This window comes from Colossoma macropomum, unplaced genomic scaffold (genome assembly GCF_904425465.1).
Source record: "Colossoma macropomum unplaced genomic scaffold, Colossoma_macropomum, whole genome shotgun sequence".
Taxonomy (NCBI): domain Eukaryota; kingdom Metazoa; phylum Chordata; class Actinopteri; order Characiformes; family Serrasalmidae; genus Colossoma; species Colossoma macropomum.
In genome coordinates this window covers 15,926,295-16,070,473 of record NW_023494799.1, presented here as the reverse complement: position 1 = coordinate 16,070,473, position 144,179 = coordinate 15,926,295, and the positions used below count along the sequence as shown (strand labels likewise).

The 144,179-nt window shown below is 39.0% G+C and overlaps 4 protein-coding genes across 11 annotated transcripts in view; 3 read left to right on the top strand and 1 right to left on the bottom strand.

The window, feature by feature from the left end:
- The window catches only part of si:ch211-247n2.1 (calcium-activated potassium channel subunit beta-2), a 42,548-nt gene extending 18,780 nt beyond the window's left edge, over window positions 1–23,768 (top strand). For 4 of the 6 annotated variants that reach the window (XM_036587190.1, XM_036587194.1, XM_036587189.1 and 1 more), the window contains 4 exons: window positions 9,653–9,766; window positions 11,804–11,974; window positions 18,584–18,779; window positions 22,439–23,768. In XM_036587190.1, coding sequence (XP_036443083.1) covers window positions 9,653–9,766; window positions 11,804–11,974; window positions 18,584–18,779; window positions 22,439–22,723 — 766 coding nt within the window. In that variant the 3' untranslated portion in view covers window positions 22,724–23,768. Of the gene's footprint in view, window positions 1–2,312; window positions 2,370–8,460; window positions 9,543–9,652; window positions 9,767–11,803; window positions 11,975–18,583; window positions 18,780–22,438 lie in introns of those variants that run through there. The other 2 variants (XM_036587188.1, XM_036587193.1) reach the window with 2 other exon arrangements.
- Window positions 23,769–34,101: 10,333 nt separating this feature from the next.
- zmat3 (zinc finger, matrin-type 3) lies at window positions 34,102–50,241 on the bottom strand. Its single transcript, XM_036587231.1, has 6 exons — window positions 50,095–50,241; window positions 47,674–48,029; window positions 46,387–46,533; window positions 45,965–46,131; window positions 44,188–44,285; window positions 34,102–38,842 (listed from the first exon to the last, which is right to left on the bottom strand). Exons 1-6 carry the CDS (start codon window positions 50,210–50,212, stop codon window positions 38,634–38,636), a joined length of 1,095 nt encoding a protein of 364 aa, XP_036443124.1. The 5' UTR covers window positions 50,213–50,241; the 3' UTR covers window positions 34,102–38,633.
- Window positions 50,242–52,035: 1,794 nt separating this feature from the next.
- pik3ca (phosphatidylinositol-4,5-bisphosphate 3-kinase, catalytic subunit alpha) lies at window positions 52,036–71,503 on the top strand. Of its 3 annotated transcripts, none has more exons than XM_036586267.1 (22): window positions 52,038–52,483; window positions 53,731–53,839; window positions 54,991–55,401; window positions 56,417–56,626; window positions 57,046–57,296; window positions 58,383–58,628; window positions 58,905–58,990; window positions 60,435–60,540; window positions 60,836–60,988; window positions 62,823–62,957; window positions 63,174–63,301; window positions 63,411–63,492; window positions 63,805–63,969; window positions 64,080–64,183; window positions 64,974–65,145; window positions 65,243–65,349; window positions 65,474–65,595; window positions 65,689–65,767; window positions 65,864–66,034; window positions 66,120–66,237; window positions 66,312–66,466; window positions 67,230–71,503. In XM_036586267.1, exons 3-22 carry the CDS (start codon window positions 55,050–55,052, stop codon window positions 67,498–67,500), a joined length of 3,213 nt encoding a protein of 1,070 aa, XP_036442160.1. In that variant the 5' UTR covers window positions 52,038–52,483; window positions 53,731–53,839; window positions 54,991–55,049; the 3' UTR covers window positions 67,501–71,503. The 3 variants fall into 3 exon arrangements, with proteins under 3 accessions (XP_036442162.1, XP_036442160.1, XP_036442161.1); XM_036586268.1 differs by lacking the exon at window positions 52,038–52,483 and adding an exon at window positions 52,935–53,017; XM_036586269.1 differs by lacking the exon at window positions 67,230–71,503 and having other exon boundaries at window positions 52,036–52,483; window positions 66,120–66,460.
- Window positions 71,504–73,982: 2,479 nt separating this feature from the next.
- On the top strand, window positions 73,983–131,607 carry xxylt1 (xyloside xylosyltransferase 1). Its single transcript, XM_036586761.1, has 5 exons — window positions 73,983–74,148; window positions 74,531–75,056; window positions 88,636–88,783; window positions 103,092–103,224; window positions 128,246–131,607. The coding sequence occupies exons 2-5, from the start codon at window positions 74,553–74,555 to the stop codon at window positions 128,640–128,642; spliced, it is 1,182 nt and encodes a 393-aa protein (XP_036442654.1). The 5' UTR covers window positions 73,983–74,148; window positions 74,531–74,552; the 3' UTR covers window positions 128,643–131,607.
- The last annotated feature ends 12,572 nt before the right edge of the window (window positions 131,608–144,179 follow it).

Genomic DNA, 144,179 nt, shown 5'->3' with positions numbered 1-144,179 from the left:
AAATCAAATGTTAAAACTGAGAAACTTTATTGTAAAAAAAACATACGCCCACTTTGAATTTGATGCCAACAACACGTTCCAAAAAAGTTGGGACGGGGGCATGTAACTGTGTTTCATCATCTCTTATTTTAGCAACTTTTAACAATCACGTTTGGGAACTGAGGGGACCAATTACTATAGTTTTGAAAGTGAAATATTTTCCTATTCTTGTTTGATACAGGATTTCAGCTGCTCATCAGTTCGGGGGCTCATTTGTTGTATTTTTTATTTCATAATGCACGAAATGTTATCAGTGGTGACAGGTCTGGACTGCAAGCAGGTCAGTTTAGCACACAGACTCTTTTAATACAGAGCCATGCTGTTGTAATACATGCAGGGTGTGGTTTGACACTGTCTTGCTGAAATAATCAAGGACTTCCCTGAAAAAGACGTTGTCTGGATGGCAGCATATGTTGCCAAAACGTGTTTATATCGTTCAGCATTAATGTTGCCTTCACAGATGCGCACGTCACCCATGCCATGTGCACTAATGCACCCCCATACCATCATGAATACTGGCTTTTGAACTGTGCACTAATAACAAGCTGAGTGGTCTTTAGCCCAGAGGACGCAGCGTCCATGATTTCCAAAAAGAATTTCAAATGTTGATTTGTCGGACCACAGGACACTTTTCCACTTAGTCCATTTTAAATGAGCTTGAGCCCAGAGATTTCTGTATCCTGTTTATGTACAGTTTCTTCTTTGCATTTAAGATTTTTAAATTAGTATTTGTTGATGCAGCGACAAACTGTTTTCACAGACAGTGGTTTTCAGAAGTATTTCTGACCCCATGCAGTGATTTCCACTAGAGAATCATGTCTGTTTTTAATGCAGTGCATTCTGAGGGCCCAAAGATCACGGCCACCAAATACTGGTTTTTGGCATTTTCCCTTACATACAGAGATTTCTCCAGATTCTCTGAATCTTTTAATGTTATTATGTACCCCAGATGACGAAAAGCAAAAGTTCTTTGCTGTTTTAATGTTGAGAAATGTTATTCTTGAATTGTTGCACTATTTGATCATGCACTTTTTCACAGAGTGGTGAACCCCTCCTCATCTTTACTTCTGAACGACTCAGCCTCTCTGGGATGCTCTTTGTATACCCAGTCATGTTACTGTCCTCTTGTCAATCAACAACTAGGTGTTTTTTTAGCATTTCACAACTTTACCAGCCTTTTGTTGGCTCCCATCCCAACTTTTTTGAAACGTGTTGCTGTTGTCTTTATACTATTTTCAATGAAATATAGGGTTTAAATGATTTGCACATCATTGCATTTTGTTTTTATTTACATGTTGCACAGCATCCCAACTTTTTTGGAGATGCGTTTGTAAAATGTGGCCTGTACAAAATTAAGGCACATTTTAGCAAATAAACATACATTGTGCTCTAAATTTTCAGAAAAATGTCACGTTAAAATTTGTTCTCTGTAAATGAGTCACTTAGAAAATCAACAAAACATATCATTTGACCTGAGCTATTCAAACTTTTCCATACGACATAATACATTTTTCACACTTAATATATTCTATATATATCCAGCATTTTGATATTAATTGAGGTTTACAATTTTTAGGTCACTGCAGCCTTTCAGTCAGTTCCACAATAAAGCTGTACTGAATTCTTCAGATTATTTTAGGTAAATCATCCCAAAGACAGAAAAAAGAAAGATCTATAGCTAAGAAGATCTAACATAAACAAGCCCGTAGCTACGTAACTATGCAGCTATGTAGTGAATAGCTGAGAGATTTTCATGCCAATAGTGAAAACTGTGTAGTTTATAGATAAACAGTTGTCAGAAAAGTTCTAAAACTGAGTAATCAGGATTTTAAACAGGATTGCTAACCAACTCAGCTAGGTTCCCACTTAGCGTCTATATAATTCTGTTTTATGAGCAGTAATGGAAGCTCTCACTGTGCAGCTCTCTCAGATCTCAGAGCTGTTTGGTTTGCATAGTGAGCTCTTTTGTTTATCTACCTGCATTTGCATCAGCAGAGCAGCGGAGAGCGTTTAATATTCCTTGCACTTTTATGAGCATGTGTTTGGATTGCGTCCCTTTCTGGCCAACAGTGTAGAAACTTTCCATAATAAAATTCTCATTAGAGTAATGACCTGAAAATGGTCTCATTAAAAGGTAATTACATTTGCTTGATGAAAATGATAAATTAACACAGAGGGAAAATGTCAACACAATTTCAAACAATAATTGAATAGAGAGGTTTCTTGGCAAAATGTTGACTGTTGTCTCTCTGTTGTGAAACACTTTTAAAAAGTCACTGTGGACAAGGGAGGACCACTCTTTCTGCAGGACCCCCAAACCTAACCCAAAGGTAATCATATCATACATGTCACATATAATAGATAAACAGGGAAACAGTGAAGTCAAAAGTACATCAAATCTGAGCATTTACTGAATGCACATGTAGGTTAGATTGATGTGTGGCTCTTGTTTTAAGGCAGCACAAGACCAAAGACTGTGGTAGCACAATACAGATATTGTGGTGGATGCAGTGTGTACATGGGTTTATATGGACTCATGTAGTCACACTCAGTGACCATTTATGAGGTCCACTATCAGTGTTGGGAGAGATACGGTAAAAATGCATTCCAGGACTGATTAGTAATTACCTGTTAAAAATCTAATCTTTAACATAATCAAAACAATTACTATATTAAAATAACATAATCTGATTACTTTTCATTACTTTTAGATTACTTGACTTTTTTGAGCTATTGATTCAAATACAGACAAGAGAAAAAATCTCATGTTTAGCCAACTGGCCAAATTGTGGAGCAACATATGGAAATATTTAACAAGAAGATTAAATTTGTACAGTACAAACTGTGTAAGTTATTGTTTCATATGTCAACTGAATGTGTTAAATAATGTATCCTTAAAACTCTGTGCCTAAAGTAGAAAGCTATTAGCACTTAAGTTGCTTTTGTGTGCATCATTAAAAAAGAGGAAACCCACACTAGCAGGATCTCACAAATGTTTGCCTGTCTGCAGTCACAAACTGTGAGTATATTGAACATTTCTAAACAAACCATAGGTAAAAACATGATTTTGTTTATCAACTACATCTAGGCCAGGTGTGTCCAGCTGGGTTCCTTGAAGGCCACATGTTTGCAGAGATTTGCCTTTTTCCATCTTCTAACTCTCTGGATTCTATTCATGAAGGCCTAACTAATTAGCTGATCAGTTGAATCAGCTGTGTTTAATGATACAGAAGCCTGCAGTGCTGTGGCCTGCCAGGACTGGAGTCATCTAGACCAGCTGCAGTAGGGTTAGCTAGATGCTAACTATACTGCGCTACTAGATAGCCAACAACATGTAACCTACAGCTGCTATAAGTGGTTTGAAATCCAGTGTCAGAAAGTAAGTATACACCACTGTTAGCTTGATAATAACAAAATACTACATAATTTAATATAGAGACAACAGTGAAAAATAGCATTATTGTAATAGTTATAATAAACAAAAACTACTTTGAATTTAGGTTGTGGAGATGAGCACAGAACAAAAAGCTGGCAAGAGTGCTGTAAGTGGTTTTAACAAGGAATTCCACTGATCTTTCCAAAGTTCAGCATAATTAAGCATTAAGATGTAAACATCATCAAGTCCTTCACATCAAACTTGGTTCCTTGCAGGCCACAGGTCTGCAGAGATTAGCCTTTTTATCTTCTAACACTCTGAATTCTGTTCATCAAGGCCCTGCTAGTTAGCTGATAAGTTGAACCAGGTGTGTTGAATGATGCAGGAGTCTGCATATGAAATGAGTCACTGGGTCAGAATGGTAGTGATAAGTGGTAGGAACCAGACATCTGAAGTGTTTTATGCTTCCTGAAGCTACCTCACAGAAACTTACGTGAAGTTATGGAATTACAAACACCTTGCCTGATATAAGAGACATTATAAAACGAATAGTTCCGGTCATAAAATCTGTTTGGCTGAGCCGCATTCGAAGTCCCTGAAGCACCATCTTTTTTTAAGAGTGTAGTATAGCCACAGCTGAGCAAGCCAACGTGTCTGTCTAAATCTCATATTTGCTCCGTGGCTATCAGTGCAAGGAGAGAGAATGAGAGCAGGAGGGCGGCAACAGAGGTAGGGCAGGTCGAGCTGACATGGAAGTGAGCAAGAAAACAGCATTTCACCCCTGTCCAAACAAAAAAAACACATATCTCCATTTGTTTCCAGTGTTTATTTCCCTACATCAGTTCAGCCTTTGCAACGAAAAACAGTATATGTGAACATTTTTTATAAAAATCATATAAGCATGGTATTTTTTGCTCTGTATGTAATATAAAGGAGCCACTAAAACATAAATAAAGCACAGTTTGGCTTTTTTTAATGTAAAATCATGTGCAAAATAACATAGAAAACATGTTTTTGGGGTAATTTTGGTCTAAATATCAAATTGAAACTCACTGTATCATATTGAGAACACACTACATAGCCTGTTGACAAACAAGAGAGGATTAACAGCCAATTAACAGCCCGATTCTGTCCTTCATTCCACTGTGACAGCGCTATGGATCTGAAAGGATGTGTAGCTACTAAGAATGAACTTGCAAGAAGCTTGGGATAATATCCTTTCTTTTCTTTAAAATACTGAAAGCAAGTCTCCCTAAAAGAATGGAAGTTAAAATAATGGGAGAAAATGGACACAAGAAATACTGCCATGTCATCCCTTGGATTTGCAGAGCCACCTGTAATGCAGTAATGCAATCAATATTGTAGCACGCTGCTGCTGGTTTGCACTGCTGGCGCTGCAGAGCGGCTGTGTAAGAGTGGCTACTGGGAAGCGTTGTGTTTGCGGTAGGAGAGACATTAATGAGTAAATAAGTTGATGTTGTTGAGTCTAAAGTATGTACATGTTATTTGTGATCTGCCTGCTTCCTGGCTGTTCAGTTAGCACTGAGCAAATGTTCTTCCTAGCTGCCTGTTCAATAAAAGAGCAGTTGTTTTTAAAGAGCAGAGTTGCCCATGTGTTATTGTTCACTGACACCACACTGGTGTCAGAAGTGGGATAGCATTCCCTAGCAGACTGGAGAGGAATGGTGGTTCCAAAAACTCAAGGTGGATGGCAGAGAAGACTGAGCCCAGCCGAGGACTGCGGAAGAGGAAGGAGTGCAGCTAGGACGGGTGGCAGAAGAGGAAGCAGAGTGGCAAGGCTCAGCAGCAGAGCCCAGCTGGATGATGGTGGCTGACAAGTATCTATTAGTGCCACGGCCCTTCAACGACACTTCAAGCAGGCTCTGGCAGTGTGGTTGCCTGAGGCCGGGGCTCCAGTGCACATTAGCAGCTCGTCAATGGCGCAGCAAGGGACAGAGGAAATGGAAAGAGGCTGATGGAGTCCCACTGGTGTTGTTGCCACCACCAGTAGCATGACAATTGCCCCCACAAGCTGCAAGGAGTTCCTCTGCAAACAGGGAAGAGGACAAAGCGCTCTGTCTCTCCGCTGCTAAAGTTATTTGTGCTATTCTGTTAGTGTAGTGTTAGTGCCTCCTGTCAAGTAGAGTTGTAGAGTTTTATGCCTGTTTCCCAGCCATTCACTCATACCTGAGTGGCGGCTCTCCCTTGCTGCCTGTTCAATAAAAGAGCATTCGCCTTTACAGCGCAACGTTTCCCGTCTTATTATTCGCCAATACCACAATATGTTGTTAATATAATGACATGGTTTGAGGAAGCAACACTTAATTCAATCTGTCTTTAACCTCATCACCAGTGTTGTCCTTTGGAGTTTACCTCCGCTGTTGTAATTAGGGCCGCAATTTCATGCAAGATTAGGCATGCAATTATGTGTTAAATAAGTGGTATGAGCAGGGGATCTCAATGAAAAGAACACTGCTAACAAGACTCACTGGATGCTACAGCATCTGTACAGTAGAAAACTCATCTAGCTTTTACTTTCTTCACTCCTCAAAGTCATGTACTAAGCTGGGATATTGCTTAGGAATGCAAAGGCAAATTAATGTTTTCTATTAAACCTGCTTTATCTAATTTGCTTTAGGAGGTAAAATGAGTGAGTGTTTTACTTCTCACTCCTCATGAGCTCTCGGGTGGAGTTTGCTGGCGGACAGTTGTTAGAGGAGAGGAGAATAATCAGTTATCATTTCCATGTGTCAGGCCTCCAGAAGGCAGGATTAGTGCGTCATTTAGCCACAGACACATTGACACACAGGCTAACGCTCTCAGGAACACTGTACCCCAGTCTGCGCTGCACCTTATGGCTGATCCACGGGGAATGCATCTCGACAACTCACTGTTAATACATAAAGGTGTGTTAGCTATTCATTAGCCTCTGTAAAAGCCATTACCCAGTGGCGTGTGGCACCTGCATGCAGAAAAGCAATGATCTTTTGCTAGGACACAGATGTAAAATGCTCAGATCTCACTATGAACAACAGAATTGTAGTGTAGTTTCAATGTGCGTTGGAGTCATGAAGGGCTTGGCGAATGCAATGATCCATGGCAACGATTTCAGAATGGTCCAGATGTTTTGGGTGTGCTCCAAATGTCTTTGTTGGTGAAAACATAAGAGGTTCCTATGAGACGCTGTGTTCCGCTGCAAGGTGATTACAAGGGCAAATACCAACCATTTGGCTAGACAATAAAAAGCATATTGATGAGGAGTTTCATCTGAGTGGAAAATATTGCCACTGGCTCGAGTCTCCAGTCTGCTCAGGGTGACTTAGCCTCAGTGCTTATCTGTGATTGAACATGGCAGCCTTCTGAGCTTTTCTGAATGACTGAGAGGTGAAGGAGCTTCAGAGGAAATCGCACAAAAAGTGTTTAAGCTTTTAGCCCCCAAGGCATTCAGTAGAGAGAGTTTGTGCATTGCAGACTGTCAGACATAGGCTTGGATGTCAGTTATCTGCCTGAAGTGTTGGCCTGCTTCAATATCAGCTGTAAATACTAGGAAGATCCTTGTAGGAAGGCTTCCCATTCACTATGAGTTTGAGCTGTTACCTGGGTGATGCTTCTGGGTGTCAATAACTAAGATAAACCTTATTTTCAGTGCCTTTGGTCTCATAGAATGTCCCTCAGAATGACTTTGTTTACATCTCAACAGTTGAATAGATGTAGATAATATATGCAAAAATATTGGAATTTCCCTTTAGTGCCATCATGTAATTGACCTTGCTTCATGTTTGTTGAGAACGTGTGTATTATTATTATGAGTTTTACTGTGACAGAAGGAGACTGAAGGCAAATTTCAAAAAAAAGCTACAAAATAGAGTTGTATTCTATTATACACACAAACACAGTTTTCTTATCAGTGGCATTCCCAGCGTTCTCCTCTGGGGCAGGGTTCGAATCTTTTATTGTGGGTTATCAAACGTCCGTCCTGAATTAGAAGTTGCAGCGCTGCCAGTTTCCTTTGGCACCGCTGTGAACAGAGCTCGTAAACAAATGGCTCAGTCTGACTAGCGGAGCTCTCACAAATGGAATTATACGCTCTGAGAGCAGAATGCAGCATTCTGCCAGAGCAGCCAGAGAGAAAAATGTCTTGTCCGTCCAAATATGCAGGCAGCCGATACACGGTTGATGGTCGAGACGCGCCATGAAATGGTTGAGGGGTCACTGAGACGGTGACTTGTGAGCTGTCATACAATCCCACCTATCGCCTGGCAGTAACTGGAGCTCTAGATACTCTACAAAACATCACAGTCACTTACTCTCTGACTCTGTCACTCACTGAGTCACTCACTCAATCACTCATTCATTCACTCAGTTATTCATTTAGTCACTCTCTCACTTATTACTCAATTACCCATCCCCTCAGTCATTCCCTCACTCATTCACTCTCTCCCTCCCTCTCTCAATCACACAATCATCTATTCCCTCAGTCACTCACTTAGGCAATTACTGACAGTCAGTCAGTCAGTCACTCACCCACTCACACATTCACTTACGCAAGCACTTATTCCCTCAGTTGCTCCCTCACTCACTCACTCCCTCCTGCAATCTGACATTCACTCAGTCACTCAGTCACTCACATACAAAGTCGCCCATCCACACACTTACACAATCACACATTCATACACTTATACAAACACCCATTCACACACTTACACAATCACTCATTCACACACTTACACAATCACCCATTCACTGAGTCAGTCAGTCAGTCGATCCGTCACTATCTCGCTCATTTACATAATCACCCATTCCCTCAGTCACTCATTCATTTACACAGTCACCCATTCCCTCAGTCACTCATTCATTTACACAGTCGCCCCTTCCCTCAGTCACTCATTCATTTACACAGTCGCCCCTTCCCTCAGTCACTCATTCATTTACACAGTCACCCATTCCCTCAGTCGCTCATTCATTTTCACAGTCACTCATTCCCTCGGTCACTCATTCATTTACAATCACCCATTCCCTCAGTCACTCATTCATTTACACAGTCACTCATTTCCTCAGCCACTCATTCATTTACACAGTCGCCCATTCCCTCTGTCATTCATTCCCTCAGTCAGTCAGTCAGTCAGTCACAAAATCACACATTTTCTTAGTTGTTCCCTCACACAATCATTCAATCACTGGCTCACAAAAAATAAACAAACAAACAACCTAAACAAATTATAAACAATATTATAAATCATAAACAATAATGTCCTGTAAGTAGGTCCAGACTTCAGTATTTTACTTTCAGATCTACATCACCTGCATACTAGCTTTAGGGTAGTTACTGGAGAATTAATAGTAGCTACTAGTTAATAAATTTTAAGATTAGAAAGTGAATAATAGTTGAGAGGTTAAGGGGTATAACACGGCAAATGAAGGGTCCATTAAAAAGAGCTGGGTAAGCTTTTATCTCCCCTGTTGGTTCACACATAGCTCACACAAGAGGAGTTCAAGTGAGCCCACTTTGTCACACGCGCAGGAGTGTGCAGTCAGTCGCAACTCACAAGGGTCCAAGCACCTGTGTCACCACTGTGCTACTCCATCAAGGCCAATCAGAGTCTGGCTGCTGAGGACGAGGAGGCTCAGAGCCGTGTGTGCTCGCTCTCCCCTCACTCTCCCCTCTCTCGCCCCTTCACTTGCACTGCTGGGGATCAATGGCATGGTGGGCGCTCCTCTCCCTGCCCACCACTCTCCTCATTATCCCCCCATCCCGCTGCTCGCCGCCTATGAATAGTCAATAACAAACAAGCGGGAAGGAAATGAGGGAGCAGATGAAGGCGGCCCCGCCGATTGATGTGTGCGGTGTTTGTGGAGAGCTGCTTTATTCAGGTGGACAGACTTCACTCCACTGGAGGATTATCCTTTGATCGCTTTCACCTGCTCTTTTTCTCTGGAAAAAGGATCTCTTTATTCTGGTTTATGGTTCCTGGGCTTTTTAAAACTTGATCAAGAAGGACATTTTATTGATGGACCCACTACTTTGACTGCTTAAGTTGGGCTTGATGTTAACCAACCTCTTGTGCTTGGTGGAGTGTCTTGGGACACAGTGAGGGACCTGGATTCAGGAGGAGAGAAGTGCTTGTCTGTAAGAGATTCACATTTCTCAAGCTCCTGTCTACCATTAGTGGGAACAATGGCGAGAAACGAGATCTATGTGCTCATGGTTGACTGAGAGTGTGTGTCCCTCCCTGCTAGATTGTCCAATCAGTCCGTAGCCAGTGCTTTGGAGAGTGCCGGACACAGTGGAGCGGCTGGGAGGATGTTCCTGTGGGCTGGAACCAAAGGAGCTCAGAGACCAAACGAAAGAAGGTAAGATGCTACGTCATAACAAGAAATATAAATGTATGATTAATGTAAATAACTGCCAACTGCTGTTGTTGATAAGTTGTATATTAACTCATATCCCCAAAATAGTAACTTTACAGGAGAAGGAAAAAAACCTTGTTAACTTTTAATGCAAGTTAATGTACAGAGGTTTTATTCCACGTCAGTTTGGAGGATTTCTATTGGTCCATTCATCATGAAATATTGACTCAATGTAAAAGACAGCTACTGTGTTCAAATACTGCAGGAAAAATACAAATCAATAAAAATTGAGCTGCACGTTTCCTTTTTTCGACAACAATGATCTGAGCTAAATGTGAAAAGAATCCTGAAAGCTTAACAAAAGGTGGTTCAAAGAGAACAACAGGCTCAAGAGGCTGTCATATATGAAAAAAAGGAATTCTTTGGATTTACTTGATTTAAACATACATTTATGTATCATTTCCACATGAATAAAATACATTACACAATTCAACCATATCAACATAGTTTAGCTTTGTGTTCCAGGTTGCTTACGTTTAGCAATTGTGTTGAGGTAATATTGCATTTGTATACAAGCACAAATTATATATACAATATGAATTCATCAGCTTCATCAGCTCAAAGCAACTTTAAACCTTCTTTTCTTGTCTTATTTAATCTTTTGTGCATGTAATACAGATTTTAAGAACAGCAACAGGCAGCTATTGCTTGCAGATATTGTTGTTTACTTTAATTGCATGTTTACTGTTTTAATAATGACACTTGTTATTATGCGCTAAAGTTAAATGAGGCATGGAAAAGACAGGAGGGAATCAGACATAATCATTTTCGTCTCACAGAAAGTCTTTAAAGTCATTAAAGGGCCCATAGCTTACATTTTTCCTGTATTTTATTTTCTCCCTTGAGGTATAGAACTTTGTGTGGTTTTATGTACCAAAAATGGACATAATTCATGTTAACATGGCCATTTTCCAACATCTCTTTATCCTCTCTTTATCAATTTATTAGAATTCAACTGGCTTTTTTGATACTGTGCATTTAAGTCTGATATTAGATTACTGAGCTCTGTTCTAAATAGATGTCCTGAATTGTGCCTCAGTCAAAAAGCACTAAGAGCTGAAACTCTCCATAAAACTTCAGTGTGAATGGGCGGAACTAAACTGCTGTAGGCTGAATAAGTGAGTATATGTAAATAAGTTGGGTCTTGTGAAATCACAGAAACAATCAATAAAAAATGGACTGTGTTTGCAGCACAGTTTCCACATGTGCGCTGTATTCACTGAGTTTTGAAACTTTAACAGTGTTTACATACTACTTAAACTGTAATTAAAACAACAACAACAACAACAAGGGAACATGATATGGGCCCTTTTACCCCTTAAATGGCCAGGGTTTTATTACACACTTCTATAACCCAAATATAGTTTAACAAGTTTAGTTACTGCATAATGAGCCCTAGCATGTAATAAACCTGGGATTATAAGGGGTTATGCTAGCATATATATATATATATATATATATATATATATATATATATATATATGTACATATATATATATATATATATATATATATATATAATAAAGTGTTTCAAGTTTTAAGCAAAGTTTAGTTTACCGCTTAAAACTCCAAGCTGAAATCCCAGAATGTCTTTTAAACATACATTTAGATTTATGCGATTTATGCTGTCATTTGTAAATGGATTTTTGTATGAAGCATGCAGTTAAGGTAGTAGGGCTTGTAAATCAAACCCCCTTTCACTTTCTGTCATTGACTATTCATTGATTGTCCCTTAATCTCTGATACACCTCCACAGGACTGTTAATATAAGTTTAATTTTTCAGGTCAAATTCCATTACATCTTTGCACTTTCATTGGCTGAATGTCAGTCACTTTTCCAGATTAACGGCAAAGTTGTTAGCCATTTGCTTTGTGTATGTTTGTGCATGCTTGTCTGTATGTATGCAGTCTTTATGGGTTCTCTTTGTCTTGGGTATTAGTGTGTATTCTAATGCTATCGTTCTTTCTGCCTTTCATCAGAACCATTTATCAGAAGATCAGGGAGTATGACATTCTGGACAAGAGGAAGACTGTGACCGCTCTGAAGGCTGGTGAGGACAGAGCCATTTTCCTGGGCCTCAGCATGATCTTCTTTTCTGTCATGATGTACTTTGTCCTGGGCATCACAATGGTGCGCTCTTATTCAGACAGGTAAGACCACTGAGTCACTTTTTAGTACTTTATTGTAACTTCCAAATAATACTGATGGCTGTTTGACATTTTACAGAAGGTTTGATCCTTAATACTTGAAAATTTAAAATGTAAAAATATTTATGTACATACACTGCAAAACAAAAAAAAAAACAGTAAAAAGTCTGGTAGTTAACAGTATGTTTTCTTAGTGATGGTACAATCTGTAAAATTAGTCATTTTGTGTCTCAGAAATGTATGCCTTTCAATGTAATTTAACCATTTTACTAGTTCAACTAGTTATTCTAACATATAGTATTGTGTATGTTACTTACCATAATAGCAGTAACATCTATTAAAAAAAGGCAAATGTCTGTGAAGTAAAGGTGATCATGTGTTTCTGTGAATTTCTGTAAATTAACAGGAGTGTTTAAATGCAGTATTTGTATGGTTTATTTACGTGTTACACCGTTTTTCAAAAACAGATTTGACCACTACATTTTATAGTACTTGACGGTGAAAATACTTTCTGTGAGTAAACATAGTATGTTAAGCAATGAATTCTGTTTACATTCAGTTCTGTACTGACAGAGTCTGCACTCATTCCAGCTATTTTGATGTCAATCAAGGACAAAAAACATATAAAAAAATGTAAAGGATGTTTTTTCTTACTGCAAAACAAGACTGTATATCCAACACACAGTTTTAATTTGCATGATTCAGATGTGTCAGTTGTGTGCACATGAATAAAACGTGTTATATCAACCGCAGTTGTGTAGATGTAGCGTATTTTATTTTTGTGTAACCAACGGACATATTTGAATCATGTAAATTCAAAGCACTGTTATTTCAATGCAAATTTCCTTAGATTCAAATACTATTAACATTTCTCCTCTTCTGCTTATAAACACAAATGTGATATCACTTGATTAGATTAGATTAGGACTCAGACATCAGAATTCCTCCACTTGTTTCAATGAGCTACAAGTGAAAAATAATATCAAACTACAGCATACTTGCTATACTTGCAACTTCTGTTGGTTAAATGATGAAAGCAATAATGAAGTGATGAAAGCAATAATGCTTTGTTTCCAAAATCAAAGGAATCATAACAACGTTTGGATGTAAATGATCATAAGAAAAGCTACAATGAAAGGATTTTCATAGTTCCTACAATATGTACCTTGACACTACACTTATGTATTATTTTGGAGGATTTGTATGTTACTTGAGTATTATTAGAATTAAATAGTTGTACTTTTATGCAATTATGGTTCCAAAAGGAAAACTCACTTTTTCTTTTACTAATCAGTTTGAGTTCCTGCTCATTTGATTTTTTTATATATAAATTCATAGCATTGTAAAATGATGTGACAAAGTAGCCGTACTTTCACTTAAAGGGGAACAACTATTAATTAAGTCATTGAGATGTAAACAAAGTCATTCGGAGTGGTTTTCTGTGAAATGGTTTATTGTAAAGAAAACTTACCAACAGGTGCAGATTTTATTACAGTGGTGGTGATAGGAACCAGGTTCCTGAAATATAGCCATCTTATTTACTATCCAAAACCACCAGTGAACTTGCATGTGTTTTAGTTTTTATGTGTAAGGTTAATAATGTTAAAACAGTGATAAATCTGGAAAAATAAGTTTTCTTTTACTATTTGTTTTACTATTTTGCCTTACAACACCCTGCATCTGCCATTCACCATGAATTTCAAAATAGATGTATGTGTAAGGCCAAAGCTGTACCTCACATAACTATCATAAAACAATGTCTCAGGCATCAGATTGCATATCCCTAACAATTTCATGTAATAACTTTTGTGAGGGAGCTTTCAGAGGCATTAAACTCTTCAGACTTTTGGTTCCTGTCACTATCACTGTGAACAATTCTGATTAAATTTCATGTGTCAAACCACTCTGAATGACTTTAAGTATATTTAAGTTCTCTACTTTCCACCCTGGCAGCATTAATAATTTGTTCACATGAGCTGTTATAACTTGCCAGTTTGGACAAACATAGTACAAAATCCATCATAAACAGTTCTGTATATGTTTCTCCTCAGGCCATCTCCATCTGTGTAGATAGCTAATTGTGTTGATGACAACAGTTAGGCACTTCAGTTGTCTCTGTCCTCATTCCCTGGGTAAGCCTCAGATAGAGAAACTATGTCAGGAGCTGAAATTGAGCTGTGGTGAGCACGTGCAAATACCTCTGACCCTGTGCAGAATGTGCGTGGATAGGCGTTGGCATGATGTTCAGCCAGAGGCAATTAATATCACAGCTGAGCCTCAGGACTGGCGAACGAACTGGCGGTCTCAGTTTCAGATAGAAGGCCTGACTGGCAGACAGGGGCAAGACGTGATGCACTGCACAAACGGCTGAAACAATAGAGCTCTGGTATGTCACTGTGCATTCTGATGACGAACGCACCTGTCATGATCCCTACAAATAACCTTGCTCTTCATGATACAAACGGCTATAAAGGTATTTACAGCCAGGTGACTGACTATACCAATGCCAATACTGCAAACAAGTACAAACTTAACCACCCCATATCCTTCACAGTTAAAGTAAAGACTCTTTGACTGATGATAGAAGTTTTTCGGCACTTCCGAAGATCAACCTGCTGTGTAGCATTTCTGAAGACCCACCTGCAGTCAAGGGGAAAATAAGTCATCAGTGTGGAAATGGGATAATCCAAAGGTGACGCTGGAACTAAAGGGGGACTTCCTCACATGTAATTGAGTTTGATGTCATTGCATTCCATGCATACAAATGTTCTTTAGCAAGGCAGGGAATGGAGCCAGAGGGGATGTGAAAGGTATATGAACTGTAGTTCTGCTTGACAAGTAGCGCTAGATTAGAGCTAATTTCATTCAGATGAATAAATATGTCTAGGAAAAACGTTTTGTTAGGAAAACCAAAAATACAAATAAAAACAGTGATTGTAAATACTTTGACCTATATTTGAATGAAAACAATACAAAGACAAGATATGTAATGTTTTACCTTTTGCATATACGTTCATTCTGAAATTGATGTCTGCAACACATTCCAAAAAAGTCAGGACAGTTTAGGAGTCGTTTAAGACTAGTAATATTGTAAAATGTTCAAAAAACATCTAAAACAGGTGTTGCAGTCATGCTTGCATATAAAAGGAGCATTAAAAACCAGCATGTTTCTGTGATGGATATCACCACATGGGCTTGGGAGCACTTTGACAAACTTTGCAAGTTCAGACTGTACTACATGGAAGTTAACAGCACCCAGAAACACTGCTGACTTCTCTGCACTCAAGTTCATTTGAAATTGATTGATGGGCAGTGGAAACGTACTAATTGTTTAAGGAAATAATGGGTATCATGTTCTCTGGGCCAAATAAGAAAAGGACTATCCCGGCTGTTACTATTGTAAAGTTCAAAAGCTATTAAATATTATTGAAAGGAAAGTGATATAACATAGTGGTAAACATGCTCCTATCCTAACTTTCTGAGAATGTGTTGCAGGTATTAAATTTGTAATGAGCGTATATTTACAAAAACAATGATGTTCATAAGGTAAAACATCAAATACTGTGGCTTTGTACCATTTTCAATTTAATACAGGTCAAACTGAATTTCCTAATTATTGTTTTCTATTTTTATTAGCATCTCACATATTATGCCAACATTTTGTAATTGGGTTGTATTTATTTTTTGTGAAATACTTGCTTCTAAAGATGCCACACAGAAATGAGGTTCCATAGGTCATAGAATAATTTTTGGAAATTCTAATTTATTGCTGACACAGCAACACAGTGTACTCCACCACTTATGCTATAATTTTCAGTCATATGACCGGATAACGAATAAGAAGTCTTCATTTTCTACTGAAGCTCTCAGGGGTAGAAGCACAGATAACTGAAGCAAGCTATCTACAAGCTAATGCTAGCTGTCAAACCGATAAAAAATAATTTTATGACATCACTGAACGCTTTTATGCTTGAGTTCTATGCCCTGTGGAAGCCTTTGAGAGCTTCTGTGATGTTTTTAGCAATTTTCATCACAGTTTATTGGGGCATGAATGGGGGTACCTGGGGGTATCAAGCTGGGTAATTCTTTAACTTCAGCTAACAGACACCTACGTCATCTAGCATCATGCTTAGTGATGAGGGGAATGGGAGGGCCATCCTACCCACCCAGAAAGAGTGAGGCCAATCTTGGACTCCCAGCTTTCAATGGCTGTGGCATCACCAGTGACTGAACATGCAATCTCCCAACGCTTACAATCTCCCAACGCTTACAATCTTCCAACGCTTTGAGGCTACCAGCACTTAGATGGCTGCAAGTTCTTGGTGGTCTTTCCCCTATGACATGTAGGCCTTGAAATGCCACTAACCTTTTGTTTAATTATTTCTTACTTGTAGCTCAATGAAACAGAAAAATTCTGTGAAAAGTGTGGATTTAAAACTTTCAGATGGAACCAAATTTGCATTTAAAAGAGTTTTCGGTAACACTTTCTATGAATATCACCTTTGTAAGCATCTATAAACACATTCATAACATGTTATAATGCATTCATAAGACATTATAAACATACCTATAAATTTTTATAAAAATACATTATACATTATAGCCATGTTTATTATGCATTATGAATTGTTAACATAATGCATTATAAGTACTGATCATAACAAATTATAAGAGCTCATAAGTCGTATTTGTCCGCTCTAAGTAAAGTGAAGCATACTGTACTAAAGCCTCCTCCAGTGTTAAGAGTGAGGCTTCAAGTTGAAGTATTTACTGAAGGATTTACTGAAACACTAAAACATTCACAGTAAACCACATTACAGGCTTCAAATGTCAGAGTTTAAACTAGGGCTGCCATCAGTGTTTTACCCAATGTGGGAAAGGTAATGTACAGCAGCGTTAGCTTGGTATTTGTCTTTACTTTGCACTCTCCAAGCTGGGACTGATTTCTTTGGCACTGACATTATAACATGTTATTCACACTATTTATAATGCATTATATTAACAATTCATAATGTATAATAAACATGGCTATAAAGTGTAATTCAGTTTAATTCTTTTTAATAAATATTTATAACCATGTTTGCCTTATGAATACATTATAACATGTTATAAATGTGTTTATAGATGCTTACAAAGGTGACATTCATAGAAAGTGTTACTGAGTTTTTTTTTATAATATTGAACTTGAACAAACGAACATGTTGTAGTAATGCAAGCTAACAAGTATTTGTAAAGAATTTTTGTAGTGTGTTCAGTGACGTGCTTCCCTCCAGTCCCACTGTTACTATGTCCCAGCCCCAGGATTCCATTTCCCAGAACACCCCACCTGATCACATGACCCCAGATCTACTTCACATGACTCTCCACCATTCCACTTCACCTGATTACTGATTCAGCTCACCTGTTAAGCTCACTATAATAACCCCCTCAGTTTGTTTGCACTTTGTGGAGTATTGTCTTTGTTCACAGAGCCTTACTGAGCCTTCCAGTCTGTTGGTTTGCTTTTCCATGTATGACCATTGCTTTGTTTGTTTTTGACTTTGTCTTCTGCCTAGCCTTCTTAGTATTGGTAGTATTCTGGTTTGATCTTTTTTTTTTTTGGATTTTGGACTTTCCTTATGGTTACTGTTTTCGTGATTTGGCTGTTGACTTTGGACAGATTGACATTAATTTTGGATGCTCCTTTTTCCAATAAACCTATTTTACTTCAGTTTGATCTGCAAGCATGAGTGAACTAGCCTTGTGACCGGTCGCCGGCTCGATCCCCTGAGCCGACAGTACATGACTGATGGGCCCTTGAGCAAGGCACCTAACCCCCAACTGCTCCCCAGACACCGTGGATAGGGCTGCCTGGGGAGTCTGTATGTTCACTAGTGTGTATGTGGTGTTTTACTGCGTGGATGGTTTTGATTGCGGGGGTGAAATTTCCCTGTTGTGGGACTAATAAGGGTCACTTATCATGAATTATGTAAGTGTAAATATTACATAATGTAATGAACTATATGAATGTGTAATAATTAAGTAATGTAACAATAACAATTACAGAAAGAGGCATAGCACAAAATTCTGAGGCCCCCCAGTAAGGCTGTGGGGTGAGGTTGGAGCACGGGTGTGGCATAGGATAAAGCAACCTGCCACTGACACACTCAAATGGCAATAATGCAAATTCATGACCGCTTGTTCCTGTTCGAAAATCTGATTAGCTGAATCATGTTCGAAGCAGTTGTGACCACACAAAAGTACAGCTGCTCGCCCCCCCACTCCCCCGCAGTGCATGCCCTGCTCAAAAATGACTTGGTATGCATGCATATCTGCACTCTGATTAATGATCTTAATGATTTCTTTTAATGGTCAAACTACAGTAGTGCTATAAATAACAAGGTCATAGAGAAACACATAAAACTCAGTGTGATTACAATTGTACCAACAAAATAATACGTTTCTGGGATGCCATGGTTTTAGTTATGCATAGTCTCTCTCTCTCTTTCTCTCTCTCTCTCTCTCTCTCTCTCTCTCTCTCTCTCTCTCTTTCTCTCTCTTTCTCTCTCTCTCTCTCTCTCTCTCTCTCTCTCTCTCTCTCTTTCTCTCTCTCTCTCTCTCTCTCTCTCTCAGTGTGTGGACGGAGGAGTCGAGTTGCACAGTGTTAAACTCTAGTATAATTGCTGAGATTAACTGCAGCTACAGCTGTGGTGCAGAGTGTTGGAAAAGCTCCAGATATCCATGCCTGCAGGTGTACGTCAGCCTGAACTCTTCTGGCCGTGTCCTGCGACTCTCCCACAATGAGGAAGCCCAGGAGGCCAACCCCGAGGTGCATATAAAACACAAAACACACAATGTAAACCAAATACTCTGAACTTCCTCAAGTGTTCTGGGGCAAATCTGTTTAATGTGGGGAATTTTCCAAGAAAAAACAGGCCAGCTGTCACGTGTGTCAAAGTCTTCCTTCACTTTTCTCAAAAGAAAGCATGCATAACTGTATTTGGTGTTTGCTGTATGGCAACGTGACAGCCAGTCTTTTGAAACACAAAACAGTTTTGCTTGTATGAAAATTAAAAAATGCTGACTTATCTATGACCACACTGTCCCATCAGTGCTTATAATCTTATAATAATTTTTTTCTCTTTTTTTTTCTCAAATCATCCTCTTTCAGAATTTGTTGCCTTAAAGTAAGGCCATTAGAATTTTCCTCACTTTTTTGAAATAAAAGAGTTTGAAATGTGCTTAAACATTGGTAAAGTTTCAAAACATACCATCCACTCTTCAGTACAAATATGGAAATTAAGCTGCAACAGCAAAAATGTAATTAGCCCAAGGCAGAATAGCCCCGCCCATTCAATCAGAATAGAAGTCCTTTACATGTATCAGTTATAAAGGCACAGTAACAAAAACAGCAGTTTTTCCATAAGGGACAAAAAGGGGTTTGAAAAACATCAATAATTATGACTGTTTTTAATACATAAAACCACACAAAAGTTATAAGTGTGCTCTTTGACCCCTTAAATGGCCAGGGCCACCGTTAGGCCCAAAGAGTAGCTCAACCAGTTTGCATTGAATTCCCTGTAGATATCGCATAATGCGCCTTAGTATGTAAACAGCCTGGGATTTTAAAGGGTTAAGCAGAAACTATAGCAGGTTTTAGTACTGAAATCAATAGGAACACTAAAGAATCAGAAATATGGGCCCCTTTTAGCCACTCTCCCTATTAATTGTCTATTCCCTGTTTGGCAGTATTTTACGATGGTCAGTATTGTGGTTTGTTTACAGGCACTTGTCCCTAAATGGAACTTATCTTGGATGTGGTAAATTTTATCCTGTCATTTTCATTACAATTTTCTAGTATATGACTGTATATGGCTGTGAAATGAGCAGACACAGCTAGTGAAATGTCCACCCTCATAACAACTGAAGGGTGAGACAAAAGGCAACTTGACTTTAATGAAAACTCAGTAATTGCTCCTGAGTCATTACCGCACTTACATGTATTAGCGGTTAAATGTTTATTAGAATTCCATGTCCTGGGTAATTGACTGTAGAGCTGGCTGCTGTAGAATTACAAGACTTGTGAGGATGAATTAATAGGTGCTCTGCTGTTTCCCAAACATTTACAGTTTCAGTTACTGCAATGGTTCCTATGCTGTAATATAGCCACTTCAACTCAGTGAGCACTTGCTAATTAGCTGATTAGTTGGATCAGGTGTGTTATAACTGGGAAAGCACAAAAATATGCAGAGCAGTGGAAGTCCAGGAGCAGGATTGGGAGCCACTGATTTACACGATTATCCTTGCTTGCTTGTGAAAATTATAAAAGGGTATATTCCCTTAGAGGTGGACAATAATGATTTAGAACAACTCTCACTATTTCAGTACAGTTTTTTTGGGGGGGTGAGAGTAATTAAATCACAGTAATTTAACCTTGACTTTAGTTTTTTATAATAAGATATTTGAGTCAGCTTTTGTATGTTTAACCTTTTAAATGACCAGGGCCTGCCAGTGGACCCCAAAGTTTTATTACACATATCTGTAACCTAAGAATAGCTCAGCCAGCTCTAAAGTCCCTGCAGGTATTGAATAATAGGCCTCAATTTGTAATTACCCTGGGATTTTAAGGGGTTAATGGTGGAGTAAAAAATTAAATGGCTGATGTATTTTGCCCACATTCTCCTCTTTTGATTGACTTGGCAGTTCTAATCTTGAGTAGTGCTCACATTAGCAGTACCCCCACCAGTCACAAGGCAGATGTGGCTAACAAAACTGTGTTCCCCTATGGTCAAGGTGCAAAACGCAGGGAATCCTGGGGGTCTAGGACTCCCTACTTAACTTCTTGGACCCACCTGAATGTCTAAAACTCAAAATTCTTGGGGGTCCATGAAAATAAACCTATTGTGACATTATTCTGTTCATTAAGGGTAAATAGACACACAAATACAAATTCAGGGAAAGGTCATTGTTTAGCTGCTTCACCAATGGGGAACTTTGTGTTTAATATTCCTAACCAACTCAAAATGCAGCACTAATCTGCCTCAGGGTGGCACTGTAACATATTGGTTCACTCAGTTGGTCCTTCATAGCCTAGCAGCTCCACCCAGGATACTTGTGAAAAACTTTACAACATGCACCACTTGCCCAATTTCCCAAGAGTTTGGTGGAAAAAGTGAATTGTTACTTATTTAAGCATTTCCAAAAGAATAATTGTTGAACAAAATATTTTGTTATCTTTAAAGCTAGCATCAGTGCCAACATGAGATCCCCCGAATACCAGGGAGTGTTTTGCACATGGCCTATGGCTTGTCTGATTTTGAGTCAGAGAGAAAGCTAACCACTAAGCAAAAGCTAACCTAGCAAGCATAACTGAGCTAGCAAGCTAGCTTATTTGTCTAATTATCATAGTGTGTTCCAGAAATGTGTACATATTAAATCCAGGCTGTTTGTTCTACAGCATTTATTCACTGAGTCATTCTGCTAAGGACTCTTATTGTGAAGGTAGGGCTAGTTCAGTCTCAGGGGGGTATGCGTAGAGCAGGAAGAACTGAAAGGCACTCAGAGCTGAGTGCTGAGAGAGGCAGACGTGAGAGTGAACTGTTAGAGAAAACTGAGTTTATGTATGCTGTAGCTGTGGCCAGCTGGTTCATAAAGCACTACAACTAATAGCAGTGAATGCTACATTATATTATCGTCTGTCTGTCCTTCAGCATTTCTTCCATTCGTTTGGTCAACCGGCCATGCCAGCATTCCCTGGATGTACATCCAGCAAGTGAAAAAACCTTTTTTAAGATGTCATCATATAAAAGCTAGATAATATTTTAGTGCGCCATGAACACCACAAGGTCTACAACACCATCTGTATATGTAGAGACCATTTTACTCATTCGTCATTGCTTGCGCTGTTGTGTTTAGTTTTGCTTCAGTGGTATAGTTGACTGGGAGTGCTGGACTTCAATGTCAATCAAGCATGCTCATTAGAATATTAGGGCCTAAATGTTTTTTATGTCATATTTAAGTCACATTTTATTATATTGCTTGTGTTTTTCATTAAAACTTAGCTGGATATTTAATATAAACACCAAACTTTAGTAGAACACTTTAGTAGACATTTTTAATATTTTGCACTGTGTTCCCTGGGATTTTAACCTTTTGGCAAAACAACCCATTACAATGCGCACAGCACCAAAAACTACTCACTCTTGAACAACTAGCCTGTAAATATCCTATAATATTTGATATTCTTGCTCCTAGTCTTGTGTATAAAATGTGTATAGTAGTAATGACTAGTGTCACGATGACAGATAAAATGTAATACATAAACACAATAACTCTCAAAACAAGTAACATTAAAGAATGCAGTTGTGTGAAGTACAACATATGAACATATTTTCGTTGTGTTCAACCACTTGACACCACCTCTGGTCGCTTTTCTGACCCTACAATTATTACTGTTAATCATAAACATGTCCCTCTCTTTTCCTGCAGTGCTTCTATGTCCCTAAGTGCCGTAAGGATCACGCGATGATGCACACCTTGGTGCTGAACATCTCAGAGCGGCTGAAGATGCAGCACCAGGTGCCGTGCTACTACGACCCTGCCGAGCAGCAGGACAGCGTGCTGTTGACCCGTCTTTATGGCAGTAGCGCTATATTTTCCTCACTCCTGTGGCCCACATGCACACTCGTGATGGGCACGCTCATTGTCGCCATGGTGAAGCTCACTCAGTACCTCTCCATCCTTTGTGAACAGATAAGCCGCATTAAAAGGTGAGCCGGCCTGGTCCGGCTGAAACAGCCTGCTGTTTGGTCTGGCAATCATGACACATGCAATGGAAAGAGAGAGCAAATAGAGCACAAACAAATCTCTAACTGCTGTATTCGTCACAGGACTGGTCTTTCTCCACTTGCAGATGCCTTGCCCTCCCTGGACAGTGCCAAAAAGGGCAACAGCATGGTTTGAAAGGTTAAAGGTCAAAGATGGTGGACAGTTTCCTCTGCCAATCTCAGTTTTCTATACCTTCAAAAGAAGAGCAATCATATGAGATGTGTGATCTGCCCACCTATCTACTTTGGTAACCGGTCCAAGGTGTGGTGACAAGGACAGGCTTTTGTCTCGGGCCTTCTCAAACATTCTCAGATGCTAGAAGCTGGAATTACCCAACACACATTGGATGAAGTGCATCTGACTGCAACCTAAAGCCATGTATGTTGTGGAGTGTCGAATGGAGCCTACAGTAAGTTCCTGCCAAGAAACTGCCACTGGTTAGCATATCTCCTGAACAGCTGACTTTAATATATTACACTTGCAGAAACTGGAGCCCACTGACAATGTGAACATGCTTCAGGACTTTCTGGGAAAAAAAAAGAACTGCAGCATTTAAGGTGAAATGTAGCAAACAGATAAATGACCCAAAGCACAGTTTCTGTGACTGTTCTGAACTTAAAAAGCACAAATCTGTAATCAAGTGATGATGCTGTTGCATGTGAGAATGTGAATGATGCAGTTAATTACAGCTCTTATGTTCTATTCACATCTTATTGAGCCACTTATTGATTGATTTGTGGTTACATGTCCAGTCATTTCCACAAAGACAGCAAATTCCACTTAAACTTTGTGTTATTTGTTAAAAATCAATAGCTTATGCATCAGTAAGTACAGTAATGGAGTTGGCACTTAATGACTCTTTTAGGGTGTAATTATTTCTTTTATAGGAAGAATCTCAAGAAGCTGGCTCCTAAGTTCCGAAATAAATTATAACACAAATGAAACTGTCAACTATATCAAGAGCATTTATTAAACTGTTATTATTCTTTTAAACAAAGTGTTACATTCAGTTCTATTGCAGAGACACTGAATATGTCCTATTTATTGCCATATACATGACACTGAAAGTTAGCTAACATGTTAATTTGATTTAAGTAAGTTCAGTTAAACTGTGCATGATAATAGATGGGCTACAGTTTCTAACTGTACACCAGCAAGTACCCAGTGAGTGTGGATCAGTTTTTCACGTGGATGGTTTTGGTCCAGAAATCTATTTTTCGTTATCTGATGGTGGGCAGTGTAATCTTTGAAGAACCCTTAGTGTGATAAATCATGTCAAAGCTGGTGATGAACACAACAGAAAAAAAAAATCCTACTCTTAGACCCTTCCACTGATCTGTGGGCAATCTAACGAGAAATACTGACTTGTGGTGCAGTTCAAAGGTAAGGCCTCAGCGTGTGAGTATGACATGGCATGGTGATTTCAGGAGCTGTTGATTCAGTTGTCCTTGCGAGATGGATTTGCAATGAATGGTACCTGAATCTTGTCTTGAAAGGGCACCTTTTAAAAGTGCAATCAGCTGACCGGCTGTGATGAAACGGCCAGAGTTGGAGACTAATCAGACGGCTGCTCCGCCCATCCATGCAGCTTCCATCCCAGCCTCCCTGACAGCTGCCTCACAGACCAACCCCTTTTGTCCTGAGATGGAGTTTCATAGTTATTTGTAAAACGAGAAAGAAAGCACAGCTGGATGGTGCCATATTATTTGCAGCTGATGAGGCAATTTCCACAGAATTTGTTATTGACAGAAGATAAATGGGGCTGCTTATTTAGACAGGATCATTCACACTTGCCTAGAGGAGTGTTTGAGAGAATCATACGATGACTGTGTAATTTTCTCTCTCTCTCTCCATCGCTCTCTCTCTCTCTCTCTTTGAGTCCATTTGCAATGACACACTATTAGTCCTCCTCTCCAGTTGATGAGACCTGCATTGTGAAGAGGTTTATGGGGTCTGTGAAATGAGGGATTGCTCATAAACCATTGTGTGGTAACAACTGACCAGAGGAGACAATTTCACATTGAAAGCAAGTGTGGCAAATTAAGTGACTGACATTTGTTGAATGATGATTAAAGGAAGGCTGTTTCTGTTTTTACTGTGCATGTTAGAAAAGCCTTATTACGCAGATTAGAATGCTTTATTTATCTGAGAAACCAGGGAATATCCGCCTTATGGATGTATTTCGAGGTTATGGTACGATCAGGGAATGGAAATGTTGTTCGTTACTGTTTCAGCCAAAGTTTACTTTAGTCAAAGAATGTATGCAAACTTGTTATCATTTTATGTCCTATTAAATGTCATTCTGGGCAAAGAGAAGCTGAAAGTTATTATATTATGGCAGGCCTCAAACAGCTTCTTATTCCTAAAGGTCTAGGCCTTTCCTGGATGCTCTTTTTATACACAAGCATGAATACATTACCTGTTTAAGGTGTTTACTGAACATTTCACAGTGTACCTCGTCTTAAATTGCCCCATCCCTGTTTTTGGAACATGTTGCAGGCATCAATTTCATTTAACAGTGAAGCTGTTAAGGTCAGATATTCATTATCTTGTCTTTGTACTGGTTTGTTCAAATACTGGTCAAAGTACATTTATAAAAAAGTGTTTTGTTTTTTTTTATTTATTATTTGCATTTTATTTGCTGTCCCAACACGTTTGGAGTTAGATTTGTACATGCCTGTTACGAGTTTAAAATGTCTTTATTTAAATTAAAGCTGACCTCAAAATCTAACATAATGCTGCACTAACCTCGCTAGCTTGGTGCTAACAGACAAGACGAGGAGCATTATCTTAGCATTATCTTGATAAAAATGGCAAATCTCAAATATAGTCATCAAACTTCACATAAACATTCGTACTGGGTAAATTTTTTCTTCCGGTTTTTTATAAAAAGAATAAATAATGCAAATGCAAACAGACTAAAGTATATGATTGATCAAATGTTTTAGATTTTGCAATGTTTAGTAGCTACAAAACATGACAGAGAAGCCACAGGTACATGTTACCTAGTGAGGATATTAGAAGGAATCTTTGTTATCAAAGAAAAAAAACATAATAGTGATATTAGACAGTGATACAGAAGATCCCTTTGGCAATAAATGGGTATTTCTTAAATCACTGTGTTTGCATTCAAGTGATTTAGTGAATTGTTTTATGCTAAGCTTGTCCAACCTGGCAACATATGCAAAATGTACATACTAGTTTAAATAAAGTTACAAAACAATAAATCATAATGACCAAAAAATAAGTCTTAGATTTAATAACGTAGTAATACACCTGCAGTTTTAGGCCAACCAGGTCCAAATCACAGTTCACCACTCTCATAAATACATAACTTACATAGCAGTTTAATAGTAGTAGAATAATTCCTAGCATTTACTTATACGTAATAATACATATTAGGATTAAGAACTAAATAATAATCCTAAAGGTTAAAGGTTCAGACAAACCAGATGTCTGAAGAATTTAATGAATCAAACAGAGGCAGTATTTACACTGGGCAATTTTAGGCAGCCGCTTTAGACCCCCATAAGCCAAGGGCCCCATGAAACATATATGCATTATAAAACTATCTGTTGTTTTTAATAGTAATGAATCATAGTTATAATGAACTATTCAATGTTATGTGACTTAGTTTACATTTCAACTATTTAATTATGCAGCAATTTCAAAAAATCGGTGGAATTCCCCTTTAAGAGGTTAAAGGATATCAATAAACAGAAAGGCACAGAGCTTATGGTGTAGTAGGTTAACAGCACTTTGGTATACACCACATCTGAGCTAATGATAGGGAGCTGTTTAAACTGGCCTCAGCAGACAGCAGGCAGGACCCTTTCTCAGTGAGCAGGAAGCTCTGCACTTCCTGCTGTTCCCCTGGCAACGGAACATAGCCCAGGCCTGACGGACACTTCCTTACAAATACGGCTCTTCCTGTGCTCGGGCTGTGCAGCTGCAGCGCTCATTAAACAAGGACATCTGCTTGGGGATCTAAACAGGAGGGGCTGCAAGAAAAGTGCTTTATTGTATTAAACATGGAATTATTTGATGGGAAATGCTTATTTTGTACTTTCACACATGAGTAGTCAACACCGATGAGTTAATTAACAGAAGACTTTTTATGTTAGAACTATTTTAGCATATTTTTGCACATCTCAAGAACATTGCATATATCTGACTGAGACTGAATTAAAACGCTGCAGTCAAATCTAAATGCACTGCTGCTTGTGTTAAAAGTATCACAAAGCAAGATGCTAACTGCTGTTAGCTGTGTTGACCTACTGTGGACTTCCATTTGTTTTTAGCTACTTTAGCCTCATAGCATAGTAACTTTAAATATGACTAATGTAGTTTCAAATATTTTTGACAATTAAATGTCATTATATTGTTCTGGCAAAATACTAAATTTTGTGTTTATATTTTCAGTGCAAGTCAGTGTAAAACCTTTCACGTTTCTATAATATGAAACTCATCCATCATGAATAAATTGTTAAAAGGGTTTTTCAAGATCTTGAGACTGGACCGTCTACAAGCGAAGCAGCCACTGTACCTCAGACTGAAAAAAAGCATAAACAAAGAAAACACAGCAGTGAGAACGGTATTGAACTATAGAAGTGTGTAATAAAACTTTGGGCCCACTGGTGGGCGCTGGCCATTTAAGGGGTTAAACCATACAGCAAAATGACAGCTACAATTCTAAACTTTTGAGGATTACATACCGTTTAACTAAAGATGTTGCTAACCCTAACCTTAACCTCAGTAACCAAAAAATAAGTGTTTATGTCCTTTCAGTTTGTTTTTATACAATGTCAGGACCTGGGATCATACATAATGTTCCATACTTTTACAGTCTTGTAGAAACAACAATAGAAAAAAATCCTTTACATTTTGCCTTGTTTTTCTCATTGATTGACATGGAAACCAATAGAAAAAAGTTGCAGATTTGCATCTGTTGTAAATTAGATGTAAATATAATTCATTGAATAACTACATAATTAATTATGCAATTACATAATTACATACAGAGTTGTACACAAAGGTTTAAACACCCCCTGTAAAATTACTTATTTTGTTGATTAGTCAGGTAACAAACTAAAATATGGCTTATTTCTACACATTTTAGTGCAAATTTTTTTAGATTCTACATATTTCTTGATTTTAACATACTGGGAAAAAAATAACACTAATACTAATAGTGCATTAAAATGTGCAGAAGTGTGTTCTCTGTAGAGGATGTGTACTTATTTACACTTAGAAAATCAACAAAACATGTGTTTTGACTAGGGGCACCCAAACCTTTGCATATAACCGTAAGCATATAGCACAGCAACACGATGGGCTAAATATAAGTGTTTGTTGGAACAACTTTCATGGTTTAAGTGAACCATAAAATAACAGATTCCTGTAAATCATTACACTGTGTTGTATAACGTTGCTAAAAGGTCCTCACTGCTAGGAGATATAAGGCTCTTAGCAGCACAAATAGTCCCGTATCAGCTTGCTAGGATACCAGAGAGTGTTCAGATCATGTCCTGGGGTTTAATGAGTTTGTTTGTTTGATGGGGCCACTCAGCCCTGGTGGCATGCTCCTTGACCCTTAGAGACCGGGTCAAGTCTGCAGTTTTGGCGGCTGCCTAGAGGTCAGTCAGAGTGACGTCAGATGCCAGTTTGGCTGCACCTGCCATATGCTGGGGGTCTGTGGTGTCAGTCACCAGTGTGAGCACAGCATTCCACAACTACCAGAGATGATTCACTGCTGTAAATCATGCTTTCAGTACACATACACACACTCACATGCATTTGTTTTTGTACAGTGCCAGGACCTGGGGTCATACACAATGTCCCACGTTTATTATATAATATCATCACTGTCGGAACAAAATGTTGTATCTCTGAAATGCTAACTTTATATGAGAAAGAAAAACACTCTCAACTTTAATGTACGTTCATATAAGAAGATTTATTACAAGTAATTTTGTGTCCATTACAGGAAAACTTTATAATCAAAACATTTGTTTTCCTGAATATGTATAAAAACAAATACACACTCATACACACTGAGAGTAAAGGCTTGAACTGATTAGCTTATGTTAAAAGGAGCCCGTTGTGATGTAAATCAACCTTTTAACATTGATTCAATTTGTAGAATTTAGTAGACAATGAAACAATGACCTCATTCAAACCTCTCAAACAGTTTAGATATTTGAACCAATTTCCCCCAATTTTCCTGTAAGGCTGTGCTGGGTTGGAGTGCAACAGCGCTGTGCAGCAGAATTTAAATGACCGATTAGCTGATCGCCACAATCACTTGCAAGCCTCTCGTATAGACGAAGAGAGCCTGACCTCCTCCATCTAAGCTTTACAAGATGTGGAGCAGCGTCCTGCGGGAGCAGAATTTCTCATTAAAGGGAAGATCATGTTGATCCTGGTGGTGGAGAGAGAGCACATGCTGGACAGATCTCTGTGGTCTCCTAATGTGATGTTCTGGCTCCCTCTGCTGTCACACTCAGTGAGCCATCATCAGTCACGCTGAAAAAGTGTTGCACTGAAACTACTTGATTCAAGTCTGTATATCATTTCCACTCATTTCCACATGAATCAAATATATTGTGACATAATTATTGCTAAAAGCAGAAAAAAATAATCAGAAAGACAAACTTGTGTTGATGTGTTATATTTAGGTAGCTGCACACTTTTGAATTAAGTTAATTGCATCACTTTTATCAGTGTAGGCTCCTTAGGCAGCTACATGTTTTAAATATGATTACTAATTGTAAAAGCTTGAACCCCAGGCGCATTATTCAGATAATGATCTTAAGACCTGTTACTCAATATTAACTATAATATCACTGTTGTTGGAACAAAACCTTCAAAATCGCCAAAATGGTAACTTTACAGGAGAAGGAAAAACATACTTTACTTTTAATGTAAGTCAGTGGAACCAGACGTTTTTCCAAGTCATTTTGGGCCGTTTCTTTGGGACCATTCATCATGAAATTTTGACACAATGTAAAGGGCAACAGGCAATTATGAATTATTTGAATTATGTCAAAAACTGAAAAACAAGGTTTTGTTCCGACAGCAGCGATATGTAAGTTATGTAAGTAATTGAAGTGTGGGCCACATATAGGCACTCAGAGTTTAATCCAATGGGTTAAACCAATATTATTGAGATTACGAAACAACTGGCAATGATGCCAATTTTTATATCAAGCCACAAGATATCCGTATGATGCGTGAAAGAACAATGAAGCTTCACATTAATTAATATAAATGACTTGCAAAAATGATACTGCACGCGTAATTATTTCAGGTTCGAAATTCCCTCACTTACCCATTAACTAAATGGAATGAAAAGGAGAGCAGATGAAGTGCTAAAAAACATAAACAAGGAAGCAGATGGCAAAATTAAAAACTGCTGACTGGACAGATCATGTCACAGCAGCCAAACAGCCGTTTGAGTCTGCCTTCAGTACTTAGTGGTGAAAAGGCAGCTTACTTTGGACAGTTTTATTGTTATCGAAGCCTTTGTGAGAATCAAAAATACCAAGTAAAGCGTCCAAATCATTGACCTTGCTTTAGGTTAAGAATTTTGATGTAGTATGTAAATAATGTTAGTTTCAAAACCATTCACTCCCCAGTCCATACAGTACATTAGACTTCAAAAACAACATGTTGTGAATGTACTGTCTTTGTGATATTACAAAAACAGTGCATTTGCATATACAGCCTACAGCAGTCTAGCCCCGCCCATTTACATGTATACTGTAAAAATGGTTGCTCAGATCAACTTAAGAACATTACTTCAAGTGGTCACAAGCAATTGAGATACACTCTTAAAAATGATGGTTCTTTAGTAAAGAAAATGGTTCTATATAGAACCATTCAACACTCAAAGAACGCTTTGCCTGAAAGGGTTCTTTGCATCACTAAATGGTTCTTCAGATTGGAGAATGTTCTGTAGATAGTTCTACATAGAATCTTTTTGAAATCAGTTCTATATAGTATCAAAAAAGGGTCAGGTCAGGCCTTTAACAATATAAGAACCCTTTTGGTGCTATATAGAACCCTTTTCAAAATGGTTCTATATAGAACCATATAAAACACATTCTCCATCAATCTGAATAACGCTTTCATGATGCAAAGAATCCTTTAAACATGCAAAGGGTTCCTTGAGTGTTCATGGTTCTACATAGAATCATCTTCTTTACTAAAGAACCATTGAAGACTATGTTTTTTTAAGTGTGTAGTTTTATTTAACTTATAAATACTTTCATTAAAACAAAGGTTGAAAGTATTTTTTTCAGGTTGAATAAAATTTGTTAATGTACTTCTTTGTGGGCGCCACCTTGTGGCCATTTTATTCAGTCTCCAATGCATTGCAAATGCACAGCACTACTGTACAAACTCCTAGTGTGTTTTTTATGTCACTGTGGTGGTTAAAACACTGATGATATATCAAATATGTTTACGAGAGCAGTGGAAACATATTTTGTGGAGTGATGAATCACGCTTCTCTATCTATCATTCAGATAGACGAGTCTGGGTTTGCTGAATGCCAGGAGAACGTTACCTGCCTGACTGCACTGTGCTAAATGTAAAATTTGGTAGAAGAGCGATAAAGCTAAGGGGTTGTTTTTTAGGGGTTGGCTCTTTTCTGTTCCAGCATGACTGTGCCCCTGTGCAAAAATCAAGGCGGTATGTCGGTATTTGCAGCATGAAAACAAAGAAAGAACCCTGCCAACATGGTGGAACAATCCTACGGTGCAGTGTGCCTGGCCAAACTGGGCTTTCTCCCAGTCAAACGTCATAGCAGACAAGCAACTGAAATCTCACAAAAATGGTTTGCTTGCTTAAACATATCTATGTATATTAAATCATCACCTCTTCATTCTGATGAGGTAAAGCACCTAACATTCTTCCACCGTTCTCATGTTTTAGTTGTGGCTGTTGAAATGACAGTAGCTCCCATTCTTATATGTCCGCTATAGCTAATGGACACTCTGTCATGTCACTACGTCATTTGCATTTGCATACTTGTGTTGTGTATGTTTCTGGCGCAAACTTAGACGCTTCATGCTACACAGACAGGGTTTCTCACACTGATACGTTCAAAAATGTGTCATGCAATTCATTACTCAACACAGGCTCGAACTGCATCTTGAGCACTACTGCAAGGGGCGCTAATTATAATATTCAGTTTCATCATTAAGAACACCCGTCGACATTTTGGTGTTCATAATACTAGCAACAGTGACAGCCAAGCCTAAACAAGCTGTCTAGTACTGCCAGCGTGCTTTCTCCATATGGACATCTATGGCTTTCTCCCAGTCAACTGTCATAGCAGATGAGCATTTGGACAAATCTCTTGCAAAAAGTGCATAAACATACATGATCACCTTTTTTGATGAAACAAAGAAACATACTCCATGCAAGTATGCAAACACAAATGACAATGCTTGGCCAACGCGTCGCAAACACACAGCCCTTCTGTACAAACTTACCACACATTCTTATTTTACTGTGCCGGTTAAACCAATCAATACTCAAAGGGGCGATGGTGGACATATAAGAATGGGAGCTACTGTCTTTCCAACCATCCACAACTTCTAAACATATGAATAACAGAAAAGTGTTGGGTGCTATACCTGTTCTATCAGAATGAAGAGGTGATGAAATATATATGTTTATATGAGCAAACGATTTTTGCAAAAGACTCAGCTATGACAGTTAACTGGGAGAGAGCAGTGCGAGCGGAGCCTCTTCCTATTTCCCTCGTTATATCAAAAACATGACTGCATAACACTAGAGGGCACCAGCGAGCAAGTCCTCAATCAATGGGAAACGAAAAGCTAAAATAGTTTATAAATTTTTTGGTAAGTAGAAGGATGTATTTCTCTAGCAAAGAAAACTTACCTGTGTGTTCCAGAAATTAATGTATTCTTTTACATTAAAAATGTTTAAGCATTTATAAACTATGATTCTGCTCAAACGCTCCATCTTAACCCTTTCATTTTGGACTCGCTCGGGAGCGCCCCGTAGCGTTTGAGAAACCCAGAACACATTACAGTGGTAATTCTCATTACAAGTTCTCTGGTATGAGTCTGGTCAGCTTGGTCAGGCTTGGCTTTTCCCATAGCAACCCTTGCTGTAATGCTTAGAATGCAGCTCATGCTTGTGCTGCATTATGAATTGCACCATGACACATTTTAAAACTCAACAACGCGCAAAACTGTGTCTGCATAGCTCAACATATCTGCATGTGCGTACTTGCGTGAAGTATGTTTCTGGCCTAAAGTGGCTCACACTCATCTACCTTCCACATGTTTAACTGTTGTGGCTGTTGGAATGCCAGTAGATCTCTTTCTGATTCATCCTTTATCGCCCCCGTAAGAACGCACAGTGTGTTTGTACAGAAGGGCCGTGCATTTGCACTGTGTTGACTAAGCGCTGTCATTTGCATTTGCGTATTTGTGCTCGAATGTGTTTCTGGCCTAAGTGTTAAAGAGAAGTTAGAAAGTGATCAACTAAAAAAATTAATAACAATTAATAACTATGTTTTTTGGAACATAAAACCACAAAAACCATCAAAAGTGGACCCCAGAAATAGGAAAAGATGGGATATGACCCTTTAATGTTACAGATGTGTACAACTACCCTGATTTGTCTGTCAAATCTGAATCACCATGTTTAACGTGTTCAAAGCAGGGATCAGTATCAAGATCTGAAGAAGTTCTGAAGAAATTCAAGGCAAACAGGGAAAATAACAGTAATAAAGGCAACCTGATTGATATGTTGTGGTAGTTTGGTCCTTGAGTTGATGAGGGACCAGAGTCTTGTCTAAATCATGAACCATTATGAGAAGAACTGGCCTCAGATCAACTTCTAACTTCTGAAGCCAGTGAGATTTAAAGGCCGTGCTGTCAGTTTCAGCTAGAATTTCCAAAGAAACGCTTTCGTACAACTGTCAGCTCATTAGACTCTGCTGGTGACTACTCCCTACTGCTGCAGTCCGCAGGGTTCAGTCAGTACAACACTCAATAAACAGAGAGTCACACAAGTCTGTTCAGCTGACTTCTCCCCGTACAATGCGGCCCACTCACTACAGCCTGCCTGGAATCTCACATGTGTACTAAGGGTGGGGTTACTAACCATCCTATGAGTTCATAAAGACATTATTTCAGTGGAGAAACAACTTGTGCTCTCTTTAGTTAACAGAGAATAATCATGCCACAGGCTAAAGTTGTAAATGACTTTCTGAGCCTTTAGGCACAGATATGGAAGCTTCAGATTGGTGGTTATGAATAAGAGGCAAGATGACAATAACAAAGAGTTAAATTCCTCTTTTAATTAAACTTTCTGTTCATACATATGATCCGTTCAAAATAATTGTCCCAGTAATCTCTCCAGTGAAGTTGTTTTTTCATCTCTCAAACATGTAGTACATTCATTACACCACAGTACTTGTCAAATAATTTTATGTAACATTTATATTTATATAAGGAAAAAAAATCAAGTCATATATTGCCACATATTGCACCATCAACATTTCAGCCTTCGCTGAACAACAACCGCAATATCGGTCTGACACAGTTCCCAAAGGCATCCATGAAATGAAAAATGTGGTTTCAGAAGGCACTACAGTTAGATCTTATTTTGATTGGTCTCAAAATAAAACAAACTCGAAACCCCTTCAGAAAACCTCAGCGTCCTTGCTAAGACTTCACAAAATGAAGAGGCAAAGCCATCGATTGCTCAGTTTTGGGGTAAACAGCGAGCGAGGGCTCGGTGGAAGTGGATGTTTGTTTTGGCAGGGAGAAGCTAGATTGGTTTGTCTGCGGAGTGCGCTCTCTTTGGAGATGGCCCGGCTTCCTTGGGGAAGGCCAGTTTGGACACAGGGGTCACCGCTTCCTGCCCACACAGTGGACAGATGTACTGCTGCGCTACTCACAACAGGAAACGCCTTGCTATGAACAACACCAACACAGCCACTAAAAACATGTTCACTCTGAATCCCTCACAGCTGAAGTACTGCACGTCTGAAAGCTGTTCTGCCTCATTTAACGAGCATAAGACGCCTCGACCAACAAACAGTGGACATACACCACCATTCAAAAGTTTGGAATCACTGTTTTCAATCATGTAAAACCACTTTTCCTACCAATATAAAATATGAGCCACTTTTAACAAGTGTGAAATATTTTTATTGTACAATATTGTAAAAACAAAACAGAACAATATATAAATAAATCTGTCAATACTGCTTTCTAACACCGGCCCCACAGGCCTGGCAAAACGGTGATAAATGTTGTTCCAGGTCTGAATTTCTACAAGCGTAAAGTTTGCTTTTTCTTCAGGAGCTTTTTCGTTCCACCTTAAATGAGGCAGCAGTTACATTCTGGCCCCTGTACTATTACTATAGATTAGGAGTGGGTGATATGGTAAACATAAAAACTATGATACTTGAAGACAATTCACAATTCATGATATGTATCATGATAATGTGGAACAGAAAGAACATATCATCAGTGCTACATTTAAAATAAATGAGTGTGATGCAGTATGTAAACTTTTATTAAATATATTATTTAATAATATATTATTAAAGTTTCAAAACAGCATTTACTCGGCAGCCCATACAGCCCATATATAGAAACTAAGCTGCCAAAACAACTTATTTTAAATTCACTGTTTTTGTGATGTCACTCAAGCCATCACATTTACATATATTCACCTATTCAGCCTACAGCAGTATTCATGCTGAAGTTATAAAGAGTGTTTCAAAACCGGTACTTGAGGCACAGTAGAGCACAGCCAATCAGAATAGAGCTCATTCACACATACTGGTCTTAAAGGTACAGTAACAAAAACAGCCTGCTTAATTCTAAAGGAGAAAAAGAGGCTGGAAAGTACATACATACATACATCATCTAAACCGCTTATCCTTCTGGGTCGCGGTGGGCTGGAAAGTAGTCATGTAAAAAAGAATTGTGTCTTTTTTTGGCATAACACACTAATGTGTCAAATGTCAAAGTGGACCTCAGGGAAAATAAAATAAAATGGAAGAATAATGTAGGATATGGGTCCTTTTAAAAATACCATCAAACACGATGAGTACAATTATTTTTATTCAACATTTTGCTTACTGTGCTGCACTAAATCAAATTAAACAGGACTAATCATGCATTTTACTGCAATTTTGTTAAAGCTACATTCTAGCATTTGGTCAGTATTCTGACAAAATTCGTGATATGCTTAGAAAAGCATATTGTGGTGTATCATGATGTAATCTGTCACAATACAAGAAAATGTTGTCATATTGTCCATCCCTACAATAAATAGATAATTACAGTGCATTGTTTGGCATGAAATAACCTTTTTGTCTCACAAAATTTGCATCTAAAATACATTTTGGTGTGTAGTTTAGAATATTTCGACTCTGTATATGTTTTTACAGGATAGAATAGCATAGAATATTAATATGACAAGCGATTCCAAACCTTTGAATCATGATGTACCAATGAAGTATTCTCTTAACCAGGCCTGCTTTGAGAATTAAGTTTATACAAACTTATCCATGTTTTGGGGGTCTTCAAGAGCAATGCTGTAGAGCTCAGAAGTCATAAGTGCCTGTTAAAACTAATGAGGGTGGGAAAACAACAACTACAGTATTTTAAATCACTGTAAATGGGTGTAACTCGGATTTAGAACACAAGCCACCTGCACGGTGAACACATCACTTCCAACAGAATGTGCTTAAGATTCAGAGGCACAGGATTGAGCTTTCAGCCTAAGTATGGGCTCAAACCCAACAACATTAGTGCAGCTAGTTAGTCTCCATATCAGATTAACAGAAAAAAGAGCCTTAGGTCAAAGTAGTCTGATGCACAAGCTATCAGCGAGCTACGCTCATCCCCAAAAATACAGTAGAGCGAACCATGTAAAGTGATATGGGGCAAAAATGCCCTGTTAAATTCCCGCTGTAAACATTTGATTAAAATTACATATAAACATCGAACTACGATAACAAAAAGCAATTGTTAATCACAATTTTCTTTCTCTTTGCTTGAACAAGTGCAATACTTGAAAAACGGATTCAACAAATGGCTCTTTTTTCCCCACTTGCAGTGCATTGACCTCTTTTCACATATTATAAAATATTCAACAGTAGTAATACTATCATGCTCACATTGTTTCTAAATATCATACATATTTACTACTACGCAAAACAAAGAGGAACTTCAACAATTAATAATGCAGGTTATTACTGGTTTAAACAGTAAAAAGTGACAGAATTCAGAGGCAGACAAAACTGGAATGGAGTGGTATTAAGAAGGGAGCATTCTTATAGCCTGCCATATTGCAAATGCCCTTGATTAAATGTCTATATTACTCTGTGAATGTAAACAGGTTTGAACATACAATTAGCTACGAAATACAGTGATACTGAAATAAAAACTTTCCTTCACAAACAAACTATGTACCGAACCTGGACATAGCTGTTGATAAAACTTGTAATCTATGTAACTTTTCTCAGAATTTCATAGTCCCTTCTCTGAAAATATCTAGAAATATACAAATACGTTAAAATAGATTATTTGTTTCGTCAATATATCTTACATTAATACATTATTAATACATTAAATTTCTTGGTGGGCTTTCTAATGTTTTCTTAATTTTTCTCTATCCAAGCTATCAAAACTACTACTGGACTGACTGTTCAGAAGAAGAACCATTCTCATTTGAGGTAGGGGTGCGCAGAGGAACTGACCCAAAGTCACCTTTTTAAAAATAGCTCCAGTTTGGGCTCCCCTGAGCTTTGCTGCATTTTGAGAAGGGAAAGCTTACCAAGGGAAGAACCACAGGGAGAGCATGACGAACAGCAGTCTCTAGACTGAGAGTGAAAAGACGCCTTTCTGGGGTATATGTCAGCTATGTCACAGAATGAGGCAAACAAACTGAATAATCTCTGTAGGTGTGAATACTTCAGACTGCATCTACAATACAGCTGTGCAAAACCAGTGAGGAAAGATATTGTCATCGCAGTCATAGTACATTCAGCAGGTCCTGTAAGAAGCCTGCAGCACTTTTCAATCTGCTGACCTGAAGCCCAGTTGCTATGCTAATGCTAATTTCTTCGGACAGCACACTTGGTCTGAGGCACTCGGCTCCTATTCCTGAAGTAACACAGTGAACCCACAGCTAGCCGTGAGCCGGACGTTTGCCTCTAAATTTTTGTATGTACCTAGCGTTCCTATTTTTGAGGCATTGATTGCACGGTCATGAATTTGAAGTCTATGTTAGTTTAAAAAAGGAAAACACAGAAAACTCATAATTCCACAAGAACACACCAAACCACCAACACAAATCATATAATGAAATAAATAATTAAATTTTCAACATAACATTGTACTACTGAAAGAAAGAACTAAACCAAGACCTGCATTGATCTGATTGGAGAGTTCTCATAAGCTTATCTAGGATTAGTACCTTAATACTGAAATAAGTCTGAATTGTTAGCGAGCTTTAAGGCAAACTGATCCTAGATATGCAATTATGGCGACCTCTGCAAAGCTGCCTTCTTTCACTTGGTGACTCGCCCGATTGTCAGGGTAAAAACGGTTCCTTTTGATGGACCAGTTCTTTACATACCATAAGACAAAAAGCTTCATCCAGGTTCATCCGAAGGAAGATGCACAATCTGACATTAAAATCACCTGTAATTCTACAAGAGGTAGCTTTCGTTCATCTTTTTCCACAAAGCCAAACCGTTCTGTGCAAAGTCTTCCATAACAAAGCCAGTATTGGGCACTTGGAGAATTACATGGATGATTCCCTGTTCAGTATTGCCTTCTTTCTCCTAGGTGTAGCCCAGATTCTCCATCTCACTGCGGTAGCGCTGTTCGGACACTTTGCTCTTGTGCTGCTTGCTCTCCAGGTGCAGGCGGAAGTCAGCCTCCTCGCTGGCCCCCGAGTTGCACATAGAACAGTAGAACTGACCGCTGGGCGTCACACACATGGCCAGATCCCGCGGAATGCGCTGCCTTGGCCGGGGGTTGTAGTAAGGCCCTGAGATGTACATGCACAATGACAACATGTAAGTACTTCACAGCACTACAGTACAAAGTGGCATTCTGCCTGCAGGCAGAAATATGTGCATGCAAGCAGAAAATATGCATATGTAGGCTAGATGTGTCAAATAAAATATGCATTCGCATTTATACACATGGGGCTATATATAGAAGCAAATCACATGAAATTAGGCCTGTCGCAATCATGACATGGCATTATAGCTGACGATTAACTGGCCAAAAAATGACTGCATTTAAGAATTTCATTATTTAATTTTTGTTTTATTGTATACAACTACTGAAGTACAAGCCTAAAGTAGAGAAATTAGCAGTTAGCTAGATATCTTCCTTTCCTGCTGCTGATACTTAGCACCTCCCACAGACAGCTTGAGCTGAAATAAACAAACATTATTTATTATTATACAAACATGACCTTCAAAAGTGGTATAGCACCAGAGCTTTTGTTTATTGATTTTCGGTGTTTCTGTATTTCAGTAAATGTGCTTTCTGCTTTATGCAACATAAACATAGGATTGTGAAAGTTTAAATATAGGCCCTGATTCCAAAAAAGTTGGGACAGTATGTGAAATGCCACTATGAACTGAAAGCAGTCATTTGTAAATCCACTTTGAGCTATATTTAAACAGTACGAGGACAAGATATACATTATATGCTATGCATGTTTTCCTTTACTTAATTGTTTTTTGTAAATAAGTGCTAATTCTGAAATTGATGCATGCAACACATGCAAAGTTGATAGAGGGGCAATTTAAAACTAGGAACGTTATGAAATGTTCTAAAAGAAACGTCTTAAACAGATGTTGCAGTCATGCTAAGGTATGAAAGGACCATCCAGGAAAGGCCTAAACCTTTACTAGCAAGTATGGATCGAGGCTCAACACTTTGCCAAAAAAATGCGCCGGCAAATAAACTAACAATTTAAGAACAACTTTTCTCAATGAGCAAATGCAAGGATTTTAGGTATTTCAGCCTCTACGGTTCTTAATATCATCAAAAGTTTCAGGGAATCTGGGTAAATCTCAGTTCGTAACGAGCAAGGCTGAAAACCACAACTGAATGTCTGTGACCTTCAAACACTCAGATGGCACTGCATTAAAAACAGCACATTTCTGTGACGGATATGGGCTCAGAAATACTTTGACAAGCTGTTGTCAATAAACAAATGCAGTAGGAGATTGTACTATACACAGTGGAAACCATATTTAACGGCAAAAACGTTAAGTAATGCCACCGACTTCTCTGCGCTCAACATCGTCTGTAACGAATGATCAGTGATGCCCAAAGGAAATGTGCATTGTGGTCTTTCAGATTGTTTATGGAAAATATACATGTTGTGTTCTCCAGGCCAAAGAAGAAAAGGATAATCCAGATTGTTGCCAGTGTAAAGTTCTAAAGCCAGAGTCTGTCATGGTATGGGGGAGCATTAGTGCTCATGGAACGATAACTTGCACATATGTGGAGGTAACATGAACGCTGAGAGAAATATAGGCATTTTGGAGCTGCAGATGTTGCCTTCAAGTCTCTTTCAGGGACAATTATGCTTATTCCAACAAGACAATGCCAAGCCGCGTTTTGCATGTGTTACAACAGCGTGGCTGCATAATCAGTGTGGGTGCTGGACTGGCCTGCTTGCAGTCCAGACCTGTCTCCCACTGAAAACATGTGGCACATTATGAAGCACAAAAATACGCCAAGGACGACCACATATGGTTGCCTAGCTGAAGACTATAATGGATGAATGGCAAAAAATTCTACTTTCAAAACTGGATCAATTCTTGTTGTCCCAAAATGATTATGTGCTGTTAAAGGGTGCTGTTTTGTACATTTTTTATTGTATCCAATTTAATAAGGTTAAACAGAATTTACTTATCACTGCTTACTGTTTTTATTAGCGTTACACACACCATCCCAACGTTTTTTGGAATTGAGGTTTGTATGCTCACATTTATATCAAGTGAATTCCATGCATTACTTTTTTCAGAGTACAGAAATATACACATGTGGATACACTGTTAGAGAAATCCACACACAGTTGCTTAGAGCTCTTTACCAAAGTGTTCAGCATGAGCTGATGAGAACAGATGCCAGTAGCCTTAGGGAAACACAGGCCTTCCATGACCACTGCACTCTATCTTTATGTGGCATCTTACGGAGCTAACTTAATGAGCAATCATGCATTCTTCAATCAGAACTTAACGAGATAAACTGCAGTCTTAATACTGCCGCATTGTCAGTTGGAATAAGCGACTAAACCACATTTTATTTTGGGATGGAATTTATGCCTCGCTATTTCTGGAGTGCTGTTTTCAAACTATGATTAAACCTAAAGCTGGAGTAGTGCTGTTGTGTTCTGTGATTCATCTGAGAGCTGGAAGATGCTATATGGAGTGTATGTGTGTGTGTGTATGTGGGTGGGTGGGGGAGAGGCTGGGGGTGTGTGGAAGGGTCAGCAAGGGCATGTGTGTGATCGAGACCTGCCACCATGCGGGTGACGTTCGAAGGGCCGGGTTGACGTGGGGTGGAGTATCGGTTTGCAAACACCAAAGGCCTGGCGCCGCGCCCGCATTTAGCGAGGCTACTGCGGTACGCTGGATTCGCGCAGACTGGCCCACTATCCCTCAGCACTGCTGCCAGCCCCTGAAACAAGGCCCTGTTGCCAAAGCACGGATCAGAAATTTAGCATTTAGCGCCACTGCTCTGACCACTGGCCAGAAACCGACCCCCTGCAAGCCACTCTCCACACAAGAGTGCAGATATGTGACCACCACAACTCAACCCAGCATCTAAAGCTAGCGACTGCATTGCAAGAACTCAGATTTAGATACAACGCAAAAACGATCTATGTGAAATGCTATTCCAGTCCCACTTTTTTTGGACAGTCCCCTACAGATTGTCTAAAGATACTGGACTTAATAACAAACTATGTGGGGACTTCATTCTCAGAAATGTCAGGGTTAGCGTTCAGACTAGAACCAATACTGGGGTTAGGCTTTAGGCTTTCAATTGAGGTTAAGGTTTGTGTGAGGTTAGTAAGTGTTACATTTACTCTTGGCAAAATTTAAGGTGATGTTAAAAGATATTTAGTTGAATGTAAGCTTATGACAAGGTAGGCAGGGTTGCCTGACAAAAAGGTTAAAAAAACACCCAAAAAGTATCAAAAAAGTCAAAGGTTAGCATTTTAACCACACTACTACAGCATTCAACAAGCTAGACATCAATATTTACCAGCTGGGGGGACATTCGCTATTTCTGTCTCACCTTTGAAAATTTGTAGATAAGTACTGATCACTGCACTGTCAGTCTTTTGTGTTTATTGTGACTGGTATGAAAAACCAAAAGCTTTTTTATTACATATTTTTAGACAAAAACCTACAATAACATTTCAAGCAATGAAAGAAGAATAACTATTTCTCATATTCTTTTTCAAAACTTACTTTTATAGGCAAGCCCAAATTTTGTCCACCTGCCAAAGCACTTTTCCTCTCCCAATCCAACCAAAAGATAAGCAATTTGCCAGGAAGCTGGCCAATCTGGCAACACTAAAGGTCAGAATGTATGTATAGTAGATGTATACTGGAAATCTAAATAAAGTGTTAGCAACATTTAAAATTCCTTTGACAGATTTCCATACTGTATAGACAAATTGGAAAAACAATGTTGAAAACAGCATACTGAAATGTTAAACTGTAGCATGAAAAAAACTCAGCTGGGTACATCGTATCAGAGTAAAGTAGGTGGTGAGGGGAAGGGCTTCTGCAAATTGCTCATAAATTTAAGGGGTTGTGATTTTTGGGGCTTATTTTGTCAGAGGGCTGGCACAGCAGGCATTGATAAAGCTGTATTGGAGAACTTTTTTTATCTCAGTTCATTTATTCTGTGTAAAATTAGAGCAATGCAGAGTCAAGCCATTTTGAAAAATGTTGAAAATCGAATTGAATCTTTAACTTGGAATTTAAAATCGTAACCTTGAAAATATGTGTATCGTTACACCCATAGTTTAAACCTTATAAATAACACATAATCAAGCAACATCTCTTAAAAATACAGACTGTAATGAATGTATTACAGTTCAATGCAAATGTTTTAAGCACCTGCGGAAATTAAAAAAGCAATTTATCTGGGCAGTCAAGCATTTATTCGCTCAGAATAAATACAAATAACATTAATACAGTCAGAGCTGATTGTGTGTATGTCAGCGTGTCGGTTTAACCATTACCAAATCTCTCCTTGTGGCAGCCTAGTATTTTTACGTTATCATCCAATACTTGGTTTGGATAATCAGTGCTTCATTAAATTAAATCAGTGTGCTGATGATGGATTTGAACAAATCTATGTGGCTCGTGGCACTGGGGAGAAGTTCTTCTAACTAGCTCACAAGACATCCACTACTTTTTGTGAAACAAAAACATGTTTTTGTTTATTTGTTTTGTTTTCTGTTCTAATATTATACTGCATTTTTACTGGTTAAAAAAATACACTTACTGCTATGATGAACAGTTTTAAACAATTTACTATTTGCTTTAAACAATTTACTATTTACTTAGACTTTTGCACAGCAATTTATATTGTTGCTGTCAAAACAAAACCTTACATCTCCAAAATGGTAACATCACTGCAGAAGGCAAAAACTATTTTTTTCTTGCAATATAAGTAAAGAGTGCAAAAGGCAGCTGGAGTTTTGTTCCAACAGCCACAATATATGCACCATTCTACAGAATTAGTTCAAACTGCAGTTAAACATTAAAAAACTATTTAAAAAAACATTTAAGTATTCAGAGCTTAGATATTTATAAGCATTATGTTATTATCTATAAAATCCAAGGCATTCACTGAGATGGTAAGAACCTATACATTTATAAGTTCATAATTTATGTAGTACTTTCTATTGAAAGGTGGCTGTACAAAACCCTACTCCCTAAATTTCAACTTGTGAAAATAATACATTACTTTTTTGCATTTTCAATTTTTTTAAAGATCTTTCTGATTTATTTTAAAGTGAAAATAATAGATTTCAATTTAATTATTTATTTTTATTTTTAAATGAAAAAACTTTACTCTAAAAATGTCCCACGTTTTCATGTCACTACCAAAACACAGTTTTAGACCACTAGGCAGAACCTTATTTCTAGCCACACCCCAGCATTTTAGAGCGGGAAGTGAGACTGAATCAAGTCCAAAATGGGTTCTGAACACTGACTTTCAACCAATTCAGCAATCTGATGCATATACATACGTTATAGCAACAGGCCATTAATCATGTGAGGTTACAATACAAAACATGATTATTTACATTAACAGTGTCTGTCTGGCTCTTAAGTGTACCTGGCATGGCAGTGTTCACATGTGTCCGGCGATTCTTGTTCAGTCTGTACTCATTCCCTTCTTTCCTGGAACGCCTCTGAGCGAGATCCGCTGTATCTCTGCAAAAACATTGATATCTGTGAGAATCTTTAGCTTTTTTTGTTCATTTCTTCACACAGAACAAAACGTAATGTTATAAGCGTTAGTTAAGTAAGCTTTCTTATGAATTATAAATGCTAAGATCATGTTCATACCCCGACAATGAAAATGCAAGACAATACTTTGTACTGTTTAAACTACACCACTTTAATTATGTCTCTCATGATATTTGGCATGGCCAAACTAGTCTGAGCTAGCTGGTTCAGATATGATCAAGCGTTCAACAGTGCGGCAGGATGCAGTGTCCTATCTTCCTGCACTTGTTATCACTCTCAGCCACAGTGGCATTTAAACGAGCTCCTCAGTTATCAGGGCAAAAACACATGGAAGATAAAACCAAACTGAAAAAAATCTTTCTGACATGCAAAATGTTCTTGCTTGTTATAAACTTCCCAAAGCGCTCTGCTGTTCGGAAGTGAGCTTGTGTTGAAGGTGCCCTTTTGGCCTGGTTCAGATCCTGCCATACTCACTCAAATCCAAACCATAAGCATTACAAAAGCAACCACAACACTAGTGCAATGAGGTCATTTCTATCAAGTTGGTGTGTTTGCCAGTCCAAAGTATTGAGACATCTTGCCTTTTTTGAAATGTGAATTTTCTCTGTGCTAGTTTTCAATTAAGTAAGAGATAAAAGATTTAGTAGCACTAAACATTTATTGCTTAGACTGTATTATGTATTTAGTAAACTCAGCTTCATGTTCATCAATTTATTTTCTTGGTACAAAGAGTAGGCTTTGCCTAAATAATGATTTGACCATTTTCTTTTCCAAATTATTATGAAAAGCAAATAAAGAAAGTATGTTGGCCCAAAGGTGGTTTAAGCAACTGAAACACTGTGTTGTGAGTGCTGATGAGTCACAACAATGTTTGGGCTTTAGCTTTATTCCCAAGGTAAAACTGTTATAAACGAATCTCGAATATTTACAAATGTATTATTCAACTCAACTGTTTTAATTCTACAAAGCTACACTGTGTACGTTTTGGGGATTTGGTGACCTCTCTGGTGGAAATGTGTAATTGTATGCAACGTGTGAAAGAACATTTTGTAATGCCATGTTGTGCTTCAGACTCCCTCTCCAAGTGGATGAATCTGATGTCTGTGAGCATATTAAAAGTGTATTCAAATAGAATGAAGTCATAACTTAGTGAACGACATGCTGTGGACGTAAGTGAATTATCTACTATTGTCATCATATCTTTGTCAGTACAGTGTTGATTTTGCATTTGAGACCTTAACATCAAGCCAGACCATCTTTTGACTTTGTGGGCATGACGTTAATATGCAAAGACATATGATGCGGTCCAAAAAACTCTCACAAAAATCTGACCTGACAGCTTTGACTTTTAAATTACACGGCACATGGATACCATATTTTGGTGTGTTGTTTTTCTCCAGACTTATCAATACTATTTTTTTCAATTTTAACCAAAAAATCTGACGTAGTGCAGCTTTAATATTACAGACAATTGAGGAAAATTGTTATTGCAAACTAGTAAATATGGTCAATCTCAGAATACATCTTGTTAGTATTTAAGTTACGTTATTGCAAACCAACAAAGAAAACATGCTGAAAAGCTTGGCATCCCTGACTTTTAGTAAACAGAGTATGTAGGTTGCTGTGGGCGTTGTGAAACTCACGAAGAGCTGGCGCCTTGCTGGGCCTCGGCGAGCCGGAGCCTCTTGGCATGGTTTTTGCCCTGGTAGTGGGCGTGGGCCACGGCGGGGGAGCTGAAGGACGCGTCGCAAAGCTTGCAGTAGTCATTCTCCGTGGCCAGGATGACCCTGCTGGGGCCCTTGAAGGGCGGCTGCAAGCAAGAGAAAGGTAGAAGTGATGAAAGGCTCACTGGCTCAGAGGCTGGCTCTGATTACTATCACGCTGACTTTGCTGAATGAAGACTTACAGACTGACACCACACGATCAAACTGCGCTTAAAGCTGCGGCTGTTCGCCGGCTGACTGTGAAAAAGGCAGCCCGTGTAGCGCAAGGCAGTCTGTTTTGCTTTTACTGTGTGAAAAGTCTGGTTAAAAGGAAAGAAAAAAAACATATGAGGAGTTTTTACCTGTTTGACCACTGCAGTGGCAGTCTCTGTGGGTGGAGTGGAGAGGGACTGCTGTGAAATTGGCTCTACTTCCTCTGGTATTCTGATAGGGGGTGGCTGCTGACTACCAGCATAAAAATTTCTCAGTTTCTTGCTGTGGTTTTTGCCCTGAAATGAAACAAAAACATGCATCATGTTTTCACTATAAGGACAGAAACTAGGACAAAATGAGTAACACCATTAGTATTCTTATGGTGACTAATTGCATCAGAAAGTGAAAAACAATGAGAAAATACCATAACATTTTACTTGAACGTAACTTCAACATGGCCATTCCATAAAAATGTCACGGCAGATATCATATGCTGTCATGACTGATTTTGATCAGTAAGCATCATGTTACCATTAACGGTAATTGTCATGACAGATGCAAGAATGTTTGATGTCATGGTAGCTTATGTCACATGCTAATTTTTGCTGTGTACTCTAGTTAGCCCTCATAACATCAAACATTATGGCATCTGTCATGACAATTGACTGGTAATGTTAACACGACACGATGTTATATTATCAAACATCTCATGATAGCATATGATTTCTGCTGCGACAGGTTTATAACATGTCTAAGCCAATGTTTTGTAGCAGCGTTCAAATAAAGTGATACTGAAAATATTTCAAGAAGTCAAATACTACACAATTTCCAAGAAACAAACTATATTAAAGTGAGAAGAAACCACTGTGTCCATTATTATGCATTTTTTCTGTATCACAGTTGATTTTATTTAATGACTAAGTATGCAAAAGTTTGAACAACCATGGTCAAATTACATTTTTTGGTTTTCTACATAAAATAAGTTAAATATGGCAATTTCCTGTTAATTTTACAGTACAACTTCTATGTATTCCCTGAGCTGAACATATTATGAAAAAATAAAACAACATAATAAATGTGCTGAAACCTTTGTACATGCCACATTTTATGTTTTTTTTTGTTTTTCTTTTTTAATTTAGCAAATAAACAGCATACATTAAAATTGCAGACGTATGGTCTCTGTAGAGCATGTGTTAACTTATTTATACTCAAAATCAAGGAGACGTTATTTGACCAGAGGTGCCCAAACTTTTGCATTTATGATGAATTTGTCTTGGTGAGTGCACACATGCATAACATACACTAAACAGACCAGGCAATTAACAAATATTCAGACCATTAAGAAATATTTAATAAAAAAACATAAAATTAAAAAAAATAAAAGATTGAAATCCTGTTGATTTCAATCCTGTTGAATTTCAGTATACAATGTTCACCTGATAGTGGGCCTGCGCTTGCTGGGCTGAGTTGAGCGTGACGTTGCACAGTTTGCAGTACAGGGGCTTACACAACTCTTCCAGGGTAGCGTCCTGCTCAGTCCCCACTTTCTGGCACTCCTCCTCAGGGAGCTGGGGGCTGGAGACTGGGGGCACTGTAATAGGAGGGCTGGGAACCAGCTGCAAGTGAGGAGGCGGCTTGGCAGGCAGGGGGCTGCAGAGGGGGAAAGCGAGGGGGTCTGGGGACATCATCACTGGGGGTGGCCCTAGGGTCTGGGTGGGGGATACAGGCTGGAAGGCCTGAGACTGTTGTTGACACATTAGATTCAGAGGTGGTTTCAGAACAGTCTCTGGACCTGAAAGCCAATCCATAAGTAACATATAAGGGTCAGAGTTAACAAAGGAAAAAAAATAGAAGAGAGAAGAGATGAAGGAAAAAATGATAATGAAATCCCCGTACAAAAGGCATATGCAATCAAGTGCAGCAAATTAGCCTCCCTTACAATAGCACGGTTGAACTGCAGCAAGGCTGACAGCTTGGTGAGCAATACAAGGCTATCTTCAGCCCCTGCGGTGAAGGCACAGAGCCTCCTTCTAGCAACAGTGGGTCTTTTCTGCATCTCTCACTATAGATGTGATTATGGCTGACTCCTGCCTACTCGACTGTGGACATTTTTGGCTCTCATCTGTGTGTACATTGCTAAGGGCGGATCTGTGGCTGAGTGGGGGGTTGGACAGTCAGCTGCTGCACTGCTGTCCCAATGTTTCCACTGTATCAGTTCCGATGGAGTCCTGACGACAATGATTCAGTAGACTGAAATAGCATCAGAGTGCGAAGGACTGTTTTGCTTCCGGTTGAACGAACGGAGGACGCCTCAATGCCAAAAGAGCTTGGCATTAAGAGAGAAAAAAGGAAGGCCTGAAATTTAAAAGAATGAGAAACACGGCTAACGGGAAACGTTCTGAGATCTCCAGATGATTCTGTTATTTCAGTACATATTAAAACTATTTACCTACATGAACAAAATAAACTATGCCATGCCAATTCCCGTACCTCCCCCCTCACTCTATTTGGTGCCAGAAGACAAACCTGATATGTCTTGGTCATCAGAGAATACAAGTCCAGAAATAGGCTCAAGGAGGACCTACATAGTTGCAGCTCAAGGTCAGAGTCACAACCCTACTGTCTTTTCCTCCAGAATTTAGTCAACGTTTTAACCTACAAGCAGGGCAACAACTTTTATCAGAGTAGCGCAAAATCTTTCATTCAGTGAAAGATGCAACCCTCAGGCATCTATAATGCAAGGTGCACTGAGTACACGAGAAGGTAAAGGTAGAAACTGCTTGGCGCAGGAGCTTGTCTTACACGACTTACCAGTGCAGGACACCTGTGAGATATTTCTTTTCAACAGAAAACATATGACTGCCAGAAGCAAGCAGCAGCTTTTATAAAAGCGAATAAACCTATTAAGTCTGATGGCACCTATAATATAACACAGTCCACATTCATGTAACAGTAAAAGCAAAAGACTGTATAAAACTGAAATGTTTTATTTAGTTCTAAAGGAATAATTTCTAAATCAAAGAGTATGACACATATAACCTGAGGTAACCTCAACCCTGTACCAAAACCTGAGTCAGAGTCTTTCGCAAATACAGTTACAATATGATCATGTTAACAGGGCCATGAACCCGTTCACTCTGCTGTGCAAGTGGATTTCCCAATATTAGACTATTTGACCGAAGATGAGTCATTCTTGCTATAGCAGACCACAGTAGTTCCTTAAAGATGACATTAATACCACATTGTTCGGGCCTTTTCTGTTTGGCAGGCTCTCAACGTGTTAATCGATACTGAAACATTTGAGTCAGACTACGTAATCCAGTGTTTGATTTAAGGAAGGAAAAGTATGTTTTAACTAGTCAGGGAAGCCCTGAAAACATGTTATGAATGTATATTTATTTGAGGTGAGCTGAGGTGAATGAAACATCTGATCAGCTGCAGAGCAACCTGCAAAATCTGTCCAGAAAAAGGCTGATACTAAACCGAACGGGAAGGACGAGGTGGACCTGACTAACAGAGCGACATGAGATGGCATTAATCAATGACGGAGAACCATAAATCAATCTCAGACTATCAGCTCAATGGGAACCGATATCAGTTCCAGTACCTAGAGACCATGGCCAAAGTAACGTTAAATCAGTTCGTTTCTGTACGGCTGGTTGACACGACAAGATCACTGAGAAATCATACCAATGTGCCAAAAATATAACAGCGAATACATTAATGAATAAATACCTGAGAAAATCAAAATGTGGGATTTCCCGAAGCCTACTGCACCACTAAATGATGCAGTGCATCTGCTCGAGCGCGGCGCATTCGCCACAGCGCAACGATAAACATGTCACAGGCCGCCCTACCTGGTACCCGAGGGAAATAATGGCTGCTGTTTCCATATGTTACAGGGTGAAGGTTGTAGGTGTTGCAGTAATCGGCACTTGGATAAACTGCATCTCTATTCCGTACATTCATCGCCATCTTCCTCGCATCCTTCAAAGCTGCCGAACTTCTTCCAGCCAGACGCGGCTCTCGTGCCCTGCGCCTCTGGTATAGGGGTGTCGCAACACGACAGGTTTCGAAAAAAATACCAAACGAAGGACACCGTGCTTATGATTAGCTTAGATTTAAGTAATATTGCCTGTTCTGAAAGGATACTTAAACATCTTTGTAAAGCACAGCGCTCAGTGGGAAATATAAGGCAATGTTGAATTGAAACTCCCCTCTTTCGGTTTGGTGCAGTCCATATCCTACCGAGAGGGAGAACTCAGAAATGTGATTGACAGTTTTGCACTTTAGTGTAATGTGGCATTGATTATACAGTTGGAGAAAGCACGTCCTTAGTGAATGGATGGATGGATGGATGGATGGATAAACATGTAAATTAATTTGCCTCTGGCAGAAAAGTTCATAAGGTGGTTCATAGGTCGGTAATTTATAACCATCCAAACATTTGTTCGGGTTTGTTGCTGATAGAAAAGGCCTGGTGTCTGAGACATTGCTCTACAACAGTTTTGAGATAAGGCTTGGCCTAAAATGTGTTTTTTACAATCCATGTATGGTAGAGACCCATTTGAAAAAAGACCTTTACAGCAATCAGGATTAAAACCTGATGGTTTTTGCTTTCTAATGGGAATTGGCTCAATGGTTACCATTAGAGCCCACTAGTTTTTGTAGCACACTTTTAGATTCCACTAGGAAATCATCAAATGCACCTGGAATCAGTCCCAGAACACCTGTTACACCATTCAAATAATCTACACTGTACTATCAGCCCAGAAGGAAAACGCAAAACAGGCTACCATTAGTGACTATTGGGCACCACCAGGAGCCAACAGAAACTTTGTTTTCTATGTTTATTTTTCAGCAATTGAGGGACATGCAGGACACCGTCAGGCAAAAAAGTTCACAAGGAAAACTTGGTCATATTTGTCATTATTTAAACTTGTCATATTTACCATTGTTTTACAGCTATTATTATTATTACCAATATTATGAATAAAAACTTATAAGACGTTTAGATTCAGTGGATGGTGTTGTAGACATCACAGCCCTTGGTTCCCATCAACACAGCTGTAAAGAAAGTTTCTCTACAATGCACTTTTCCACATTACACCACTCGGAATGACTTTGCTTTCATCTCAACGATTAAATTATGCGGAAATGTTGAAAATGTGGAATTCTCCTTTAATGTTACAGCATGTCTCCGCCCAATGACAGCTGGGATAGGCTCCAGCACCCCACCGCGACCCAGAAGGATAAGCGGTTTAGATTATGTATACGTATGTATGTTACAACATATACTTTATTTGTTTCCATTTACAAATTAAGGTCAGCAGGAAATGTATTTTCTTAATTTGTCCAACATGCTGTAAAGCTCATTAGTTCATACAGATATTACAGTTCCAGGATAAAGGAAGCAGTGTCTTTTCCAGATACGCATGCTCCACATAACAATCACACACACACACACACACACACACACACACACACACACACACTTGTTTACTTACTTACACACACAAAAGGATTACAGATTAATATAGGCTACCTAAGCGTCATGCATTGTTGTTGAATCTGACGTTACGCTCAGTAGTTTATTCTATATGACTCCCTGCGCTGCGTTCATTCATGTGTATTTTTCATTGGAGTTTTGCCGACATTTCCAGTCATTTTGGGTTTTCATCATTTGCTGTGACTATGAATTTTGTGTAAGCACAAAGTTCATGTTAGTACATGCTATTTCTGGCCTCATTATCTTCCATCTCTCTTCAGCAGCCTGTGCAGGGTGCCATGAGCGGAGCTCCCTGAAGTTTCCACACAATCTCAACTATTCTCGCCGAGCCCATCAAAACTCGCGCGAGCGAAGTGTTTTGAGAGGAACTGGCCACCAAACAGCAGACCGGCGCAGCGCTGCGGTTAGCCTGCCACACTGCCGAGGACCGTCTCGGAGCTTATTTAACGCTAAATAATCTTCACACGATATCATGACTACAGCTTTTTCCTGTCTATCCAAGTCGGACGAACGCACAGCGGAGGCAATGTGTTCTCCCCGCGCTCGGTAATGAGCGATTTGTGTTTCATCTGTTGCGAGAAGACAAACGAGCAGAGCCGTCCGTCGTTGCTATGGAGAGACTGCTCCTGTCAGGCCGGCGCGGCTAGGCCCGAGCGTCGCCTGCGCTTTGTAGTTCTGTGCGGGACTGGAGTGGAGAGCGCCAGCAGCGGATTACTCCCAGATTTGAACTCTAGAGGGTACGTAGCTTTCCAAACACTATTCTATGGATTTCACCCGCCCCTTCAACCATTTAAGTGTATAAATCGCTACGAGCCGGTTGGCTAACTGAAGGACTATCGAGAAGTTAACCAGATGCTGCAGGTTGGCTAGTCTCGAAAATTGTTTACAAAGTTCCTCAAATCAGATAACGTTAGCTAGCTAGCCACCAAGCTAGCTAGTTAGCTTTGTGGCTAAGCGGCGGCTCCAGTCAGTTAGCTAACGCTAGCTAACGTTATTCAGTTTCCCCAGCAGCAAGCAGACAAATGTGGCTTAGACCTGTGTCTGTTGGTCTAAAAACGAACACTAGCTCGCTGGCTAACTTAGGTTAGCCGAACTGCAAGAGGTGGGAGTGAGGCCTGGGTTTATTCTAGCTTTACTGATGATTTAGGACACTCCCATTCTAATTAGCTAACCTGTCTTACTTTACGAAGGCTTGCACTCGAGCTATTGGCTAGTTAGTTATCTAATTGTTTACGTCTGATGCGCTTAGCTACATATGTGGATTGCATATGGTGAGCATAACATTTACAGTGTCATTACGATTGATGAATTTTAGTGTATTTGACATGAGAGTTTACTTGGCTAGACTGGGTCGCTAATTTAGTTGAGAGTAGATTAGCTAGCTAGCAGGATAGCAACAGAGATAAAGGGTGCTAAAATAAATGGATTAGCCATGTACAATCTGTCGTTTGGCGATGCAGCCTAAGCGCGTTGTTTATTTCGCCTGTGTCCAGATAGTACAGTCATTCTTAGCAGCTAGCTAGGTTAACTAGGTTAGCCAACGATAGCGATAGCTACCTCTGACCAGGTTGTTTCAAGTTTTGATCCGTTGCACTTTTGCCGACTGAACGACGCTAAATTGCATTCACCTTTTCTAAAGCTGTCCTTTTCGAAAGCGAGCTTGATGTCTGCTTGCAAGCGTATGTTTAACGAGCTTACTGTTGTGTTTTTCTCGTAAGTATGTTTTTTGCTAGTGTCCGCTGTTGTAACGTTACCGTATGTTTGTTTTTTCTTAGTTAGCTAGTTAGATGTTCATGGTGGTGGTGCTGTTTTTCTTTGATAATGTCTCTGTATTAAAGTCATATTGAGTCCAAAGAAATTCTGTCCACTTCGCGAGGGACTGAATTATGTCGTCTGTCTATAATTAGGCAGAGTGTAACGTTATTGTTGTCATTATTTGTTGTTTATCATGACAGCGAATGTGTTCCGTTTGTCATCCTTACAGAACACTGCACTGGCACTGTTTGCTAGAAGAGATGCTTGTTTCCAGCTGAAAACTCAGCTGATGGTTTCCAGTATGAGGCCAGAAGTTTTCAGATTAAAACTTAGTTAAGGTAAGTCATCTTAATTTGCATTTGGCTGTTACATTGGATGTGCAGGCTATGATTATGTGTATGACTCTGTTATGTCCTAACATATTAATGCACTCTGTAATTCTCCTGGTTTCCACATACCCTGTTGTTCAAATAAGTTAGGATTAGTGAGCTGTTTGATTTGAACTTTTTCACAAGATAGAGGGGTCAGTGTTTTTCAAAGCATTCATTGAAATGCAGTGACTAATGCTCCCTGATCCCGTACCCTATCCTTCATTGCATGGTGCGACTTGTCTATGGTGGCTTAACTCTAGAAGATGCACTTGTCTCTCAGGCTGGTTGGCTGATGTCAGTACAGGGAGGAAAAACACAAGTCATTCACTTGTGTGAGAAGTGCCAAATGTTTTTGGCTCCATGTGGAAGGGAAATAACTTGCCTCTCACTGAGTGATGAATTCTTTTCATTGCGGAGTGACTCAGATATGGGCTTGTACCTTTTCTTCCTGTAAGCTGTTGGATGACACATCTTGTTTTGTATCAAGACAGCAGCCAGTGAGGTGTCCATGGTTGCTGTGACTAGGATGTTATAAATTTGGTCTCTCAGTTTTAAATCTGGAGCAGGCTTCTGCTGTGTCCTCTATGTAGGGTTATTCGGTCCTGTATTTTTTATTTTAAAGACAGGGAGTTGGGCAGTCAACTGTCATATTAAATTTCTAGCCATAGTATTGGAAAGCTTGGCTGTATGCTAATGTTTTGAAAAAAATAAACATAATTGTGATCAAGTTTTCAGATGGGCTATAATTTCATGTTAACTGATATGGACATTATTATAGATTCTTATTCTGTAAATTGTTTCACTTTATTATGTTTGCTCTTGCTTATAATACGCAAGCTTTGACAGCTAGAATACAGTTGCCTTTTGCTCTGTTTCAGTTTTGTTATGACTGTTTATTCCTTCAAGTACCTGATTTTTGGCGTTGCTTGGTAGGACTTGTTCCTTGTTGGGAACTCAGGTGTTGATTTTCTTTGAGTCAGCAAAGATTGTTGTATATATACTTATTATGCTGTGCTGCGTTCCTCCTCTCGTCAAGTGACATTTAACATTAAAATGAAAACAAGGTGCTAAGTAAGATTGAAACTGAAAAGCTCTCATAAATCCTTTTCTTTTCATAGGGGACAAAAAGGTTGGTTTTTGTTTTCTCTGTACTGAAAGATTGTGAGGGCTACAGACCATGCCTCCAAGGCCGTCATCTGGAGAATTATGGGGCATCCATTTGATGCCCCCCAGGATTCTGGTGGATTGTCTACTACCTAACGGCATGATCCTGACCCTGGAGTGCCTCCGTGAGGCCACGCTTATCACCATCAAGCATGAACTGTTCAAGGAAGCCAGGAAGTACCCCCTCCACCACCTTTTACAAGAGGAGACCTCCTACATTTTTGTCAGCGTAACACAGGAGGCTGAGCGGGAAGAGTTTTATGACGAGACTAGGAGACTCTGTGATCTCAGGCTCTTCCAGCCTTTCCTAAAAGTCATCGAACCTGTGGGCAACAGGGAGGAGAAAATTCTCAACCGAGAAATCGGTAGGAATGCCACATAAGTGTGTTGTGTGTTTTTATTTATTTATTTATTTATTTTTCACATAAAATACAAGCATACATTCTGCCCCAATATTCAGTGAGCCCATAGAGTGTACTTTTATTGGTGGGAGAAGCTGATTTTAGATCTCGGGATCTCAGGTAAGGGTGTCCAATTTTATCCGCAAAGGGCTGGCGTGTTTTCATTCCAAACAAGTTTTCCACATGTTTAATCACTTGGTCTTAATCTTCAACTGATCATGTGTTTTCCTGCTTTGTTGGAATGAAAACCTGCATGTGCGCTGGCCTGTTTTCATCCAAGATGAAATCAGTGATACTGGCATCGACAGGTATTTGCTTATAAAAAAGTTGGCATCGGACAGATTTGACCAATTTTTCCAAACCGATATTTGATAACGTATTTATTGCACTTTGAAAGAGAAGAATGTTTAGGTGGCTCTGGGCTACTGTGCTAAAATGTCTACATATCTAGTCCTAATTGCTGCAATGTTGTAAAAGCCTAGCCTGTGTATCAACATTGGTAGTGCCATCGGCAGATATGTACATGAAAGTTGAGGTTAAAGTAAAGAATTACTGTTTTATGTCAAGGTTATTTACGCCTGTATTGGGTGAATTATGTAGAAACAACAGTTCATATGTAGCTTCTTTATGTAGCCAAATTTGATTCCAGGTAACTTAGCACCACTTGTATTGATCCACTTGTTGTGAAATATTTACACCACATAAAGTGTAACTGATGGTTTTAAATGGTGTAATAATTATAACAAACAAATAAATGAAAGTTTTGAATTGAGCGGGGCAATATGGCAAAAGTATATAACTTCTCAATTCTTCACATTATATGCCAAGATATTTATTTTTTCTGACATCTGATAAGTTTGATTACAATAATGCAATAACAATAATCATCATCATATTGCCCATATAAATATGGCGTCCGTCTATGCATTGTGTTGAAGGATTTTTCAAACTAATGTTTTCCCTGTTTGTTGTGTTTCAGGTTTTGCAATTGGTATGCCTGTGTGCGAGTTTGATTTAGTGAAGGATCCTGAAGTGCAGGACTTCAGGAGAAATATTCTTAATGTCTGCAAAGATGCAGTAGAACTCCGAGATGCGAACGGACCCCATAGTAGAGCATTATATGTTTACCCTCCGAATGTGGAGTCATCACCAGAGCTTCCGAAGCACATCTTTGGCAAATTAGACAAAGGTAAAGGAGACCACTGTTGTCTATGGCCACGAGTTTGACGTCACTTTTTATTTTCCTAACATTGACTAACATTAACTGGAAAGTTCTGTGCTTAATTCAGGCTGTTTTCTTGGATTTGTGGTGAAGTTCTTTTCAGAGTAATCGTGAAGCATATGACATGTTGTTTTTCCCAGAGAGAATGCCTCTGGCAGTGAAGCACAAGAATTCATGCCCAACAAGCTCTACACATGCACTTCTTTCATAGCTCTATTTATTTGGAGTCGTTGATAAAATTAATATAGTTGTGATATGACAAAACGTTTAGATGGCAAATATCAGTACACTTCTTTTAACAAATTTCACTACTATTTTATTGAAATGTCTACACTAAATAAGCTGAACCATGCACTCGTTTAGGTTTCACTTCCTTTTAAATCCAGGTCAGATCATTGTAGTCATCTGGGTGATTGTGTCACCCAACAATGACAAGCAGAAGTACACCTTGAAGATCAACCACGACTGCGTCCCTGAGCAGGTGATAGCAGAAGCCATCAGAAAGAAGACGCGAAGCATGCTGCTATCTGCCGAGCAGCTGAAGATGTGTGTGCAGGAGTATCAGGGCAAATACATCCTCAAAGTGTGCGGCTGTGACGAGTACCTGCTGGAAAAGTACCCCATCAGTCAGTATAAGGTAGACTGCCCATCAACTGTTCTGTATCACTACACATAGAATGTGCCCAGTAGGGATGTGCACGGATCCTTAAGTTTTCAGTTCACCTTTCTAGGTGCCAGCAGTTTCAAATACTGAAATCACTCTTCAGGTATTCGTTGAGTATCTTCAAAGGAAGATGGAGAAAATACACAGAAAATTCAGTGAAATGTGAATATTGTGTTTTATCAGGCTTGTAAAATGTGAGTTTTGCGAGTAAGTATGTTATGTTATACTTTGCTACTCCAAAATACGAGTGCCTTAACCTGGGAGCGTTATTAAGGATGTGATTGAGACGGTAGAGACAGTTTGGCTTTTATCGCTAAATGGGCCAGACTGATGATTGGTCCCAAGACAGTTCAAATATATTGCTCTGATAAACTAACATCTTAGCACATCGTCCACTGAAGAGGAAAAAATGACTGTAGAAGATGACAAGTCTCCAGTGTTGTGGCGGTTAGCGGGAGTTTTTTAGCACATTAGCTCATTTGAGGCAGTACTCCTCCATCACAAACCTGCCAATCTCCCTTTTTTTTGCTAATTTCTTCATGCAACACCAATGCTGCCCCCCGCCCCCCCGGCATTCTTCACAGCTAACCGAATATCCGTTCATGAATTCTTATGGATACTCAAATAGAAAAATTAGCTGGAATGCACATCCCTAATCCCCAGTCAGCCTGCAGGGTTATTTGAAGTCTGTTGTCTTTAATGGTCCCCAATTGGAGTTTGTATTGTTGCGCTGAATGCTGACTAAGTTGCTTGATTTGAAAGAGGCACTTTGAGATGTCTTCTGTCTGATTTTCTCATTACGTTCCCTTGTTTTTTTCATACGAAGCTTTAATTCTCCCAAATGGGTAGCCAGTATATCCTGTGTCTCCGTTTGAAGTCCTCCAGTCGTCTTTCTTAATACCAAACAGCACCGCTGAAAGTAGTGCTTAGGCAGCTATAAATAGCATGGTGGATTTTGGACAGTTTTGTTGTTCACAAGATATGCCTCTGATTATTACATAGGGTTTGTGCCTAGAAACACATTCTTTCTTTCTCTTACTTTTGCTCTCTTTCGCACAGTATGTGAGGAGTTGCATTATGCTGGGACGAATGCCAAACCTTATGCTGATGTCTAAGGATAGCCTGTACTCTCAGCTGCCCATGGACAACTTCACCATGCCATCCTACTCGCGCCGCATCTCCACAGCCACGCCATACATGAACGGGGAGGCCTCCAGCAAATCCCTATGGACCATCAACAGCACCCTGAGGATACGTGTCCTCTGTGCCACATACGTCAATGTGAACATCCGGGATATTGATAAGGTGCTTACTCTAATAGCTCTGATCAGGATTCCAGACAATATGTCTATATATGTAGATTATACACACACTAAACTCTTGTAATTTGTGGAGCGTAGACGGTATTTCAGTCTGTTTGTGTTTTGCTTTTTTTTTTTTTTAGAAAGCGATAATTAAGGCTATGTAGAGACAAGGCTGTTTATACTGTACAGCATTCACATCCTGTCTTATTAATGTCGTGTGGCCTTGTATGCTCTTTGTAGCTAGTGGTAGCTTATAGCTTTTTATGCTGTGTTTTAGATTTATGTCCGGACAGGAATCTACCATGGAGGAGAGCAGATGTGTGACAACGTAAACACGCAACGTGTACCCTGTTCAAACCCAAGGTATTACAAAACTCCATCTACTGCCAAAATACCTGAAGCAGACAGTGTGCTGCACATTCGTAGTGCTTGATATGTCGATATAGAGATGGTAGTGTAGATATTGATACATGGCTATCGGACTGTTTTCGGCAGAAAATGCTTTATCGGAAATTGGATCCAATCCAGTCCTGTATCACATCAAGGCTGAAATACCACACGTTCGATTTGTGTGATGATGTTAACTGTCTGTTTCTTTTTGTGGGACAGTAATGCTCAAACTATTCAAACATGCTAGCCTATGTTTAGGTGATCACCTTAAAGGTGCAGGAGACAAAATTGAGATTTAGACCTCTAGCGGTTAAACAGGTGAACTACAGTAACACAAACTTTTTTCATCCGCCTCCCATTGTCGCCTGTCAACAAAAGCACGCCTGTAGAATTTTTGTCTCATCGTCAACAGTTTGCCAGCATTAGTACGAATTTTATGACTTCTAGCGATAAGGTAGCTGTTTATTAAGGGTATTGCCTTTCTTCGTTATTTAGACATAGATGTTAAAAGTATGGTGTGGCCCTACCATTGCATAAAAGAGATCAAAATACTCAATATAGCCTGCATCTCAATAGAGCACATGGAGTACAGTTCTTTTCATTGCTAAAACAACAATTTCACAAGATGTTATTAACAGTGCATGCTATGGCTATAGGCTAGTTTATCTCAGGGTGGCTTTGTTTGCTTTCAGGAACCTAGATGAAAGATAGGTTCCTGAAAGAGCTTCTTAAGGCAGAGAAATGGAATGTTCTTAAATGGCCGAGTCAGTCATCTGACCTCAACCCAGTTGAGCATGGTTTTTATTTACTAAGACAAAGCTAAAGGCAGAAAGCCCCACAAACAAGCAGCAACTGAAGGTGGCTGCAGTAAAGGCCTGGCAAAGCATCTCAAGGGAGGATGTCTGTGGGTTCCAGACTTCAGGCAGTCCTTGACTGCAAAAGGATTTGCATCCAAGTATTAAAAATAATCCTTGTATTTATAATTGTTTGTGTGTCCAGTTAATTTTGAACCTGTGAAAATGGAGAGACTGTAAAAATGGCTGTAATTCCTAAATGGTTAATGCAATATTTTTGTTAAACCCCTTGAGTTAAAGCTGAAAGTCTGCATTTCAAATCCGTTGTGGTAGTGTACAGAGGGAAAATTTAAAAAATTGTGTCGCTGTCCAAATATTTATGGACCTGACTGTATACACGGCAAGGAAGGTTACAAGCCTATAAACAATTGGCATTCATTGTGCTTCTTGAGAATAGTTTAGAGTTTCCTGTTTTTCTGTGTAATGAGCTGTATTTAGGCAGTCCAAAAAAATTGGACGGGCATTGGCTGACTAGGTTTTAATATTGGAATTGGAAAGGAAAAGGTGGTATTGTCTTTTGGCGTCTCTAGGTGTTTCATTTTATTTCTCTCTTACTTTCTCAGGTGGAATGAGTGGCTTACGTATGACATGTACATTCCTGACATTCCCCGGGCTGCTCGTCTGTGTTTGTCCATCTGCTCCGTGAAGGGGAGGAAGGGCGCGAAAGAGGTGCCAGCTCATTTCAAGACGATACCCTTTTAATTCAGAGTAGCGTGGCTGGACTAGACAGGCAGTTGTCTTTTGTCTGTGTTTAAGTTTACTCTAGTGTCGAGTACATTGTGTGGCTGGCACATGTGTAATTGAACCTCTAGTACGACAACATAAGCCGAAAACAAGAAGGGCACAAAGACTTTATTTGATTAACTATTAATGCTCTGCTTAACAACTTGACCCTTACTTCAAAAAAGTATCATACTACTTATCTTTAAATAGTAAACTAATAAATGGGTGCTATTTCTCTCAGGAGCACTGTCCACTGGCTTGGGGAAACGTGAACCTGTTTGACTACACGCACACACTGGTCTCTGGGAAGATGGCACTGAACCTGTGGCCAGTGCCACACGGCCTGGAAGATCTCCTGAATCCCATTGGCGTCACAGGCTCCAACCCCAACAAGGTATCAGCTTTACAGAGCTATGTTTCACACTGTGATATGGACCATAAGCAGTTTGCTATTGTTTAATGATATCCCTGCTCAGTTTTTTAAATGGTTAACTCCATTTGTATGGCATGTTAGAATTATGTAGATATTGTGCGTTGTCTGTCGTTCTCAGTCGTTTTGAAACTTCTGTGGGTCTGCCATGTTGGTAGCAGTCAAGATCTGCTTGAAAGCAAATACTCGTGTATTGAGATGATGAGTTCTCATGATTAAATCGACCAGAACTTGCTTGTTACTCAACCAGTTTTCAACAAATGTGTATTGTTGTAATCATCTGACATTTCTACATCTTGCTGATCATTTAAACATCCTTTTTACATGGTGTTATATTTGTAAAATGCATCGGTTATCAAAAACTGGCTATATATAAACTGTCAATTTAAATAAGAACACTGATACCTTCATAGGAAGTGCCTGAGTGAAATAATATTTAGATCACATTTATCTTAAAGGCTCTCTTGAGCAACAGCAGATCAAATGTCAATCAACATGTTTATGATCTAGATTTTAAAAATCCAAACATGTTCATAAACATTGTTAAACTAGCTGTCAAAAATACATACCACCTGTAAATATATTGTAAATACAGTGTAAGGATTGTCTAATGGTAGACCTCAAAGTGATGGTAAAGTGCAAAGCAGATTGTTGTATTTTGACAGTTTACTTATACATGTATACATATTGAGTGCTAAAAATAAAAACAATACCTAGGAATATGTTTTGAATATGAATTATTCTGTTTCATAAATGTGCACGTGCTTGTTGCCCGCTGTCCAGAGCAGCAGGAAACACATTCGGTCTGCACTGGCATTAAAGACAGTACTACTGAGTTTAGTAGTAGTAGAAATAGAAATATAGTCATCAGTAAATCTGTCAGTGTGTGAATCACTTCTAATCTTCATGCACTCAAAAACATAATAAGCCTCATATCACAGTAAAAAGGTGCTAATCCAGTTTGAATATTCCACAAGGATTAAAGTATGCCAAATTTACAGTGTATACTTATTCAGCACTTAGACAGTGTAAAATAATAAAATAGTTTAACTGTAGTTCACACAAAGATACCCTGTGAACACTATAAAATGAAATAATACAAAAGAATAATTACACTAACCAAATGGCTACCAATCACATGGTCATGTCTATACATAAACATTGCACAAACATGAGTGTCAATCACCACATTCTCTCCATTGTACAGTCCTGTCCAACTTTCTGAGTTCAGTGTTCTTAAAATAGTATAATTTTGGACAGTACCTTTCTTTAACTGTGGCTCTGTAATTGTACTGAAAGCAGTCTGGCAGCAGTGTTGACTGCCCCAGCTGTTGATGTGCCTTGCTGAAAAAACGTGGCATCTAAGTATGTATCTTTGGCCGTATTCCCCATTTAGTAATAAGCTCTGCATGTATAGCAGTGGAGGTAAAGGGCAGAGTTTGAAAACTGGAGGTGAGGGGGGTGTTTACAATTTCCAAATAGTGCATATTTATGATTCTTTGCATTCTTAATGAGTGTCAAAGGTTAGGGAGGCTCCTATACCATTTTAGTAGCTTCCTGACAGCATGACAGTAATACTTAAAAATATTCAACAATTTATTACTTAACATAGATTTTTTTTTATGGTTTCAGTTATTACTTTAATGATGGGACAGGCTCATTACAATCCTTTTATAAGCGGTTTAGTATTAGAATATTAAAAGAGCTATTGTAAGATCTCTTTTTACGCTATACTTAACCTTTTATCACCAATTTTGACTTCATCTTGTTTTCTGCTCTTATCATCTGCATTGATTAGGAAACCCCTTGTCTTGAGCTGGAGTTTGACTACTTCAGCAGTCCTGTGAAGTTCCCTGACATGACCACAATAGAGGATCACGCTAATTGGATCATATCCAGAGAGATGGGATACAATTACTGCCAGTCTGGACAGGTGAGCTCCCAGACATGCGCCCTGTTTAATTAATTATAGCAGCATGCTTCCTGCTGCTATTTATAGCTATGCACACCTTAAGGTGTGTTATTTCTGTTGTATATGGTGAGTGATGTATATAATTTCTCCTAAAGCATGTTAATGTGTTCTGTTGGAAGAGTGGCTTTCCTTGAAAAAACCCAGTTGTACAGACTGTCTTGGGATTTTTGTCCACAGAGTAGCAGACTGGCTCGTGACCACATCATAACAGATGCTGATATTGAGTTGCAGCTGCGGCAACTGGCCAACCGAGACCCACTTTCTGAGATCACTGAGCAAGAGAAGGACTTCCTGTGGAGGCACAGGTACTTGTAGCACCTTCTTTAGTTACTCCTCCCCAACAGTGCTGTAATATCTTACAGTGCCATTCTATAAAAAAATTAAATCTAATTTCTTTTATTTTGTATTTTTCAGGCAATATTGTGTAAATATACCTGAGATCCTTCCTAAGATTCTGCTTGCAGTCAAATGGAACTCCAGGGATGAAGTCGCACAGGTTGTTGACAGATTACAATAAGTCGACTGCTTAAAACACTATTGTCAAAAGTCTAATTTTTATAACAAATACTGTATGCATTCCCAAAATCCTTTATCTCTAGGCCTTTAGGTGGGTGCAATAACTTATACATATGTAGACATGTATATGCAATGTTAATTCTGATTTTTTTTAAGTGCCTTTTTTGGACAGTAACAGAGTGAGCAAGGTTAAACTGATTGATTTTACGATTTGTTTTTGAAAGTTGTTCGAACAGTGTTATTTTTCAGAGCATGCAGAATTTATAAAATAGTCTTTATCTTTCTCATTCAGATGTATTGCCTGCTGAAAGACTGGCCTGCAATAAAACCAGAACAAGCCATGGAGTTGCTTGATTGCAATTACCCGGATCCGATGGTTCGAGACTTTGCAGTACGGTGCCTTGAAAAGTATTTGACTGATGATAAACTGTCCCAGTACCTTATTCAGTTGGTTCAGGTGAGGTTTTCCTTGCATGTCCCTTCACTTCAAGTTGATTAATATGAAATGACATTACAACATAAAATATGCAGCACAAGGGCTCTTATTTTTTTGTTTATCCCTTAAAGGTTTTGAAGTATGAGCAGTATCTCGACAACCCATTGGTGCGATTTCTGCTAAAAAGGGCCCTAACCAACCAGAGGATTGGGCATTTCTTTTTCTGGCATTTGAAGTGAGTGAAAGCCCCGTCCTGTGTTTTTTCCTAACAGGATGTGGATTTTTCAGTAGTCTTCGATTTTCTATGATGCCATACTAAGCATGATGATGGAGTCTGTGAGCCTGTATGCTTCTCAGCTAAGAATGTTTAGACAGCTGTGACTGATGTTGCCTTTTGCAAATGGATGCTTAGATCTTTGAGGAAATGCTGTGTTTACACTGTGCATATATATATATATATATATATATATATATATTATATATATATATATATATGTATATATGGTGTATTTATAGATGTGAAATATACAGAGGTCTTCCAAAGGACACTTGAAACATATATATATATATATATATATATATATATATATATATATATATATATATATATATATATATATATGTATGTATATGTATGTATATGTATGTTTCAAGTGTCCTTTGGAAGACCTCTGTATATTTCACATCTATAAATACACCACCTGTACCTTATACCTGTAGCTTATCTCTGGTGAACTCTGTTCAGTCTGAGAGGTCAGCTACATAGAACCATGATCCTCTAGATCAGGGGTCACCAGTCTTGTTTGGGAATTGCTTATTCATTCAAGACTGGTGATGGTGTGACTAAGATTTTTGTTACTAACAATAAAAATTGTTTTATGATAAGATATTTAAGGTCATCTTTATGTAGAAATCTTCTATGCTTAAATGCACTTTTTTTCTCATTTGAAGTCACAGGGAATTTACATTACTCACTGAACTACTGTAAGTTGTCTCTGAGCCTAACAGCTTTGCGGATGTTGCAGGTCAGAGATGCACAACAAAACAGTGAGCCAGCGCTTCGGCCTGCTGCTGGAGTCATACTGTCGAGCCTGCGGCATGTACCTGAAGCACCTCAGCAGGCAGGTGGAGGCCATGGAGAAACTCATTAACCTCACAGACATCCTCAAGCAGGAAAAGAAGGATGAAACCCAGAAGGTAGCAGCCTTCTCTGGTGGAATTCCTATTGCTAGAAAATTTTGTTTCACTGAAACAGGGCTTTTGATTACTGATGCTGTTTGTGGTGTTTCTTTAGGTGCAGATGAAGTTTCTGGTGGAGCAAATGAGGAGGCCAGACTACATGGATGCACTTCAAAGCTTCACCTCCCCACTCAACCCAGCCCACCAGCTGGGGAACTTAAGGTAAGCCAGTTTAACATTTGAAGTTTATGTGTGAAGTCTGACATCCTCAATCGGCGAGAAATTGCACAGCTGTAGCAATGTGCTGCTTCTGTTATTGATTTTCTGGTTTAATTTTCTATCCTAGGCTTGAAGACTGCAGAATTATGTCATCAGCCAAGAGGCCACTGTGGCTTAACTGGGAGAACCCTGACATAATGTCAGAGCTTCTCTTCCAGAACAATGAGATTATCTTCAAGAATGGTGATGGTTAGTAAGATTTCATCCGAAACTCATGTCTGAGTTTTAAAAATACTCACAGGGACCATTGTAGCATTAAATGGTGTTTCAATTCTTTTTTAGACTTAAGGCAAGATATGTTGACGCTTCAGATCATTAAAATAATGGAGAACATCTGGCAGAACCAGGGACTCGATCTCAGGTAGATTATTTCCAACCAATGCATTGTTCATTTGAATTTACATATAACGCGAGCTCTTATTTCATGATATCCTTTCGTTCCAACATTTGCTTCTAGGATGCTTCCCTATGGCTGCTTATCCATTGGGGATTGTGTGGGTCTGATTGAAGTTGTGAGGAGCTCTCACACCATCATGCAAATCCAGTGCAAAGGAGGTCTCAAAGGAGCACTGCAGTTCAACAGCTCCACACTTCATCAGTGGCTGAAGGACAAAAACAAGGGAGAGACGTGAGCATTTTTTAACCAAGCAGCCATTTACATTAAAACTCACTGTTTTAGTGATGTGTGGTAATCTGGATGTACTTTGTGGTAGGTATGATATGGCCATTGACCTGTTTACGCGATCCTGTGCTGGCTACTGTGTGGCCACCTTCATTCTGGGCATCGGTGACAGACACAACAGTAATATTATGGTGAAGGACGATGGACAGGTATGTTTTTGTAGTTGGTCTTCTGTTTATTCATATAATAGTACACACATATTAATAGCTTTTGTGTTGTGCAGCTATTTCACATAGATTTTGGGCACTTCTTGGATCATAAGAAGAAGAAGTTTGGGTACAAGCGAGAGCGAGTCCCGTTTGTCTTAACGCAGGACTTTTTAATAGTGATTAGCAAAGGAGGAACTCAAGAATGCACCAAGACGAGGGAGTTTGAGAGGTATGTGTGCATGTGTGCATGTGTGTGTGTGTGTGTGTGTGTATGTGTGCACGTGTACATGAGGGAGACAATGTGTCTCTTGTGTATTTTCAGCCTTACTGTTAAGTAACTGGCTGGCAGCTACCGTCTACAGCAATCAAAGATTGAACTAACAGTAGGCTCTTTTATATTTAACAGTTTCCCCCAGACCCAATCCAAACAGCCTTCCTCATCTGACAATAGTCTGACAGCTAGTTGCCTGCCAGTGTTCTTGCTTGTCCTCTAGACTTCTACTTTCTAACAGATCTCTAATTGCTTTAGAAATAAGGCTAAAATAAACCTGGCCTTTAGAGAAAAGCCCAGTTTTAAAGGCCCAGTATGATATGTTTCAACAGAGAAAAGTCCAGGACTTTCGCTATGTGTGGAAAATTGCAGGGTCTTTGCAAAATAATAAGGTTTGTAGTGGACTAAAAAAACAAACTGCTGCATAATTTGAAAACTGACAAACAGAAAACAAAGTGGGGAAAAATGGAAAGGATTAAAAAGAAACTGCAGAAATCACAGTGTTTGTTGATATTTGTCATCAGAAGAACAAGATACTGTTGTATGCAATTTGTGTTGTAACACAAATTTAGAGAGTAAATCAAAAACTACAAAGAGCATTTACATGTAAATGTAGCATTTTATTTAAATACTAAATTATAGACAACAATTAGATGATGCTTAACCTTGTGCTAAAACTGCAGTTCATATCTTGATTGTGGCTCAATGGTGCCCTCTGCAGGTTCCAAGAGATGTGCTACAAGGCGTACCTGGCCATTCGGCAGCATGCAAACCTGTTCATCAACCTCTTCTCCATGATGCTTGGCTCAGGAATGCCTGAGTTGCAGTCTTTTGATGACATTGCCTACATCCGTAAGACTCTTGCGCTGGACAAGACGGAACAGGAGGCTTTGGACTACTTCATGAAGCAGATGAACGACGCTCATCATGGCGGATGGACCACCAAGATGGACTGGATCTTCCACACCATCCGACACCATGCCCAGAACTGAGCTGGAGAAGAGCGGAGCCCACTGGAAAGATCTTGAGCCAGCTAGCGGACCCTTGCCCTGCACCTACTGGTCTGTCTGGGCCAGTAGAAGCATGGCAGTCAGACCTCATGTACAAAAATGGGGTGATGCCCCAACTGACCTTCGGAGCACTAAACAATCCAGACTTTTTTTTTGTTCTTTTTCTGTCTACACCTTTTCTGTGGCATCCATACAGAATAATACTAACCCTAATATTTGTCCAGAATGGTTGTACATTGTTGCCTGTAGTTTTATACTTTTTTTTTTTTTCTTTTCTTTTTGGTATGTTTTTGCTGCTCTTTTCCTGGAGAGACCATGATAATTTAGTTTTATTTTGAGGAAGGAAAGAATCCTCAACATGTAAAATGGGAAGCGTTCTTTACTTTTGGAGCGCTTTTCAGGATGCTCATGTCTTCCTCTAAGTACTAACGCCTTTAAAATATGCATGGAACCTCTGAGAACTCCTAGACTAAACAGGGTAAGAATTTTGTCGTTCGGTTTGCGACCTTGCTCTCCAAAACAAACCCCTAAAAGATGGTTGCTGTAGAACATTAAGCAAATGTAGTAGAGTTGGCACCTCCTGTGACCTTACATGAACACTTGGCTCTTGAAAGCTGTTACTCTCGGTCACTACAAAGATTTTTTTACTCTCCTCCTCTGCCTTCCTAAATGAATACTGGGCCAAAATGATAGTCTGTAAATACCTGGAGATGTGGTAGGAGGTGTAATTTATTTGGTTCATTAGAATTATGAATTTAAAGAGGAGCATTAATGCCATTTTTGTGGTTTTGTAGTTAAATACAAACCATAAGCAATTAAACACTACAGTAAAATGAGATCACTTGTCTCTCTGTTTCGATATGCAAGTGTCCCAAAGACTACACAATGGCCCTCTGTGTTCATGCCATTGCACTTCTACATCACGATGCATAATTTATTATTCCAAAAGTGAAATTTCTTACTCCTGTGAAACATGAGTAGATTTTTTTTGATTACCCACTACATAATCTTGAGCGGTTGAGATAAATGTGCCAGCAGACACACTAGCACTGTATAGACAAAGCCTTAATGCAAGTTGATGTTCTGTGGGTGAATGCACGGTTCTCCCTCCATGTGTGTTGCATGCCGCAGCAGAAGCTAGTGTGGTGCTTAGTAAAGAAACGAGCAGTTCTAACCGATTTCTGTTCAGTGTAGTTTTGAGATATGTTCAGAATGTTCAGAAAGGCATTTTGTTTTCCACTGAACTTTTAAACAGGCAGGATTTTTCTTGTCTGTGCTCGTTGTCACTTTCATTGTGTTGGCTGATGGCTATAGAGTTCTGTGCAACCTTAAAAATGGTGCTATGTAGATTATCCTGTAAAGAAAGAGGAGGGGGGAAAGACTCTGGACGAAATGGATGTTAGATGGGTTTGAAAAGGAGAGAATAAATGACCTGTTGGTTATATGGTTTACCATTTATGCTATAGTATAGTATATGTTAACAGTTAGATTTATGTATGTCCTCTAGCTACATGCCTTTTGATGCTCCTAACCTCTCCTCATCATAGATTTTGTACAGTACACGGTCAATGTGGTGAGGATGTGTCAGACGTGCTATGTGTAGTTTACTCTTGGGGTTATGAGGTAAAAAAAACTCCTTGATTTAATACAGTAGTGAATCCTGCGTCAAAGCTGATCAAAGCTGTCGCTGAAGTGCGTTTTACCTCTCAGTTTTTATCTAGAGCAGCTTCCAAGTCGCAGCGTATTGAAACTAGTATGTGGAAGGGACAGCGAGTGCGCCTCTAGAGCATTTTGGGCCTAGTTCAGGGGCACAGTAGCAGTGCTCTGAGGAAGGGTAGGCCTGTTCCATATCGCATCAACAATCCATGTAGAATCATGTCGGTCGAAATTTGGTGAAGGATGAGGTCCAGCAATGAAATGCTAAATCAGCTGGCCTCGAAATGAACAATAACGTATGCGCCTGCAACATTTTGGCTTTGTATTTTGTGTGTGTTGTACATTTGAACCACGTTGACTCGTCATCACTACCTGGTTGTGAGCTGTTAATGCAACCTACCTTTGTGGTTATGGAGAAAGCCTGTTATGTTTTATTTTTGCATTACATTTAAGCTGTGAAAAATCTACAAATGAGGTGCAATCATGCTATCTATATGGATGTATGTCTACTGGTGGGAAAACCTCCTTGAGATTGAGAATTTATTCAAAATGACGCTAGTTTATGTAAATTGTTTGTTTTTGTTTTGTTTTGTTTTGTTTCATTCTATTAATTCAAGCCAAAGTTCTACATGTGTGGGAGAGTTCTCAAAACGCTGGGTCAAGGTTTCCACCTGCATAACCACCTGAAGCATTACAAAAGGGCAGTCCGCTATTTCCAGGAAAGCTCTTGGTTTTAATGAAGATACAATCAGCTATGTCTGAAACTCTGAAGGACACATTGTTGTGCTCTCAAAAACAGTATGCTGTTTACGTAAGAAGTTTCTACCCTTCAAATTTGAGAAGAGGCCAAACCATCTGCCTTTCTGCTGAATGTCCCAGTGGACGCAGTCTACACAATGCAAAGACCACAGTGATTATTTTTTTTTTCCCTCTTACATTCTGTAAAGAACACGTACAATTCTACTGGACGATGATGCACCAAAATGTATTAATGCAATGAAAAGGAAGGCATTTTGTTTTCCTCCAGTGTAATTTACAGAAAGTATCCTGAACTGATGATGTGGTATTCCAGACTTCTTATGCATTCATGTGCTAAACTTGAGGTTTCAGATTTTTAAAACATCAATGTGATTCTTATATGCAGTAAAACAAACGGAGAGGTATACAGTCGGACAGTAACTGATGTATGCAGGTGGCTTTTGCACTTTGTTATTTTCCCCCCCGTTCTTTACAATGCCTTCAGTCCTCAAAAAGGACAAGCATAGTTCTCTTGCATGTCTTTTTTATCAGCATTACCAATTGTACTCCTATACTGCCTGAAACAGATCAGACAAATTAGAATTAGTCATTGTAAGCAGCCTTATGTTAGCCCTCCAAAAGCCATTTATCGCATGGATCTAGTCACTAGTTTGAGTGTTTTGTCTGTACAGGTTACAGATCCTTTTTGGGCCGGACCCGTTTAAAAGCCCATTTAAAATGTCTATGTAATAATGTGCAAATGCTTTGTATTTTCCTTCTTTTTTCACCAATTGCAACCGGGAAAACTATTGAGATGCTGGACTCTTGGCGTCTTTTATATGAGTTACAAGAAAACAAAAGGAAAAAAAAAAGAAAGAACTTTCATATTTCAGTTTCAAATGTACTTGAATATCATCGCTCTGAACCATCACAGTGTATGTCAAGAACAAATCAGTTAATGTGGTGTAGCACTGAAGGTTCGCTTGCATAGGCAATTTCATACCGATTGTGAATGTTAAAATAGTTTGGTTGTAAGAGTCTCTCCTGGAGAAACTCTTAGGCATTTATTAAAAAAGAAAAAAAAGAAAATGTGTTGCCATTCTTTGAACTGTAAGGAAAACAAAGAACTTTTCATATGATGTGAGGAGTGGCAAAAGGAGGTGAATAATTGTATAAACTTGTACTGAAAGGAAGGTCAAAACTGTCTGATATTCTAAAATGTTTTGAGTGGTAACATTTCGGGGCAGTACAATTACTTTTGTCACATGTTGAATTATATTTTCATGTATAATTATTTTTCAACAGCACTACTTAGTGGGCCAAATAATGTTCCATACATCCATCCTGCATGAGATTTAAGTTGAAGCCCTAATATTTTTGTTCATTATATGTAGATATTAAAAGAAAAAAATGTTTGGCCTAAGACTGCACTCTGTAGTAACCATCTATAACTGCTAACAGTGACATACCCTCATTCTCATTTATTTACTGTTTCATTGTGCACCTCAGTTGAAAAGTTGCTTTGTATCCTGTCTATCTCCAATATTTTGAGTGTTATGTGACTACGTACAAATAAACATATTTCAAGAAATGTTCCTAGTCCTAGTCCATTACAATACATAAAAAGATTCCGTTACATTCAGAATCCATTTAGGATAAGGAGGGGTGAGCAGTATTTTATTGTTATTGTGAAAGATTATGCCACAATACACTTTGTTGAGTATATTTTAGATCTCATCAGTACTAAAAGAACATTACATGTTTAATTACAAAGTGAGTGTGATTAGGCCTGTTTAACTGGATATAGTGAGGTGCAGTTTGTAAAAGAAGAATAAAAATCATTGTAGTTCTAGGTTTATTATTATTATTATTATTATTTAACACATGCATGAGTCCAGTACAACACTGATACTAATCTTATCACTCATGAACATAACATGCAAAGAAAAAACCATGTGTAAACAGGATTCAGAAATGCTGCCGCCTTCTCTGGGCCCGAGCTTACTGAAGATGGTAAAGTGTCCTATGGTCTGACAAATCAAAATTTGAAATTCTTTTTGGAAGTCATGGATGCTGCGTCCTCTGAGCTAAAGACCATCTGGTGTGTTATCAGCACACAGTTCAGAAGCCAGCATCTGTAATGGTATTGGGATGCATTAGTCCACATGGCATGGATCACTTGCACATCTATGAAGGCACCATTAACGTTGAAAGATATATACAGGTTTTGGAGCAACATATGCTGCCATCCAGATGCTGTCATTTTCAGGAAAGGTCTTGTTTATTTCAGCAAGACAATATAAACCACATTCTGCATGTACTATGCTCCATATTAAACGAGTCCTATATCAAGCAAGAATGGGAATATATTTTACTTTCAAAACTACATCAGTTGGTCTCCTCAGTTCCCAAACTCTTACAGAGTGCTGTTAAAAGAAGAGGTGATTAAACACTGTGGTAAACATGCCCCTTTCTCAACTTTTTTGAAACATGTTGCTGGCTTCATTTCAATTTGAAAAGGGCATATATTTTTCAAATTAATAATAACATTTCTCAGTTTCAAAATTTCATATGTTGTCTTTGTACTATTTTCAATTAAAGATTTAAATGTATTGCACATCACTGTTTTCTGTTCTTAATTACACATTGCACAGCGTCCCAACTTTTTAGGAAATGGGTTTGTTGTATGTGGAGAGGCAACCAGAGGCTTCCAGAAGAAATAAATGTAATGTATATTGATAATAATAAAACACCTCCAAGTATTGTGATGTTATATTTGTGCAGTATCGCCCACCTCTACTTCCACAAGCATTTTTTCCTCTTGTACTGAATCTGTGTGCAGCACACATATTTTAGCCTGTTGGCAGTCTGTGTATTCAAAGATGATATGCTTCACAAATGCTCTCTGATTTAAATGGGAAACTCCAGCAATTTTTCAAAATTCCACATAATTAAATGCTTGAGATGTAAACCAAGTCATTCAGAGTGGATTGGTACAAAATGCACTGTTCTAGAGAAACTTACTGAATGAGAATTGTTCACAGTGGTGGTGATAGCAACCAGACGTGTGAAGAGTTTAATGCCTCTAAAAGCTCCCTCACAGAAAGTTATTACATGAAATGGTTAGATATATGCTGTCTGATGTCTGATACATTGTTTTATAAGAGTTTTGTGGTAAAGTTTTGGCTTTACTATATTTTAACCAATTTATTTTAATCCATTGATGGTAGAGGTGTACATACAGGCAGTTGCAAGGCAAAATAGTCCCAAAAGAAAACTTCAGATTTAATTTTTCAGATTTATTTTTATTTATTGCTATTTTAGCATTATCAAAATTACATGTAAAACTGTGACGACACGTGTAGGTTCACTGGTGGGATTGGATGGTAAATAAAATGGCTATCATGGTGACCACCACTGTAAAGAAATTAGAGTCCGTGAGTTTTTCTACAAGGCGCGGCAAATTTATTTATATAGCATATTTCATACACAAAGGCAATTCGATATGCTTTACATAAATAAAAGCAAAAGAAACAGTGTAATAGTTGCAATAAACATTTCAATGCAAGAAACCATTTCAAGTCAGCCCACTCTAAATGATGCTGTTTACATCTCAAGGACTTAATTATTAAAAGTTTAGAAAAATTGGTGGCATTCCCCTTTAACGTCTGCTCCGCGTTGGTGAGCTTCGCATCTAGCACAGACGAGTTAGTATCGCTGTCAAAATAAAAGTGTCGGTAGAAAATTATTCAAAAGCTGCTTACTGAAATGGGAAGACTGTGTTAAATTCTGAAAGTGAGGTCATGCTTATATGTGAATATTAAAGTTTACTGTCGTTGAATTAATATTAATATAGACTGTTAAAAACCGTGCCACTATGATAAATTGTACAACTATTTTCTTAAAATAATAGCTAAAGAAATACATAAATAAGTAAATACATACATAATATAACTGAAGTTTACGTACTCTAAATATGAATATTTAATATACTGAAATAAGTTTAGATAACACGTTTAGAACAGCAAACGCCTAAGCGGAAATAGTAAACAGACACTGGCAAACTACACCTGGCTTCACGCAGTGCTGTGCAAGTGAGGAGAGCAGTGACTGTGTTCATTTCATTTGGCCGAGTTCTGCATGTTGTGAAATGCCAGATTTTTTTGAACAGTTTATATCGTGAAGAGACGTATTTGTTTCATTAGTAGTGTTATTACTGACCACCTCAACGCAGCGGTAAGGGAGCAATAGTTAGCTAGCGTTAGCATACATGTTTGGCACAGGTTGTCGTATTAGGATTAGTTCAGGTTGTGTTTGTTAGCCAGCTTTCAACCACTTTTTGTGTTTGCACAGCAATCTAATGTATTCGTTTATCCGTCTGCAAAAGACGACGTTATACTGCTTAAAGCTGTGATATGGTCGTTAATGTTTGAATGAATGTGTTTACCTTATGGCATCTTACTCAGTAGAATTTATAGTAACAATAAAAATAATAGTACAGTTAAGTGAAGCTTCCGGGCCTAAATGGGCATAAGTAAAGAAAGAATAGAAATAAACAAAACATAGATCTACGAAATAATAACCGACCTCCTTTCCCTTCTTTCCATCTTTTGAACAGATAACCAAACCTGTGTGGAGGTATGAGTATTCTGCGCTTGTTCTCAGTCACTATGGGGAGGATCAGCACCTTCAGGTCCTATCAGATTGTGCTGCTGCTGGCTGCAGCTATGGCTGTGATGGCATTCTACTACTTTGGCTCAGAAAAGCAAAACTTCTCCAGCACCACGAAGCGAATAAAGCAGACCCAAGCAAGTCACAACTCCAACCGCAATGATGCTGACCTCTCTGTGGACACCCGGTCCGTACATCATGAGGAAAAGGCTGGGATCAGGCACGAACAAGATGGACTTGAGAAGAGGCCAGGCGAGAAGCAGCACTATCACGCCCTCATGATGTTCACCAAGATCGACAGGAGCATGAATCTGCAGAGCAAGTTCGAGGTGGCCATGCGCTCCATGGCGAAACATGGACGCTTCTTGGAGGATGAAGTGCTGGTTCTCCATTATGTCTCTGACGCAGCCAGCAAGGAGTTGGGCATGAGGATGCTGCCTGAGCTGCTCATGGAAGCAACCTTTCAGTATGAGGTAAGAACTGATGCCACTGAACAAGTGGAAATGGTTAACGTTAAGGGAGCCATCCAGTGTTTATCTGTTTTATCATGGTCAAATACCACAGGCAGTAATTTTGACTTGAAAGAAGAGAAAGCCCTTGACTCAGAATATACCTATAAAACAAGCCAATGGGCAGTTGGTTCAGCTTTGCTTGAGTCAGTTGGTTTTTTGCTCTTTCCCCAAGTGCAGGGGCAAATGTTGAAAGATAGACTGTGGTAATTGACACTGTGCTATAGATAAGTGACCACTGACCCTCCCCTTGAAGATCTGCTTTCCTACAGAGTTTAGTTACCTCTTCCACTATCTAATATGCTGCCTCCTCCTTTCCTAAGACTAATGCATCTGATCCAGCCAGACGTTAATTAGCTGGAGCAGGTGTGGCAGATTGTGGTGGGACCCTGACTTTGCAGGAAGGTAAATCTCCAGGACCAGCGTTGGTGACCACTGCTATAGTTATGCTGCAGATAGACATTAGGTTGAAAAACACTTCTGTGTTCTTTTAAAGGGGAGTTTTCAACATATCTGCATATTTCAATTATCAATATAAACAAAGTTTTTCAGAGTGGTTTGATGTGAGAGAGGACATTGTATAGGAATTTATTGACTCAGGTTTCTTTGTAATAGTGGTGACAGGAACCAGAGGTATAATTGCTATCAAAAGGGACCAATGAAATTACACGTCTCCTGAGTTTTTACAGTCTTTTGCAGAAGTTTGGGTGCCCCACTCAAATAACATGATTTGTTGATTTAATAAGTAAAAATAAGAACACATCTACTACAGACAACACACTTCTGCATATTTTAATGCACAAGTACTGTTTATTTGCTGAATTTAACATATTTGGAAAAAAAAACATGAAATGTGGTCTCTGCAAACATTATGGCACATTTTATATTTTGTTTTATTTTTTCCAAATGTTAAACTGTGCAAGCAAATAAACATGCACAGAAATTGAAAAAAAGTCATATTTAAGTTTATTCCCTGATGTATTAACTTGATGTATTAACTTGATGTATTAACTTATTTTTGTAATTTGACAAAACTTTTGCATGTGGTTGCATATGTAATGTTAAGAATGGTAAAATAGTAACATTGTATGTAATAAGTGAGGTAGTTTTGAAAGGCATTAAAATCTTCAGACGTCTGGTTTCCATTACAGTTAACCGTTGTGAACAATTCTGACTCAAAGTTTCTCCAGATGACATATTTCCCTTAAATCCACTCTGAGCAACTTTTTGGGACGTGTAAACAGAAATCTAACTGACCTTTCTGTAAACCCCTCTTTAAACAAATAGCAAAATACAAAATTACAAAAGCATGTTCTGCAAAATAAAAAGAAATGAAATACAACTACTTATCACAACTGCAAGCACATTTTTTGTGCACTGAAGGGCTGAGAAACAGCATTACCTCAACAGTTTTTTCTGTGAAGGCTACAAAAGCAAAAAATATGTATTTATTTATATAGGCACACAATAACAAATACATATTCTTGTTTAATTATTATTTTTTTGTTATTAGTTGTGTGATGTGGTGTCAAACATGGTGGGTTGTATTTAGTTTAAAAATAACATTCTTGCTTTTAGAGTGCAGTTAGGCACTTGGTTCTTAGTTAGTCCAGGACTCTTATTTTGAAGGACTCTGGAGGGTGTATGGTAGCGAGCCATAGTCCAGCTGGCTAGCAGAAAAAGTAGAGCCTGAGCTAGCCTGTGTGCTGCATGTTCCCCCCTTTGCTGCAGCTGCTTTAAGTTAAGTTTCCAATAAAGCAGAGTTGTGGGCCGATATTTCTCCAAGTCTCCAAGTGTGTGTTTTGTAGTTGACCGTTTGGCCGAATGGGTAAGTTACTCATCTCCTGTGTGGGAGAGCAGGTTCAGTCCCAGCGCATAGAAGCAGCGGTCGGATTCACAAAAATGTCTTAAAATAGAAAATCTTCTTCTTAAATATGTGTTTTTTCTTAACCCAGGCTTGTAACTGGTGGTGCTGGTAACGTAGTGACGTCTCTCTGGCGCTGCTTATGTGAGGTAATTAAATCTGTTCTGTCATAACTGCTCTAACAATGCGGTTATCGCGGAAACTCATATCGCAATAACAGTGTAAATACGATTCATTGTGCTTAATGCAGAGCTACAGAAAAATCAGTGTAATACCCTGGTAAGAAACATGTTGCATTACTCTCTAGACACTGTCTGTTGTGACAGTAGTAGAATGTCCTGTTATTGGTGTCTGGCTTAAATGATTGCATAATGTTGCTTTCACTCTTGGTTTACCAGGTTACATTGGCATTGTTGAACAGAGAAGGGCACACATAGCAAGCCCACGTCATCTTCAGTGCCTCGTGCCAGAGGCTAGAAAGGTCACACAACAGACATTTCCTCTGCATCATTGCACAGACAAACACTACATATCTCTCAGTCCCACAGCTCCCACAGGAACACTCACACCAGCAGCTAGTCCAGACTCTACTTAGAACGTATCATACCAGTTAATTGTTTACTTGAAACCAAATCGTCTGAACTAGGCAACAAATGTTTCGTGTGAAGGGGCGTAGAAAGTGAAAACCACGTTTTAGTGGCAATTCAAGATGTAGCGTTTGGAGGATGCTTTGAGAATGCTGACTTTTGCGAGAGGTCCTGAGAAAAGCCTCTTTCTGTAGATTATGTGCATGTGGCATGAAGGCCTTTGAGGCATTTCAAAACGTTAGTGTCAGGGTGCACAAAATAACAGTATTTATCTTTATCGTCATAAATCACTTTGCATTATGTCAGAATGCGCTTTTCTGAGCATATTGCGGATAACGACTGTACAGAACACTGACCAGCTCTATGTTTCTGTACGAAGAGAGTATTTTTGTCCTGATTAACTGGATTTAGTGTAGCACACTATCGTCTTTTGACATAATCTGAAATTGTCTTCTGCCCTTTTACACTGTCTCAAAATTTCATGATGAATGGAACAATAGAAATGGTCTGGAATTACTTGGAAGAAATCATTTATCTATTAACATCTATCAAAAGGTTAAGAGCGTTTTTCATTCTCCTGTGACGTTATGTTTTTGGAGGTGCTCTGATAGTAACGATATGTGAATCATTGAATAGAAATTATTGTACTTAGTAGAATTTGATAGAAATGTTTACATGTGCTTATGCTGGGTTTTTTTTGTCTGTTCCAATTTAACAAACCTCAGAAAATGTAAATATTGTGTATCATAACAATGTCTTGAGGTTTCACAATGTTATATTCTTGCCATCTCGCCCACCCCATCTAATAGTACCTAGGTGTGAGTACTTTATATAGATAACCCATGTCTGCTGTGAAATACCCACATTTTAAATGATGATGAAAGCTCTATAGAATATTGTGCAGTATAATAATTGTGTGTGTGGAGAATCAATGCCTTCCAATTCATCTTAACAATGTTATAATGAGACTTTGTTTCTTTTGAGCTTCCCTCAGGCAGTAAAGATGATGGGTCACAAGGCCTAACATACTGTTGGCAATAAACTGGTTTGTAAGCCTCTCCTGTACAGAATAGCAGTTAGCTTAATCGTCTGCACATTTAATGTTCTGGCTACAGTTCTGTGCTTCTTAGTAAAGCATGGAAAGCAGAGAAAGCAGCTTAAATTGGAAGGACATCATCTGCTGTAGTGTTTCTCAATCCCTGTATAAAGCGATGAGCTGTCCAGTTCGTTGTTTGCACTGCTTGAACACAATGAATTCACAATCTGAATCAGGGCTTTCGTAAAGTTTTGTTGAATATACAGTGCCCTCCACAAATATTGGCACCGTGGTAAACATGAGCAAAGCTGCCTGTAAAAAAATTCTTTTTTTTAATCATGAAATGAATATTTTTCTCAAATCTGTGTATGCTGCAATTGTTGGCACCCTTTATTTAATACTTTGTGCAGCTTCCCTTAACAAAGGTAACAGAGTCTTCTCTGGAGAACACGTTGCATGGGATCTAAGACCATTCCTCCATACAGCGTCTTTCTGATTCTGGAGGTCCATGTCATTGTCATGAGGTCATTGTCTTGCTGGAAGATCCAACCATGGCTCAGTTTACACTTTCTGGCTGAGGCTGTCAGGTTTTGATTTGCAGGCTGTAAAAAACTACTTTGAATATTAGACAAAGGTAACCCAAGTAAACACAAATTACTGTTTTTAAATGATGACTTTTATTTATTGAAGGAAAAATGCTGTTTCAGCCCTGCCTGGCCCTATGTGAAAAAGTAATTGCCTCCTTGGCTACAAAATCAACCGGTTAACCAAATTCAGTTGACTATTAAGTTCAATTTCGCTATCCACACCGAGGCTTGATTACTGCCAGACCTGCTGAATCTAAACATCACTTAAATAGAACCTGTCTGGCAATGTGAAACAGGCTAGAAAGTCTCATAAAGCAGCATATGATGCCATGTTCTAAATAGATTCAAATACAGATGTGAAACAAAATAATTGAAATCTACCAGTTTGGAAATGGGTTACCAAGCCATTGCTAAGGCTCTGGCACTCCAGTGAACCACAGTGAAAGCTATTATCCGCAAATGGACAAAACCTGGACAAGTGGTGAACCTTCCCAGGAGTGGCCAGCCTACCAAAGTTTCACCAAGAACACATCAATGACTCATCCAGGAGGTCACAAAAGAACCCAGACGAACATCTAAAGAACTGCAGGCCTCACTTGCCTCAGTTAAGGTCAATGTACATGATTCCACAATAAGAAAGACACTGGGCAAAAACGGCATCCGTGAGAGAGTTGCAGTTCATTCCACCTTAAGAACATCATACGAACAGTCAAATATGGTGGTAGTGAGATGGTCTGGGGCTGCTTTGCTTCTGCAGGACCTGAGTGACTTGTCATAATTGATGGAACCATGGAGTCCATGACAACAGGTATCCAGTCAAGTTGTCTCAAGCCTTTGGAAGAAAAACAGCTCCACAACATCACAGATCCTCCACCATACTTCACAGTGAGGATGAGGTATTTTTCTGTATCACTTTTCAGAAAAAAAAAGCTCTAATTTGTTCTCATCTGATTATAGAACACAGTCTCATTGAAAGTTCCAGTGACGTCTAGCAAACTGTAGGTGTTTGAGTTCGTTTGTCCTGGCCAGCAGAGGCTTTCTTCTGGCAACCCTTCCAAACAGCTTGTGGTTATGTAGGTGTTCTGTAGTTTTTTCCCCCAACTTTGATCCTTTGAGATTCTTTGTCCTCCTCCTCACTGTGCATGGGGTCAGTATAGACGTATGTCCTCTTCCCAGCAGATTCTTAACATCTCCAGTTGCTTTAAACTTCTTAATTAGTGCCCTGATAGTAGAAAAGGGGATTTTCAATTGTTTTGCTGTTTTCTTGCAGCCATTTCCTGATTTTTGCAACTCAGCAACCTCATCATTAGTGCATTCTCTGGTCTTTCTCATAATGATGGATGACTGAGGGAATTTGGCCTTTGTGTCATCTCATATTTATACCCCAATGAAGCGATTTTAAAATATAAAACAGAAATGTGAATATACTTCAGTACATCTTTGTGGCACACAAAGATTTGAGAAAAAATGTTTTATAATAAGGGTTTAGTTTTTTTTTCTTTTCTTTCAATTATTGTTTACCAGGGATGCCAATATTTGTGAAGGGCACTGTACAAAGCAGTATTAATAGAATAGAGATGATCTCGTGCTAAACCAGGAAATCTGCCCTGTACATTGTAGATCTGCATGTACGTAGATGTTATAGATCAGTTGTGAACATGTAAATTTAAGCTGTGAAAGCAACAACCAAAATAGACCAAAATCATTTACAGATGCATTTTTTAAATATGCTAATGAATAATGATAGGTTCACCGTGAATATTAGAACAGTGTCAAAATTATGCAGTGTAGAAGTACACTGCTGCTGGGGAAGTGTGAGTGTGTGTGTGTGTGTGTGTGTGTGTGTGTGTGAGTGTGTGTATAAAAATGCAGTCTTGAAAATGTTGCTTTCTAATTTTTACATGGACATTGTTTTTATACTTTGTTGTGGATTTTTACATGTAGATGTAGCCAAAATTGTGTTCCGGTGTACTGCATTTACATAGTGATGGTCACATGGGGGCAGTGTTGTTCTGTCTCAGTTGCTCCTCTCTGTCTCTCATCCTTGTTCCTCTTGCACTTTAGGCTATACCTTTGAATAGACTCAGCCTTGTACATGCAGGTATGTGAAGTATGCAAGTCTTTTGGCTGTCCCGTGGTTCTCTGGAGGAATGGGCTCTGTAGTCAGTGCATGGATACAGTGTTCTCCTTATTTGACTCCAACTACCTGCTTCAATCACTTCATTGTGAACTTAAGTTTCAGTTGCTTTTTGGGATCTAAATAGACAGCAGGCTTATGTTAGGTGTAAAAATATCTGGTAGGGCTTTGGATAATCATCTTAGATCTTTATCATTGGATGCAATACTGATGCAGTTACAGCTTCTTGCTCAGTGTAGACAATAGCTTCTCCTGCCCAGCAACATCCCTGCTTAGCATGATCCTTTGCCTTGGATCAAGGGGCAGTTTGCTCAGTTTAGCACAGGTGGCATTTAGCCAGCAGTCCAGATTACCCCCCCTTTAATCCACTTCGTCCCAGCCTACACACACACACTTGCACATACACCACACCACACCATACACACCACAAGATAATGAGCATTGGGCTTAATGTGACATCCCATAGTAATCCACTCTGGGCTCTAATAAAGCTCTAATTGGACCTGAATTTTTGGTCAGAACCCAAATATGGCCCACAAAATTTCTTTCTGATCCTGACCTGACTCAAAACACAGCACAATGTTTTGAGTCCGAACCCAACTGGAGTCAAAATTCTGCTCAAGCCCGACCTGAACCAAATCTTTGTGTTTTTGGTCCAAAACTGAACCTAAACCCAATGAAATTCTGTCCGAGCCTGACCTGACATGACCCACAACAAATTTTGTCCAAAAATTTTGCGTCCTATTTGCGGTGCTATATAGCAAGATGTAAGCCTTCACCTTTTTAATACTAGAACCTTATTTCTGCACGTAGAACATGCTGAACGTTAAAAAAAAATAACAAAAACAATAACTGGCCAAACAACTTAAACATTCTTTTGGCTGCACTAAACTCTCCCCTCATAGATCAATTTGCTCATGAGCATGGGCCCTGTGAACCTTGTTGCTGAGTGGGTGACTCCAGCATGCCAGATGAATGTCAATAATAAAGGATAAAAATGAAAGGCGTGCTTGGAGCACCAAACGCATATTTGGAATTTCCACTTTATTTTAACGTTATTTCAGCCTCTCAGCTACATTGAGCAAGTGAGTAAGGTACACTCAGCTTCCTCACGCAGAGTGTCTTTCAGCACTGACAACTAGAGCCAAGCAATTTAACATTTTGCTGTTTCCCTTTGTGTAAATAATCTCTTTATATCCCTTGCTTCAGTCTTTCACAGAACTATCTTTCAAAAGAACTGCACGACATGGTGATTTTCATAGCTTATCACAGTAACTGTTAGGAAAAGAGGTGGAACATCATTAGTTGTTGTCAGTTTGTTTCATATCCGTGTTCTTTATTTCCAGGAATTCTCATTTTTATTATGTATTTTCAGCATTATAGTTGCAGTGCCTAATTCCAGTTCCCTTTTTCTCCATCAGTCCTGAGAGCTTTGTGATGATTTTTATCCTTTGGTTTTGTTTTCATGTTAAAGTGTTGGCACACCTTTAGAATAAAATCTACTTGTAACTATCATTTTTTGTAGTTTATGTCAAAATATTCTGTTTTAAAGTCCCAGGGAACAAAAGTAAAATATTAAAAATGTTTCCTTGATACTAAACTTGACTGTTACATTAAACATCCAGCGAAGCTTGAATTAAAAATATAAGATATGAGAGAACTTTGTGGGCGTGGCTAATAAGCAGGTTGATTGACAGCACTCTGTCCAACACTGCTGGCCTGCTCCGCTTCTCATACTGAACTAAAATCATTATCCAGCTTTTATGTGACAGTAACTGTGTGAAACAATCACGAACAAACATCGTCTCAAACATTGTAGTCTGGATAAACTTTCCATACTGCGCTGTGCTCACGCTGTGCGGTACTATGTAGCAAGATGTAAGCCTTCACCTCTTTAATACTAGAACCTTATTTCTGCACGTAGAACATGTTGAACATAAAAAATAACAATAACAATCTTTGGCCAAACAATTTAAACATGACTCTAGCATGCCGGATAAAAGTTAATAATAAAGGATAAGAGAGAAATATGGTGAAATGTATCCGTCATTTCATTGGTCATTGGAACTTTATTCAGAGGGTATACTAACGTGTTTGTCTGCAAGAACAAGATTAACCTTAACAGATTTAGGTTACTCTGGACCTTTAAACAGTGATAAGCTCTGCAAAGTGTTAGAATTCTTTCAGGGTCTAAAGGGTTAAACAGACAGAACCAAACGATTGCTCAATTAATCATCAAAATAATTGCTAGATTTCTCGAGTTACAACATAATCAGTAATTTTTAATGCTTGTTTATATATCACACACAATGCTTTACACACAGCTTTAGGGCAACTGAATGGAAATTTCAAGTCCGCTATACACTCCCACACTTGTCCCTCCTCTGCTTGATAGAGTTCAGTACAAACCAACAGTATATAGGCTCTGGGAATACAAGATCTAACCAGCTGTGGCTGGACATTAGTGGTGAGAGGCTTGCTGTAATTGTTGTGCTTCCCTTGGCCGATATGAATGAATGAGTGAGGTGAGTGCCCAGAAAACAAACGTAGGCCTCTTTTGTGCTCCCAGCATGAGCAACAGTCATGTTATGGCAGAACAAGTAATACTTTGAAATCTTTCCTTGCTGATTTCTTAAATATTACACTCATAAATATTAAGGTGCCAGACAAGGAGGTATGCAGCCTTTCAGTGGATGGTTCTTAAAAGAACCATTTTTGTAAATAAGATATACAAGTGCATGTTGCACGATTAGAGGGATATGGCTCAATCCCATTTCACCCCTCACCCCTACCGCTTAGCCCTTAGCCCTCTGTTTTGTGCGTTCACGTCTAGGGGCAGGAAAATTCATACTAGAAGCTGCCGAATAGCTGACTTAAGTTTCATATTACTGAAGAATTAGGGTTGACGATAATAAATAATTACTGGAACTCCCCCGTTTGACGGCATATGATGCCCTAAATGTAACTAAAGCCTAGCAGTGAGGCTGTTGAACTTTACCCTCCTCTGCTGTCACTGCAGACTGGCTGGGTCACCTACAGAGCACTGCTGGTAGCAAAACCAGCATATTTACAAATATCTGCTTACTCAGAATACAGCAGCTTAGGTCTGACTATTCACTGGGAAGTGAAAAGGAGTGTTTTAGGCTAGACTGCTTTTGAATGCGGCATAACACAGGGCAGTCAGTCATAGTTAATGTACATATAACAGTCTTTAAAGACCTGGTGACAAAAACAGCTGATGCACATCGGAAAAATCATTATGGAAAATGTAAAGGTTGGAAATGGCTGTAAATGTAAAAATGAATTATGGCTGGTTTTAGTTGTACATAAAACTTCACAAATGTCATAAATGGACCTCTGGAAAAAAATGAAATACAAAACAAATAAGCCTCTTTAGTCTAAGCTTAGGCTTAATCTGGGTCTGGCAAACTGGCCGTCTTTCTCCTAACAACAGTTGTTATGTTGTGAAGCTATTGGGAAACAAATTCAGCCCAGACCAGCTGCTCAGGAAGCTGCAGTTATGCTCTTCGTTCGGCTGACTCGAGATCAGCCTTTGCATCCTCAGCTTTCAACAGGACTATCAGGAGGTAAAGGGAAGCACTGACCCCACAGCAGATGGTCTGTGTCTCCAGGAAGAGTGCTGAAGGAAGTCAGAAATAACATGGGCTTCCCTTGTGGAGGATTCAGGCAAGAGGCCTGGCAGAAGTAGCATTACATACTTTTTTCCATGTAACAGGAACCCCTTTTGCCCTTTTGTTATTGCAGATAATAGTGTTTTTTTTAAAGAAACTGTAGAATAAATCCATGAAGGTTTTAAAATGTTGATGATTTGAGGCTATAATTCAGGCCATGCTATAGCTCTAGCCTATTGTCCAGGTTCTTTGAACACTCATTAAACACTAGCTGAACTCTTAACCTTCATTCTCAAGTGCTGGAAAACTGTAATATGCTCCTGTGTTCTCAGATTGGTTTTCAAATATCTGTGGCCGTACTGTGAATAAATCTTGCATGTATACAAAAATACCACCTTCCCCGCTTCCAGGATTTAATACAGCCAGGAGCCTTTTTATTTAATAAATAGGCACTTCCTCAAGCAAGTAATTCAAAGTCCTTTATATACTGAGGAAGTTTGGTTCCCTGACTCCTTTTTTTAAATTGCTTAATGGAGCTTGGTTGTGTGCTGGCTATGCAAAACTGTTACACATTCATAGAGGGAGGTCTGAATTGTGTAAGCTCAGCGTAAACTTTTATAATAAATATCCAATCTCTTGTTCATACTGTTACATTTGAAGTGACTTATTTATCCAAGCTTCTGCAGCTATAGAGACATGTAAAACCACAAAGTGGCTTTTGTGTACGGAAACACCAAAACCTCCATTGATTATAATGATGAATAGAAATTGTGGGCTGATGCAAATGTCTGATATTAATCATTAGCATATCTGCTGATGCTGATACATAAACATTTATAAAATGGAGAATTTGGGACTAAATAAAGTAGAATAAGTAGAATGCAGGCATTTTAGCACAGCAGCCCAGCATCAGCTAAATGCTCTGCTCTTCTCAAGTACAGTTAATACAGTGAGGTGAAACAAGTATTCAGACACTTATGTTTTTCTTATCTAAGATACTTCCAGTGCATATATCCACTTCAAACTGACACACACAATTTTGACTTTGAAATATGAACAGAAAAGCATGTATTTATAAACAAAAATGATAGAGAAAGAAGTATTGAGACAGGAGCATGTTTACCGCTGTGTTACATCACCGTTCCATTTAACAGCACTTAATAATCATTTGAAGACCAAAGACACAAACTGATTCAGTTTTGAAAGTGGACTTTTTTGCCAGAAGTGGGGTTGTTTTTTAGGAGTTGGGCAGGAACTTTTAATGCTTCAGTAGACCAAGAGATTTTGGACAACTTCATGCTCCCAACTTTGTGGGAACAGTTTGGGGATGGCCCCTTCCTGTTCCAACATGACTGCGCACCAGTGCACAAAGCAAGGTCCATAAAGACATGGATGAGCGAGTTTGGTGTGGAAGAACTTGACTGGCCTCAACCCAATAGAACACCTTTGGGATGAATTAGAGCGGAGACTGCGAGCCAGGCCTTCTCGTCCAACATCAGTGTCTGACCTCACAAATGCACTTCTGGAAGAATGGTCAAAAATTCCCATAAACACACTCCTAAACCTTGTGGAAAGCCTTCCCAGAAGAGTTGAAGCTGTTATAGCTGCAAAAGGTGGGCTGACATCATATTAAACCCTATGGATTAACAATGGGGTGTCACTCATATGCGTGTGAAGGCAGACGAGTGAATACTTTTGGCAGTATAGTGTATATTGTTCTTGACAAAGGTCCTAAGAAAAAGTCTACATCAGATTCATGATGTGTTCTTAAACTGCAGAATTGTTCTCACCTTTGTGCTCTTAAGTGTTCGTAGATTCTGTTCTTACCTAAGAACAAATTCCAAATAAGAAAACATTGGTGAGAATCTTTGTGAAGACTGCGTAAGTGGGTTTTAAGAATGAGAACTGTTGGTGAATGAGACCCAATAATCTTAATACAAACCACTGGAAAGCTGTGTGTGTGTCAGTAAGTTCCGTGCAGTGTTGCCTGAGGGTATAGTCTGGTGTCGGCTCTTAAGCGCGATTTCAAACACCCTCGATGCTGTGATATTTGCGTTACACCTACACACTTTACACAGTGCATATTATCCCCATACTGTTGATTCATTGCAATGAAAGTGAATAAAAACACTTGATGTATGCACACATATGAGCACACACATCAGCTGAACTCTGTATCAATGCATAGAGATATTAAAAAGTGGACTGTAGAACATAGTATTGATAATGTGAAGTGTATAGATGAATAGCCAGAAACTGCTTTAAACATAACCTACATAAGAACCTGACAGTTGTATAACATAAATACAATGTGACCTTGGCTCAGTGCACCTCAGTAGTTCTTGAAAGCCGTCTGCACACCCATGTGCGATTTCCCCACACCGACATCTCACTTTCTCCCATAATTTTATTACTTCTGGATGTTTGCTTTCATTGGAGTACTGTTATCGTCTCAAAAAGTGGCCCCGAACACCACTATTTTTAGCTGTGTGCTGCATGTGTTAGTAAGCTTGTTTAGCGGTCCCATTAAAATTCAAAAATATTCCTCAACTGAACCGTAGAAACTATTTGTTTTATTGGAAATTAAATAAAATTAAACTTTTTTTTTTGGTGTAACATTTGGGTAATTGTATAGTCATTTACGTCTCTAGGCTTGCAGCAATAGCAATAACTTTTGTGGTCAAACTGCTTTTTTAACAAACAGGATGGCTCTTTCATGGGACTTTGTTGACTTGCATGTTGCTGCTTTATTTAACAACGAATACCCCAATAGTTTTGATTATAAAAGATTAATAAGAATCATAAAAACAACCATTTATGAAATATTGAATTGGGAGCCAGTTAAAATGTTGTTAAAATGGCTCTAAAATCGTGTTATTGTGAAAGTGTCAAGTGATTCTTGACTGCAGAACTAAAAGGGTCTTTCAAAAAGTGGTTTGGCTGTATCTTTTGAACTTGTTCTCTGAATATTCTTGTTTATGGGCTGTGGATGGAACAAGAGGATTTGTTTTGTGTCTTCAATACAGGTGTCTTTCCTTGGGTATCTGTTCTAACAGACGACTCTAAGCTATACATGATCTCCATTTACTTGCTCCAGTGTTTAGATTGTTTTAATCTGTTTTGGTGTTTTTAAAAAATCTACACACATCCTCCTTAAATGCTACAAGAATTGTTGAATTCAGTAGCTGTTGGCTAATCCTGAATTTGAGCTTGAATCTCATCGGTGCTGTTGTGTTTCAGTGGACTGAAGGTTGAATGGTAATCTCACTTCAGAACATATTTGTTTACACTGCAATAAAAGCCTTAATAGGAAATCTGTGGTGACTGTTTTTTTCTCTCTCTCTCTGTCTTCCCCAATCCGCTTTATGTAATCTAGCGAGAGATCCACATTATCTGATTGTGATTGCTGACTAGCTGCCAAATCCATGCAGCGCAGGACAGGATTAAGTTCCTTGTACCGTAGACATTCAAAGCCATTGTGTTAGATGTAAAATGGAGGAGACATTAAAGAGGAATGTCACGGTTCAGTAGGTCATTGTCATGGTCCTTCAGAGTGAGGCCTCAGAGTTGAATGAAGTTGAATCCTGATAATGTGAACATATACTGTGAACTGAAAGTACCTATACATGTATTGTGTGCTTGCAGTATTGCAGAACACCAGGCAACGTCTCGCTGAGCTTTGTCCGGTTGTCTTTTTCAGGTGGTGTTTCATGATGTTGGTGATTTGACGGAGAAGCTGTTCCCCATCGTAGAGGCCATGCAGAAGCACTTCAGTGCAGGCTCTGGGGCCTACTACAGTGATGCCATCTTCTTCCTTTCAGTGGCCATGCATCGTATCATGCCTGCAGGTAAGCTGGGTGTGTAAACACAGTAACAGGAAATTTCATGACAGTTTTGAGGCCACAAAAAAAATTACCAACTACTATTTTAGGTGCATATGTAGTGCTTTATATAAGGCAAATGAGGCAGTGCTACGACAACTGCGGTTGTTGCATGTCTTGCAACATAATATTCTTATATAAAAAATTTTGATATGCTGTGGAAGGATTAATAAGTATTTCTTTCTTTCACCCATCATCCATACATATGTACAGTCTTATCACAAAACTTTGGGCACCCTAGGTCAAATTTGTGACCCAAACTTGCTAGTTAGTTTAAAGCTATATTTTGTAAATTGGTGGAAATGGTGCAATGTGTGGGAGAATATCTTCTTCCTTGCGCAGAACAGTCTGATGATTGTGAGTGTTTTCAAGGAAAATTTGAAGAGAACTCAAAGTCAAAACTCAGAGAACAACATGTAAGTGAATTTGACTATCTACTATTGCCATCATATCTTTATCAGTATCATGTTGATTTTGCATTTTGACCTAAATATTAAGCTGGACCTTTTTTTTTACTGTGTGTGTGTGACATTGATAGGTAAAAACATATGCCGAAAAGCTCCCGAAATTGGACGTGACACCTCTTACTTTAAAATGGTTTTCAGGCTTTACTGGATGACTTGCAGCAGCATGCGCACACCATATTTTAGTGTGTTTTTATTTTTTGCCTGTGTTACTTCTTTTTTTTTTTTTAACAACTTTTTTGTTAACAACTTTTTTGTGCAACTTTCACGTATTGGCTGCGTTCACACTCACAAAAAAGATCTACATTTACACTGACCAGACTCTAAAAAAGTTTCAGTTTTTCTCCTGGAGTGTGAACTGATGCAACTAAGCTGTCTTGCTTACTGGTTATATTAGCTTAGCACTAGTTAGTAGTAATTCTCTAAAATCAGCAATAGACACATCAACGTACCATTCTAGTTTACGTTCTGGGGCTCTTGTCATAGTGCTTCATGACTTTGTCTTCACCTAGAAGAGTAAGGAATTTACTAAATTGTCATTGGCATCAGCTACAAGTGTCACCAAAGACGAGGAGAACACACGTTAGGGGCTGTTGATACCACTATTGAGCTGGTATCAAAAACTGTAAAACTGAAACCTTCAGTGCTAGACCAATGGAAAAAGCCCAGTTCCAATTTTCTGTTGCCAAAGGTTCTGGTAGGAAGAAAAGGTTCTGTGCGGTGGAAAAAAAAACACTGAAAATAAGTGAATGCATCTTCTACAGGGAGCACATTCATTTTATTTATTTTGTTATTTATGCATAAGACTTACATTATTCCAGATTTAAACTTTGCTTCATAATGCAAACTTGTTAGTTTTATAAATGAAAACAATGTGAACACTTTCATCATCTGCCTAAATCTTGGTAACAGATTTTTCTGTAATATGAGCAAAAGTAGAGCAGCCTCGCACATTCTAACAGTGTACAAACTGTTTAGCAGATGTGGACATCCACAATAGGCCTTCAGTCAGTGAGACAGAGAAAGCAGTTTGACACAAGGCCAGTGTCAGCTGTGCTAGAGCTGGGGGGAGGAGGAGGTGTGGGGGCAGTCGGTGAGACTGTCGTGCTCACAGGTGCTGCACCAACACGTGGCACGGTGCACAGGGAGGGGAGGGGGAGACGCGCTTCTGATTGTCCTCATACAGTGCTCTGGACACAGGGCTCTGCTGATGCTGTCCACCCCGTCGTGCTTTTTTCACTCTCTGACAGCAATGCATCTTGGGACCACTCTCCCTACCATCCAAAACACCTGCTTGGCCTTTTTGGAGGGATCGATGAGGTCCCTGGGACTCCTCAACTTTTATACAGGGACAGGCAGGGAAGCAATTCAAGAGACAGAGATGAAGTTTTAATGGACTTGAGTTCTTGAGGTGTGTGTGTGTGTGTGTGTGTGTGTGCATGTCAGTTGTTAGCATGTAGCACTAACTAAAGTATACAGGTATAGTAAAGTATGCATTGGCTATTTTATTAGGGATAGATGACCTGATATTATGTTGTTGGTTCATTTTTAACAAAGCAGTGATGGCAACAATTACCTTTGATTTTTGATTATACTTTTAACAAGCGAAGATAGAAATGAAAATGTCCAGAAATTATGGATAACTTATTTATTACACGTAAAACGATAAGTTATGATTTTACAAATAATTTACTGCTTTCTGGAGGCTTGTCTGCAGAGGTGGTCAGCCACTGAAGTTCTGTGCTTTCAAACTCCTGCAGAAGCAGTGTGGATCCGCACACCGCAGCAGTTGAGGACTAGAGGATGATTGTCACAAACTGTGCAGCAACAGATGAGCTATTGTCTCTAACTTTACATCTGCAAGGTGTGCCTAACAGATTGGACAGTAAGTGGGCACAGTGTTTTAAAAAACTTCTGCAGCACTGCTGAGTCTGATCCACTCACAAAAGTGCAACATACACAAACATACCATGACCACGTCGGTGTCACTGCAGTGCTAATAATGACCCATTAGATGCTCTATGGTGGTGATATGGGGGTCCTGACCATTGAACAACAGAGTGAAAGGGGGCTAAAGTATACAGAGAACTGTAATTGTAGATTGTAAAGTGCGCTGAAATGATAAGTGGAGCTGATAAAATGGACAGTGAGTACAGATACAAGAAGGTTTACATAATTAATTAATTTGCCAGTCAGTGTATATATATGGGATATGCATGATATGTTGCCCATACAAAAAACATAATTAAAATTTTCACAGTAATATGTACATATAAGAGGGGCCTTTGGGATGTTGGTACATTGAAGGAAAAAAACATGACTTAGTCACTGTAAGCCTGACTCTGCAGTGCTGAATATCTTTTCTGTGTGGACTGTTACTGTGATGTCTTCTGAGAGAGGATTTGCTCTCTACACCCATCTGCACTTGCTAAAACATTTGCAGTAGACAGCCCAAATAATATCAGAAGGCACCTGTGGATAAAAATAAAATGTTCAATCAAGAAAGAACCCTAGCTGAGAGGAGGAAAAACATGAAAAGATGCACAAGGTGGGTTGTTTCAATCTAACGGATTGGCCATCAGTGTAGCTCTGTGTTACATTTGGATCAGTTGAGGCTTACTTGCTCTCAGATGATAATCCCATAGACTACTTTCCAAAAGACATTGTCCAGATTTAGATCAGAAAAGTGCTTTTGTGCAGTACTGATGATGCTTTGGAACTTCAATAAAAACACTGCTGTTCTCTGCACTGTTTTCTTTTAATTTGTGTCTTTATAGTGAATGAGTGTATTTGGATTTGCTCGGCGTGATGTCTACGCTGGCCTCATTTATCCTGAAGCGCTGCCTGCTGTGCCTCTCTCTTTCTCTTGCTTTTTTTCATGAGTGCCTGTGTTTTTGTGAAGAGGCTGTTTAGAACTGCCGGGAGTCCCAGTGCTTGCGGCTGAAAGTGAGTGGTGTGTGGTGGGTGAGGAGAGGAAAGAGGGAAAATGACAGCTACGGAAAAAAAGTTCAATGTGTGATTTTTGTTGTTTTGTTTTTTGTCCCCACGCATGTTGTGATGTTGCTTGTGGACAGTTTTTTTATTTATTTTATTTTTTACAATAGTTGCCTGAGACACACAAACATTAATGCTAGCCTTTACACTGCTGAGAAGTAGGTCAGTGCACTTCATTCTTTTCCTGCTGTTCACCTTGATGGAAATCTCCCAGATGTTTGAATGGATGTTTTTGCTGTCCATTGTACATTGTACTTTTGCTGCATGGCCTTTTTCCAGAAACGCCGTGCTCAGAAGTCATGATATCCATATCGGTGGAAGGTTATAAAGAGTATGATTGCTGGAAGTCTGTTAGGCCCCTTGTCTTTGCATCATACTCTGTGTTTTGTATAACTTGCAAGTCTATATACTGTCTTATCACATTATAAAGACTATGGCTTTGTAACATTAAAAACATTTAAAGTAGGGATGGACAATGATACTGGAATCATATCAGTTAAATACATATTTGATGAAACAGCTGAACGTACAGTGATGCTGGGCTACTGCGCTGATATTTTTATTCATTTTAGTGCATTTGAAATCCTACATAAATAAACGTTATATTTCACTGTAATGGTCATCAAGATGGATTTCGCCCCAGTTTCTATGTTCAAAAACGTTTGTGGATCTTCATCAATATCAGCATCGACAGACATGTACGTGAAGAATATTAGATATCTGCACTGGCCCACAATTCACTTATCAGTTTATCCCTAATATAAAGAGACATTGGATAGAGCTGGGCGATATGGCCGAAAACGTTATCACGATAAACAAAATTCATATCGTTCGATATCGATACATATCGCGATAAATGTCAAATCATGATTTCTTTCACGTTTGAAGGCTGATTTTGCTCCTGGGTGGTTAATTGTGGTTTTAAACTATCACTTATGGTCGGATCATGACAAACACTCGGCAAACAGTGGAACATTTCACTAATCTGTCATGGAAGAGTGGGAGAAAGTTTCTGAGCTGTTTTTATCAGCTTGAAAAGCACAGCTGCAATTTTTGTAATAGTCATGATTTAAGAAAGAAAACATTATTTTTAGCTGTCTGGTGACGAGCGCTCAACTACCCCGTTACAGATGCTAAACAAGTGGCCAACAACAGTGCTAAACTCTTTAGTTTCTCAACAACGTCAACTCGGTTTGGGAGGTCACTGCGGTCACTCCTACCACATCCATGTCAGAGCATATCACAGTATTCAGACACCAGCTAGCGACGACTGGATTCTTTATGCTATCGCAGTAGTTTAAGGGGTGAACCGCAGTATATCTGACGTTCGCTGTGTAAAAGCATTATCTGCAGTGTGAATCTCTCACACCAGTCAAACAGAGTCCTCCTTTTAGGTATGTTTAAACTGAAAGCGGTGATTTTGTGTCGTGTTTGATCTACCGTACCATCAATTCACCGTGTTTTGCCGGAGCGCTGCTTCAAGTTAGCCAGCAGCTAAAAACAGCTAGCCTGGAAAGATAGCGCTCTCCCGCTCTCCAATGCCTCACAGCTTCCTCAGTTTACTTTCGAACATGAATCCACTTCTTTCTTTCACTTTCGTTGCTCGAGAATACTAAAATATGACGGTTTGGCGCTGTAACACGGCGCTGTAGACCTGATTTAACACCGCTAAAGTTGTTAGGATGCACGGAAAGAGGTGAGTTCGCTGTTGGACAGTACAGTTACACCACTGACCTCGTCACTCACACTCGGTCATAGGAGAACAAATCGCCGGTCGCTCCACTCAAACAGGGACTGTATAACTCGCCGCGTTTCAGCCGTTGCTAAAGTATATTTGGCGACCCTTTTTTTACTCATGGCCCCCTCCCTCTCTAATCAAGTCGAAAAATTCAGAAGTGCGCCCTCTCCTGGCGACAGCAGAGTAGTGTCGCTTTCCTTGCAGTAGAAAACGCCACCAAGGCTTTCACTAAAACGTGGAAGTGTGAGAATGGTGTATTATATCAAACATTTATTGAACCTGTCTTATCGCTCTATCGAGGAAAAGTTATATCGCGATACTTATCGTTATCGTTTTATCGCCCAGCCCTAACATTGGACCAGACTCCTTAAACACACAACCAGATTTAACATAATGTTAAAGGCTTTTACACACCAAGCACAATTTATTTGTTCAGTATATTCAGACGACAATAAATTAAGCATGTGTATAACTGATACCTTGCACTGCAAGCACGTTTTTTTGGATGGTGAAAATGCAACATTATTTTATTCTTCTTTTGTTTGATTTTTGTGAACTTTTACTAGTGGCATAAACTTACTGTCCAATCAGTAAACCTCTGGCGATGGCATGGCGACAACCAAGCTGATGGATTAGCTCTGTTCCAGCAACTAGAACTTTTTTGACAATGGTCAAGACTATGGCTTTGTAATGTTTGACTTCGGCTTCCTCATAGTTGGTGTTAACATCTCCTAAAGCAGCTCAAATGGGGCTCAAAGTGAGTTACAGAGTTATGTGTGAAAGCTCAAATACAGTTCCAGCCGCTGAATGAGGTAGAAAGTAGCCCACCCAATGTCATTGTTTGCCTGTCTGAATATTTCACATTTTCGTGTTGTTTACTCATGTTATGTTCAGTTGGTAACAGCAAATAACATTGTGGTAACATATTTCTCATTCAGAAACAGGGATTACCAGCCTCTTTATTTTTTGCATGAGTTGTGGCACTACCACTCTTTTCTCTCATTTGCAGTGGCAGTTCTTAACAAAACACTGTCCAGTAAAAAATTACACCTGAAAAAGTCTAACAGTAAATTTCCCCAGTAAGAAGCCAGTGTGGATTGAATTGTCTTTTCTATGTTTCCAAATGTGTTTTGTAAAGCATGCAAGTTATAAACAAATTATGCACATTTACCCAGTCTGTTAATTAACCAATGCACAGTTCGATCTGTTTGGATTGAGTATCATGTTGGATTGAGTATCATGTTGGAGTACATGAGGAGGAAAATAACTTGGATTCCCATGAGTTTTTGCTGAAATACACATTTAGGAGCTCATTATTAAAGGAATAAGCCAGGACAGGCCATGCATTAGTGATTCTACCATGGTAAATAGTGACAAAATACAGTATGCTGAAATACATAATTAATAAAGGCTTTCAACATGCCTCAGAGTTATTAAAAAACACATTTTCATGATTTAATTCAAAAAAATTAGATTGAGGAGATTCAGTTTTTTGCTCTGTCATGATTTTAAAGAATGCTTGAAGTTGTCAGCTCAACACAGACATGCAGTTTTTGTCAAGTGCTAGGACTTTATTCACAGTCCCCATTCTGTCATTCTAGTACAGATACATTGTGTGATGCATCAAGTGTGACGCCTTGATGTTTTTTTCTTTCCCTTTTATTTATTTTTTAATCTTGACAGTGGACAGACGTCCATTTTGGCACCCAAACAGACAATCACTGAGCATTTCACTTCATTTGAATTACTTCAAGAACTTTTTTTTAGTGTCTTTTATCTAGGGACACACAACAAAAACACACAACAGTAAGAAGAGACCAGTGTACTACTCACTGCTACGGGGACATTATAAGTAGGATTCGCATTGGTGTAAGATTCTATACCTTTTTTTTTTTATCTTACGCCAAGGTTTCCAACGACGCTGATAAATCTGTGAAACTGTAACAGTGGCCAAAATTTCTTGACCAAAGTATATATATCGATGAGGCTGTACTACCTTCCCTGCTAATGCTCTGCCTCGCATATAATGTAGCCGCATTCAGTTCCTACATCTTTCTGCCTTCAGTCATCTCTGTAGTAGGCCAAATTGCTGTTCAGCCAAGAACAGTCCATTTTTTGGTCCTCAAATCTCTATCATTGCTTCAAGTAGTATGTTTCAGATCATGTTCCAGATCATAAAGAGAAGAGATCCACTGGCAGCCATACATGCCATGACACCCATGTTTCATAGATTAGTTGGTACACTTTGGATTATGGACAGTTTACCAGTTTTATTTACAGTCCCCATTGTCTTTCTAGTACAGATTCATCTTTGATTGTTCTCCACTGTCCTTAGGACAGGACTCAGAAACTTTCTGTCCTCTTAGAAAACTTCAAACTGGACTTTCAGTTCTAGATTTTTTCATGCGTGAAAATATTCAGTCATCCATTGCTTTGGTCTGCCAGGTTAATTGCTTGACATTTGACATACTTTGCTGGCATTGACACTACTTTGGTCCTCAAGGTTAGAGACAACAGCAACAGACTTCACATACAAATGGCCTTTCTAGAGTGAACTTTAGATATTTTGTTGTCTTTTTTGTTTGCTCTCTTCTCCATGAATGCATAGCTGGCCAAGAGACAACTCAGCTGCCAATTTTCCAGTTATTTATGGTAAGCTGAAATCTGCAACTGTGTTTAAACAGGGCCACGACTACTATATGGTTCACCCAGCACAGATGTCAATGACCTTGAATTAAAGCTGTCTATTTGCACATAAACCTCATAGTCATTGAACAAAGCCAAAACAACAAAAACTGCATCACTGACTTGTTACAGACTGCAGTGTTGCTGACTTTCATAATAAATATCTCAACTGTTCAGTTATTTATAACATTTGCATACATTTAAGTTTGAGGCCCACTTGTTTGCAGGAATGTCTGGGGTCGGGGGGTCTGCTTGTTCACATTACTCTTCCTCTCTCCTCTGCCGGGCTTGTTCCAGATATTGAATACTTTCTAATCAATATGAACTAGCCCTGTGGCTCTGTGGTTTAGTTATGTGTCGGACAGTGACACTGTCTGTGTCATTGTTGCACATGTGACTGAGCTGTCTACTTTCAAATATCACTCATAACAACTCATAATAGTTATCTCTTTGTCAGATAGAAGTCATGTGAACTCTTTTTATCTTTTAAACAATAGAGCTAAAAGGGGAAAAAGTCAGGCATGTGCTGGTCATTGAAAGAATGAACTTACGAAAAAATTTCAGTCTTTCATTTTCTCATTCATTATGTCATGCAGGGTTTCAAACATGCTGGCTTGATGGCCTGTGATGTGAGTCTAATGCCTCTACATTAAAGTAAAATCTAGCCTCCAGTTAGACACATTGGGAAACTTGATAAAATGACAACACTGACTGTGATGATGGAGATTTTGTACAAATTGACCGATTTCTTCTCTTTTGTGGGCTTCTGTTCCACGTGTTTGACAGATCACGAGGAAAGGCTTTTATAGACACACTGTTGGAATGTCTTCTTTTCATTAGAAGAATGCTAATGCCAAAGCAGAAAGTTTGCATCAACATGATGTCGCTCTGAGAGACTGTGTAGTATTGATGCTTTGACTTTTCAGCGCTCTAGCGACCTATATAATTTGTTTTTCCAGGGCAACATTGTGTGTATTTTGCAGTGCAGGAAGACTCAGTTGACCACAGGAGGGATTGGGTGGCAAGAGTCCTTCATGGAGTGTGATGTATTGATTCAGTCAGCCTTATAGAAGTGTGATAAAGTGCAACAATTAGCATTGTTTTTCAATTGCTTGGAGGCTCCTTGTAGTGTTGGTAGGCCTAGTACTTTCAAACAATGTAGAAGGCAGGTACAGGGGTAGCACCACACCTTTAAGTGAACAGTCATGTTTGGCTTGGTGTCAGATGGTGCTGTGATATACCAGAGGTTTGAAAAAACGTCGAAGCCATTTCAGAAAAAAGCGAGGAAAAACCTTACCGGTGGCGTCTTTGGGCATGTTTCAAACAGAAGGAGGACAAAGCTGCTTGATGTTCACGATGTGTACACTCCCATTCACAGGCTCAACTCCTTCAAACTCTTAAAAAGAAACAATCTATCCACCAACATTCATTAACTAATCCCCTATAAACTCAAACAGATGATATTTAACCATGCGTTCCATGATGACACAAACAGCGAGCTAGGCTAAAGCATAAGAGGAAAACACACATTTGAATCTATGAGATCCGCTTATGAAACAAATTTATCTCAGTTTATTTCAAGTCATTTTACTAAGCTGAGAAAGACACTATCAAACCTGCACTTTTTCTAGTAGCTAAAGCATATTTGTGAGCAATGTTAACTCACCTATTAGTTATTAACAGTTTCAGACAGATTTCCTATTTTTTAGCTTTTGGTGATGTTTCTGTCCATACAAAATTATAGAAAGAAGTCATAACTTTGCATTCTTTATGAAGTCTTCTAGCCTGAAGTGTTTTGAACCGATTCACTTATTCCCATTACATGCAACATTGTGTTTCCAGGTGTTGTCAAAGTCAGAAGTCAGTAGAGACTGACTTTTATTCCTGCTTGTTCTTCAGTGACCCTAGACTGCATTTTTACTGAACCAGAGTAAATATGTTTATACATTTCACTGAAATTTACACAGCTATGTAGCAATAGTAGTGAAGCTAAACTCTTGGTAGGTGAAGCTGAAACAGTGCAGATAAAGTCAAGTCAAATAGGAGTCAAATATTTCTGGAACAACACTACAAATGTCGTGATCTTTGTTCTGAATAGGCCTTTTTAAAAGTGGCGGGTCAAAAAAACAATATGCTAGTGAAGCAGCGGCAAGAGATGAGGCTGATGTTCTCTTTCTCTGACTGGCAAGAGACAACTGGGCCATGTAGTACATGTGTAGTTGACTAAAACTTACTTTCAGTATTACATGTAGACTAGGACATGGATGTGGTAATTGTCGGCCTTTACTGATATCTGATATTTTTCACGTACGTATAACGATGTTGATACATTAACACTCAGACTAATTTGCTAGCTAACATCTCTGAAGAATATTAAATATTAGCTTAGGTAGCAGTAAAAATATGACATTTAATTAATTAATGAGCTACAACAGTTGTCTTACTGAACATGAAGTGGAGAAAGTTTTACCTTTTATTATATGTACACCCCTCCCCCAGCTGAAATGGAGAATTCAGTTGGGCTTGTTTACTAGTAAACCTTTTGAAAAATGAAGAGAGATTTGTTGTATTTACTATTTGCCTAGCACTCTGTGCTCATTTCATTCTTGTATCATTTGTTGTGCTGAGTTAATGCACAGCACAGCTGTTTCGTTTTCTTTAATTGTGTGTAACTGGATTAATTTTTATTTCCTTGCATGCCTCATTTGTGGCAGCAAAGCTTGCAGTCAGGGTGCATGGAGGGTGGTCACGTATAGCCAGGTATTCAGCACATAATGAGGTTGACCTACATTTGTCTTGAGTAGCAATGTGAAGCAGCGTTTGCTGTTGTTTTCATTGGGGAAATGAGGCGGGGAACAGAGAGTAGCCATAATCCACTAAATCCAGATGGACTCCCACCTGCTACATCTATTATCATCAGAGCCTTTGCTGACTTCTGCAGTCACTCACCATCCATGGAGAATGTTTTACCTGGTGCTATGTAGTAGCGGTGTAATGATGCATTGAGAACATGATTCAGTTCTCAGTACCAGGTTCACAACTTGTTTTTCTTATGATATTTTAAACTAAATTTGAATGATTAAGAAACAATGATTGTGTCTATGTTGTGGCATAATTAATGCGATCAGAGATGATAGTGTGATGTATAAAATGTGCTGGTGTGTTTTAAGTTGATTGCTTTTAGTGTTCAAGCACAGCAATTACATTTAAAGGCATAATGTGTGATGCAATGATGTGCATGGTCACATTTTTGCATCAGTGTATTGTGATGTATTGTATTAATTGGGATTTTGGTCTGAACCTGAATACAGCCCAAGAACTTTCTGTCCAAGTCCAGCCCAACCTACATCATCAAGTTTTGACTCCAGGGCCAAGTTTAAACTTTGTTTTAACAAATTTATTCATCAAAAGGTGCTTTTAAACAACATCCCAAAGTGTTTTAGCCTGGATAACCTTTCCATAATGTTTTGCTTTATTGCAAGCGTGTTAATTTTTTCATGAGCACGGGCTTCGTAGATCTCTGTGCTAAATTTTAGGTGTGTCAGATTAAGAACATGCAAGGTGTTAAGGTAATGAGAAAGTAGGAAGAAAAACTAAAGCAGGGGAAATACTGAGCAAGATATGTTTAAAGTGGGAGGCAGACTGTGACTGTGAGAACCCGAACATGAAATTTGAACCCTGACATGACATGAGTTGTAAGGTCTCTTTGGGTTCTGACAGATTCTTTAAGCTCCAGCTTTTGTGAGCATCACTGAAAAAGAGGAAACCCAAAGCAGCAGGATCTCAGAGTGCATGTTTTTGTATTACTAATTTGCATGTATTTAAAGTAAAATTAAATATTTGCTGTTAAAACTGTGTATGATGCAAAAGTCTATATGCTAATATGCTACTGATAAAGGTTTTGCTTAACTAGGTCCAGGCTGAACAACTCGGTAGACAGCTTACAGGCTAACAAGCTGCTCCTGTAATATTCAGAGTTAGGCATCACAAAAGGATCCACTGTAAAACTGCATATCAATAAATTATAAAAGACAAAGTAGTCTGTTTGTGCGTATAGTCATGCGTTCACGATCACGTGCGTGTGTATGAGAGGAATGTGGGCATGCTATGCCACACATGCATGTGAGCACTGCAGGGGCAGCGCCAGTCGTGGTGAACTTTTCACTGACCCCCATTTCTGGGAATTCAGCCTTGCCCCTGGCTGAAGAGCCCTGGTGAGATGAATTAGTTCTGTCTTGCAGACTACAAACACGCCATTAAAGCTTTTCAGTGTTGTCCCCCTCATGTACTCTCACCATGCCCTGATGGCTCAGCCTTGCCCAAAGCTGTAGCACCTCTTTAGAGCAAGAATTTAGCCTTGTGCTGTTTTATTTCTCAAGAACGTCAGAGGTCAGCAAAGCTATATGCAATTTTTTTTTCCAGCAACTTGCAAGTTTTTTTGGTTAGATGTTTGTTCACGTGAAGGTTTTGCATTTGATGTTCAGATTTAGGTTACCCTTCCATCATGCCATATGACGTTTCAGCTCTTCTATGGTCATAGTATAAATAACGTCATAACAGCTCCCTCACTGCCTGTTAGATCCATTTTACACCAGTACTGTGCAGCAAGTCCTCTGTGCAAACAAGGCCCCCGGTCATCCCCTATGGATGAACCTCAGCTCATCTCTCCTTTTAGCCCTGGTAGCATAATGTGTGATGTTATTGTGTGGCTGGCTTCCGTGTTTGCAGAAGAGCTGAGAACAGGGTTGACATGCTTGTTTCAGTCAGTTTCCGCCTCTTGTTTGGACTGACTTCAGGCCGAAATCCCTCAGGCCGAGCGCCTGGCTCTGGCTGCTGCACTAACTTCATTGTTCCAATTACAGCACGCTTAGTTCGAGCCATGTTTGCCTTTCCTAGCAAGAACTATTGTCTGTGGTGTATCTGAAATAGGCCTTGGCTGCTTTAGTGAAGTCGAGCCCAGCGCTCATGATGTACGCTTGATGTCACAAAGCTCGGTCTCCAGGCTTTTGGCTGAACACTGTCAGCCAGAATTACACGCAGCTTTCATGCACGTGTGTATATTTCAGTTGCGTGGGGACAACAGTATATGTCCAAAGCAGAGCAAAAGTTCTTGCCTCAGTCCCATTGAAAGGCAAAAGAGAGGTTGTATCATTCAAACATCAAAAAATTCTATATGAACGGGCCTAAATGTTGCTCAACTATTACATGCACTAGACAGATCAGCACCTACAGAAAGTGTTCAGTTGAAGTTACTAAATGTAAGAGTTCACCTACTTTTCCATCAGTAACTTCGGTTGTGTAGACCAGGGGAATTCAACTAGAAGAGGTCCAGTTACGTCAGATTTCTTGCATATGAAGTTCCTGATAAACAAACTAACATAAGTGAATAGCAACAGCAGTTACCTTTAAATGCTTAATCATTAATATTTGTTTAGGAAACTATAAAAAAAAATAAGATACATCAAATGTTTTCATAAACCTTTTTATTTTGAATGTACTTTTATAGTCTTATGAACATTTCAAAATGATATGACCATTGGCTAGTGCTTGTAAAATGTGTGTGTGTGTATATATATATATATATAATATATATATATATATATATATATATATATATTCTTAATTAGCTTTCCAGGGAATTGGCAGCCATTCTGATGGACCTTTCATGTTGAGCTTTAGGTTTATTTTATCTGTGATCAGAACTTGATTTTTTAGCTTAATTTGAAGTGACTGTTTTGTTTTGTGGTGGCAAATTAATGTTTAGTGGTGAATTAATACTTAATGTTTCCTCATTTTACTAGTGCTAAGGACTCTTAACAGATGAGATGCATTGTTATGAAATGGGAGAATAATGGTTTCTATTTTTTTCTATTAATTAGTTTTTAAACATTCTCATCACCAGCTTTCCTTTTTTATTTTAATTAAACGTGGCATTTTGAGTGTAGTATGTAGACACTGTTAAAATTTCAAAATGTACTCTTCACTCCTCAGCCCATGCAGTTCATGTATTGAAACTAATCTACAAGAACAGCCTATTTCTGACGTGATGAAAACCAACTCATTTATATATCCACCAATTTTGCCTACAGTACTTTAGCCCCACCCATTTATGCTGAAGTTTTAAGGAGTGTTTCAGCCCAGACTGCTTCTCAATGAAGGCACAATGCAGGGCGGCCAAACAGAACAGAGCTCATTTACATCTATCAGTCTTAAAGCCCCAGTTCCAAAACAGCCTATTTCCAAGTGATAAATATTGTCACATTGCCCAGCCCTGTATGAGGGGTTACTGATTTACTGAATTGCAATGCAAGAAAATAGTCCTACACTACTGTAAGACATGTCTGTACTTATGTATGCTGTTCACCAATGACCATCTTTCCTGTTCTTCCACCAGAGATGAAGTGTATTGTGCAGTTGGACCTGGATCTCAAGTACAAGAGTAACATTCGAGACCTCTTTCAAGAGTTTAGACACTTCCCTCCTGAAGCAGTCATCGGAATTGTCCGAGAGATGCAGCCAGTGTACAGGTATTCCGCATCCACATCTGAATTAGAGGTGAATTAAAACAGGAATGCAGGTGCAGTGTCTTTGTGCCAGTGTTAGTCAACACACTGCTGGACTAGTATCTGTGCAGTTCTCATATGTCCTTAGTTTGGACTAAATGGGTTAAATAATGTCAAGAGGCTAATTAACGCTAACATCACACATTTCACCCCAACTTGTTTAGACATAACTTTTGTCATCTGTGGTTTCATGTATAAGAATTCACATATCTCTTTAGCTCCTTACACATAAGCTCTTTATTATTCTTTCTTATTTTTTATTCTGTTTATTGTATTTTTATTTTATTTGTCCCTTTAGTAAAATATTTGTTAATGGTCTGTTTGTTTGGTTTGTCCAGTATGTTATTGTCATACTAAATAAAAGCAATGTATTTTGCATTTCATAATACACCACACATTTTCAGTAGGAGACAGGAAGGCCTGTCTAGCAACCACACTCTCTGATTACGCAGCCCTGCTGTTGTAACAAGTGCAGAATGTGGCTTGGCATTGTTGTGCAAGTTACACATGCCATGGGCACTAATACATCTCGATACCATGACAAACCCTGGCTTTTGAACTTTACACTGCTAACAGTCTGGATGGTCCCTTCTTCTTTGGCCTAGAGAAACATGATGTCCATTATTTCCATAAACAATATTAATGGTTGGCTTGTCAGACCACAGTACGCATTTCAGATGAGCTCAGGCCCAGAGAAGTCAGCAGCGTTGCTGGACATTGTTGATAAATGGCATTCACAGGATAAAGTAGTCTTAACTTGCAATTCGTGAACATTGAGTCTTTGTTGCTGACAATGGTTTGTCAAAGTATTCCTGAGCCCATGCGGTTGTGTCAGCTGGTTGCCGGTCTTTAATGCAGTGCCGTCTGAGAGATCAAAGGTGCTAGAAATTCATTTGTGGTTTTTGGCCTTGCAGAGATTTTTCCAGGTTCCCTAAATCTTTTGATAATATGATACACTTGATAGGGTGAATTACCTAAAGTCTTTGCAAACGCTGGACCGGAACCTTCTAGGAACGTTGTTCTTAGAAGCTATTTTGCTGATGCTTTTTTTGACAAAGTGGTGAGCCTCAACCCAACCTTACTCACAAAGGACTAGGCCTTTCCTGGATGCTCCTTTTATACCCTGGTCTTGAATTGTGCCTGAAACTGATCAGATAAAACATTCAGTATCTTTGTACTGTTTTTGTTTAAGTACAGGTCAAAGTGGATTTACAAATCGGCCTTATGTTTTTATTTGCATTTCACATACTGTGCCAACGTTTTTGAAATTGGGTTTGTACATAAAAATCACTAATTAGAAAACAAGTGTTTATATTTTGACGGCCCCACCTGGTTTGGGTTGGGTAGCAGACCTATAAAAATGTTTATCAGGGCACTTAAAATTACCCAGATAGAATAGTCTGTTTTAGCATGATCTTTTATATTTAAAGTAGTGTTTCTAGGTTGTTTTTAGGCAAGAACAGTTTTAATGAATGACTGTTCAGTATTTTAAAATATCAGTAGATGTAAATAACTTGTTTTCCTGTTAGCAGGACATTAGTGAGGAGATGTGTAGAAGAGATGGTTGATGAGGAGAGAGAGGAAATGTGGAGAGAACCCATATTAAATAAAAAAGTAAGAACTTCTCGTTTTACAGGTTAGTTGGAATAAATGTGTGGCATCATACCCAAAAACAGTCCTTCACTGAACTGGGCTGAGCCATAGATCTTTACATGCCCAGCCAGTGCCCCTGGATTGGAGAAATACAAAACTTGTAATAACTTCAAGTAACTTGACCTAATTCAGTACGCATGTCATGGGTAAAAGAACAGCCAAAGTGGTCGATGTTGTCTGGTGGCTGGACAGGGTCATACCTCTGAAACTGGGGCACGTTAAAAGCCAAGTGGAGGTGTTACCTTTTCAAAGTTTTCCCCTATGAGCGCAGACTGTCAAGTGCCAGTGAAGAGAGCTTTGTGAGGCTGTTTTTCTCGAGCTTACAATGTTAAGACCTGCAGGAATACAAGGAGAGTCAGAACTGTGACAGGGGATTAACAAAGGAAGTTCCTCTGGGGGAGTGGTGTGTGTGTGTATGTGTGTGTGAGAGTCAGAGTTTATGGGCTATAACAACAGGATGCCTGTGTACTGCTCATCAGGTTTGGCTTTGTACTGGAGGGCAGTTTAGATTTCCAGCTTAATGTTGCTGCCCAGTTCTCTGGCTGCACAAGACAAACCCACACACATACTTGCAGAGGGACATGGCTGAGACCTAGCTGTGCATGTGTTCTTTTTAATGATAGAAAACATTTACTGTGTGCTCAGAAAGACACTTAGCAGCCAGCATCAGTAAGGCTGTGATGCTCATTTAGACCAAAATTGCCTGCTTTTTCAAAGGCTTCCGAAGAACAACAAAGGAAAACAATGTATTACACAATGTGCTGAGCTTTTCTTTGAAAACAAAATATTACATTGAAAGTGCTGTGTTGGAACATTTTATGTAACAGACTCTGTGGAAGTAATCTGCAATCTCTGATCGCTTCTTTGTTAAACCGTGGATATGCAGCCCAGCCTGATGTGCTGCACTAGATGGCGCTCGAGTCAGCTGATCAGCTGCGACTGTTTACACGTCGCTCTCTTCTCTTCCTCTCCCATCCCCCGCTTCCCTTGTTTCTTCTGATTTATTTCCTCTGTATTGCTGCCCCTACTCAAGGACACTCACTCAGGTTCTTTTGGGCTTGTAAAAGGCCGAATACATCTGAGGCAACTCTAAATGCAGGACATTGCGAAAGATTAATAAATGCAGTCATGTTTCTGTCCTTTACAAAATTTACAATTACATGTCTTAAAAATCTGGCAGTGTGACATCATGTTCTCTTTTAAATGTTTAAATGCACTGGGACAAACACAGTAGTTTGACACTTTGCCCAAGCGTTCATTTTCATCAAGTAAGTGAGTATTTCCAGTATTGTACAAAAATTTGAGACCAATTTCCCGAAAAAAATGGCCATTATGTACAAGTTATTCTATTTTCAGAATCAAGAAAAAAGCAGAAACCCATCCATTTAAAATAAAATTTATAAAAACTAAATGCACTGCATGCTAAACAATAAATTATCTTGCATTTTTCAGTATTTACTGTGTCCTGCCTTTATAATAGCTTCCTTAATTTTCAGGAGGCTTGCTAGATTTTTTTTTGAAGAAATCTGCAGGGAGATTTTGTCACACCTCCAAAGTCTTAGAAGTTGTGTGTTCTGCTTTGCACAATCCAGTTAATCCCAAACCCATTCAATAATGTTGAGGTCTAGGATGGATGTATAGACAAATAGACAGATAAACAGAGTGATCCTTTAATTTCTCCTATCTCATAGTTTTTGTGGTCTAACAGGTCTTGCATGGTTTTTCTCTGTATCTTTCTCAAATAATTTTTTGGACTCTTGGTTTTGGAAACCCATATTTTTTCACTTATATTCCTTTTATTTCCCCATCTCGTATGGACTCATATATGGGTGGCAATCAAGTTAAAGTTTTGTGGTGCATAGTGTGACGTATATGGTATACGCATGAATGGAGTGAGTCCTGCCTGTGGAAAGAAACATCCCCAAGTGAGCTATTCCTCCAAAACAGAGAGTCCGTAATCAGCTACTGAAATATCAACAGTGCGTCAGCAAAGCTGAAGTGATACGATCTACCACCTGCAGCAGCAGGATGGCCCTTCTGGGCCACCATAATTAATGTTTGGACTTTCCAAGCCTTCCGCCTGGCTGGCACATTTTTTGCTCTTTGTCTTAACAGCAAAGAAAGCACGGATCACTTAGTTTCCACTGGTGCAGCATGTTTGTGAGGCTCCAAATCCCTGGTGGATGATATAGATGCCTGAGGCTCAATGTATTACTTTCACTGTGTTAGTGCTGTGGAGAATGTCTACCTACAGCGATGCTCTTAGGGCCCTGACACTCTATGCTGACTGTTGGCTGTCGGGCCATCATGGAGCATCTACGATGGGCTATCGGCCGTAGTTTTACAACTTCCTTCAAAGTATTCATATGTAAAAAAGACATGCCTCTTGATTTTTCTGTTTGGTACTTTGAGGGAATATTTTACCAGATGTGTTCGGCAGAACATTGACTGGATTTTAATCCAAACACCAGTTCTGTGAAAGTCTTCCCGTTTTCTTTTTTCTTTTTCTTTTTTGATTTTTTGTTTGTTTACAACTTTGTTGTAATCACCTTCTGATATGGAAATTTATTTCCATCCATGCAGGTGCAGAAGATGCATGCATGTGTGCTCTCAGCAACAGAAGGCAATCATCAGTCAGCCTTGGTTGTTTAGCATTAGTTTTTCAACGTTCAACGTTGACTTGTGCTCTGAGTCACAAGACTTCTTTCTATTTTGCCAAACCTTGGAGCCTTTCATGAAGCAATTATGTGAGCTACCCTAATATGTCACTTCAGAAATGCACTGCAGACCAGGTCTCCCATCTATTATCTGCTCTGTTGGCAAAAGGTGGGTTCTTAAGACCTCCAAGTAAGACACTTTTGAGCTCTTTCTCTAAGCATTGATGACGAGTTGCATCTGAGATATTACAACCTTGATATCAAAGAAAATGGGTCACCTTTCATGCACTTGTTCCAAAGTTCGATTCCTGTGTCTCCCTACTTGAGCCAAGCCTTGCCCTCTCCAGGGCACCAGATGCTGCGGGGCAGCCTGCCAATTGTCTGGAATCTACCCTGCGCACACGGCTTGGTATGAGAGTAAACACTGAGCAGGGACACTCACTAAATGGATTGTAACCTTCAATATGTTAACAGTAATCTAGGCCCTTTGCTTCCCTGCATTGTTTGGTTTACTCTGGATGGGACACAGCAGTTTTAAGCACACCGTTTGCATCTCAAGCTCTGTTTATATGAAAGTTAAAGAGAGGGAAAAGCAGAACGGGGGATATCCACTCCAAAGCACTGAGTGGACTGAGTGAGTGACCTTGGTAGTGGCTACTGAATGGAGATTATTAAGACTGCTGTGTTGTCTGGCTCCACAGTGGTTTATTATGCTTGTGTTCTGTACTAAAGGCCACTGGGTCATATTTTGATGACGTCAGGAGCGGAGTAAGTGTCCGACGTGTGGCTTCTCTTGCCCAGAAACGTGGCCAGGGACTTGTTGCTCTCCATCTGATCGCTGAGCTTGCATGCTCAAGTTTTGTGGACACTAAATTGAGTCATTCCTAAAACCAGTGTTTGTAGAACACAGAAATTGTGCAACTTGGCAACTGCAGTGTTCAAGGATTAAGTCCCTGGCACAGGCAGACTAGGTCTTAGAGATTAAACACGCACAAAGAAGAAAGAACCATAACAAATGTTCATGGAAGCTTCAAAGTTGATGTTGATGTTAAGATTCTGAATGGCAGCTTGTAGAGGAACCGAGGCACCGCGAGATGCAGACTGTTTGTCTAAGGTAAAAAGGTCCCTTGTGTCTGCCGGAAGGATCGACTCCACTACAGTTGACAGGAGCATGGTGGAGTTATTTTCCCCCTTTTTGTTCTACTGCTCGTTGTGTATACATAGCATTCAAAAACAAGATCGCAACAGGGGGCTTCAGACTGAGGGACTGTTTTTGACAAGAGCTTTTTAGGGAAAACAGGATGCCACTGACAGAGTGAACACATATCAGAACAGGGTCAACTACACAGGGTGCCTGTGCCTGCTTACTGCGCTGTAGAAATATTGCTTCCATGTGAGTTAATATTCTTGAGTGCATAGACAGACAGTTCCATTATCTGTGAGGTGAATCTGCGGTTTGTTGTAGCATACAGTGCATTGTTTGTGTGCGCGTCTGGGTGAGAAATCAACGGAGGGAGACGAGCCTCTGGTGTTTTGCTGATGAGTTCTTGTTATCACTGCCATTTGGAGGAGTGTTCTGCTGTCTGTTCTGTTCTGTCTGCTACATGACTAAAGAAGACAATTCAGACCATGAACTTGAACCTGAACCAAAAATTGTAATTGTATCTTGCTTCAAAAATAAGACTTTTTAATCTGTAAATAAATATGGAACGTGCAATCAATGCTGCAATAGTTTGTGACTTTTTTTTTTTTGTTAACTGAAGTTTTGCATTTTATCTGTTAGCTGTAAATCTTTGACTCCGAAATGATCTGAATACATGCTGGACGCTCGCCAGGTCTCGGCACACTGGCTGATATGATGGCTGTGATTAAAAAAAGTAAACGTATTCTCATCCACATTGCCTGCAGTGAAGTCAAATCCCAAGCTGTACTGAGCCCAATTTGTAAACAAGTCTGCAGAAAAATGCTTACTGGGTGTTCCTTCAACCCCAAAAAGAAATTGGAGCCATTTTGCTTTCGTTTCATTATTTGGAACTGAATACAGAGAGTGACCATACTCCCTCTTGCACCCCAAAATGGAGCATTTGAAAACAGGCACCATTTCATACTAGCTACATGAAAGTGTGAGAGGGCGAGCTGATTTCACTATTCATGATTATGCAGTATTCATCACTGTAGTCAGTTACACCAAATAAAGTGTAATCCCAAAAAGCTGTTTAGGAGGCAATGTAACAATATTATAACATAAGACTATTTGATATTCTTGTACCATTGACCATTTTCCTCCCTGATCACTTTACTTGGGGATGGATTCAAATGCCTAGTTTTGATCACCAGTAGTAGTTTCTATGAAAGATGTTAAATGAGAGATCCTCCAAACAGATTAATTTGTCGCTGAAAGTCTCCATGATCCACGTGTTTGAAAACAAGTTTTGAACTTTCTCTCTAATTTTATACATTCTCATGTTGAAGAACCAGGAGACGTCCGAACATTACACTCCAATAGATGACAGTAAGGAGTCTAATGTGTCTAATGTTCTGGTCAGGTCATAAGTTTCTTGTCTTATTCTTATCCAAAAAACAGAAAAATTACTGTAACCAGCTAAAGACTACCACACATTAGTGGAAAAGCACCACCCCACCATAGGGTCTCTGGTTTCGGGGAGCAGAAAGTGCAAAGTGCAGGTATAGCTCATTGGAAGCATCACAGAAAAGTGCCAAAAAATAAGAAGCTCAACTTCATTTCACACTCCACTAATGGAATAAGTGGAATTTTTAATGTTATTAAGTGAATTAATCAGATTTGGTATAAGCTCACTAACTCTTCACAAACTTACTGTTTTCATCTGCATATTTTTGTCAGACCGAGTTTGTATACATATTTTTAGTACTCACCGATGCTGAGTCTGATACCATAATAAATTACCTACTTAGAATTTAGTTCAAACCTGGACTTCCACATTTTTATTTTTTAGTTTGTTTTGGTTTCAAATGGACATATGCGTCAAAAAGGATAGTTTTTCTTTCTGCTAAACAAAACGCACTTCAGTAACTTTTCATCAGGTTCAAATCATAAATATCTTCTCTTATATGTAACAACACAAATGTGGTATAGATTTATAGTTTACAGTCGTCACTTCTGAAAGTACTTGTTTTAGGGAGACATGAGTGAGAACTATTTAGCGTCAGATTACACAGTGCTTTTATCAGCACCTGCAATAACTGCTAATTTTCAGGGTTAGCCTCATATCTGTGTTATCCAGCAGGATCAAAATATTTTTCTCATTGAGCTGGAAAAAACATGACTCATATTTTTATTATCTGAAGGTCAGTTGGGTCTCGATGACTGTTGTCCAAAAAAAAAGAATATGAATACTGACTGTTTTCATTCCCCCCAGAAAAGACTGCCCCAATGCACAAATTGGGTTTTAATCAGTAAAACTATTGTTCTCCCTGTTTGACATCACTTTCATACTGAGGGGGAAAAAGTTCTCCCAGCAAGGAATGGAAGAAAAGAGATGAAACATTTTGTGTCTGATGAAGGAAATGGAGAGTGAGGAGATCCAATTTAGCTACGCTTGCATATCATCAGTCGCTGCACGTGCATCAGCAACAGTTTTACATATTCTCTCTAGACCACTGTGCCTGCAAGATAAATTGACTGCCTCCTCATGTGATCATCTCTAACAAATGGTGTCTCTCCAGAATGTCTATTTATGCAAATGGACGTGCCGAGAAAGAGGGAACAAATGTTCTCCATTGATCTTTTCATTACTACTAAATTATGTCTGTCATTTTAACTCGAAACTTATGATGCATTGTGCTTTGCTTTAGCTCTAATAGAAGTTTTATGGGCAGCTGCAAACACTGAGAATACTGAATATGATTTTGTAGGTTATCTAGTAAAAAATATCTACACTTCCACGCCCACAGAATATTGCTATTTGGGTTGTGATAGATCTGCTATTTTGGACATGCATTCTGCTCTGCTTCTAATGATATGACTTGTTTTTGTCAGAGAAGCACCGCACCGTGACAGGGGAAAGTATAAAGTGCAGCTATGGCACATTGGAAGCGTCACAGAAAAGTGCTGATAAACAAGAAGTTCAAGTTAATTTTACACTCTACTAATGGATTAATTTCCACATTACTTATTCAATTTATCAGCTAACTAACACTTCACAAACTTGCTGTTTTCAGTGAAAAGCTGAGGTGGAAACAGACAAATAATATTTTTTCCGTTTGGTTGCCTTTCTCCGTGTAAGTTTCAAGCCACTTATCACCTACTATGGATTTGTGCTCTGTGTCTGGGTTTTATATAGTGCAGTAGTTGTAGTAAGATGCTGAATGAAATGTCAAATCCATATTTGACACCTTACAAATCACCTGAGATTTAACGCTTAGAAAAGAGTAATTAGTTTCATTATTCATATGTAATGACATGCTTACAAAATGAATTACATAGTTATGCCATTATTACATTTGCATTTGATTTGTAATCTATATTGACCAGGTCAAGGTGCTTCCACACTCACTAAGCATCCAGACTCACAGAATATTGGCTTGGGTTGTGATGGATCTGCTATTTTGGACATGCATCCTATATCTAATAATGTGAACTCTTTTTTGTCAGTAAAGGTTTGTTTCTGCTCAAAATGACCGTTAATGCATTAAAAAATCTACGAACCAACAGTCAGATTTATGATCCAAGTTCTGCTGGAGTAATGCCTCACCTACTTTTGTAGCTCTTTCTTACTTTGCTTCTTAAGATGTGGCCTGTTTTTGTCTGTATCAATGCACTTTTGTTTTCCACATGGAATGCTCATTGTTTGTCAAGCGAGACTAAACTGATTTCCTTTTTCTGCATGAAATAAACAAAGCTTCAGATCCTTTATTCACTCAGCATGTCTTTGTCTGCAGTACGTTGCTGCCTGAATGTTGTTTGCCTGATTCTTTCTATGATGTTTAGAAAGTTCTTTGGTCCAATACTGAGAATTAGGGTTGTAGCTGGTGCCAGACTTTTCTGCACTAAAGGAAGTGATTCTAATGCCTCGGGCAACACTGAGAGCAGCTCTGGTCCATGTAAACAGATCTCTGTCAGTCCTCACATGTTGGGCCGTGTCCTGCTTCTCTCCTCATAAATTAGGGGGAACCCCCACTAGGTCGGCACGTCCAGTTCTAAGTACATGCGCGGTGAGGGCTTTATACGTCAGTTACCGCATCTGACTGGGTTGGGCCTTACCGTCTGAGGGCCTAGTACGGTGTCATTACTGTCCTGCATTGCCCAGCAAGCCCCGCCCCCCCCGACTGTTAGCGATAACCACCCTTGCTGGCCAGGCCGGTAGTTCTAGGGTAAACAATTCATTAAGATTTATCATGTTTGGCTTGGAGATGAGAGGCTGCCAAATGTACTGGCACTGTGACATGATGTAAAGATCTTGATGTGAGGTCGAAGGTGGCCTCTTCAAGTGTTATTCGGTTGTTTGTCAATTAGCTTAAACATTTGTTATCATTTCATTTGTAAATCGATTTCAGACATCAGGCCAAACAGTGAAATGCCAAGGAAATGATTGTGCTATCTACATCTACATAGCTTTAAGTAGTTAGTAGTAGTAGCCTTCTTGTTTCTGTTCAAACAACATACAGTTAGCCAGTATAGTCTTCTTTGTCATCTTCACATACATTTGGAGTGCAACGACAGCAAGAAAAAATATGTCTTAGACAGAAATTCTTTAAATGTTTTCAGTTTAAATTTGCTTATCCTGGAATTCCTTAATCTACAAACATGATAAGACATATCATTTGTTAAAAATTAAATTAAATCACTTGGCTCTATGGTAATCTACACATATTATTCCTATATCCTAACGGCTTGAACAATAACATTAGCTGAGGTAACTTACCATGATCATCTGTCTGTTTACCTAAAAGACTGGCTGCCTTTCTCTGTGTGAGTTTCAAGCCTACTGTAGTCTAATACTACTACTGTGGTCTTATACTATACTGTGATCTGCTGTGGCTTTTTACTCACATTTGGACAGTGAAAATTACAAGCAGAAAGTGTTTTTATAACTGCTATAGTTTTATCTTGTTTTGTAACAGATAAACTTTTGACTTATCATTCTTCAGTGCCTTTATTATTGTGTAAATGTTTGGTTTTTGTTTTGATTTCCTAGATATGTTTTGTTTTGTTTCCTATATTTGGAAGTCCATGCACAGTTTAGTTTTTATTATCATTCACATTTGTTGAAGGTAATAGAAAAGTCAAGATCTTAAGGCAACAAAGCCATGCAATGTAGTGCAACCAGTAATTCAAAAACCGCTTTTATGGTGTTATCCTTCTTACAAATTCTGAACCATTTTGCTAGTCGTCCTCATAGAGCCACAGTTACTGTAATTAGCATTCTGTTTTGTTCCAGCTGACCACAAGATGTGGTGCGAAGCACATGGGATTACATACCAACAGAGTCATAAGAAATAGGACTTGCCTAGAGTGAAGCTGAGTTAGCATCAAGTACCACTACATGAGATGAAGTCAGTCTGACCCTGGAACTGAGAGCATATGCCATATCCAAGAAGTTGCTAATAGACACCAATCAATGAAGCCCCTTTCTTTACCTCTTAGGTTGTACAAATACTTCATTTATACCTGTCATTCTAGCAGACAAACATTGGTCTGTCTGAAAAAAACCATCAGTCTTGTTAACAAAATTCAAGGGCATAAAACACTTTGGGCTGACTGTAAACACTGAACGTCCTTCTCATCAGTGAAGGAAGTAGCTTCACACTCGGCACTTGTTCTAGCCACTGTGTCATGCTTTGGCTTCCTAAAGGGAGATATAAAGACCAGTTGTGTTATATGATAGGGATTTCATGATCTTGGGCGCAATGTATTCTGCACTGAACTGGCAAGTACGCTATATGGCCAGTATGTGGACACCTGACGATCACATCCGTACAAGTTTGTTTTATATTTAATTCCAAAACTATAGGCGTTAATATAGGGATCCATACCATTATCCCTCCTCCACCAAACTTTACTGTTGGCACTATGCATTCTGGTAGGTAGCGTTTACCTAACATCTGCCCAACCCAGATTCATCAACCATGCTGCCAGATAGTGAAGCATGATTTATCACTCCAAAGAGTTTCCACTGATCCAGAGTCTAGTGGCGTTGTGATTTGCACTGCTTCAGCTGACGCTTGGCATGCATATCGTGATCTTAGGCTTGTGTGCAGCTAATCAGCCATGGAAACCAATGTTATTAAGCTTGCAGTGCACATTTCTTGTGCTTATGTTTTAAGAGGCATGTTTAAACTCTAGAGTGAGTGATTTTATACACCTCTTAGCAATAGGTATGGGTGAAACACCTGAACTCAGTAGTTAAGAGGGGTGTCCACATTCTTGTGGACATATTACGTGCCTTTGGAGCAAGCAGTAAGCTGAACAATAGAAATTCTAACTGGTGTGCTGGACTTGGAAAGAAAAATGCACAAAAGAAGTACCTGTTGCTGATAGCCATGGGTGTATGAAGTAACTGGTTTTAGGAAATAACTGAGTCTGTGAAGATTAATTATGGGATGAAACATAGTTATGTGGGGCCACTGAATAGTGTGAAAACATGCTGCCAAAACTTGGTCCTACGTTCCAGCACCATGACCCTCAGCTATGGCACTAAGCAGTTGAAACAGCCATATTTGGAGACTGCAATGCCGAGATGTGACAATGAGTTAGATAAGCCAGAAACATGCCATAATCTCTGGCAGCTCCCCAGTGACTGAGGGGAGACATCATAGCATTCTCTGGTAGCCTTTTCCACATCTGCAGTATGTTATTTGGGTCTCATTTGTGTATCTGCACTCCACAGACAGGTAGTACACATTGAATTAAGCATCTCCTCTGGAGAATCTGCCGTTTCTGGTGAAGCCATCTTAATCCTACTGAGATGGTACCTTAGGGGGCCCTTGGGACTTTGCATTTCTTAACTCTTAAAACTCTTTGTGGCACTGGGTGCTAATGTCAGTGTGAGCCACCAGCACCACCAGAGTAATACCCTCAGTAACGTTGCACCAGTAGAGACCTGGAGCCAGTACAAGAATATCAAATTGGCTTCTGTTTTGGAACGATTGGAGAGCATAGTTTGGGGAACCACGGGTAACAGCCCATGCTAGTAGTCAGCCTGTAAACAGGGGTAGCAGCCAAAGTTGTGACATTGGTGTTACTCTGGTTCAGAGTAATCCATGCATGTGGCACTAAAGCACACGGAGGACAGGATAGGACACAAGACAATGCAGGTGTATTACTATCTGTATCACATTATGCCACAGAGCGACTTTTTTTGGTGTAACCTCCATGCTTCACACCACCTCTGGAGGTCATCTCAGTCTAACAGAATTAAATTTATAGGATGATGACCTAAATAAACAACCTAATTTAATCAGTTTTACATAGTCATATCAATACAATCATATCACATAACTCAAGATGAAAAAAAAATAAGAGAACTGATCCATTTGACGTTTAGCAGTGTGTGTGGGGCCAGTGCATCCTATAGTCTAATTCCTAATCAAGAGACACAATATGTCTTCTCTATTGAAAATTGCACTGAATCCTCCTATTCGAAATTAGTCATTACATTAATGAGCCCAGTTATAATAGTGAGTTATGTTTGCAAACCTGATAATTCCAGTTGGTCCAGTATGTAGGCTAAAGGCATTTTGTCTTGAACACTGAACACTGAAACAAGTTATAACAAATGATGAAAATTCACTTTAATTCCTGTGATATTTGATTTTAAATCTTTCTTATTACTAAAATAAGAAAAATCTATATTATCTGTATGTATGATATTTTGACTTTTTTCACTTCATCTATATTTCAGAAGCACATTGTATTAACCGAATTTCAGACACTTTGGTACAAGTTCTCTAAAAGTTGTTTTAAGTTAGCTTATGATCTACCCTTCATAATCTGTAGAGCTGCATTTGCCCGTTGAAATACTAGATGCTGTATATGTTTTTGTTAGTCCATTTGAACTTTAGTGATCAAGCACAAATTGTACTCAGACAGGTCACCTCACATGCCCTGGGAAGCACACGCACCACAGTTGCTGAATGACTGAGAGAACGGAAGTGAAGCAACTTTAAATAGATCCGATGAATATTCATGCATGTTTGTCTTCTGGGAGAAAATAACTTGGTGCATCAGTTTTATAATTGCAGTCATCATGTGTTTGTGAGCTCCCCTATTATGGAGTATGGTTCATTGTGAAGTTTCAGTCAAACCTGTTTTGAGAACTTTTCCCCTTTTGGCCTGTTTAAATTGCTATAGTCATGTTTTTCTTTTTTTTTCTTTTTTTTTCCTTTTTTTTGAGAGTAAGTTGAGATCAGTTGCCATGTGAAGAATTAGTTAATTTGTAATGGTCTAATCATTTTTAACATGTGATCCTATTGGTGGACATCACATGAGTCTTAGGTAAAGGGCAACTTAATTATGTTCTGGTCCAACTGTTACAGTAGATTATGCTTAGGTCTTGGAGTTCAGGCTTTTACACTGGAAGTGCCTAAGTACAAAGAGGGACACCCGTGCTGTCTCTGCAGAGAACGCTGTGGCAAGCATTGCTTGCCTCGGCTGGGGCGCGGTACAGGCTGTTCTCTCAGAGCACCTCACAGTGACTCCACTATGGTGTTTAGCTGTTTTAGCTGAACGCACAGTGGAAGAGCAGATGACCTGGCAGCTCAGTGCTGAGACTCTTGGCTGTAATTGCCATCCTGGTCTGGAGGAGAGAGGGAGCAGTCCGGTGTGGGATGGCAAAATGGCACAATCACAGAAGTGGGCAGAATGCATTGAGACAGGCCTGGCAGTGGGTAGTGCTGCTCTTCCAGCTGGCTTGTCCACACGTCCACTGCTACAGGTGCCCATGAATGTCAGAATGTGCTGGTACTTAAGGTTATATCATATAGTCATATTATCACTTTGCTTGCTCACTTCATTTAACCCTTAGATGGGACTGTAAATGTAATTACATGATTACATATTTAAATACATAGTAAGTTCACATTTACCTGCGATTTACATTCTCTTAACAGGTTCAAGACTGCACTTTTGAATTTTAGCCCTTTGTTTTGATATCAAGCAATGATAAAAACCATTTAAAAAAAGATTTCTTATGCCCGACGATAACTTTTCATCAAATAATGATCATAATTAAAATATCTTCTATTTATAAATTTAAACATGCTATTCATTTAAAGCATAGAATCTACACTTTGGACAGAATTTCTGGCAATTTTATAACATTTAGTTGACGCTGATAAATAGAGCGACTTAAAGTGCTTTGTTGTCCATTCAGAGAAGTATCCTCAGTACAAATAGAGTCCAACCTTGAGCTTAGATAGTGCCAAAAATAAGAATCAGTGCTGATCTAAATAGAAAGATATGCAGAAATAAGACATTTCAACTGCAAGATTAGTGTTCATCTAAGTGCTTCATGAAGAGATGGTTCTTCAGTCGACCTTTGAAGACAGTGAGGGACTCTGCTTCTCAGACAACCAGTGGAGGTTTGCTCCATGACCTCTTTGCCAAAACATAAAAGAGTCTTGATGCCGCTGCAGGTAGCCCTTGAAGCCGAACACATCAGTAGAGTGACATGGCTCTACTTAGAATGATTGATGACAAGTCCTGCTGCTGTTTTTTGGATCATGGGCTTGATGACTAGGAATGAGTTGCAGTAGTCAAGGCTTGATGACAAGAGACTGAACCAAGCAACTGATTGGCCTTATTAGAGAGAAAGGGTTGAATCCTCAGGATGTTGTAGAGGAGAAACCTGCATGACAAAGTCAATTTTGCAACAACATTAACCGATAACAATAACTGGTCATCGAGACTTACACCAAGGCCCCCATGGATCTTCAGATGAAATGACCATGAAGCTTCAGGTAGTGGGCTGCTATCCATGATGAGGTGTCAGCCAGACATGCCGAGATGTGACTGGAAATCTGAGTATTAGAAGTTGGGAAGCATAGCAGTGGTCTGAGAAGCCATGAGAGGACAGCACATTGCCAAGAGATCAAGTGTTATAAGGAACACAGGGCCCAACTCCAAGCCTTATTGGACATTGTATTCCTTCAAGGGACCTGATAAAAGCACCCCACCATGTAGGACTCAGACCACTTCCATGCAGAGCCAGTGATTCCAAGCTTCATGTATTATTTTTCATTTGTTTCTATAATACTATTTATTTAAAATTTTTAATAGTTTTGATGACACATTTATTTTTATTGCAGTTATTGCAGTTACTGCTTTTTGTTGTTGTTTTTGTAATAGTTTTTGTTATCAACCTGACTTCCTTTTAGTTGCATAATGGTGGGTTATTGTGGTGAAAAAGGAAACAAACTTGAATATCCATTATTTAATCCTGCATTTGTTTTGTAATGTGACTTTCTGTAGTCACTTTAAGCTGAATGCAGCAGAAGTAGTGGCTTTGGATGCCATACATACATAACATTCATAACTGTATCAGGTGGTGTTGATTTTGTTTGTTTTTCTTTGTGAAAACAGCATTTGACCATATGGCTCACGTGAGAAGCTAAAGGTTGTGGCACACTGAAAATTTAAAACATCTGTTCTTGTCCCTGAGGCAGCTATTTTAACCCATGTAAGTTGCACAGGGCCATATTTGGCATGCTTTATTTTCTTCCTCATAACTAAATAAATTACATATTAGGTTTAAAGTACATAATGAAGAAATTATAGTAGTTAGTGAGTAAAAAGTCTTAAAATAACTGAATGACTTAAGCCTGCGCTTTAAGGAGTTAAGTGCTCTCCATGCTTTTCTATCAAAAAAGAAATGAGTCTTGCCATGTCTCTCTCACCAAATTGATTTGGAAACTTGATTTTTCTTTTTTTCTGTGGTGTATTATTTCCTAGAAAACATCTTTATTGCATTCATCTTTTCGTTTTTTATAGACAGACTGAGTAAAATAACATATTGAGCTCTTGGACAGAGATCATCCCATTAACAGCTGACTATTTGACATATCTGACATTTCAGATTCCCAGATCCTTGGAATCAAATTATTATCTTGATATTACTTTGTGAAAGACTGGGGTTAGAAGAAAAATAAGTCTTTCATATAGCTTGAGAAAAGGTGGAAAGAAATCATATTTTGTTTTGTTAAATGTGGAATATTCAAGGCAAAAGAATGACACTGGTTCTCAATACATGGCCGGAGGCAGCATCCATTTTTCTAAAGTTATTGTTGTGCATACAGCCTTGTTTTGTAGAAAGAAAAAACATACTTTACTTTTGTGTCACGTTTAAATTTCTTGACATTGAAACAGAAATCAGAAAATTTCAGAATTGCAGACTTATTGTGTGTTGTATCGTGTTGTGCAGTCTGTCTGAAAGCTTACCTTTTTAGGTGACAACACTGGTGTTGCAGAAAAATATGGCAGCATGCAGAGAAATACACTTCAAAACATGTTTTATTATTCAAAAACAGCCAAAAGAAATCACTAGGTCTGTTGGGTGAGTAACAGAGGCTGCCTCTTCAGATGAGCTACTGAGATAACAGACTTAACCAGTGTCACGTTGGATGCTGATGAGGATTCATTGTCTGCTACAGAGAGTTGTTTATCCTCAGTGGACAGTGTGCCAAAACATTAGTCCGAGAAGTATATATTCATTGTTTCTGGACCTAGCTAACATGAGGTAGAGCAGTTAGCGTAGTTTGCTATACAGCAAACCCAGCTGTCTCTGCCTTCTAAGCCACGTCCTTGACGACCTTGACAGTGCACCTACGTTCAGACACTTGTTTTGAACTAGCAAACTATAACACAACTTATTTGCGAAGATGTGCCAAACCATTCAATTCACTAAAATGTTGGCATTTATATTTTACTGTCTTCTCTTGATGAAATGTAACTGATACATGTATACTGATTTTCTTATTCGAATACTAGCATCTGACCAGCTTATCCAAGTACTTGAGTACATGTGCTCTCATGTGAGTCTCTAGGATTATGGTTCATTGCTTAATCTCCTGTGTAATTACTAGGGGTGGGAATCTCTTGCCACCTCACAATTCGATTTTGATTTAGTGTGCCAAAATGCAATTATAAAATGGTTTTTGAGGCATCTTGATGAATCTCTCTCTCTTTTTTTTTTATTTCTCTAGCCTATATGACTTTCTCTTTCTTATGACACACATGCAAGGGACTTGCATGCTAATGGCACCCCCTGCTAGAAAAACTGCTACAAATGCTCTGCTCAAGTAAAAAAAGCTATGTCCATATGTTTTCAGTTATAGTGCAGTCACTCTCAAATTCAGCTATGACTGTGGAAAACCATGAAGTATATTTTTTTCATAATTTTACAGCTCATCTGAACCATTGGGACTCTTGCTGTACAGAAATTGTGAAGAATATTCCTTAGATGGTATGTTGCATTCTGGGAAACGCTGAGCAATTTTATGGTGTATGCTGCAGCTTTACAGTCTAGCCCTTATCATATTATGATGTGTTGTCAATCAATTCAGAATCTTATGAGACAATCACGATTGCATTCCCCACCCCTAGTAATTTCATTTGAATAGTACACAGTAGAAAACATAATGATGACTTTAATCAGTTGATTATAATTCATTTATAACTTTCACAACATTAACAGTGTTCACTGTTGTGCAAAACCTTGCATCTCCATTTTTGTTGTTTACTTTTTTGCCACGTGTTAAAATGTCATGCTAAAAACATTACTTGGAAAAAAAAATCTTGTTATTGTAACTTGTATTACAAAGTTTCCCCCAAGTCCTGTATTGAGCACAGCTTGAGAAGACATATCTGTGTACATGTGCATCATGTGGACCTACATGTACTAGCCAGGCTGCACTTAAAATATTAACCAGCTTTAAACTATCACTGTTCAGCCTTCTCATTTGATAAATTCTTGTTGCACTCTTACCACCTTGGAATATTCCTTAGTGTTTGACTTGTTTGTGCAGAACATCTGTGTTGGTCTGCCTCCTCCGTCCAGTGTGTGCTGCATTGCACGTAGCTCTCCTCTGGGTTTTGCTCAAATGGTATGGATTGATCTTGAGACCTCTCATTAAGTGGACATGAAGCACTGTTAAATGTTGCTATTTATGGTAGGGCCAGTAAAAATGAAGGACTCATCAAGCGGTCGTCAGAAATGGAAATGCTTGCTTGTGAAGGAGACTGAAGAAGCAGACGTAATAGGAAGTTTGACATCTTGTCCCCAACTGCTGATGTGCATTTATGTAATGGGCCTGACCACACAAATGCCCACAAGAGGGCCTATTCTAAACAAGGCCCTCAGTTTGCAATTAGTGCCATCACATGCTGGAACGCATGAACAAAAACATGTAAAATATCAGTTCTGTTAAGAGTATCTCCCTCAAAATAAACCTGGTTTGTCTTTAATATGGTAAGTTATTGCCATTTGACAAAGAAAACATAGTCATTAGAATTAAAAACGTTTTTAATACTAGTTAGTGTCCACAGGCTTTTCATGTGCACTTTTGGCAGATCATACTACGATTGTGTCACTGTGACTGAGGTCAAACCCCAGGACTGCCATATGTGCCTGCATAAAAATTGCACGTGGCTTTTAGATGCAACCTCAAGTCTTTGCGTCATCTAGGAGCAACTGACGTGGTTTGTTGCATGTTGCCTCAGGAAAATAGGGCCTCTATTTTATTTTATATATTTTCTCTCTCATTCCCTTTCTCTTTCAGACATTGGATTTGTCGTCAGATGAAGAGCAGCACTTTAAAACCGAATGCTATCAGACTGAGAGCTTGTCCTCTGGTGTTCGTTGGGTGACAGAGTAGATCATGCTCTCTTAGGGCATGACATGACCTCTTAAAAATGAAATGTCAGTGTGATCACACACATTCAGCCGTCTGTGATAGAGCTTCCCTTCAAGTAGAGCCTGTCTGACACAGACAGAAGTATTTTAGTTCAGTTCAAGGCCTGAGAGGTAATTTGCAGTGGGACTCTTACTTTGATTGTTGTTTTGGCTGAGATGAAGCAGCTTGTCTGATGTCTTGTCTTTGTTTTTGTGACCGGTATGTCTGGCTTCTGTTGGCCATGTGATCTAGCAGTAGCACAAAGTAAGATTGTCCGTGTTTTATTTGACAGCCATTTGTATGCCTCTGATTTTGTGAAGGTTAGGCCTAATTACTTTGTGGTGGCTGGTGGTCAAGTTTGGGTTATAAAATATGTCAAATAAGGTACAAACATATTGAAAGAGGAAATGGAGTATGCAGATGCTGTAGCAGTTCTGCTGACAGACTAAAGCGTTCAGCAGCACAAAGAGGTTTACATATTAAAATTTGTATTATTTGAAAATAAACTGGATTTACAACATTTTCCATGCTGACATACGTGCCTGGGATTTGGGAAAACATCAATGTATGACAATTTAAAGCTAAAACAGTCTGCAAACCATGTTAACATTAATCAAACTTTTAGGCACTGGACATGAGTGTGGCATGTTTTCATGTTGGATAAGGAGGGTTGAATGGAAACTGCTCCTTCAGATGAGCCTATACTTAAGCTAACACTAGAGCAAGTTGAGGCAATGCCATCATGAGGAGGAAACAGTTTGTACATGAGGTTGTGTCAAGTCTCAATGATAGCAGTGAAAGGACTAATTTACTATTATTGCTGTTCTCAGTAGCGGTTTGGTCTGAGGAGACCACTCTATTTTGAACACTTGATAGAAGAAGCCAGTAGGGGTGCAACTGAAATATTTCCGTTTTTGAATCTTCTGTAGAATATTTTCTAGAATATTCTATAAGAACAAGGAAAGCCATGATGTTTTTCACTTTAATGATTAATGATTAAATTAAAAAATGCTGTTTTATTTTATTTGTTTTATTATTATTAATTTACAAAACTTGAAATACTACAAGATAATGGAAAAACACCACCGTTAGCAATTATTGTCATCACTAATAAACAAGTATTGTCATATGCTGACAAACTGCAACGTTTGGTGCAGTTTTAATTAATTTAAGTTTCTTTCTGCTCCAGATGGACTGCTTGCTAGCCAGCACACTGTTGTTTATTCTCACAAATAAATGCAGTGCTACCTAGCAATTCAGAGGAGCAGCAAAAGCATTTGGACTGCACCAGGCAATTAAAACCGACATTATCACATTAAGCTGAAGTTAGCTTCTTAATCGCCAGTTTCTTATTTGAATTTTCTGTTCCACCTTAAACAGTACAGGTGCAGAATGTATCTGCTGTACCATTTAAGGTGGAACAGTGAAAAGAAGCTGGCTAATAGGAAGCTTCTTCAGCCTATTATTGCCTTAAATTAGAGCTCTTATACAGACACTGAGACATTCTTGACCCTTTTTGCGACCCTTTTTCAGCATTAAAAATATTAACCCTAAACCACTGTTTTTGTGTGAGGTGCAGGCAGATTATCTTGTTCTGTTTATATGTAAGGTAAGCTGATTTTTTTAGTCCCATAGAGAACACCAAAGCCAATATTATGAATGCTTTACAATTCTGATTTGTTTTGTTAGGGTTTTTTATTTCTACTAAACAATGTTTAATTTAGTTAAATGGATGAGTCACCTCTGCACTTAAAGTTCTAAAGTAGTGACATGCCCCTTCCAGTTAGTGAATTCACCTATTTTGAGGTGCATCTCAAAATTTTTTGACTGACTCAAAGAAAAATTGCTGACTCATGTATTGATATTGTGCACCCGCACCTTGTACTTTCATAGAATAGCACTGCCAATAGAATGGAATGCTCTGGAGCAGCCTTACCTGAGCCACATCAAGCTTCATTTAGAGTGAAATGAAGCACCCCAGCATTGGGCAGTGGAAGTGGGGTGATAGAGCACCTTGGGGCTGATTTGGACCTCACTAATGCTCCTGTGGCAGAATGCAATCAAATCATCACAGCAATGTTCCAATATGTAGTGTACAAATTTACCAGAAAAGTAGAGGCTGTTAATACAACAAAGAGGAGACATATTCCCTAACAATACCCATGATTCCAGGGGAAACAATTGAATTAGCAAATGCCTATGAACTTTTGGATGTATAATGTAGCTGCATATCACTGTTGTCGGAAGAAAAACCTCTTATCTCCAAAATGGTAACTTTACAGGAGAAGGGAAAAACCTACTTTACTTTTAATGTAAGTCAATGGAACCAGAATTTTTTTCCATTATGATCCGTTTATTTTTGTCCATTCATCATGAAATTTACACACAGTGTAAAGGGCAACAGGTATTTTCAAATTATGTCAAAAACTGGAAAACGTCAAAAATGGAGATACAAGGTTTTCTTCCGACAACAGCGATATATAATGAACAAGAAACGTATGCTTGATGTCTTGAAACGACTGTGTGTGTAAATATACTTTGGAATAGAATCAAACGCTAAATGCAGATCTGTCTTCATTTCAGTTACCTTTCAAGTTAAACTGATTTTTGGATTCTGAATTGTGAGGGTTAAAGAACACACAAAGAAGAGCCCTTTTCAGACTTTTCTATTAAGGCTTCTCTTTGAAAGTGACTGCGCATGTTTAAGCTTAGTGCTTTCATGAAAGTTTACCTCAGTAGTCCTCAGCTCTAGCAGCCTCCTCTAGTAGCTCTGCTAACTAAATTGAAGTCAGAGACAGGAAGATAAAAGCCATGTTTCCGTGTCCTCTCCTCAGCCTCTGCTCTTCTGCTGTCAGTTGAACCTGCCACAAGAAGTAGCCTGAGCAATCGCTTTGTTGTTTCCTCAGCTCATTCTTTTTGAGAAAGTCAGTGAGAGAGCAGCTCTGAACCTCTGCCTCTGAAGTTTCTTCTGAGAGGGAATCTGCTCATGACATCAGAAAGATTTTGCCTCCACACTGTGTTTTCTCAGCCCTTTTGGACTCAGACATTTCCCTTAAGAAGTTATATAGTGTTTTGACTCCACTGGTCATCCTGCTGCAGTTGTGAATGGAGGAAACCTGGAGGAGTCCACATTTGGGCATAGAAAAACATAGTTGGGATTTTAAGGATTTTTGGAATGCCAAAGCTGGCTGCATTTCTCAGGCAAGAGATCACATCCTGTTTGTGTCCAATCAGTTTCTGGGTTTCAGGGGCTTTCCTTAAATCTATTTTCATTGTTTATCCAGGTATTTCCTGAGTCTGCAGACTGGAACTGATCTGCTGTGTACCTACAAGCCATAGCCTCATGAAATTGTTTGATTTTTTATTTTTTTTGTTTGGTCCATAATTGGTTTTGATAACTGTTGTTATTTCTTTATTTTCTTGAAAATTACTTTGTGTATCATCTCAGGATCACTGCAATCATATATGTACAGTTGTATTCAAACGTTTGGGTCCCCCTGGTCAAATTACATGTCTTGTTGAACACCTTCTTCACAGAGAACACATTTCAGCACGTTTTATACCACAATTACTCATTATTTATGTGGAAAAGAAAAATATAAAATGTGGCCTGTGCAGAAGTTAGGACATTTTTTTACAAAGCAAAAAAAATAGCACATTAAAATGCATATTTAGAGGATGTGTTATTTTCACTTAAAATCAAGAAAACATTTCATTTTACCAGGGGTATTGAAATTTTATACATTTCCTACCAGTCCTTGTATATCCATTTGTAACAATTTTGGATAGAATAACAGCTGACGTGTACTGGAAAATGCATTTTTATTTTTTAAAGGTGTTATTAGTCATACTATAGCATAGATGTTTTCGTATGTGCAAAGCCCACTCCCAACAACGTATATCATGAAAAAAAGATCTATAATTCAGAACACTACAGATGTTTTCTAGGAAAAAATAGTGTATTCTATGTATGGCCTGGATCAAAGTCATAGTATCCTAATTCAAAGTCATAAGGGAGTCTGTTTTTCCTTGAAGTCCCCTAGCTTCACTTATCAAGCCTATTAGGAGAAGAGGTCCCCTGGGATTCCATGCAGAGAGTGGTATGGTGTGTTGGTGGGGGGTGACTACTGGGTTACTGGCTGGTTTAACGTAGAAAGACTGCATACAGTGTGTAGGTGGAGGAGAGGTTGCTGAGTTGGCAGTGGCCTTTGGCACACCATCTGGCTCCTGCTTCTTCACTTTTCCTGTTATGTGAATGTCATGTTTTTTGTTCAGCTGCAGCACTGTCCTTTAGAGTCGCTGTGAAGCCACAGTCCGCCAGCTGGAGGAGAGCCAGGCATGCTCCGTGCCTCCATTAAAGCACTTTGACCCTCGAGTCTTGTGGTTCTCACTTCCTTTCCCATACCATATTAGCCTTCAGTTCAGTTGCTATGATGGAATTTTACTCTTCTGTTTACTCACAGTATCGGTCATCAAGTCTTCACTGTTTGACATTAGACTTTGCCCAGAGCATCTTATGATCACTTTTCAGTGACACTGAGCTTGTGGCACATTCCTCTTGTAATAGAGACATTCAAATCAAATTTTTGCCTCCCATGTAAATACTGACTATCCAAATGAGTCCAAAATAAGATCTGAAATGGAAATTCCCGGAACCCAAACTGAAATCCAAGATATATGCAGCCAAACACAAAAAGCTGACAATAAAGAAAAACAGCTGACAAACCTACTAAAAGTATTGCAGTATGGCAGCTACAGTATGTGCCCTGAAATCCAACGTTCGAGACGACAAAGAACTGTTGGTCATGCAATGCAATGAATTCGGTTATTTTTTTTCTTCATTTCAAAAGCTGATGCTACAGATGGTGTTAACATACTAGCAGGGGCTTTCTTTTCTGCTTCTGTTGCTTTGCTGTATTCTGCATATTGAGCAAAAAGTCTTGTTCAAACCTGTAAACCTCTTGATACTTGACATGAACAGAGATTATAAATCACTTGTGTAATGGTGTTTGTAGAAACCAGGAGGTAGATCCATGCAGCCAAAATTTTCTCTGCTCAAGCTGTCAAACTGACGCTGCAGGAGAGTAGTGCTTTTAAGTGCTTTTAATCACTATTTTTCATTTTTATTAGCATTCAAGTACTTTTTACAGCCTTAGATTTGACACTTTGCTGTAGGCCTATTTAATATTTGTTTGCTAATGCAGATGGACGTTTTTGGTGGCCAGAATTTCAGTGCGTCTCAACTCCATGTACATTGAAATGAGTATACTTTATAGTCTTTAGTGTAATGTTTGCTAATTGAATTTGATTGCCCGATCTGACTCAATCAGATTCGATTACAGTGTCTTAAATAGGCTTTTCAGGCTGCTTATGAGCGAAGTAGCCTACTTCTCTTTTGTCTCTGAATGTGCTGTTACTCGTACTGCTAACTGTGTAACAGTTGTGCACTAACATTTCACCTGCAGCTATCTGTACTGTGTCCTGATGAAAGGTTGTTAGCTTTACTGCATTCAAAGCCACAGTTATCATGAGCTGCTTTTCGACTGTTTTCTTTTTCCAGATTTCTAAAATGTGCCTTAATGACAAGTTGTGTAATATAGTTTATGTCACTTCTACGTCAGTGGCATAAATAGAGTAAAATAGCCTTGACAAAGGATTAGAATTTGATTGGATTTAATATATCTGATACCGATCCATATTATATGATTTGATCGGCTACACTACTTTTTTTTCAGGTCAGATTAGGATATACTTACCCTTATACAATGTTTGTAACATTTGGTTTCTTTTCCTCTTTATTGCTTTAGGCACACCTTCTGGCAGTACCGCAAAGAGAACCCCAAGTCCCGTGTGGGTGAGCCCCCTCCAAATGGCCTGCCGGGCTTCAACAGTGGGGTGATGCTGCTGAACCTGGAGGCTATGAGGCACTCAGCCCTGTACAACAAGCTTCTGGAACCTGAACGAGTGGCCCATCTGGCTGAACAGTACCACTTCAGGGGCCACCTTGGAGACCAAGACTTCTTTACCATGATAGGTATGGAACATCCAGAGCTGTTCTACCAGCTGGCCTGTGGCTGGAACAGGCAGCTGTGCACCTGGTGGAGGGATCACGGCTATGGTGATGTCTTCCAGCTCTACTACCAATGCGATGGACCAGTTTACATTTACCATGGAAACTGCAACACTGCTATACCTGATGACTGAGTGCGACAACATGTTTATATACCTCAAAGTTTATATCATCTCTTGCTAATGCAGCATTGTGCAGTGGGCCTTGACCAGTGAGTAGTGAGCACATGTGCTAAAGGTTTAAATTAGGTGGATCTAGGATCCAGAGGGGATTTAATGAGGATCTCTACTATGAGAAAACACTTGGTATACTTGTACTATTATACTGTTTATTCACTTTGCATCAGATGTTATCATATGTTTAGCCCAAATATCATATTTTTCAGTAGCTGCTACACCATATTCTCTGTGATCATCACTTTTCTTTAGTATTCTCTACATGACAGCTTTTTCTACCTTTTGCGATCATCCGTTTGCTTTTATCAAAACTTTGTAATGACTTCCAGTCAACAGAGCTACTCCTCTGCACTTCCGCATGCAAATGAGGTAACATTGCTTTTATTTTGAGCTCATTGAAGATGCACCATGCTGAGGCATCTGATCCAGCTGCTCTTTATTAAGCCTGTGATTAGTTGTTTTCAAACAGCGGGGTGAAGAGCAATCAGCATTTTTTCTCCGCCGCCCCATAACGCTGTGTTCTCCTGTTTACCAATAGAGGCCTGTGCTGTGGCGTGTCATGCTTACTCTGGTTCCTCCATGCAGGCTAGTGAAGCCAGAAAGAGTGGAGAGTGCTGGCACACATAATCTCCTTGTTTCTCTGCCTTTCATCTGTGCAGATAGCAATACAATAGCCCCCCAAGCCATCCCTTCAGAGCAAGCAGCTGATGTGTCCAGTTTAAGAAGGCCCAACCACGTGGGAGTATTTATGCAGTGATGATGCGAGGGGAAAAGCATGCTGACCCACTTTTCCAAGTTTTGCACACCGTGCTTAGAAACCTGACAGTCTCCAAGCTCTCTTGGCACTGCGCAAGTTCATGACTGCTGATGAGAATTAGGTTACTCTGGTTTGTGCATCATCACAAATAAGTGGAACAGAGAAGCCAAAACATCTTTAACATTCGACAGGCAGACCTTTCTCACTGTCTAGCCTCTGCGAGATTCCAGGAAAGCAGCATTGTTAGTGAGGTGCACGGATATGCCACAGAGGTGGGAAATGGGATTCCAGATATTCCAACAGGATTAACCTCCACTCTGTGCAAGGAGCGGGCAGCCTGCTAGACGTTGTCCTTGGCTGGCATTTATCAAGTAAGGCTCCTTTTGGCAAGCCTCCCCCAGACTCTATGCAAGTATGCAATAATCTGCGCAGCGTCAGATCAATGGTGCTGAGAACCAGGCAGTTATCTTGCCTTTAAAGTCCTTTGTGATGAGTTCTCTCATGTTTTGCCAACAAGTCATGAGACGCATTCCTGGTGGTTCTGTGTAACTTCTCGGATATTGTGAAGTTTTCTGAGTTGAAACTAAGCCACGTGACGCAACAGCACCAACAAATCAATCTCACATCAAGTCATAACTTTGAGAGCTTGAGTCAAGGACAGAGTGGTCCATGACTAAAACAGCATTCCATCTTTTTCTGGGGTCCACCAGTCAAGAAAGAGAAGTATTTTCACTTCTCATTTGATTTTTAATGAAACCTCCTTAATGTTTTGTTTTTTTTGTTGTTTATACTATCTATTTGTGTTCTATTTGTGTAATGAAGACATTGTGTTCATCCTGATTATCCTGTCTGTCCATGTTGCTTTAACAGTTATTGTGAATCTTATGTTTTCTATCAAAGGAACCACAAAGAACCTAAGGAAAGAATGTTCAGTTTTACAGAAGCACTTAAGCACAAAGATAATCTAAATGGAACATTAAAGATTTAAATAGTGGATACTCTTTCTGCCGTTTAATATGAGCTTAGTAACGCAGACTTTTCTCAGAACTGGCGCTAAGACCATATGTATGAAGAATAGACTGATTTAAACACTTTATTGAACCAAACAGTTCTTTCTCTATTATATTTTAGCCTGTGGTTTTTCAACCTTCAAATGTGATAAACTCTATTTATGAATGTCAACTGCAGAAGAACACTGTTTTGTCACAGAAGCAGAATGTATGAAAACCAAAGAGTAGCATTCCATCCGTTATTTTGACCGTTATCTGCACTTGACCTATATCTTGTGTGAATTGTTCATCATAGCTTATATTCAGATATAGCCAGATTTTTTGCACAATAATGGACAATTGACATTTCATGGACTTCCTAATGTATTCTATCAGTTATTGTTAACTGTTGCTTTGTCTTGAACCACATTGGTCATTTGATATTTTGACACCGTTTACAATAAATATTTAAAAAAAAAAAACTTTTTATGAGAAGAATTGAATAAGATTTTAAAGATTTCAGATTGGTTCAAATTTAAGGATTGGTTTAATCTTTAAACAGATTTCTACCCTCTTATTTTATTTTTTATTTTTTTTTTATCAGTTTTGCTCCAGGCCTGACACATGTCTGAGCTGGCTGTGCGTTCATATCGCTCGGTACCACTGAGAAGATCCAGCACAGATTCTCTGATAAAGACTGACTCACAAGACCCATTTCTGTCATCCATGCTCTCTCTGTGTCTCACTCCCTCACGTCTTTAGCCTGTAGCCTATATTTGGCATGCCCCCAGTCTGTTTCAAATGGCAGTTCTAGTGAGTTGGTACATAAAGATAGCTTTTATCAGAACAATATTAAAATTATATTTGTCAATATAAAACATACTTATTATGAAATCCAATGAAGTCAGTTTTAAGGTTATTATCACAACTGCAAGTTTGTGCCCAAAGTAGTATACAGTAGTTACACTAGAGTCTTTGAAGCTGTTTAATATTCACCATTAATACTGTGAGCCTTTTAGTTGCCACAAAGCCTTTCACTGAGTAGCGCTAATTATACTTTGTTATTAGACAATGCACAGTGCACCTGTAATTGGATTTTAATTGGCTTAGATCCTCATGCTGTACAAAATTATAGGTCTGTTCACCTTTCAAACAAACAATGCCTGTTCTTGTTTTATGGGCGCAAAATATTATGTGTAAAGCATGAATAACGTACCAATGTCCATTAAATCATATATTTCAGTGCACATCTAATCTTGAGTAAAACTAAAGGGTCATGTGGATTTTTCCACCCACACAGCTATAACAAAACGACCACACACATCTGCAATCAAGACAGCAACCTAGTGAACGCTAACCTACTAAGCATAACTATCCAGCACTCGCCTGCCTGTTGACTGTTCATTTATTCATCCAATCATGTTTTCCAGTTTTAATCATATTTTTGTCTTGCTGGATTTTTAATACAACATCCAATTTCGGTAGCATGCCGACCATTTTTAATATGTTACACTGTTCCCTGGAACTTTAAGGCCAGGTTGTGCTCTAGTGCTTTGATTACTTGGCATTAGAGAATTTTGGATTACAGCTGAGCTTTTGATGTTGGGAGCAACATTACACAGACCTCTTTTGTTTGTTGTCTTTCTCTTGTTTTGGTCAAGCACCTGTTCTGCATACTATACTTTCTTCCTTTTGATCTAGAACACAATTAAGATTGATAAAGTGAAGTCATTTCAGCTACTGTTCTGCTATTGAATATTATACTGTTTTTGGATGGTGCTGCAAGGCCTACAAACACAAACCGATACCTATATTAAGCGGATATGCAGACATATTGTGTCTTCAGGGTGTGTAACTCAGAGATGTAATTCACAGCTGTGAGGTCTGTTCTTATAATCTGTTTCTTTATTGCCGTCATGCTGACGAAAGGGAGGAGAATATAAGTAAGTTTGTGAGAAGGAAATGAAGACAGAGCTGACATTTCTGAATATGGATCAAACTCTCAGACCTCTTGTCTGCCTTTATGCAATATTCCTCTATCCAGTGGCTCTCTTGTGTGCCACAATCACATGCTTGTGTTTTTCACTGAGGGACGTTACACAGCATGCCTGCTAGTCCTTCTACCTCAGTCAAAAGAGCCATATCAGACATGGCATTGGGAGTCCTCTCCACAAGCCCCTTCTTAATGGGGATATGGACGCTGTAGTCTTCCTTTTCATGATTATTTTTGTCCTCTGTCTCGCCAGCTGCCTTCTTTTGCGAGGTCAGTCATTTGGACTGTGCTTACACACACTGTAGGATGCAGGTGAGAGCACAACTGACCTACATAGTTGTAACACACTGACCCATTTTCCCCTGTAAGATAACATCCTGAAGGTTTAAAGCATCAGTGTTTCTCATCCATTAGGTGTTCTGCTGTTTGGCCTATATATCTAGAAATGAGAAATAAGTCACGTACGTTATCCTTGAAAAAAAGTCAACGCATGTGAAAATGGAACTGCATTAAGGTGATTCAGTTTCTAAAGGTGGCCGTAAGATCAATTTGATCTACCTGTTTGTCACCAGCTGAACTTAATTGAAACCCAGACCACGGTCCTTTATCAGGAGGATATGGAGTGTCAGATTTTCATTTCACAGGTTATTTTCTACAGATGATGGCAGAGAGAGGTATTAAACGTGTTATATTACTTTTCTAAGGAGAAAAAAATATTTCAGTGCTTATGAAACTGGATTTCATAATAGCTTGCTATAATGAACGTGTGCTTCATTCTGACACTGAGATTTGTTATAAATAGTAGTTGATTATTTTAAAAGTAAGAAAAAAATGATGTCGTGATTCATAAAGGTATTTTGGTAAACTGAATATATTAGAAAATGAAACTCATTTTAATCCAGATAGCAGTCATTGTCTATTTTTTAAGGTGAAGTGTTTTTTGTATTTAAGTAGTGAATTTTTTTTTTTAAATTACAGGGTAGAAATTTGCAGAAAAGTCCCCTTTTTGTGCTGTCTGCGCTTTTCTGATGCATATCACAGAGAGCCAGTAAGCCAAATGAGATGTGATACAGCATTGAAAATACTATTGATTGAATGATATCACTGTTTTCTTTGCTGATGCTGATGTTGACATTTAAAACATAAAACTCAAGCCTATACTTTGCTTTAAAATGATCTGTTTCAATCAATCCTCAATTTGCAGCAGTATGTATGGCTATACTCTAGACTTCATAGCTCAGGAACGGTTTAACTTACAAGGTATGGCAAAGCATCAGCAAGTGATCCTGTTTGTGCCCAAAAATACCCCAAATTCCAGTCCTTATCCTGACATTATATCTCTGATTTTAGGCTTAATAGCTCAAGAGCAGTTTGGTTCAACTTACACACATGATACACATCACAGCAATCAGCAAGACCCTCTCTACCTATAGCAGTTTCATGTAGGCACTACAAAGCATCTTATGGCTAATCAATATGTGACTGTCTGATGCAAAAACCTTGTAACTGTAATTGACTATTTTTTTTTAACACAAGATGAAATACACAGATGCCAACACCACAAAATGTGAGTGTGTGCTATTTCAGAATAGATTTGTTAAAGGATTGTTTCAGATTCATTCTTTTTTTCCCTCCTATATACGCTCAACAATTTTCTGCTGATATGAGCGCAATACTGTCATGCCATCTCAAATGTGCATTTTTAGGAAATCTGGAGGAGCAATTCAGGAACAATACACTTTCATCTGTGGGGTTTTGTTCCCAATTTTAAGCACATGATCACAGAAAAGCAGAACTGTACGAACTGCAGGGACACAAGACCTCATGTTCGTCTGGGCTTCTGGGCACCTGAGGTGAAACATTAGAGAAGCCCCAGCAGAGAATGAAATATAACAATGGCGTCTTTGAAAAGCCAATTATCCTTGTGAAAATCAGATGAGAGATGCCTCTGGATTGTGGCCAAATTAAAATAAGTGAAGCGCTGTGTTTCAAATTGAGTTTCAAAAAATGATGTCCTGGTATAATGAGATTGTAACTGTCCAGGTGCAGTGGGTACATGGTTAAAGATTTTGCCCTGAAGAGAACCAGCTAGGCTTCTTTCCTAATGAAGAAAGGTATGTCCCTTATAGATTACATCATGTAGACACTGGAAGGGATCTCGACTTTTATTTTAGTACTAAAATGTCATTAAGTAGTTCTTGAAATTTTGAATGACTTTTAGTGATCCTGAATTTACAGTTTACATTCAAACTTGGAACTGACTTATATACAGCCGGTCACGCCTGCAGTACCTCATATCCCTAATAATATTACCATTGACATAAGCTGAACCTGCTTAATGTTACCATCTTTTCGCTGCCAGCTGGAAATGATCAGTCTCCTCTCTCTCTCACTGCCATTCTGGCACCGTGTGTGTAGAGAGGAAGGCTTGCTACCAGTGGCCTGCTGTTCACACACACATGCTGTCAGCTTGTCAGGTCACCCAAAACTAGAGGTCAGTCCAAATAAGATAATCACGTAAGGCTAGGGACACTAAAACACTAAACAAATGCATGTATCAAAGACAAAAAGCTACTACTATAGCAACTATAAAACTGACTAATTTAGACTAGTTATAGATGAGCCTGTGAAAAGGACAACCAGTGTAAGTAATCGGTGTAGGACAGTACAACTCAATGACGATGACCAATTCAAACTGAAATGTTCATAAAGGAGGAAAAAAGCAGCAAACTTAAAAGCCCAAGCCATTAACCATCCTAGCTAAAGCGTACTGCCATGATGGGGGTGGATTTTTTTTCCATTTACCTCTAATGAGGCGGATCACTGGCAAAAAGAATGATGCAACTTTTTCTTTAAAGGTGAATATTTCATATTTGGCTTTGTTAATGGCCATTTTCTACTCTGTTTGATGTATCAGGTCTCACTTTTACAAATACCCCAGGCATATCTTTTCAACATCTGGGGCTTTAAGTTTAAAGCGCATTCACAGGAAGGAGCTCACTGCTAAAAAAAATGAAAGCTTGATAGCAGTAATGGTGGATAGCTGAACGATTGCTAAGCAGTGAATGGAGGAGAAAATGAAGTGGACTTTTAGGAAAGATGTGGACAGCGTCAGGATAATTAGTTCATTTTTTCTCAATGTGCCGTTAACCCATTCCATGAAGCTCTCTACGCTGTTCTTGAGCTAATCTGAAGGCCACATGAAGTTTGAAGGTCTGTAGCGACTGACTCTGCAGAAAGTTGGCGACCTCTGCGCACTATGCACCTCAGCATCCGCTGACCCCGCTCGTCATTTTACGTGGCCCGTCACTTCATGGCTGAGTTGCTGTCGTTGCCAATCGCTTCCACTTTGTTATAGTACCACTGACAGTTGACTGTGGAATATTTAGTAGCGAGAAAATTTCACGACTGGACTTGTTGCACAGGTGGCATCCTATCACTTGGTTTTATACACCTGTGGCCATAAAAGTGATTGGAACACCTGAATTCAATGATTTGGATGGGTGAGTGAATACTTTTGGCAATATACTGCAATTAGTACAATTTTAGCACCCTCAGTATAAAATACTTTCCCATGTCCCTGCAAGACACCAGCTTGTCTTTCCGAACCGAATTCTGGATTTTGTGTAAATGAACTGCATAAAGTTTTGTAAAGATAAATGTGTATTGTTATTATATTTTTAACATATTGCTAACCCTTGATGGGGATGAACTGGACCATAGAGTGGGCAGGGGGAGTGAAGCTTTCTGAATGCTCTTACCAGCAGTGGAAGATGAATCAGAGTCACTGCAGCTTGATAACAGATTTTGCTATCAATATCAGCCAGCTTGGAATGAAATCTAAGCAGGGCTTGTGGATGGGCTTTTAACATTTATGAGGAACAATAAATGCCCATCCATATAGGGCAGTCTTTCAGCAGCACATATCTGGTTTTCTCCCCTGTTTAAAGGTCAGCAGTGTCGGACTGTGATCACTGCATCACTGCTTGTTCACATTGGCAGGAGACGTTGTACTTTTCCATTATGATGTATTTTTTCATCAGGGAGGAATTTTAATGGAATGGAATGGGTCAAAGAATGAACAACGCAGTTTAAGACAAGTCTGAGCATAGGCATAGCACAATTTGAGAAATGTACATCTTGCTTATTTGCCATGTGTTCCATGTTAATAAAATCTGATAAAATAACATCTGTTCAACATCTGTTCTTGGTTGATTTTTCATAGTCCTGACATGCTGTATCCACTATGTCATGAATAAATCCATAAAGACCTGACTGAGTTAGACATAATGATTGAGTTGAGCTTTGTTGCAAAATCTAAATTAGCAGGATTTAGCATAATAGCACATTCTAAGACAATTTCCACTCACACACATGCACAAACATCTACAGTTTACTAGAGTTCAGCACAGAATCATGTGTAGAGTAAAATGTACATTATTTTTTGAGAGAGTAATACTCACCAAGGCCAAAAATTCTCCTTTTCTAGCTTCTATGACATAGGCTAGCGGTGCTAGCATTGTTGTTTCCAAGTTAGCTAACATTGCATTACAAAATCTTTAAAAAATGATAATTGTTTGAAAAAAAAAAAAGCAACACTTCAAGACACTGTTTCTGTTTACACTGGAATTTATAGGGGGTCATGTAGTGGGGTAGTGCTGTTGTGATGTTGCCTCACAGCAAGAGGGGCCTGGGTTTGATTCCCTGGTCGGGCAACCAGGGTCCTTTGTGTGGAGTTTGCATTTTCTCCCTGTGTCTGTGTAGGTTTCCTCCAGGTGCTCTGGTTTCCTCCCACAGTCCAAAGACAAGCAGCCAGGAGAAAGAAGCTAAATTGGCCTGAGGTGTGAATGTGTGGAAGAATTGTATTTGTCTGTGTGTCTGCCCTGTGATGAACTGGCAACCTGTCCACGGTGTTTCCCGCCTTTCGCCCAATGACCAGATATCCCCCACCGCCCCCCCCCACAGTGAGATAAGTGTGTGTGTGTGTGTGTGTCATGTACTAGTACATGGTAACTTTCACCTCCCTTTTTATCCTCACCTGGAATAGTGAATAAAGTGTACATTTTCAACTGAAGTCAGACATCCCGGACTCAAACACACAGTACTCACTGTTGTGTTACTGCACCTGTTATAGGAAGAACTTTGTTGATTTTGTATGTTAGCCCTACATTTAGAGGTATGAGTATTCAGGCAGTAAGCTTGGCTCATTTAAATAAATGTATAGCAGCATCTACTGTTTGTCTTGTTGCGCATTTCAACGTCTGATGTCATTCAGTCACTCGGTCAGTCTGTGACTCAGTAAGAGACAGCACCTGGGATAGGCTGACCTGCCTGGCAGTCCAAACCAAGTACATACAGAATTCTGTTCTGTGAGTATAGTATTCAAATGTGTAATACTTAAATAAAAAGCTGATGTAATTGAAATAGAATGTATTTGCTTGGATCTGTTGTCATTTCTTTATGAGAAACTGCTTAAAAAAGTACAGTATATGTTAATGCACATAAGTTAATTACAGTAATTCACTTCAAATGTGTTGTACTGTACCAAAATGTAAAATGAATCTTCCTCAGCCTTTTTCTTGTATAGGACCTTTTTCACTTAAATCATTTTGTCTACAATCCATATTTTGACTCTTATTCAACTTTGTCATCTTACTATGCATGATGAATTACTGATGTCTGCAAATTAGCTATTCCAGCTTAGGAGGTCATGTTTTAGTCCACAGCTGTATTGACAGCTGTTATCTTGATTTGTGTAATGCAGGCAGAGAAACAGTGAATCTGCTGTAGGTTTATTGATCGCCGCTGATGATTGACTTAGGTTCATATTGGTTCCGAATCCCATTTGGATCGACATCGGGAAGAAAAGGTTTGCCGAGGCAGGCTGAGGTGGGCGGTTATTCGATAGCTGGCTGTAAAAAGTCAGCTTTTGAATGGAATATTGAGCTGCAGGAAGTCTGAACTGGATGACTACTGCTGATTGGTCTGTTTTGGAGATGTCTTTTGTTGAGGCTAATGCCTTCACCTTTGAGCACCTGTTCTTTGGTGTGATCTCATCTGCAGGGAACATCAGGTGCTTCATCAAGTGCAATCCTAGAATTTCCTGTGCTAGAAGTTACCTTTAAACGCTGGCATAGGTCCAACTCCTCCCACTCAAAATGTAACTTTCTTATAAGAGAACGTGCACAGCAGAGCAGAGAAAGGTGAAAGGATCCTGTTTTCCTGTACTGTGTTCCAAGAAAATCATAAAAAAAGCCTCCCAATCTTTAGCTCTCATGAATTGGGTGCAGAATTAGCCACGCTGCATGTAACATAATGAAATGTAAAATAGCTTGTTTCACTTAGATCTATGCTATTATTGCCCATGCGCATTGTTTCTATTTTCACCTTTAATAAGCTTCTGAAATCAATTTCCCTGCCATGCTTCAAAAGGCCAAAGACTGTGCGACTATCAGTCACATCAGAAACTTGGCAAATAATCATTAGACTTGCCTATTGTGTGAAATTGCTGTCCTAGATGACACTGAATGTCAGTTGCTCCACTGACGTTTATTTCCGGATGTTGCTTTGGCTCACCCATATGACTAATGCTGTCATGCTGTTCAGAGCAAAATGTAACATGAAATATAGGTCAGCATCTGGGTGGGCTTTCACACTTTTAGGCATTTTGTGTTCTGAGTAGCTAATAGATATGGCGTCATTGGTATTAGGCCCTCTTGAGACAGCCTCCCTGGACATCAGTCCACGGGAGATTTAGGGATTGTTGTTATTGTTGCATTTTTTGCAGTGCTGAATCCTTAAAATATTTTTTTCAATACACATCAATGTGAGCTAAAGAGTGGATGTGGGGTAGATGTATAAGCTCGTTTAACCAGCTTTGTCCTATTTTGGTATCAGAGTTTTCAGCGGTCCACTGTAAAAGTGTATGTTTGAGTTGTGTTATTTCAGCTGATATCATTTTAGTAAAAAAATTATAATAATAATTTGACGTCAATTTGACTTGAGGCAGTTAAATTGCATAGTCACACATACCACCACCTCAAACGAAGGTGAGTTATCATGAATACCATCATGGCTGTGATGTTATTCCTGATAATAAAGATCTTTGAATGTCCTTTTGCTTTTATATAACAGTTCTGCAAAATAAATAAAAAATAAAGCAAAGAAGCCCCAAATATTATATCAAATGTTTTTTAATATTAAAATTATTTCTGCCAAAAAAGTAGCATCTTTTTATGTAACAGAAAAAGTTTGTTTTATACAGGGCCATTTGGGGGATATTCAATGTTCTCAATTTCTCATTAAATAAATGTTCAAAAATGATTTATATTCTCGCTCCTGAAAGTCAGAGAACAAACTACAACCAAATATATTTACGAAATGTCAGTCATTAAATTTTGCTGTATTAATGTTCTGGAAACACAGATCACAGACGCTTTGGTCATCAAGGAATGCTTTAGTCATTTTTGGACATTAATGAGAAATTGAGGAAAGACATTCAAATATCCAAGAAATGTCCAATATAAAAGTAACTTCATCATGCTGCCTCAGATAGAGATGTCATGATATCAGGTTCAGCTCAGCTTTTTCATTTATTCAGTACATGCCAGAATAACCTGAATATTGTTTTGTTCCAGCCAGTCTGTAAAACATTTCATAGCTCATCATATTTGCTGAACTGTATTGTTAGTTTAGTCTTGTTAGTCTAATTGATATAAATTGTTCTGCAGTCACAGCTGCTGACTCAATCATTACATCACTTTGATGTAGTCCTGCTGTTGTACATTTCTTGAGAATCTGATCAAAATGGTTCATAAAAATCATCTAATGAATTTATTTTCTGTGTTTGTATGTGGTAGAGTAGAAACAGTTAGCTGCAAAGCAGTCGTTACTGGTGCTCAGCAGAATGATACAGTTGTTGTGAAAGAAATGTGCCGTTATCACAAATTACAGCACAGGTAGTGTATCTCCCTCGCCCAATGTTGGCTGTCCTCCAGTCCATTCCAGTCCCCGGCCCAGCTGCTTAATTAGTGGTCAGCTTCTTTACATACATGGCAACACTAGAGCTAGATCTGAATATGTGATAACCTCAGGGGTGTAAAAAGAAATTGGGAGCAAGTTGACCTGGGAGATCGATAGTCTTCTGGAACTCTCTTTGAAATTTGGAACAGTGCAAGGTCACCTATACAGTCTGTGCTGAAGCTTTCTTTAGCAAGGAGATGAAAATTAAGACACCAAAATAAACACTGCATAGATGTATTTATTAAATCCTTGTGATTAAAAAAACACTTTGAATGCTAGAATTCTTTTTTTTTTTCTGACACACATGCACAAACTTACAGCCTTGTTAAATATATTAGGATGTTTTGGAATGTATTCTGTATGTTGTCGCTACTGGGACAAAGCATTGTATCTCTATATTTGTTTTTCATTTTTTGACCAAATTTGAGAAAACCAGCTGCTCTTTACACTGTGATAAAATGTCTTCACAATCCAAGTGATCCTAGACACATTTAGTGATGTTGAGGTCTGGGCTCTGAGATGGTCATTATTTTAACCTTAGAAAGATCTCCTGAAAAATTAAAAACCTATTACTTAATAGTCATTGTGACTGATCTCTGACTTTTGCACAGTATTCAATATCTAGTAGAGAATCTCTTGTCCTAAACATGATCCCAACCTCGGAAACTAAAAAGACATAGTTTTGCCATTTCAAAAAATAAATAAATAAAAAAATTGAGAAGTTAGGAACGTTTAGTTGGTCCTAATATTGTATGTTCTGAAGTGTTTTTCTCTAGTTTTCCTACAAAATCCAAGAATTTATGTCCTGACAATGTACAAGTACATACTCACACACAGTGACAGTTTATGCAGGTGTGCCCATTTAGCAGAAGACACAGATTCTGTCATCCAGGTGAAAGGCTTCCTGCTGAACTCACTTTGTCCTGCTTGTTAGTGTCTGGCCTCTATTCCCTGTGGTGGCACTGAGTCATCCAGCTGGCCTACAGCACTTTTACAGCTTCAGCAGCTGCTGTTGCCCCAATAGCACAATAAACTGTCCCAGAGGGCCTGACAGAGCAAGACTTCACACTTTCCTTCCAGGCTTCAAGTCATATATTGGTGTCATTAGCACATTAATCAGCTTTGGCCTTTTCTCATTATTCCTATTGTCGCTGTCATTTCAAAACCTCATACCTCTACTTTTTTTCACAGTTTTTGAAAACACCACCTGCCCTGTAACACAGTTGCTTGAAAACTACATGAAATTAAATTGCACTTGAGTTGAAAATTATAAGCATCCTGCAACTACTTTGAAACTTACCCACAACAGTTCCAAGTGTCTCAACTTCATAAAACTAGTTTCCTGAAAGAGCCAATCAAAACATAATAATAAAACATCATAAGACTATGTCAAACATGCCATGACAACAAACAAACAAATACCTCAAAGCTAACATTTCTGTAACCAGCTACGTTAACTATCCAGCTAATGCTAATAGCTGTTTGTATGGCTGCTTGTGGCACCATTTATTCTTTATTTTTGCCTGCTGTTATCATGATCTATGTCGCTAGTTTCTTTGTCTCTTCTTTAATGCCCCCTAATTTTACACAGAGCTCAGATTCTTTTGAAATCCAAGTCACAAAAAACATTACGGAAAAGAGGTGGAGATATGGACCTCAATTAATATTTGAAACAGGATGAGTAACACATGAAGTAGGTAATAACTGTAATAGCTACTTATCCATTAATTTTCAAATGCTTAACATACAAATGATATATAAAGAACTCAAAATATTGAAAAGTTATAAAAAAGAACTATTATTGTTGCCATTATTCTGTCTATATAGATATAGGAAAAAATAATGACAGCTGGAACAAATGTACAAAGATAATAAAAATCCTGCAAATATGTAAATAAAAATATAAGCTGCTGATTTGGCTAACCCTAACCCTAACTCGTGGAGTAATGAAATGTGTTGTGTGCTAATTTGTTTTTGAATTGCTTCATGCAACTCATCACATGCAACTAGTTGCATGAAAGTTAAAATGTGTAAAACTAGCCTCAGAATCATGAGTGTGTTGTTTATTATTAATTATTGCAAACCTATAGCTCATTAAAACAAGCACAGAAGTTCTGTTAAACGACTCCAAATGTACAACTTATAGCATATTTGTGTTTGTAAGTAGAAAAGGGGATTCAATGACTGGCCGCTTAATTAAGTACCTAGTTTGTATCTACACTCTTTGTCCATTTTATGAGGTTAATTTACCATATAGGTGCACTTTGTATTTCTACAATTACAGACTGTAGTCTGTCTGTTTCTGCATTCTGTGCATGTTAGCCCCCTTTTAGGAAGTTATTCCTGAATTTCGATTGAAACCATAGGTGGAAAGCTACTCCAATGTTTTTATCTCTTAGCCCTTTCCTATCAGAGACAATGGTTCTCAAAATCTACCTGGTCCTGCTTTTGAGCCTGTATTCCAGCACTGTTTTATACAGCGTGTAACCACCGGTGTATTTCAGACACCGTCTTTAACTAGTGACTGCAACTAGAGGATTTATTTATAGACAAGTCGACTGGTCTATGTAACCCCTACCCTACATGTTCACCTATCAGTGGGTGGTGACACGGTTGGAAAACCGCTGAACTAGTTCACCACCCAAGCAACATCATGACAGCTGTGGTCTTGAGTAGAGCCTTTATCATTGATGGATGGAGTACAAGGTTGGTGTTTTTGATAAAATGGCCAGTGACTGTAGCTAATAAATTTTGGCCAACTCAGTGTAAAGGAGTATGTGGAACAGATTTCTGAAGGTCTGTATTTGTTCTACATCTGGTAAACTATGTATTGTGTGTGTGTGTGTGTGTGTGTGTGCATGCAGGTGCAGCAGTGTGAGGTTGTGAATGTCTCATTTTCATAGACTTTATTCAGTGTCACTCTTTATGTTCTCCACTAGTTCTTAGACATATCCAAACAGGTTATGTTGCTATTGTAGCACAGTAGCCTTCACAGTCTCTCAATTCAGATTCCTCACGTTTTCCTTTGTCACCCTCGTACTGGATTTTCATTTTTCACTGCAGGAATGAAAGCAGCGTGTTGTGATAAATGCAATAACTTTGATTGTAAAGCAGTGAGTTCAAAACTGCAATGATGTATCAGCTAAACTCACTCTGACTGGATTCAGATGGATTCAGACTAGGAAATTCTTACAGAAAACTTTTGCTCAAGTGTTAAAATGACATGAGCACTTACACATATCACAGATTAGTATCTGAAATACCCTCTTGTCCCATCTTAAATGGACACTCATTATCACTTTGGCAGTGCAGGCCGTCCAGGTGTACTCCTGTATAGACATAGCAGGGAAATTAGCCCCTAGAAGTCCGTTGGTAATGTTATTTTGCTTTATATTTGCTTTATTACTTTTTTATTACCCTTTTTTCCCCTTCCCAGTTTAGTGGTCCTTCCTGCTAGCTAGGTCTCCCTCTACCACACACACTTCCTCTGAGAAATGTGAAGCCAGACTTTACATCTTTTTAAGCCATTGCCAATGTCATGTCACTGGACTGCTCAACGCACTTGGAGGAGAGCACTGCCAGTGCTTTAGAATCCACACTTTTGATTGACAGGATTTCTGTGCTTGTTTCAGTGAACTAGATGTTTTAAGGCATAGACATAATGCATTCATGTCTGCCCTCTTAAGTGGTTTCTTTTAAGTGGTTGGGGATGTTTTATCTTATTGTGACCGCAT

What these genes read in the sequence shown, in the direction of transcription:
- zmat3 (XM_036587231.1), bottom strand. Translation starts at nt 50,212, where the DNA reads ATGGCGATGAATGTACGGAATAGAGATGCAGTTTATCCAAGTGCCGAT. An exon ending in TTATTTCCCTCGGGTACCAG is followed by an intron (nt 48,030 to 50,094) that starts GTAGGGCGGCCT and finishes ATTGGCTTTCAG; the next exon opens with GTCCAGAGACTGTTCTGAAA. An exon ending in TGTGAACACTGCCATGCCAG is followed by an intron (nt 38,843 to 44,187) that starts GTACACTTAAGA and finishes TGTACATCTCAG; the next exon opens with GGCCTTACTACAACCCCCGG.
- pik3ca (XM_036586267.1), top strand. Translation starts at nt 55,050, where the DNA reads ATGCCTCCAAGGCCGTCATCTGGAGAATTATGGGGCATCCATTTGATG. An exon ending in ACATCCGGGATATTGATAAG is followed by an intron (nt 58,629 to 58,904) that starts GTGCTTACTCTA and finishes GCTGTGTTTTAG; the next exon opens with ATTTATGTCCGGACAGGAAT. An exon ending in TTCTTTTTCTGGCATTTGAA is followed by an intron (nt 64,184 to 64,973) that starts GTGAGTGAAAGC and finishes CGGATGTTGCAG; the next exon opens with GTCAGAGATGCACAACAAAA.
- xxylt1 (XM_036586761.1), top strand. Translation starts at nt 74,553, where the DNA reads ATGAGTATTCTGCGCTTGTTCTCAGTCACTATGGGGAGGATCAGCACC. An exon ending in GCATCGTATCATGCCTGCAG is followed by an intron (nt 88,784 to 103,091) that starts GTAAGCTGGGTG and finishes TTCTTCCACCAG; the next exon opens with AGATGAAGTGTATTGTGCAG. An exon ending in GAGATGCAGCCAGTGTACAG is followed by an intron (nt 103,225 to 128,245) that starts GTATTCCGCATC and finishes TTATTGCTTTAG; the next exon opens with GCACACCTTCTGGCAGTACC.